Source organism: Gopherus flavomarginatus, chromosome 9 (assembly GCF_025201925.1).
Source record: "Gopherus flavomarginatus isolate rGopFla2 chromosome 9, rGopFla2.mat.asm, whole genome shotgun sequence".
Taxonomy (NCBI): Eukaryota; Metazoa; Chordata; order Testudines; family Testudinidae; genus Gopherus; species Gopherus flavomarginatus.
Window position 1 is genome coordinate 65,869,528 of NC_066625.1, and position 144,179 is coordinate 66,013,706.

Sequence of the window (144,179 nt, forward strand, 5' to 3'; positions counted from 1 at the left end):
AGGCCTGTTCTCACCTCTCTGGCCATCGGTTTGAACTCTACTGCCCTGCCCTCAGGTGACCAACTGTCAGCCCCACCCCATACATTCCTTTGCAAATTTGAAAGTCCCCATCCTGTTTGCTTGGTGATGCGTGCAGTGGTCTCAGCGATCCCCTGCTTGGAGCAATGCTGAGCTGCTAGACCTCACTGGCATTTGGGGAGAGGAGGCAGTGCAGTCACAGCTGTGCTCCAGCCGTCAGAATTATGATACCTACGGACAGATTTCTAGATGCATGATAGAAAGTGGCTATGACCAGGACACACTACAGGGAAGGGTCAAAGTGAAGGAGCTGCGAAACACCTACCACAAGGCACAGGAATCAAACTGCCGCTCTTGTGCTGCGCCCACGAGCTGCCGGTTCTACAAAGAGCTGGACGTGATACTCGGTGGCAACCCCTCCTCCACTGTGAAGGACCCTGTGGATACTTCGTTGACTTGCATGCCAGTCGAGTGGACCGAGCCAGGAGGAGGCAATCTTCGACAAAGAGAAGGAGAGGGAACCCAGAGGGAATGACTCGGAGGCCAGAGATGCATGCAGTCAGGAGCTCTTTTCTACCCCAGAGGAGCCTAGCCAGTCACAGCAGTTGGAGCTTGGCAAAGCACAAACAAGAGAGGAGGCCCCTGGTAAGTAGATCTGATTTGGGGAATTGCTGAAGCGAGTTGTTGGGGGCAGGAGGGTTGCAGAAATCAGGCTTGTCTCCCACTTCATCCTTAGCCTGAGCAGCGGAGTAGGCTGTTGATACACTCCCTCACTTTACAGGAATCTCCCTCAGAGATCCCCAGGAAACTCTCCTGGAGATGCTGGGCAAGCCACTGCTCCAGGTTCCTCAGCAAAGCTGCTTTGTTTCTTGCCCCATTAATGATAACTTTCCCACTCCAATTTGCCATGACGGGTGAGGGGACCATTGCTGCACACAGGCTAGCTGTATAGGTGCTGTATAGGTGCCAGGGCAGAAACCACAGGCTTGAAGAAGACCCTCCCTTGATTCCCTGCTCACCCTCAGCAGCAAGATATCTTCCATAATGATCACTCCTGTAGAAAGTGTGGAGACAGGAATGATTATCAGGCCCACCCTACAGTGCTGGCTCTCCTCAAATGCCCAAGAGCCACGTACCCATTGTACAGCAATGTCCTGGAACAGTGATTTACCTTGCCCCTGTGGCTACTCACCATTTTGGGGGTCTTGTGGCTCATGTGTGCTTCCCTGGGGTCATCCAGTTAGTGACAGCTGTGTGACTACTGGCTGTGTTTTAAAGCACAAACAATGTTGTCTGTATTGCAAACAATACTGCTTCTGTAAAATGTTGCATTTAAACTTCATAGAGATGGCAGGGCTTCTCCGGCCGTGCTGTTGCCAGAGCCGGCCAGCAGGCGCCACTTCCGCGCTGCCCTGCCGCTGCCACCGCACAGCTGCTCCGGCTATGCTATTGGCAGCGCCGGCCGGCTGCCCCACGGCTCCTCTGGCTGTGCTGCCAGCAGCGCCGGCCAGCAGGTGCTGCTTCCGCGCCTGCCGCCCTGAGGGGAAGCAGCTGCTTCCACTGAACCCCGCTAGCTACGCTACTGGCGTGAGGTTATGATGCACTCTGCCACTGAGAAAAAAGAACTGAAGGAGTGGCGGGACAACGAGAAGAGGGACCGAAAGGAGAATGTGTCACACCAGAAAGAAGCCACAGAACATCTCTTAACAGTCAGGGGCAGCTCTAGGGATTTTGCCGCCCCAAGCACGGCAGGCAGGCTGCCTCTTGCGGTTTGCCTGCGGAGGGTCTGCTGGTCCCGGGGCTTCGGCAGACCCTCCGCAGGCAAACCACGAGAGGCAGCCTGCCTGCCGCCCTTGCGGTGCCAGCATAGCGCCCCCCGCGGCTTGCCATCCCAAGCACGCGCTGGAGCCGCCCTTGTTAACAGTTATGCAGAGCCAAGCAGACATGCTCCAGGCGATACTAGCTCTTCAAATTGAGCAGCTCCATGCCCGTCCTCCCCTGCAGCCTCTGTCTCAAAACTCTTTCCCATGTGCCCCACACACACACCGCCAACACACTATAATCAACCTTCTGGCTCCACTCTCTACCCGCAGCATTCCATTCCTCTCTCCTCACAGTCCAGCAGTGTGGACTCTCACTACCCACTGCACTCAGCACCCATTGCTCTGCAGCTTGGCCCTGCTGAAGTCCAGCACCTGCTGAATCGTACTCCAAAGGAGAAGGTTGGGTATGATCCTTGTACATACACAAATCTGTAGTCGGTCCGGGACCCTTCCTCCTCTTGATACCTTCCTTTGCCCCATCACCCTCCCTGCTGATGATTTTTTTCATTTGACTCTCTTCTCTGGTTGTTGTCTTTCAATAAAATAATTGTATTTGTTTGAAAGCAATCTTTATTCTATTAAGTGAAAGCAAAAACAGCACTGCAAAGCAACATACAATTAAGTTAAGGTCCCTTCTTGCATCGTGTGCACCAATCACCTCCTAGCATTACAAGCACTGCAATCCCAAGCATAGCAACAAATATTAGTGGCTTTCAGCTTCAAATTGCTCTCTCAAAGCACCCCTGATCCTTATGGCCCCACACTGTGCCCCTCTAATAGCCCTGGTCTCTGTCTGTTCAAACTCAGCCTCCAGGCACTGAGCCTCCGTGGTGCAGCCCTGAGTGAAGCTTTCAGCCTTCCCTTCACAAATATTATGGAGCATTCAGCATGCGGTTATAAGCACATGGATATTGCCATTGGCCATGTCCAGCTTCCCATACAGGCATCACCAGAGGGCTTTTAAATGACCAAAAGCACACTCCACAGTCATTCTGCACTTGCTTAGCCTGTTGTTGAACTGCTCCTTGCTGCTGTCAAGTTACCCCGTGTATGGCTTCATGAGCCACAGCATTAAGCGGTAGTCTCTCAGGATCACAATGGGCATTTGACTTCCCCCGTGGTGATCTTCTGGTCAGAGAGAAAGTCCCTGCTTGCAGCTTCTTGAACAGGCCAGTGTTCCAAAAGATGCATGTGTCATGCACCTTTCCGGACCAGCTTGCGTTAGTGTCTGTGAAACGCCCATAGTGATCCACAAGCACCTGGAGAACCATTGAGAAATACTCCTTTCAATTAATGTACTCGATGGCTAGGTGGTCTGGTGCCAGAATTGGAATGTGTGTGCCATCGATCACCGCTCTGCAGTTAGGGAAGCCCATTTGTGCAAAGCCATACACAATGTCACGCACATTGCCCAGAGTCAGGATGCGAATAATGGCCCTGCACACTTCCATCAACATGACTCCAACGGTCGACTTTCCCACTCTGAACTGGTTAGCAACTGATCGGTAGCAGTCTGGAGTAACCAGCTTCCACAGTGCAATCACCATGTGCTTCTCCAATGGCAGGGCAGCTCTCATTCTCGTGTCCTTGCACCGCAGGGCTGGGGCGAGCTTGTCACACAGTCCCATGAATGTGGCTTTCCTCATGCAAAAGTTCTGCAGCCACTGCTCGTCATCCCAGACATGCATCACAATGTGGTCCCACCACTCAGTGCTTGTTTCCCGAGTCCAAAAACGGCATTCCACTGTGGTCAGCACCTCCATGAATACCGCAAGTAATCTCGTATCGTAGCTACTACGCATGGCGAGATCAGCGTCACACTCCTCTTGACTTCGTAGTTTAATGAATAACTCCACTGCTACTTGTGATATGTTGGTCAGTGCGAGCAGCATACTGGTCAACAGCTCGGGTTCCATTCCTGCAGCCCGAAAGAGGCAGGGCAGGACGTGCAGTACACAAACTGTTGAAAGATGGTTCCAAATGAGGACGGAAGCACAGGGATTGCTGGGATGTGAAGCAATGCATCATGGAGCATTGGGACAGGACCCAGGATGCCCTGCGAAAGAGGTGCTCTCTGGGATAGCTGTCCAGAATGCACCACTCTGAATAGCGCTGCAAGTGTGAACATGCTATTGCGCAAGCAGCTGTCAATGTGAACCAGCAACAGCGGTTTCTCTTCGGTGCTCTCTGAGCGGTGCTGTAACTGCCGGCACTGTAGCTTTGCAAGTGTAGGTGTGCCCTAATACCTAACCCTTGGAGGGGTGAGCCCATTACACTGCAATGGCCAAACCTGGAAGGTGCTGAGCGGGAATGCAATAGGTAGCAAAGGTGGGATCCATGAAAGTATTTAAGCCCATAAAACCCAGACTTAGGTGTTTTAGTCCCTGTTTTAGGTACCCAGGGCCCAGTTTTGGCTCCACTGTGACCCATCAAACTCCTGCCAGAGCCTGTAGACACCTAAACTCACTCTGTGCCTTAAGTTTCTCAGGGTAAAAGTTCCCTAAGCACCTATGTTTCTGGCTCTGGGCATGCCTCTGCTACATCTCTATAACCGTCCAGATACTTGGCTCCCACCTAACCTCCAGAGCAATCCATGGACCAGGGGTCCACAGGCATTTGGTTGCATAAGTCATGTGTGAGGCCCACCTGGATCTGGTGCTTAGAGGGCACTTACAGGATTGGGTCCCATTCAAAATCTGGCTGGAGGAGGTGGTGCTGGTGCCCATCTTATAACTTTTCGCTTGGTAGTTAGAGCATTCACCTGGGATGGGGGAAACCCAGGTTCAATTCCCCTCTCTCCCTGAGGGGGAGAAAAGAACAGGGGTCTCCCAGCTCTAGGAAAGTGCTCTAACCACTGAGCTATGGGATATTCTGATGTGGGGGACCCTCAGTATCTCTTGTTCCACTGTGGGTAAATGACAGTGTGATTGGAGCAGGGGGACTGGACCCCAGGCTTTCCTACCTGCCGGGGGGAGGGTACCCAAACCACTGGGCCACAGAGTCATTCTAATCCTCTTGCTCTCACCCAGTGGCTGTGTATTTATTTATCCACAGTGGAACAGTCCGTGGGCCAGAGAGAGAGGCACAGTGGGGAACTGAAGCTGGATCTCCTCTATCCCAGATGAGTGCTCTAACTACTCGGCTAAAAATTACATGGTGGGCACCACTGCCTCCTCCTGTTCCTTGTGGAGTGAGGCAGGTGTCTAAGTCATTCCTACAAGAAACACCTCAGGTGCCTAAGGTGTCTAACTCCAGGCAGTGGGTTCCTGTTCGTGGATCACTAGGCATGGATAGACACCTCCCTGCAGCCTGGACTGAGGCCTGGTCTACACTGCGGGGCGGGGCAGGGGAGGGATCGATTCTAAGTTATGCAACTTCAGCTATGTGAATAACGTAGCTGAAGTCAACATACTCAGATCTACTTACCGTAGTGTCTTCACTGTGGTAAGTCGACAGCTGACGCGCCCCCGTCAACTCCACCTATGCTTCTCGCTCCGGTGGAGTACCAGAGTCCACGGGAGAGCGCTCAGCGGTCGATTTATCGTGTCTAGACTAGATGCGATAAATCGACCCCTGCTGGATTGATCGCAGCCCATTGATCCAGCGTGTAATGTAGACATGCCCCTGGCTTTGTGGCACAGTGGTGTTGCTGGATTTTGTGTGTGTCATGATGCTCAGTTTGCAATGCCTAAGTCCCTTCCTGGATGCCACCCTAAGACACTAGGCAGTAAGAGTCCCAACTTGCTAATGTAAAGGATGTTTGTGAAGTTTCATTTATTAGAAGTAACAGTAACCATTGCATTCTGGGAATACTGACCTCTGCCATGTGACAAGGGACTGTTTGTAACTCTAATCCTTGACTCTTGGCTGTCACACCTTTATTACATTTGGGTCAGGAAATATACTGCTTCCCATGCCAGAGCACTCAATCCTGTGCCCTGTGTTACTGTCAAACACCTTTATTTCTGATCTTTGGCAGATGGCATTTATATAAGTGATGCCACTTATTTGACTATGAACAGCATAATTTGAAAATAGGGCATTAAGGTTTGGAAATGGAGTCAATTTTTTTTTCTAAATATTACCTATCTTTTAGATCCACCTGAGCAGAACCGATAATAAAGAAGAATTGTGACAATTACAGAATAAATTTGTTATTGGCTAGATACTAACCTAAATCCTTCCCTTGAAAATAAGAGAGACAATTACTCAGGTCTTTCTCCATTTTGCCAATGACTATTTCTTTACAAAGTGTGGAGGGACCGTAATATCTTTGTCTTTACAACCTGACACAGAACAAATTTGTTTCCAGATTAAGTGATTTGAAGTTGCTATCTAAATAGGTGTTTAATTAAAATCCATTCACACGGAAGAAAATAAAACAGACTGATTTAATTACCGGTTTACTTAGCACTCCCACTCAGAAAAAGAATTGAAGTTGCAAGAGTTCAGTAAAATATTGGCATTTGTGGAACTCCTCAGGTTTAAGCACAGATGGTTGTTTTTTTCCTTTACCATGCAATATAGTTTTTATTAGAATTATTTTGTTCTCCCATGAGAAAGCAAATCAAGTTTAGTTCTATATTCATTTCTATGTATTTATTGCGATAGCACCCAAAACGTGGTAGGTACAGACACATAAGGAGACAGAGTCCCTGCCCTGAAAGATTACACTCAAGAAGAAATATTTGTATTACCTTAGTGGGGGCTGAACCTATAATATTATAATCAAACACTCATAGTGTTGGGCTATGCTTACAACATTGTTGTTATGTCCAGTGTAGCATTTTGTATTCTAGACCTTGCTATTACTCCCATTTGGCAAAGCTTCCATTGACTTCAATGAGAGCACAACCACACTCTGTTTCAGGCCCAAATCGTTGCCTTTGCAGGAAGAGTGAACACCAGTCTTTTCTACCTCTTGTCTTGGGATCCCTATTCAACAATCTGTTCACAGGCAGTGGGCTCAGGCAGGACTAGGGTGGTGCCAGTCGTCATCCCCTCAAACCCTTTGGGGAATCCACATGAAAGGTAATGCTAGCAGCCAGCCCCTCAGCACATTAAAAGGTGGTTGGGGTCTAGGGTCTGTGTGATAGACAGAGGAGCCTCTAGAAACAAGGGGCACAGGATCTGTACTGCCGTGGAGCTGGAGGAAGCTGGGAGGTAGTGCAAAGGCACCGGGCCTCTGTGCAGACTGTCCCAACCCAGACTGAGCAGCATCTAAGCAGGTTTTCTCACTTCAGTTAGTGAGTGTCTTCTGACTTAATCTCCAGCAGCCTGTATTGCTTAAGAATTAAAAAGCCACACCGCCTCTCTCTCTCAAATCTTAGCCAATAAAACCCCCCTAAATACAAATCCTACCGAGTTTCACTCATTTAGGGGGAAGAGTCCCTCCTTTGGTTAATTTTAAGGCAGTTTATGGAATATATCACTCATGATAAAGCGCTGGCTCTGTGGTTTCAGTGTGGCATTATAAACTGCATTGCTAAATTTTTGAAATCACTCGTTCAAATTGTCACAGCTTGACAGTCCTGCCTATCCTATAAAAAACACAAAATTATGAAGCCATCTTCACTGGGAGGAGAATAAAGAAAAAAAAAGAAGCTAGACAAATATATTTTGACCTTCCTTTTTTGTTACCCAGCTGGAACCGCTACGGTGGGTGAATTCACAGATCAGCGCTGTGGCCTATACACCACTGAAGTCCCACTAACATGACACATACCTTTTGCAGGCTGGCTGTGGAGGAGTGAAGTTCACCTTGTGTCCTTACATAACCCCTTTTGACACTCTATATTTGTATTTGCAAATTGTCCATGAACTGTGGCCATGTTTGTACAACAAAGAGCAATAAGGATTTGTGGACTCTGCAAACGGTCCATGTAACAAAACCAGATTATATTGTTTATTCTTAGCTAATTCAATAAACAGAAATAACCTGCTCTTTTCCTGGGTGCTTTGATGTGTATTCTTTGTCCTCAGTTCCAACAGAGGGCGATAGTTCTGCGGCGGGAGCTGACTATGGATATGAGCCACGTGGCCCAGCAGAGGGCAGCAGGCTAACAGAAGATGTTGCTGTCTGTACCCAGGTATCTGCTGCCGGCCTCTTTCTTCGGAGGATATTTGGTTTGCATTTATCACTGTCACACCCTGCGATCCAGCCTCTTTGATGTAAGCGGCCGCAAAAAGGCGAGGCAATTTTGAGAAAATCGGTACATGCTGAGAATAAAGCTGGGAGGGATAGAAGGGAAAAAACACCAGGACCTGTTTACTCTGGTTCCCAAATTGCAGCAGCCTGTGAGACCAATGCAAGAAGAGGCAGGGTCCCTTTTCTGCAAAAGTATATGATGGGGAAGTGGAGATCCGTTTGGTTAGATCGCTTGAAGGGGAGGGAGAAAGGAGGAGAAATAAAATAATTAGCAGATGAGAACAAGGGGCTGGGTTGTGCAAGGAAACCCCTTTCCTGTAGTGGGGTGTGATGCAGGTGGGGCAAGGGGAGCAGACCTCCATCTAGAAACAGATCAGGAGGGAAGCCAGTTCTAAAGAAACTTTGGGAGTGTGCCCTGTTGTCCCTCTAATATCCTGCCACCAACATGGCCACAAGTTGTATGATGTAATATCTGCCTCTTGGTCCAACTCCTGTTGACCAGAGACAAAAGCTTTCCAGCTTACACAGAGGGAAGAGCTCTGTGTCAGCGCCAAGCGTGTCTCTCCTCAACAGGAGTTGGACTAATAAAAGCTATTACCTTACCCCACCTTTGCTAAGGGCAGGGCAGTGTGGGAAGAGGGGGCTGTTTCCTAGTAAAGAGGCAGGACTACCAGCATCTTCACTGGTATCAATTCCCCTACATTCTCCTAAGGTGGAAACAAAACGTGTGTCAGCGCGCGTCTGTGCTGTGCCCCTCGGGGGGTGCTTTTGTGTCTGTGAATATAAAAATAGTGTATGTATCTGTGTGTGTATGTCTCTGGGTCTCTGTGCGTATCTCCGTGTATATCTGTCGGTGTATATTTGTGGGTCTGAGTATAAGTGTGTGTCTCTGTTTATCCGTCGGTATATATATCCATGCCTCTCTGTGTGGGTCTGTCTGTCGGGGTGTATCTCTGGGTATGAGTATTTCTCTCTGTCTCTACCTGTTGATGTGTATCTGTGTCTCTCTGTGTGGGTCTGTCTGTCGGGGTGTATCTCTGGGTATGAGTATCTGTGTGTCTCTGTATATCTGTCGAAGAGTATCTGTGTGTACATCCGTGTCTGTGTGGGTCTGTCTGTTTGGGGTGTATCTCTGCGTGTGTGTGTGTGTGTGTGTGTGTGTGTGTGTGTGTGTGTGTCCCGCTGCCTGCCTGGCTGTAGCTGTGTGTGTCCGTGTGCCTGGCTGGCTCTCCCTGCCCTACCCCGGCCGGGGACTGAGCTGCTGCTCGGCGCTCTGGGCTGGGAGGGAAGCTGCTGTTGGCACAGGGCTGAGCCTGTCCCGCGGAGCTGGACCAGCAGCTGCTCCGGCCCCGGGCTGTGGGAAATATTCCCCCGGCTGTGCGGGCTGCTCCGGGCCGGGAGCGCGGTGTCCTGTGCACAGGGGTGGCCCGGCCCTTGGGGATCCTGGGAGGGGGGTCTCCCCTGGCGCGGGTCTCCGCTGAGCCGTGCCTGCCCCCGGGGGTGGGGGCTGCCCCGCTGGGGCCGGGGCTCGTATCGCTCTGTCCGCCCCCCCTTGGCAGAGCGGCTCTAATGAGGTTCCCAAGTGCCCCCTGCGGCCGGGCGGCGGAGAGCCTGTGCGCCCCTCAGAAACCCGCTTTGATTTCCGCCGGGCTGCACCTAGCGCCCGGCTGCTAATGCTCCTGCCATAGCGCATTTCCCCCGGCATCCGAGCGCGCTTCGCCTGGGTGCCCAGCTGCTGGCTACCCGGCCCATGGGGGAGAGCCGGGTGAGCCCGCTCCCGCTCCAGCCTTGGCCGAGAGAAGAGACCTGTTGAGCGCTGATCTCCTGCGGTGTCTGCCAGCCTGGGGCTGAGGCTGAGCGGCTCATGGAAAGAAAGAGCATTTTAATTCTATCAGCCTAGGTAGGATGGACCTGCCCCCCTGCCTCTGCCCTCATGGCCAATAAGAAGAGACCCGGCTTGACACCTGCCTATATACAGAGGACGGGAGCAAAATCTTCAGCACTGATCTGTGCAAGGGGGGGGGTGGGGGGAGGAAAAAAAAGAAAGGGGGGGGAAAGCCCAGGTCAGATAAGGGGGAACGTTTGTACTATAAAACCCCCAAAGACTATGACTTCCAGTAAAATTGAGATGCCAGGAGAGGTGAAGGCAGACCCTGCAGCTCTGATGGCATCTCTGCATCTGCTGCCTTCTCCCACTCTCAACCTTGAAATCAAATACACCAAGGTAAGTTGTGTTCGTTTATTCTGGCAGGGAGCTCACAGCTTTCCCCCCAGAAGAGGGATTTTGCTTAACATCGGTTCCAATCTGCCCTAACCGACTTCAGTGCAGAGATAAAAAACTGCCTTGAAACACTAATAAAGGAAACGGATTGTTGTAGCCCTGTAACCATCTGGAAAGCCAAAGGATAATAGACAAGCAAATGAGATTTGCTGAGGTTGGCTGTACCATTTCTATGCTTCTTTAAATGTTGTTTTCCACAAAATTGCTCATTTTTTTTCAGTGTAGCCGTCAGTGCTTCCCTTGTATATTTCAGTTGCTCCTGATGGAAATCAGAGAAACTTACATATACTTATACTTCTCAATCAGAAAATAAACGTTTTCTTTCTTGAAATGGTCCATGTACCCTTGGGACTTTTTTACAATTCCTGGAGGGCTCTTAATCCTACCAGGTTGTTACAGCCTTGAAACAGGTCTCTTGACTAACTTCCTCAATATCTGAGTATGCCCTTGAAATGACATTGTTTAGAGGGAAAATTATCTTAATATTTAAGACATATAGTGTCATATTATATTTTCATTAAGAATTATCCAGTTGGTTCACTGTAGATACATAACTCAGGATTTCTATATTACATTATAGAACTGAACAGTTTCCAGAGGCTAAAACAGGCTTTTAGACCAGTCGCTTGTAAATGCAAGTTCAATTTTTAAATTCGTTTTTATGTTTTGAATCTTTACACCTTTAGTACCTTGAACTGAAGTATGTTTTCATTTGTGCTGGAGAAATATCAAATGCATTGTATGAATAGATTTCAATGTTTAAGATTTTATTCCTAATTACTGAGTAACTTAATAGGAAAAGAAAACACATGGACATTAGAAAAAGGCGATAACATTTTTATCTACTGGAAATACACCTTCAAGTGTCTTAGTGCTGATAGGAAACCCATGTTGGCCAATCCGTTGTAATATTTTCTTTCCAATTATCACTTTAAAACCTTTTTTGTCTTTTTTTTTTGAAGCTAGTGCCAAAACGAATTTGTTCTATAATTTGTTAGTTTCTCCATGTTTTAGAAGAATGTTTGAGGGGAAACTCAACTACTTTAGCCTTCATAATTTTTTAATGAGAAATGAGAGATACAAATTAAGAGTGTGTATATTTGTTTGTTTATAATTTTCCAGAAGGTAATTTAAATGAAAATAGAAAAATATGTGGGTGTTTGAGGGTGATTGGTGTGTCGTTGTAAGGATGATGATATTGAGCAAATATTTGGCATGAACTTTATTTACTGCTTAAAGTTATTAGTTCTTGTATTATAAAATATTAGCGATGACTCAGTTTCCTGAGGCACAAATGCAGTTTTCTTTTAATGTATGCTGTAATTTGCTCTGAATTCCATCCTCAGAAGGGAATGTAGTCTTATTTTTAAAAACTAGCCATAGCAATATATCCCCCTAGATCAGGCACTATAGAAAATGACTAATTTAATATGTAAATAATAGAGAAATGCTGGAAGAGAAACAACCAGATTCTGTCCAGACTTAAACAAGATTAATGTCCACATGTAGACAGGCTCACAGGTTTAAGGTTAAATATCTCCCCTTCTGATGACACCCACTGGAACTGCTACGTGCAAGACACTCAAGATTTTCATTGTAATTATTATTTTTTAAACCTGTCAGGTATTATGAGTACTCTGAATGATGTTGTGCTTATCCAAGACAATTTGTATAGTAATTGTATATACATTTCTCAACCTTATGCAACTGGGAAATTGGTTTAAAAATCTTTCCGAAGTACAAGGCAAACTTGTGAGTGACCATGTGCTTCTTTTTTGTTTGAAAATATTACCAAGGAATATAAACTTTAATAATTTAGAATGAAAATGCCATAATCTCAGAAGTGTGTGAAATCTGACTGATTTTAGCCTACTGGTTGAAGTAAGGGAGTTCATTTTTCAGTATTAAAGCAACAACAAAAGTGTTTTACCAGAATTTGAAATATCAGGTAACTTGCGATTGCCCTTGAAGAAAGAAGTTTGGTATAGAAAAGGTATATTTAGTATTTTATTTGGCATGTCTTCTGTCTCTGTTTTTCTGTCTGTCTCTATCTCTTTCTCCTCCCCCTCCCTTTTCTTTCTCTCTGCAGGAAAGACAAGTGATTTATAGATAATTGGAGTCTTCAATTTGGAGTCTTGTCTTGGTCAGGACTTTTATCCAGGATCCACTTTCCCACCTATTACAAAGAAAAACAATCAGAAATGAAATAATGGATTGAAACTTGATTCTTTCATTTGGGGGAGGGGTCATTTAATGTCTTAAGTGACAAACAACTTCCATAAACAATAAATAATGCTAGACTAAAGCACTTTACAAAAAAACTTGTAAAATCAGACATCTGTAAGCATTTCCAGCAGCCTCTCTCCTCTTGCTTGTTAGCTGAGACCTTTAAACACACCAGCAGCACTCAGAATTCTTGAACTCCTTATTACAGTTCTCTCTGAATGTAAAGTCTTAACCATTTGGGAGTTAATTCTTTACATAAAATAAAGGTATTCATGGGAATACAGAGAAATTAAAGTTATTTGACATTTTTTTTCTACTTAAGGATTGCATTTCTGCTGTGTTTTAAATTCTAAATTTGAAAAATGCTTAGGAAATTTTGTTAAGTCTAAAAGCTATTAGACTTCCAGGGAGCCCTAAATCAGAATCAATATAGATTTTAAAAATGTGCATTGAAAGAAAGTAACACTTTTTTACCCAGAAATTTTTAAAATAGTAAGATGTAGATTATTTTCCCAGGAAAATACCACACTCTTAAGGACCATTGAGTGACATACATAAAATAAACACTGCTTATGTTTGTGTGTTTAAAGTTGGATGTATTTCCACTAGTTAGCAATCAAATATCATAAAATTGTTTCTGAACATCATTAAATGCTAGATGTAGTGAAATGAATCAGCAGAGAATGTTTGAGTTCTATCACATATACTTTTGCTCCATGCTTTGGAACATGCACTCTGTACATTTCTTCACTGATCAGGAAGATAAAAATATTAGCGATGACTCAGTTTCCTGAGGCACAAATGCAGTTTTCTTTTAATGTATGCTGTAATTTGCTCTGAATTCCATCCTCAGAAGGGAATGTAGTCTTATTTTTAAAAACTAGTCATAGAAATATATCCCCCTAGATCAGGCACTATAGAAAATGACTAATTTAATATGTAAATAATAGAGAAATGCTGGAAGAGAAACAACCAGATTCTGTCCAGACTTAAACAAGATTAATGTCCACATGTAGACAGGCTTACAGGTTTAAGGTTAAATATCTCCCCTTCTGATGACACCCACTGGAACTGCTACGTGCAAGACACTCAAGATTTTCATTATAATTATTATTTTTTAAACCTGTTCTTCATTTCTGAGCCCCATAAAAATATGTTGGGCGGGATCATTCCCCAAGGATCACCAGAGAGGAGGGTCTTCTGCTCTTGCATAGAAGCAAAGTCATTCTACAGTTCTGCTTTTCTGCCTTCCTCATCCCCCTGCTCCAAACCTGTGGAGACCTCTGTCAGTCCATGGATCCATGTGTAGGGAGGGGGCAGGCAGGAAGGAATGCCAGGCTGATATACACCCTCTCCCTGGTAACAAGCAGTCAGTCCAGTTGTGCCATCTCCATGCTGGGAACTCCTCTAAAATGGGGTGTTCCAGGAGCATCAGATGTTGAGGGAAGCCACAGCAGTGAAGCCACGCTGTCTGGGCGTTCTGAGCATGTAGTAGAACCCTGGAGATCTGTGTGCATCTGGGGGGACTCTGCGGGCTCCAGCATCTGAACCCCCTTATCATTTGATCTGTTCTTCTATCTAGTGTTTAAAAATAGACATGGAATTATTCCAATGGAACTATTTCCCCTTGCAGTTTTCCTCCCCTAAGGCCACCTCTGGTGTTTTTTTCTGCAGGAATTCTTCATCTCTTGCTGCTGTGTAATCAACCCTGTTTTATAGATAGGACTTCTGATGTTAGGTTTTAACCAATAAAACAACCCCAATTTGGAAAAAAAAATGTGTTTATCCAATAAACACTGGAAAAATACCAGAAATGGTTACTCAATTTATGTTGACTTCACCCCTTTCCCAATGTAGTTTGTTATTATATGGGCAATATTGCTGGTCCCTGGCTTGTATCTAGATGGAGCAGTAATGGGGATTATGGGGATATGATTTCTAATGTGTTGTGCATAAATTGGTCTGTGTAGTCCCTGCTGGTGGGCACTAAAGGTTCCCTACTGCACTTTAACATAAATAGAACCTCAGAATTAGGAACACCAGAATTAGGAACTGACCAGTCAACCACACACCTCATTTGGAACCAAAAGTACACAATCAAGTGGCAGCAGAGACCCAAAAAAAGAAAAAAAAAAAGAGAGAAAAAAGAAAAGGCAAATATTGTACATTACCTTGTTAAATGTAAACTACTAAAAAAGGGTGGGGGAGTTTAAGATTTGACAAGGTAAGAAAACTCTTTCTCTGCTTGTTTCATTTAAATTAAAATGGTTAAATGCAGAATTTTTCTTCTGCATAATTAAGTTTCAAAGCTATATTAAGAATGTTGAATTGTAAACTTTTGAAAGAACCATAATGTTTTGTTCAGAATTCAGAACATTTCAGAGTTACAAACAACCTCCTTTCCCAAAGTGTACATAACTATGAGGTTCTGCTTTAGTGCCATTTGAAACAGTGCTATGTTAAAGCTCAGTAGGGAACAAATGCACTGAATGCTAAACCAACTGTTCAATAACAAGGATAAAGCTTAAACTAACACATAAGTCATTTTTATACATATAATAAAAATTAAAGTAGATCTGCTTAGTCAAGAATTTTGGGAAGTATCTCCACAAAAAATCTTCATTACAGTATTAAAGAGAAACTCCCAAAAACCTGATTTTTGGACATCTACACAGAACTCAAAAATTGCTAAAAATAAACCCTGAAAAATAAAATTAATAGATGCTGTTAAATAGAAGCCCTATGTGCAGAGCATTGTCATAGTGATTTTAATGTCACATTGACATGAAAGGACAGGGTTGGGTAGAGTGGTTTGAGCAGGAATAAAGAGCCAGGACTCCTGGGTTCCTTTCCCAGCTCTGCCATTGGCTTATGTGACTTTGAGTGAACAGCCTCATCTTTGGTGTGTTTCACTTTACCTCTGTATAATGGGGATGATAATACTCAAGTTGATGTTGAGTTCTAATTCTGGTTTGCATGGCATTTTTAGCTTGATCTTGAGCTTGAGTAAGAGATGGTAAATTAGGTCCCTTGAGATCCTCTGATAAAAGGGCTGTAACAGGATGAAGTTGCTTTATTATGAAAAGAGTGAGTATATAGTTCTATTAATGGCTCTTTGTTCAGAAAGAATTATACATTAGGATTAGGTGAATAGACTGATGGCCATATTAAACCTGTAACAGGGATCGTCTACCACTCCTAAACTATAAACTGAATTTAGGCCAGTTACAGTTCAGACAATTTAGCCAAACTGTAAACCCAGCCCTACAGTAAAGCAGTAAAATTACACAGTTTGTACTAGGGATGGGCAAGTGACTTCTGGTGAAATAAGAACTGAACAGAAACATATGAGCTTCCAAAAAAGTAAGTGTTCAGGCTTTTTATTGGTTGATACTAAATTCTCTTGCGCATCTCCACTCCGTGGCATTGCCTAGAACCCCTTTTCTGCGGGTTTTCTTGCCTGCCGGAGATTTTCAGAGTAATTTCTTGACCAAAATTCAGATTAGGGGTGGCAGGGAAGATGATTTATTTAGAATAACCTGAATGTGTTGAACTGAAGCAGAATGTTTGAAAAAATTCAGGTGAGTAGATTTCTCCCCAGCTATCTTTATCCTTTCTGGTAGCAGATCCTCTTTGGGTTGACGTGTCTTGTTTCATATAAAAAATATATCAATCTATCTGTGTAACCGACCATTATTCACTGGCTAATTTCTTGTAGATTTCTTGGCTGAAGTTGCTTTCGGGGAAGTATTTGAATGGGAAGGAGTTAGTGGCCTTGTGGGTCAGCTCAGCTGGAAGATTCCAGAAGTAGGGGGTGCCTGGATGAAAGACATCAGAGATGGGATCTGAGAAGTGGACAAATGGAACCCCTCAGTTCCTCTATCCAGAGGGTTCAGTTGCAGAGATGCTGCACTCTGTGATGCTTTTCTCTCTGCCAGCCTGGCTTGGGGGTTGGCCACAGCTCTGCCAGTCTGCTCGCTGTGCCAGCATGGACTGGAAAAGTAGCTATTGGATTTGATGCTATGTGGATCCACAGGCCTAATCTCTCTGCATTAGGAGTATTCTGGAACTGACCAGTGGACCAACTGGTATGTAACAGTCTCCCACTGTGACCAGGTCTAGATGTTTCAGAGGAAGGCGCACTGAACTGTGCAAAACTACATTGTGGTCTAAAGGGGAAATTTCTTCCTGACCCCTGATGCTTTGAAGCTTGAGTATAGATAATAGAATTGAAAATACTATTATTTCCATATAAATGTCTTTATCTGTTCTTAGACTCATAGAAGTTGAAGACTGAAAAGGCCTGTTAAGTTAGTCAGTTAATCCATCTGCCCGGCAATGCAGAATGCCCTCCCCACTCCTTAATCAAATCCTATACATGTTATTATCTGCAATAAACTGAATATAGTATTCCTGGTGAACACATTAATTCCACTGTATGTATCTTCTTTTCACTTCTTTGTGCTAACCATTAAGAGATGTCTTCAATGAACTGTCCATAATAATGCCTAAATCCTTCTCCAGAGGTTGCAACTAATTCAGATTCCATTAATTGTACTAGTAATTTAAATTCTTCCTTCCAATGTACGCTGCTTTGCACTTACCTATGATGAATTTCATCTGTTGTATTGTTTTTTAATTACCTAGTTAGGTTAGATCCTGATGGAATTTCTCACAATCCCTTCCAGTCTCTTGACTACTTTGAATATTTTTTACCTGCAGCCACTGCAACTCACTGTTAATAATCTAGTGAACAAAGATATTGATTGCCACTAGTCATAGTAATGATCCCGGGGCACCTTTCTATTAACCTCTTTCCACAGTGAGAATTGTCCATTTATTCCTTTCTTTGCTTCTTATCTCTTAACCAGTTTTTAATCCATGACAGGACTTTCTCTCTCACCATGTGGTTACTAACTTTCCTTAATAGCTTCTTGCAAAGGACTTTTTCATCAAAAGCCTTTTAAAAGTCTAAATAAATTATAATCACTGATTCTTCTCTGCCTATCATTTGGATAATTCTTTTCAAAGAACTCTTAACGGGTTACAGAGGCACAATGGTAGAATCTATATCAGTTTGCTCATATAGCCAAATGGTTCATAAAATATCACAGTTTTTTATGATTTTTCTCAACTATTTTTCCTTGTACTGAAACAAGAGATTTTGCATCACGTCATTTTTTTTAAATGACTGTTTTTCATTTGTTTTAGCTTTTCCAGTATAAGAGTACCACTTCCTCCCTGAAGCAAACAAAACTAAAAGCACAGATGCAGAGACAAAGATACACAGCTCAAGAAAATGAAAGATTGCATAGGCCAATGTGACTAATGCATTATTATAAATCAACATGGATGCATCAAAATTCAATCTGTCTGAAAGAGATGCATCGTGACAGTCCAATCGTGTATTTATTGAGAAGTACCACTATAATGAGGCTATGTAAAGACAAGGTATTTTTATTTATTATCAAATAAAGTCAATTTCTTCAGCAAATTAAAGCTCTTGAGCACTTTCATGCTGTTTGCATATAAATCTCCCTCCACCTTCTCCTTTGGAGAGGCATCCTCAGTCAAGAGATGTGGGGTACCTAGGAACAAACACAAATAAGTGGCTAAACTGGCTACTTGAAGACTTTTAAACATTATTTGTATTTTATATAATATATTTAAATGATGTAGCTTAAAAAGTGATTGCTTTTTAAGGACCTAATCCTGCATTATTTGCACACTCATTATTAGTGAAGGGCTGGCTGCTCTGATTGTATATGAGCAGCTTGTTTCATCCAGAACACAAGAATTTCCGTACGTTGGAATGAGTCAAAAATCATAATAGCCCTGGCCAGTGTTTTCTGTTATTTTCAATAACGATCTACACTATGTGTAGATAAATGTGACATTTATTTAAATTGATACAACGTGGTCAAATTTTTAGTGCACAAACAATTCGTTACTTAACTATGCAGTACAAATCGCCACATCAAAGTGAAACAAAGTCAACACTAAAATATTCTCCAACAAAAAAAACAGAATTCCTCCGAATTCACTCCGAACCATGCCGAGAGGGTGCCTGGTGAACTAGATTTTGCAACATGACCTGAAAGTCAATGCATTCAGGTGTTGCTGGACTGAAGTAGAAGTAATTTTCAGAGGGGAGGGCCCTCCAGTGAAAATTCCCTAACACCCAATCTGATCTCAACTTTTACATTAAAATACAAGGAGAGAGGCGAGCTCTGGAATACACAGGAATTAATCCATGAAGCAATTAGTAGGTCACAGTCTACACTCTAAATTGCACTTAGAACCTAAGTGGAAGCCAATGTGACCTATTGAACAGAGGTATAATGCAGTCCTTGCACACAAATGTATGAAATGGGCCACATTTTAATCCAGCTGCAATCTTCATGTGGTCTTCAGGTGTAGCCCATAGTAGAGTTGCAGGAATCGATGCTGGAGGTGGCAGTAGCATGGAGAATTGTAGTGAAGTCCAGCTCTGAATGAAAAGGTTGCCACCTCTTTGCCAAGCTCCAATGAAAAAAGAAGCACTCTTCACTGTTCACTGGACATCCAGCAGCAGACAATGACTGAACATTCCTAAAATTGCAAACGTGGGTAATAAAAAGTGCTTTTCAAAACAAAGAATCTCCAAACACACCTCTCTCTGTAAAACACTTTATCCATTGCTGAAGTGAATCCACTTCTGGGGTGCAACGCGTAACAATGCAGAGCAGCACAAGACAACAGTTTGAGACTGGAAGTGAAAAATACTAGCGTCAATTGAACTTGGAGAGGATTTTAGGAAAGTGAAATGTAATTACCCAAACTAAAATGTGACCATAATACAAAGGCTAACAACCCTAGCCTCCCCTTGCTCTCCAGGTGAAAAATGCCACAGGATTTTAAATGACAGTGTTTGGTAAGGACCTCGATTCTTCATTTCATCTGAAATATGACATCCCTAGCAGTACCATGCTGGGGCGTTGTTTCAGTACTGGCTCAGTGGGAAGTATGCCACATACTAAATCACCAACTCCACTTTTAGCAGCACCCTGGGATTTCCTAGGAGGTTTCTCATGCAATTACTGGCCATGCCTCAGCCTGATTAGCTTGTGAGATTTGAGGTAGGTTAGCATTTGGGGCTGCTTGTAAGATCTCCGAATTAATCTCTTTATAACTTATATGAAATGGTGGCACCTTTGTCTGATAGGTTGTTGTTTAAATAGACTAGTAAAGAGCAGTCCCGAGGACAGGTATTTCCCCATTCTCTTCTGTGTTGCAGACTTATGACCCCCCCTCCTCCAGGCCCCCATCTTTTAATTTAGGTTCAGACTGCCTAGAAAGTCTTCAAGCTTTGTGTGCCTCCAGATATGGGTATTCAGCTTGAGACACACAAAATCAGGGGCCAGTTCTGAAAATGTCAGTCTTAGCTTAGTCTGTGGCCTCCTTTATTCTCCCGTTCACAGCCAGGTTGTCTTGTGAGCCCGCTGACTCTCCTAAACCTGCTTTAAAAAAAAAAAAAAGGTCTACACTTTATTTTTAATTTGCCTTTACATCTTTGGTATTTTCTCATCAAATACCTCAAAGCAGTTTTTTAAATTTCCATTTTATATCTTGCTGCCTCTACATTTTATTTTCTCTTCTATTAGCATTGCTAATTGCTTTTGCTTTTATTAAGGATATTTTCTGGCCTGCTTATACCCTTGTATCTTTCTGTTTAACCATCCCATTTATTTTCTTGTCTATTTGCTTCCTTTTTTTGGCCTTGGGAATGCAAATCTTCTGTGACTCATATACTTCGTAAGCCTCCATGCTGATTCTATGGATTTTAATTTCCTAACTTCAAGCAGGAGGTTTCTAACTTCCTTCCTTTCCTTAAAAAAAAAATAAAAAATCCTCTCTTGAAGTTTTAGTATCCCAGAGAGTAGTGCTTCTTCATGTGATCCTCTCCTCCAATGATGCTGAAATTATTTATGTGGTAACTGTTGCTCAATGGTTCAGTTACAATTACTTCTTCAAGTGTGTGACAGGACTAAGTCAAGTATGGGTTAGAATATAGAGAATTTTTTTTTACACTCTCTTTCACAGCAGAATATTCACGTGGGTAATATGAGGTTATTATTCTAATAGCTTTTATTGCCTCCCTGTTCTTTTTCAATTTTAACTTCACAATTATTGTTCTGATCCAGAGGTCAGGACTATGCCCCTGATATTGTGTTTGTATTTTATGATCACAGATTTGTATCCACTGCTGAGTCTACCTCAGAGTCCTCTCTACCAAGACATTTTCGTTCAATAGAATTCATGGAATTCTTTATGTATGGGGCTACTCCCCCCATCTTTGCAGCCTAACCTGTCCTCCCTATGAAGTTTATAGCTAGAAATTATGGTATGCCACTGATTATTCTCACCCCACCATGTTTCAAACATGCCAGGGTTTTTTTCTCGCAGTGAGACAGTCCAGATCACCCATTTTTCTCTTAAGCTTTTTTGCATTGGTTTATAGGCACTTCTACTTTTATAACTGTAAGATGACTTGGATGAAAGCTGCAGGCTGACCAGCTGAAAAGCCTACAAAGCCTCTTCAACTAGATCACTATGGCATTTCCTGAGACATAGGACCTACTTCTCATTTACCACCCTGGCAGTGCAAAGGGTCTTAAAATGGAAGTAAGTTATATTTACAGCCACTTTAAGCCCCCTTTATGCTGCCACAGTGATGTAAAGGGCCTTGGAGAATCAGGGCTCATGGACCTGAAAAGAGGAATTTTATTCTGCATTTTAAAATCTAACAAGAGTGTTGTCGCTGCTCTTTTTGATCCATTTTAGAAGTGCCTTCCTCAGATCCCACCACTTGCCACTGTGCATCTCCACCAAGCACCAATTTACCTTATCATACGAAATCTCTATTTCCTCCAAATTGCTCTGAATACTAACCAACATTAAGCCATCTGTACAGGTTAACTTAATGGAGTGGGTAGAAATGAACAGCGTAATGGGCTGTCCACCTGTTCAAATCAAGGAAAAAGGAGCGCTTTCTTTAATGGTTCCCTCTTCTTTCAGGCTGGAAAGTGTGGTTCTAGCAATTTCTGTACTGGGGCACCCTGAAAACTCTGACAAGAACTTACAGCTCCTGAAGCTAACAAAGGGGCTCATCCAAAGCCCCCACAAGTGAGCGAGTCTTCCCATTGAGTCCAGAGGAGTAGGCCCAAATAGGAGCCAATAACTGAACCCAGGATCATCCTGTTCAGGGACCTACAATGGTCTTCACTTGTTTAACATTGTTTTTCTTTAATTGTAATTTTTGCAAACTTAAAATACCCGATCCAGCTGTTTTTCTTCCTAGGTGCCTGAGGTGCTGAGGCTACCATTACACTGTGTCTGTGGCATATCTTAATAAGATTTCAGCCCTGACTTCTCCGTCACCCATGAGACTTTCTTGGGCTTTCCTCCTTGTCTCTACCATAATTCCCCAGCCACTTCTACTAAGGGTCTGATCCAAAGCCCATTGAAGTCAATGGGACTCTCTCCATTGACTTCACTGAACTGGAGCAGGCTCTAATTCCCCACCTGTACCTTTTAGGCAAGAAGCCCAGGTCTCAACCGGCTGTCTGAGGCTCCAGAGCAACATGTCTGTGCTGTGCTAACCTGGTTCTACTGGTCTGAGCCCTTTGATAGTCATTTAAAAACCATTTGTTATTTTGGTAAAGACATTTTTACCTGAAGTCATTCCAGTGCAATAAATAATACTCAGCCCTTTCCCTCCAAGGATCTCGAATCTTCTAACAAACATCAATTACTTCAGCCTCCCACCATCCCTGGGAGACTCATGAGTGTTAGGTCTGTTTTACAGCTAGGGAAGCTCAGGCCTGAAAGGTGGTCATGGTGATTAAGGTTATACAAGTCAGCGTTGGAGTCAGGATTCAAATCCAGATCTCCTGACTTCCCCATCCCTCACTGCATCAATTAGACCATGTGTTTTCCTGGTCTTTGAATAGAGAAATGGCATATTTTAAATAGTCCAAGTGGCGAGTTCTCTAAATTACTCCCTCTGCAGAGAGGCATGAGTATCAAAGACCTCAGAGACAGTCATAACACTGGAGACAAATTAACAGGCTGAGAGCCCTAGACAAGACAATGCACTTTTGGAATTGGGCTGCTTCCTCAAACGCTCAGGAGGTTGAACTTAGTGTATTATATATTGTGAATGCGCGCACGCACACACAAGCAATATTACATTTACTTTCTGCTCTTTATCGCTTCTTTATGTAGCACAAAAATGGACTCAGTGTTTGGTGGTTTTGCTGCTGCTGTTCATTAGATATATTAGGTTCAGATTTTGTTGGGAGATCTGAATAATAAGGTCACATGAGGCTGTACCCTGAAATGCTACCCCCCTTTTTATATTTCTATGAGTATCAGAGTTCTTTCTGATGGCAGGATGTGGAGAAGAAGACCTGCAGCTAAGGTCATTCCCACTTGTGACATCACTATTCAGGTCCATCAAAGATTTTAATAAGGTCTTCCTTTTTTCTTTCTTTCTTTTTAAAGGGAGGCGGGGAGGCCCTAATATTTAATATGAAAAGTACCCCAGCCCCACAGGCAGAGATATCCATCAACTGGAACAGCTCAGCGCCACCCATCCCCATCTACCCAGGTGGGCCAGACTGCATAGAGCTTTTGGGGCCAGATCCTCAGCTGGTGTAAATCAACATAGCTCCATCTAGTCCCTGATAATTTTTTTAGATCAGTCTATGATAGTCTCTGTATCTCTCATAGCTTTTTTTAATGAACTCATTTTGAAAGAAAGCTGTTTTTATGGCAGCCTGACTTTCCCTCCAGTTACACATGAGTAAGAACATATTGCTTTTCTCTTTTGGGTTCGTCTCTCTAAATACGCGTGTGGGCGTGCACACACGCAGAGGACTTGATAAAGGCTTCTGACCAGGAAATCAGTTACCTGTTTTCACAAAGTGGCTCTCTGTGACTGAGAACCTTTGTAGTCAGCTCTTCCATCTGTTTGCCTAAATGGTCTTAAGGGAGACTAAAAGCAGTGAACCTGGAATAACAACATTTGACTTCTACTAGGCCCTCTGAGAGTTCAGTTATTACTTAATGGATTGAATTGGCGACATATCCTATACCAGATAACAGCCAAGGGTTGTATTAAATTAACCTTCACAAATGGGTATTTATTGGTGTGCTCTTTAGAGAAGGTTAGTTATTGGGCTACATGCACTAGCTGTAATTAATATGGCTCTTCATGCTTCTACATGCTGATACGTATTTGCACTGTCTGGGTGAAAAAATTCTCAGATTAAAGCCTTGATGGTGGTTCTAGCCATTTAGCGATTAAGTGTCACTGTGTTCACTACATTGAGCATAAATCCTGTCTTGTAAACAGCAGGGAGACTAATGAGCTTTGCCCACATTCTGGTATCGTTACAAGGGGTTCCAGCAGAGTAAAAGGGGAGCCGTTTGGAGAGAGGAAGAGAAACAGTGATTTGAAAGCAAATGGAAAAATTCTCAGGATTAGATAAATGAACGTGTGTGTAGGCAAGGCATTGTATTTACAAGACTTATAACCCACTCTGGTCACTTAGGGAAATCTCTTGGTTGTGGGGTCTTAGTCCATATTGTAAAAACTGTTTGTTTGGTAAAAGGTAAGGCTTATGTTTTTAATTTACACACCTAAAATTATTAGTCTGCTTCTATTTAGAGGTAAATAAAACAGCTCATTTTTCATGCAGGCCATAATGAATAGCTCACAATTATAAAAAGACTAGTGTTAAACACCATTAAATATTGGCATGATTTTGTTATACCCCTAAGTGTTTTATTTGCTCAGCACTGTAATCAACTCCTGCAAGAACTCTTCACATCCAATTTTCGTCTTAGCACCACAGTGTACCTTGGGGTGTAAATCTGTCAGATATCCAAACACAGTGGGATACTTTTGACAGCTTAATCCCAGCCTTCCCCAATCAGCCTTATGGATAATAGAAAGTAAGTCGAATGGACTGTTCCAATTTTCTATTTGTGGACTCAATAGCTAATTGACTGAAACAACTGAAGGAGAAATCAAAATTGAACTCTGAGGCAAGGGACTCTAACTGAAGTTTTATTTCCTTCGAGAGAGACCATGTTTAAAATAAACAAATCAAAATTCCCCGAGCTCCTTTGTTGGAAAGAAAAGCCCCTGTTCATCTGTGCCTCTGAGCAAGATTCCATTGTTTTTTTGAAGAAGAGGAGAGATGATGTGCTCTATATCTTTTTGAAGCGCAATTGATGAAAGAGTTTCCAAATTAGTCTTTTGGGAATTACTTCACACCTGCATCTACCAAACACAACAACTTTTTGTAAAGGCTTTCACCAAGGATGTCATGGGTGGTATTCCTTACAGTGTAAGTGGTACATAATGTGACGTAACTTAATGCTGATGATGCCAAGCTGTTCTCTTTCTGAAGCCCATTAATGACATCCCATTTTCAGGAAGACTAATATTCCTGCATAGTATCCTAGAAATAAGTGACAGTTTAACCAGTATAATAATGAATGGTACCAGACCCAGAGCTGAGCCCCAGGAATAAGGGCCTCCAGATCTTTGAGAAAGTTCAGATTTTGATCTAGACTTTGTGGTTTGGAGTCTTCAGCTATAACCAGTCTGGGAAGTCAAATAATCACCTGCATGTATCTTATTAGATGTATTAGTGAATATCATGATTACTAGATATATCAGTGAATGCACTTTGGGTAGAACAGGGTTAATGTAAACTTTAAAATGTATAGATGTTCCACAGAAATCCAATCAGGCTGATAAATATTCAGCTTGATCTTATATATCCCTGAAGTGCTGACAATTAGAACAGTTAATCCAAGGTTGTATTCCTAAATGCTTTTTAGACTGTCTGGTTTTTCACTTTTAGGTAATTTTTGCGCGGCAGGACCTACAATAAAAGGAAGTTTCACTGGTATCATTTAGCAAATACATTCAAAATGCTCTAACAGAAATATTTGCAAACATTAAGTAGGTTAGTGGGGGAAAATTTTCCAGAAGCTATGACTGTTCACTTGGGTCTAATATAGACCTAGCACTTTGCAGGTCAGTGGCTCTGCTATTTGTCTCTGACCTAACAGATCTGGAGTTCTTCACATCAAAACCAAGTCTTGCTGAGCTGAGATCAAACGTGCTAAGGTAAGGATCCTGCCAGTGATTTATCATGCCAGGGAGAGCGATCAGGCCATATGGGGCCACTGCAAATGAAGTTGACATTCCAGCAATTTCTCATATGTGATTATAAAGTGATTTTCTCATATGGAACTTTCAAGTCAAACTGAACTCTTCCATGACATTTTTCTGAGGGCAGAGTTGTCTGTAATGTTCAAGATCTTAGTAGGAGTAAATACTTACCTAGACCAGCTAAAATGTGGCCTAATTTGTAAGCAACACCCTGCACTTTGGTAATGAACATGTGAAATAGCAAATAGTTAATTACAAACAATTCTGAAGACTAATGTTGCTGTCTTCATTTAAATATTAGAATCATTCTCCCATGCAAAAATGAACACATCATTCTGTTCTATATTATTATTTAACTACCAAATCAGTGCTGAGATGCACAATAACAAGCACAGCACACAAGTATCTGCATGATTCAGGGAAAACATGCTGTTCAATTTTAGATTCATTTCTAAAAAAATCCCTTATCTGAATAGTCCCTACGCCCACTGCCTAAAATGACAGTCTTTGTGTAAGGATACTGGTGAGGGGAAGGGTTTCCAGAATGGGTTTCTTAATTGCCACAACTTCATTAAAGTTCAGTGATAGCTCAATAATTGATTTTTCAAAACAAATACCTCCTCCCTCCCACCAATGCCCCAAAATGAATTTTTAGAAATCTCTCATCATTTAATTTGTAGGTCTCAGTAAACTCAATCAACCAGATGGACCTTGTGACCTAAACATATTTTTTCCCCTCACATGTAACCAAATTTGCAGTTACTTGTTCATGAGTGGCTTTTCTTTTCTCTAAATGGCAGATCCAGTGCATAATAAATGCTTCAGGAATCCCAGTTTCCAACAAAACCCTTGTAGGGCAGATTAAGACAGTGGAGAGTTTCACCAGAAATTAAAGAGAGAACCCCACTACTGAAAGCGTGACTGAAAATTTAGTTAGGATTACATGAAATATTAGCTGGATTAGAGCAAGTGTAATTGTTCCTGTATTGTGCTACTATCAGCAGATAAATTCTTCATTAAATGAAAAGGTGCAAATTACTTTGAGAAAAGCAATTACTTACAGCACTGCATGTAAAATTGTGTTTATAGGTTGTAATAATATAGCCAAAATGAATAAGATGTTTCTGATCTGTTACAAGGACAGTGTAAAAAACAATGCACTTTGATATATTTTCCTGCCGTACAGTAATTTTCTGGAAGAACCATAAGCAAAATTAATCCCTTTAGTATGACTGAATTAAAATAATGGCTGCTTCATCAGCATGTACCACTGTGAGAAACTCGAACAGAAAAGGGTATAATCACTGTTTGGCAGACTAGGTTTTATGCAGGAAATACTTGTGAAGGAAACAAGTTAAGTAAGCATGCTACTACTGCACGTTGTTAAGACATACTTAATCTCCTCAACTAATTACCCAAACCTCCTAATTCAAAATCATATAAACAAAAACATTGAGATAAGCTGGATGTTTTTTCAAATAGGTGTCCCCTATGGCTTAGAAAATAAACATGACAGGTCTCCCCTGGTCTGATGTGTTGCCATTTGCAAAAGACCAGACTCAACTCTAAGAAAGACAGAAGACTAATTAAGCCAGGGAGATAGGCAGATCAAACATTTGGTGCGAGGATTTTGTTTCATAGGGAGAAGAAAAATCATGTTAAATTCCACATGCACAACCGATTGACAGGAGGTTGTCAAACCCCATCAGTGTCTCCTGCTACTACTCAGGATTTGAATTTCCCGCCGAACTTCTCCTCAAGCCACAGCCGCTTCTGACTGTACCATTTTAACTCAATTGACATTACAATGGAGTAACTCCTGATTTACACTGGTATAGGTAAGAGCAGGATCTGGCCCTGAAACCCTGTTCTCAATATATTGATGTACTTTACTATTTTAAAACTTTGATCCTGATCCAGACCCCAATGCAGTGAATGGAAAGACCGTCATTGACTTCAATGGATTTTGGATCAAGCCCTTGTTGTTTGAGGATTATATCCAGAAAAGCTATAGGCCCCAATCTGAGCTATCCAGACACACTGCACTTGAGATAGGCCTCAAAGTGGTGGTAAAGGTCACTCTACTCCATTTCAATCCATCCCAATCCATGGAACTGCTGGGGGCAGTTCAGCTGTCAGCATAAGTTAGCAGAGCCATTGTGGCCATTGCGGCACCAAAGATCATGAGTCTGGCCACACGCTTCCTGCCCCTAATATGCCCCCTACACCAGAGGGACCCCCAGCTGGTCACCTAGACCAACTTAAAGCTTTATTTGTGTCACCATTATGGTGCAAAGCACCTTATTGGGCTAGGGATTGGGATCAGAGATGGAATGACTTGATCATGAATTTACTAACCTGCAGAGCTTGATGCAAGACGCATCTTGTCTGACTCTGGAAGGCTTTCCCTGGGCCCAGTCCTTGTCCTTGCTCATGGTCTCATTGGGAGAAATCTTGACTCTACTGAAGTCAAGGCAAGTTTTGCCTTCATTGACTTGAGTGGGGCCAGAACTTCACCCACTGACTTTATCTTGGATTTATTGGCTGAATAAAGGCTGCAATATGGGGCTTCTTTTGATGGTTTGGATCACTATATAGAGAGAAGTTGTTTGTCCCATCAGTTGTGTATAGTTTAATGTCTCGCTTATAATTAAAATAAAATCTCTGAGACTTGAACCAGATTAAGATGGAATCATTCTTACATGATGGGGGCGGGGGGAACTGTCTTTGTCAGTAGGAAACTAAATTCTGACCTAAAGGACAATGTTAAAACAAAAATAATGGGCCAAATCCTTTCCCAGTCTAACGAAGCTAATGGAAGGTACCCTGGGATTAAATTATCCCAGTATATTTCATAAAGATCTTATCTGTTGTGCACAACACTTTAGATTATTCAGAAGAGAAATTTTAAAATTAGTTTACTTTTTACCTCAAGTGTGTTGCATTTCAGCCAGTAGTGACAATGAAACTGGGCTGATCAGTGTCACTTTCACTGTGTCGGTTTCTTGGCAATTCGCCCCTCTGAGTCTTATACTTTAGTCCCTAGCTGTAAATGTTTTAAATTTCCCAATCGATACATTTTAGATTTTAGATATTTTGTATCTTGTGTTTTTTAATAAAACCTAAATTTGAGTTAACAAATGAAAACCCCATTCTATGGCAGTGTTTCCTTAAAGGCTATGACAACTTGTTCCTGGCTCTACATCCAAATTAGAGCTGGGAAAAATCCCACCTGGTAAAAAAAGATCACTCTTCTTCCTTTAGAAATCTCTTCTTATTTGGTATGGCAGGCAGAGGTGAATAAAAGTCAACAGACAGGCAGCCAAAGAAGGAAAATCAACATGTGTGTGGGGCTCCCAGTCTCTCTGGCTGGTTTCAGTCTCCAACAAAGCAACGGAACCTCCCAATACAAACATCTCCCTACTGGCTGCTTGCGTAGCTACCTTTTCATCACCTACAGGCCTGCTCCTGCTCCCTTTGAAGTCAGTTGGAGTTTTTCTATTTACCTCAGTGCAAATGGGATTGGTCCCCTCATGGTGGAACAGCAGTTCATTGGCAGTCTTGACTTGCTTGCCAGAGTTTAAATCTCATTCATAGTTCATTGTCACTCTTATTAAAATGATTACAAACAGTCCCTATTTGAAAGACACCTTATTATGAAAACAAATGCTGGACAACTTCAGTGGGAGCCACACTGTTTCCTCAGCATAGCTTTAGTGAACAACAGAATTGCCACTGGCAGTTTATACCATTAATCCGTAAATCCTGCCTCTAGCCATGATTCTCCTACCCATCTATGGATACAGTTTGAAAAGTGGTCCCATCACTGACACAGCCCAAACATTGGACCACGTCATGCCGCTGGCTTTAGAAACAGAACTCCACATTGCTTAAAAGTGCACAGCCCACATAATTTGTTTAGTGGCAAGCACTGTGTACTCTGTTCATTCACTGCACTATCCCTTATTTTATTTATATTTAGTTTGCTGACCAATCACCAAGTTCTCCACCAACATGCCAAGATTGCATTTTGCAAACTTTATAAAATATGGATTTTCCCAGATTCTGTAGCCACCTGTTGATTCCCAGGCAATCACAGAAATGCTCCGTGACACACACTGTCTAGAATGCTGGAGGCTTGTTGTGTCAAGGCAGCCATAAAAGTGAAGGAAAACAAAGTCTGAGAAAATAAACAAGCTGCGCCTCTGATTGGCAATCCCGTCTAGTTCATTCCCTTCCCAATGACTAACTGTTAGGACTCCTGAAATGTGTCCAAAGGAGAGGAAATTAAGTTGCTGAGATGGGAAAGGATATGAAATTTCCTGACCAGACTGAGGTACAGGTGCCCAGTATCTGTGATGTTAGGAAACATTTACCAAGGGAATGATTCTGGATTTTTTGCATGCCTCTAAAATTGTCCCTCCCCCACATCCCCCAAAAAGTCCTATTATGTATTTCTTAATTCCTCCAGCTATGAGAAGATGCTGGGGGCCAAACAGCTGTGATTCCTTCATAAAGTACTTTGGCATCTGATGCCCCCTCCCCCTCTCTTGTAGCCTTGGCGTTGAAGGCTCTCCAAGGAAAAAAGCCACATATGAAAAAGGGATCACTTTGATAGAACGAAACTATAACCAGCTACTAAATCAATTGAGTTAGGAAATTCCCATTCATTCCTGCATTCATCCAGAACCATATCTCCTGTGGGAAGCCATTATTATTTGGATGTTAAAATCCTCTTCCTGTACCAAAAAAACATTTTTGGATCAGCAAAAGTACAAAAACATTGTTTATTAAATCCATGGGAAAATAATTCTATCTCAAAGGAGCTGAAAGCTAGGCCACTGTCTGTCCACTGGCGGAGGTTCTTACTTGTGCACCTGGGGATCTTATAGAAAAAAGTCTGATGACATCATCACTAAGCAATATCAAATTAGGAATGTAAATCATCATTTCACTAGCACATCATCTGAGAATATTTTAAAAAAAGGAAATGAAAAGTTACTTTGTTGCCACCTGTGTTGATTGCTCTGCTGAATTAAAACAACTCCAATGCTATTGTTCCTGCATATTTTTAGAGAAGATAGTAAACATGAGAAGTAATGAACATGCAGGAATCCCTGGTGGATTTAAAAATCAGTTCCGCTTCCCAAAGCCAGAGTTAGCCCCAGGGTAAACATCAGAAGAAATTTGTAATTCAACAAAAACAAATTTCTTCCATTAAGAGCAGCACAGAAGATATTAGCTCTGTGGCATATTTGTGAGTGTGTGGGTGTGGGGGCTGTCACTTAATAGGAGGTTGTAAACATAACTTTGCTAACAGATCATATTCTAGAAATAAATTACAGCTATGTTTTGAGGTGAACATTGTTACTAATAATTACCAAGCCTCAACTGGGACAGACCACTAGTTAACTGGGCTATTATAATGGGTTCTTCATGAAGCTTAGACTGCTTTGCATTAGGCTAAAACAGCTACCACTACCCTGATCTTTCAGAAATGATGAACATCTATAAATCCTACTGATGCTGGTGCTCAGCAGCTTTAAAACTCAGGCCATATATACCATAATGCATGATCCAAAATAAAAAACAGGCCTGAGATTATATGTCTGCAGTATCTCTGGGTGACACTGAGAAGTCCATTGCTTGTTTTCTATAATATTCAGGGTGTTACCGCAGGTTTCATTTTTCTAGGTATTCCATCGTGTTTGGAACAGTCATGTGTCCTAATCAATGAGCCAATGCTTTCTTTGGTTACAATGCCCAGTGAAGTCAAGGGGCTTTGTACATGATTAACCAAGGGCAGACTTTGGCCCTTCTAATGAAGTGATTCCCCAGGCAAAAAATGGAGCAACCATTAGGCATTCAAAGTTCTGGATTAGAAACTATCGGTGCGTGCATGTGTGCATGACAGAGAGGGAGTGAGAATATTAACCATGAAACCCTGGCCCAGTGAGAGAAATATGGGAACCCACGCTCTCCCATTTCATTTTACTAAAATGTTATAGATGTTTTCGGGGGGGGGGGGGGCCTGAGCTTGGGGCTCCAGTACAATCCCTCCATTTTTTCCTCCGCTCTCTTCATCCCTGATGACAGCAGGAATGTCCCTATTCTTTTGGGAAAGTGTCATGGGCCTGTCACAGGAGCTGGGCAAGTGGTCCCTCTTGTTGATGCCCCATGTGAATAGATGGCACTTTGAACAGTGAAGAACAATCTCCCCAACCTGTTACATTATGGCATCAGCACTGATGCTTTGCTAGTGAGCAAAAGGCTGGCATGATTTCCTCACTTAGACAATTTATAGCATTGTAGGCCAATCAAAATCAGCTTTGCTCACCTAAGAGGAGTGTGATATTTGTTGCCTAGATAGTTTATGATTGGGCAGTTCATTGTACTGGATAGATTTGTGGGCTATTTGACAAGGAACACAAATAAAACGGGAGAGTTTCTGTTCTCTCTTCCTGGTCTGACATGGCTGAAGTACTCACTTAAATGAGGGTAGGTGGCAAACTTAATGCTCACTGCATTGCTTCCAAAACCTCTCCACTGCTTTCCCTCCTCGTTTGGCACAGTTTCATTGACAGCACCCAGTGGACTAGATTACTAAACTACTCACAGTGCCACATAGCTAATACATGACATACTGTACGCTTATTTTTTTCCCTATTGCAAACCACAAAAGTGAACACTAGGATTCAACAAAAACAAATTACTTCAGCAACTCCTGGAAAACTCAAGTGGTTAATCAGTTACCTTTTATTTAAATATATATGCTTAATGCTGAATTAAGTTGTAAAAACCAAGGGCTGATTTATGGCCTCACTCAGCCTTAATTAACATTGATTTCAGGGGAATAGTAAATGTGAATAGCCTTCACAATTGGGGTTGAACAATGAGCTCGCTGGGTGTTGTCCAATTTGTAGCATGATTTACATGGAAGCAAGCCCTTCTTTTCCTAGGGTTATCCCTTTTTTCATCTGGTGTTTAGGATGGGTTATATATAATCCATAGATAGGAACATTTGCTGTCAAATATTTTCCCTGATTTAGAGCGAGCCACTACAATGGTCACTATAAATAAGAAAGAAAAAAAAACCCAATTTGAGGCTTTGCAGGGATTCCTTGTTCTTGCAATGTGTCATCACTTGTCCATTCCATGGCATTTTTACGAAGTGGCCATAATGAAAGTCAGATTAAATGTACAGGATATATACATTTAATCAACAGCCATTGGAGTTAGTAGTGCTGGAAGAGTTATAAAAGCTCCAGTGAATGCAAATTTATTGCAAAAGAATCTGAATCTTGGTGGTATGAATGTCTGCTGAATGGTACTACCTGACACAGAACACCTAAAACTTTCAAAAGTGAGTTATTTAAGTGTAACATTTTGCTTGTAAAGCAGCCAGCTGCTGGATTTCAAGACTTGAAACTGTTCCAAAACATTGGACAAGGTACTTTATATGTGCACTAGAGTAAATACTCTGATTTTACTGCCAATTTAAATGTGCTCAGTTTACAGTAATGAGCTTGTATAGGCATTACCTTGTTTATAGAAAGTGGAACAGGAAGAAACTAACATTAACCATTAACAGTAGCAATTTCTTTTGCCTTATAGCTCAGCATTATGCCAAATAGATCTTTCCCATGTCCTATCTAAAAATCTTTGCTGGTGCTGCTTTTTAAACACTATGGGGATAAACGAGATAGTGAATAAAAATATTACATCATATAGGTCCAGTTAGTTTTGTGACTTCCGTGTTGCTACATCCAGTCCCTTCTTTAAAATGCATTTTAACAATATGTACAATACATGTCCTATATACTGGTGAACTTGATGATAGCAGCTGGTCCCAGCAGAACATATTCTGGCATTTTTTAAGCTCTTTACAAAACCAGAACAATTTCATCCGGGAAGAAAACCAAACTGCTGTTTCCGCACCCTGTTCTCCTTTTCAACTTCTCCATCTAAACTTCTTTTATTCAGTCCAAATGTTTTGTTCTTTCAAGACAGAGAAAAATTAGGAAAGAAGCTTTGTGTCTCTGTGACTCTGCAATCTTGGACAAACATCCTTGCCACCTTTCTGGCCATCTATCCAGAGGTTCTGAAAGTGCCTTGCCTCTCTACCCTGCTGCTGAAACTGCTTACAGAGGTCCTATTGGGGTGGGGTCTCCTTCGCTCATAGGGCTGGCCTTCCACTAGCCCACATGTCTGGGAAAAGGAAAAGGGGCAGGGCGGGTCTTGGTTAGGGGAGGTGTCCCCAGATGGGCTCAATGGTGGGTGCAGGGAAGGGACCAGTTGGGGCTCAATCACTTTCTGCTATGGGCCACTGTGAATACAGAACACATGTACATAATCGCTACAATATTTTCACATCAAGTCATTCAGAATTAGTTATCTTCCAGTGGCCCAGTCCATAAAAACCCAGAAAGCTGAGATCCAGCAAATCCATGTACGTGCAGATTCATCTTGCTCTTGCAATTGCCCATTGGTGTGCACGATTAACGTGTGTGTGTGTGTGTGTGTCTCTCTCTCTCTCTCCAGGTCTAAGTCTCACCCTTGACTTTAAAAAAAAACCAGACCCACAACACTGTCCTTCACGTTTCTCTCTCAGTTTATAGGTCTTTATTTATTTCTGAATGACAATGCCTCCTCTGTAGGTTCCTGAGTGAGTTTTCTAAACTAGCAATAATTTATAATTGTCCAGTTTATTTTTCTAAGATTATCCTTTTGTCTTTCCTTTCTCTTTAAGAATTTCCTTGTATCTGGTTTTTCCTCATCTCTTTACTATCTTTCTCACTCCCTCACTTCCCAGCACACAGACTGCAGCCTTATATGATCTTTCTCACTGGTCAATGATTCAATGTTACAAAGACCTCTAAGGCTGGTGCTTTTCTCAAGGTCCAAGTAAGTTATAACATTGTCTAGTTAACCCTAGAGGCAGGCAAGTGTTACTGGCCTTGCATTAGAGACAGGGAAATTGAGACAGAAGGCAAAGTGACGTGCCCAAGGCCACAGTGGAAGACATTGTGAAAGCCATTACTGGAATGGAGGAGATCCTGGCTCCAAGCCATGTATGCAGACTTTTAGATCCTGGTCTCTCTAGTAGAAGTCAGCTCAGCAATAGTTCTACTTTATATGTTGTTTGCACAGTGAAAAATAGAATTATGGATTAATTTGTTATCACATGAGTTTCACCAAAATTCAAACCCCCATGGAATTGTGTGATACATAACATCATCAAACACACAATCAACTGAGGAGCATTGTGCCAGCCAGAATGACCACAATGGATGGTGTCACACAAGGAATCATGTATGGAAGTGCCCAGATCTGGCTCAGTCCTGCAAAGCCACAAATCTCTGGGGTGTCCTTGCAGGCAGTGCCAGGCAGGGTCAGAGTACACAAAACTTTGCACATTGTTGAAGAGTTTGAGAGCATAGTTTACTGGGGTGTTTTCCTGGTAACATGGCCAAAAAGCATGTAACATGTCTTTGGAATATAATGAGCCATTGAAGGAAGTTCAGATCTCTGCAAGATTATGACATTTTGCAAAAAGTCAAACCCCTTTATTCTCAGAATTTGATGATGACATTGCATATTGAATGCCTCTAGATGCTCCATGTTTGCCTGTAAGTGGGTCCAGGTTTCTGACCCACATAGCAATATAGGTAGTACGCAGGTTTGAGAGATCCTAAATTTTGTCTCAGGGCAAAGTTGTTTTTGCAGCCATAAGTTAGACATGGACTTCATGAAGGAGACAGTGAGCCCTAATTGTTGAAGAAAGTCCAGTCTGGTGTGACTGTTTGACTCCGCTGGCAGTCTAGGTAGATAAATTAGTCAACACTCAACCCCACCTGCACCAAGGGTTCTGTTGGCCCAGATCTGAAGTTCTGGACCTTGGCCTTCTGCCGTGAGATGCCTCCACAGTGCAGGCAGTGTCTTGGAGACTGGGGGTTGAAATTCTCTGACTTCTTCACAAGTACGACAGCATCGCTGGCATAGTCTTGGTCAGTGAACACTTTCTGATGAATCTTGATTCCAACAAGTAGAGCGACAAGTGCTAATATCCACTTGATAGTCTGACAGACTAGTGCCAGGGTGAGAATGCATCCCTGTCATGCAGCTGAGGTTGAGCAGAAACTGTGAAAGGTGGGAACAAAGGCGCACTCTTACACCGGTACTGATGTGAAGATCATGCACCAGATTTAGCAAAACATCTGGAACACCAATTCTTTTCAGTGTGAGCCAAAATGCTGATCTGCCATCTGAATCAAAAACCACGTTGATATTGATAAATGCTACATGAAGCAGAAATGCAGCTCAGACAGAAGGTAAAGTCATCATCCATTTTGGACCACCCAACGGTGAAATCTGATTGCGTGGACAATAATGTCTGTTAAGGAGCAGCTGCATCCTGCCAAGCTGAATGCGAGTGAAGATATTTCCAGGGACTTATGATAATGAGATTGGCCTGCAGTTGCTATATTCAGTGTGAGATCCTTTGCCCTTGTTCATGGACACTATGATGCCATCTTTCCATTCTGCTGATGCTCACACTTAAGAACAGCTGATGCAGGGCAATGCTCACTGGTTCCAAGGCATCTTTGAGTAGCTAGGGTGGAATGCCACCGGGTCCAGCAGCATGTCCATTCTGTAACTTTTGGATGACCTTTCATACTTTCTTAGATGATGAAGGATCAGTGTGCATCTCTGGCTCTGCAGCTTTGTGATGTGCCAGGTCACATAGCTCTGGATCGTCATCAGCATGTGTGTGGTTCAGCACATTTTTATAATGTGTTTTCCATTTGTCCAGGACCTCATCCGTTGATGAGCAGGGAGAGCTGTCTGGTTTTGTGATGGGGATGTTAGAAGGCTGTTTATGGCTGCCAGCCAGGCACATGATGGCTCTGTGCCAAGGCTGCACTGTATCACCAGCGAGCAGCAAAAATCCAGTCAACTCCGCCATATGACATACTGCTAGTTGTTGGAGATTTCAGTGCCGTGACTGGCTGTGATCAAACTCGGTATGAAACTGTGACAGCTTTGGTTAAGGTTCCCCAAATCATGACACCACCACCCAGCTTTGGATGTATGCTGCAAAGGGCTTGTCTCGTATGGGTTCCTGGTTTAGGCACCTTATCAGCCATCACAGTACCTGGATTTCAAACAATGGATATGCCATGAAGGAAACTGACCACATCCTCATCAGAAATTGATTCATAGTGAGATCTTATGAGGCCTTTGCTGGTGCAGAAGCACCAGCAAACTCAGACCAAGACTAGCTGTCCCTCAGGTCTCACTGCATTTTCCAGCTCCTCACAAGCCGCATGAGAACCAACAGTCAATGTCAGTGTCTGTCCGAGGATCCTGTTGAAGCCCTGAAATAGACACAGGCAGTTGAGGATCATATTTGTAAACTTCATATTCTCTAGGACAGGGGGTTCTCAAACTAAGGGGTCAGGACCCTCAGGGGGTCATGAGATTATTACATGGGGGGGTCACAAGCTGTCAACCTCCACCCCAAATCCCACTTTGCCTCCAGCATTTATAATAGTGTTAAATATATAAAAAAGTATTTTTAATTTATAAGAGGGTTTGCTATGTGAAAGGGGTTACCAGTACAAAAGTTTGAGAACCACTGCTCTAGGACAAAGGGGTTATCGTCTAAAGTGGTATACACAGGACCAGCTCTAGGTTTTTTGCCACCCCAAGCAAAAACATTTTTGGCTGCTCCCCACCCCAGCCCTGGGCTCTCAATGTCCCACCCCCACCAGTGCCCTCCTCCACCCACACCCCCTGCCGCCCCACCCTGGGCTCCCCCCCACCAGTGCTGACTCCACCTGGTCCCCCCTCTCCTCCAGCCAGTCTGGCGCTGGCAGGGTTGGGGTAAGCAGTGGGGCTCCCATGCCGCAACTCAGCCCAGGGTCCCTCCAGCCAGGGCTCCCACCTCCAGGACCGGCTGGGACCCAGGAGGGCAGAGCCGGGGAACCGGGGGACTGCCCCAGCAGGGGGCTGAGGAGCCGGGCCAGGCTACCCCAAAGGGAGTGGAACCCCAGAGAGCGGGACACAGGCCCTGCACGGCAGCGCCCTGCCCTCTTTGGCCCCACTGCTGCTGCTGCTTCTGGCCGCCCTGCCACAGTACCTGGGTGGCTCGGGCCGCTTCATCCATCCCCAGCTGCAGCACTGGGGGGGCGACTGCCCTGCAGCACCTGCAGGTGGCTCCGTGTGCCCCACCGGATGGCCCCCAGCCTGAGTGTCCCCCGCTCGGAGCCTGCCTGGCCCACCCACAAGGTGTGGGTGCTGCTCTCCCGCAGCATGAACTGCAGTGGCCCCAAGGCACCCCCCATGCATGACACGCTGCTGCTGCCAGGGCTGGCTCTAGACTTTTGCTACTGGAAGCACACAAAAAAAGAGATGGCTGGAATGCCGCCCCTGAAAATGTGCCACCCCAAGAACATGGTTGGTTTGCTGGTGCCTAGAGCCAGGCCTGGGTATACATAATGCTATGTCACATGCCATAGCTGGAACAATTGGTTTCAGATGGTCATGCAAGAAACCTGGACTTTCTGAAGAGGACTTTGATATATCAGTGAAAAAAGCAGAAGCATATAAGCTGGGAAATGTTTGAGAACAGAAACGTCAGAAAGGCATTTTCCAGGCCATGGCAAAATGTGACCATGAGATCTAAATCAACTCCCTGGCCAATGAAGCAGAGGAACTGGAAGTCGCAAAGTATAACTGTCTGCCTCCTGCCTCCAGAGCCATCCCATGATAAATAAGGCGATGGGTTTGTCACACCAGATTTTTCTCTAAATTTTCTTTTAGCTGTTTGTGCGGCTCCATCATCCAGGCACATCAGTTGTCAGGGAAGTCAGGCCCTTGGCCATCTCTCTTAACCATGTTCTGTGAGTGAATGTCCATGAGGGCAGGGGACTGGACTCGATGACCTCTTGAGGTCCCTTCCAGTCCTAGAGTCTATGAGTCTATGAGTCTATGTATTTTTCCAGTGAAAATGGGCTAGGTTTCATGAAGAATTTCATGGAGGGATGTGGATTTTCTTAGTGAAAATGGGCTGTTTTCAAGTGAAGAAGGGTTCACACTGAAAACTCATGTAAACTTATGGCTTCCACCCAATGTCAGTGCCCAAGTTGCCATTGAATTTTTGTATTTTGAGTGGTGGGAACAGCAGTAACAGAGACAGCCACATTACAGTCTACCAGCAGCAAACTATTATGACCCACATATTTTGAACTCTGCATATTTCTACATTAAAACAAATGTTCAGATATTCTCTGAGTAACATAGATCGTTCCTGGTGTTATGAATGAAAGGGCCAATCCTGAGTGCCTTACTCATGGTTAGCGTGTACAAGGTGCATACAACACTGAGTAAACTGCGATATGTGCTCACGCCATACCTGGGGTGCAGAAATCCTATCTTCAGCTGTGCAACATACTCCTATCTGCCTGCCTTTCCCGCTCCGTGGGCTAGCTCTCCTCATCCCCTTTTGGGTGGACTGGGCCTCAGAGCCAGAGGAATGAAGCAATTCTGATTGGCTCTTTATATGGGATGAGAAGCTCCTTGTGCCATTGTGTAACGGCCACCCACATTGTTGTCATCCAGCATACCAGAAAAATCACTTGTCATTAAAAAATCTTAATATAAGCCATAAACAGTAGAGTAGTGATATCTACAATTTAGGGTATGTCTACAGTATCCGCCAGATTGGTGGGCAATGATCAATCCAGCGGGAATAGATTTATCGTGTCTAGTCTAGATGTGATAAATCAACCCCCGAGCCCTCTCCCGTCGACTCCTGTACTCCAGTGCCAAGAGAGGCTCAAACAGAGTTGATGGGGGAGTAGCAACGATTGACTCACCACAGTGAAGACACCACGGTAAGTCGATCTAAGTATGTCGACTTCAGCTACGTTATTCACGTAGCTTAAGTTGCATAACTTAGATCAATCTTCCCCCACCCCTCCCAGTGTAGACCAGGGCTTAGAGATGGCTCTGTACAGCATATGCCTCATCGGTCATGGTATCAAAGGCCTCCTGGTGAAGTGGATGGACGTTTAACACTTTGCAGGCTTGGTCCCTGTGTGCAGTGAGCTTCCTCAACTCCCATTGACTCAAAGGGTCACTCAGCTTCTTGCAAGATTAAAGGTCCCATAAGGGGCTTTCTGTGCTTTAACCAGAAAAAGGGGCCTACCCTATAAACACAATTTAAACTACCTTGCAGGAAACGGGCTATGAAGTTTAATCCTGTCTCTCCAGTCTAAGGGTGAACTCCTGTGTCCACTGAAGTCAATGGCAAAACTTCTATTGACTTCACTGAGGCCAGGACTTTCCCCTAGAGTGACTTATTGAAAGAGGGCATTTCAAATTTTCTAATAAAAATTTGTATTGTTTTCTCCAAAGTCATGCAGTTGAAATTTGGACCTCCTACTATGTAGTTACCAACACAAAGTCCCGCAGTAACAAACCTTTGCCAAAATAGCCACTGATTGGCAGAATTAGAATCTACATTTGATTTGCCCATGACAATTAAGATGATATCATCACTAACAGGACTTAACAGTAATTTCCATTGTTCTGTGCAGATATTTAATTCTGTTTTACGACTTTTCAGTTTAGTCATAATCAACTCACTGTCTCTTGGAGAATTGTGGTGTTTGCGATGACTTAATATTGACTGGGTTATTTCAGTGACAAAACATTTACTTGCTGAGATACTTGCCTTAGTCCTGATAGTTTCAAGGTTTTGCTACCATAAATTGATGATATGTGATTGTTTTTGTACTGTGGGTGACTCAAATTTCAATTTCAACCATGCCACTTAGGCCCAGATCCTCCCAGGTATTTAAACTCCTAACTTCCCATTAAATCAGTGGAAGGTAGGAGCCGACATACCTTTGGAGGATCTAGGCCTTAGGGCCCCTTACTTCAGTGACAGCAGGATCAGGCCCTTCATATTAACTTTAGAACATTGTAAAGCAGAAATGAGTTCAGCAGTTTGGTGCCAGAGTCTGCAGACCTTTATTGATTACTTTACTGTGACTTCAGTGAGGTTCTCATATGAATAAAATGCTACTTGCTAAATGACTGGTACCTACAGAATGATTCAAAGCTTTAAAGTGCCTTTTCTTCTTCCTCCCATTTTTAGATTTTCATAAATAATGAGTGGCAAAATTCTGAGAGTGGGAACATATTCCCAGTGTATAATCCATCGACAGGAGAGCAGATCTGTGAGATCCAGGAAGCTGACAAGGTAAAGTATCCCTGTGATATGGTTACAAGTGTACACTAGACCAAAACCTATACCTCTTACTAGTCCACTCCAGAATCCCCACTGATGATAGACCAATCTTTTATTAACCCCTGCCCCCATAGTATGATTATGGTATATTGTCTGTTCGGAAACTTCAGATACCAACTAATACTCTGTCAGTATTTACCTCAGGGCTTTATTGTTCCTTCCTTCTCAACAGGTTGATACGGACAAAGCAGTGAGGGCAGCTCGCCTTGCTTTCTCTCTAGGCTCAGTGTGGAGGAGAATGGATGCATCGGAAAGAGGCCGTCTCTTGGATAAACTCGCGGACTTGGTTGAAAGAGACAGGGCAATTCTAGCTGTAAGTGGTGTAGGGGGAAATCAAAAGTTGTTTTGTGTCTGAACTTTATATTCTGGGAGCAAATAAGTTCATAGATGTGAGTGACATTGGTGTCAGATTGGTAGTATGTCTGAACAGGTTTTCTATTGACTTAAATGGGCTTTGGATCAGGCTGTGTGTGTGTGTGTAATGCTGACAGACCCCAGTCATCAGCGGACAGGATCGAACCTGGGACCTCTGGAGTTTAGTGCATGAGCCTCTACTGCATGAGCTAAAAAGTAACTTTGGCTGTTAGCTCAGCCTATAGAGCAAACTAATTTAACTCTCTCTCTTTAAGTGGTCTCAGTGCCACTAGATGGGACAGAACACCACATCCAGGAAGTGTGTGGATTACATGTGTATTTGTAACTTTGTGTTATGTTCTAAAATAAAAAAATGGAAAAATGCATAAATCCAATTGTGTGGTAATAATTAATAAAAGGAGAGGTGAAATGCTATGCAGTAGTGAACCAGTAATGCAGTTTAGAAATTATGCTATTTAGCATATACATTAAGCTTATAAATTGCAGCATTGTTAATGTCATTTTCTGCATGTCAAGTGCTTTGGAACTTAGCTGGTGAACATCTTAATTCCAGCTTTATCAACACTTAAATCATGTTACCACCAATGTATGCTGTAAAATCGCCATGGGGAAAAGGAAGTGGACAACAAACCAAGCTTACTGTGCCTGTCATTTGATTTGTATGTCTAGAGCCAAATTCTTTGCTGATTTGCATCACAGGCAATGCTGCTGACTTCAGTTTGGGATGTAAGTCAGTGCAGAATTAGGCCCCTACTCTTCTGTATACAAATTACATTTATGGTCTGTACCTTGTCATGTGTTCCACCTGCTATCTTATCTCCACTGTACCCATTCATAACAATTTCTGTTAGATAATGCTAACAGTTGAAAGTTAGTTAAGCTACTCAACATCTAAGGAAATTTTATTGGATTCTTTTCACTAAACAATCTTAGGGACCCTTAAGAGGATGCCTAATAAGATACTGTTATCAATGGGAAAATTGAATTAAAATAAGGCCCTTAGCTTGTTAAATTATGATCTTCCCTAGGGGAGAGCTTGTTTATTTGATGGTAATAAATAAGCTGGCTGTACACTATAGATATCCCAGGCCTCAACAGGGGTCTTGGCAACCAGTTACAGAAAATTTTATATTCACATCAATTATATAAAGAGGAATACATCAAGTCTTCTCTCTACGAAGTGAGATAGTTAATGCAGAGTTACAAAGAGCCCCTTCTCAGCTGTTATCATGAACATAGCAGATCCTACTTTGACAGGCATTTTTATCTTGGATCCTGATTAAAGAAATGTTGTGTTTATGTATTTGAACTAAACAAGTGACTATTAAGTGTACACACATACACACACCCACACACACACTCTCACACTCTTAAAATCATAGGGATTTTAGGGGCTTTGAAAATTACTAGAATTTTTCAAGAAAAATTCTGTATGTTTCAGATCAGTTGAAATATTCAACAAAAGTTTTACCATGCAACTCTTGAGAAGTCTTTGTTCCTACTAATATTGCCACACACACCCCACAACCCCCCCCCCCAAACAGTAGCAGTAAAAAGGGGTCTTAACAGCTATTGTGAAGTTCCTGATGTTGGGGGAAGCCTGGTTTGATCCTCATTACTACTTGTCTGTCAGTAGTGTCATTACGTGAGCGGTTGGAGTATTGCAGTCTGCATAGCCTGATGTGCTACTTTGCTCTTGTCCTCCAGACCATGGAATCGCTGAATAGTGGCAAACCCTTTCTGCAGGCTTTCTATGTAGATCTTCAGGGAGTCATCAAAACGCTGAGGTATTATGCAGGTTGGGCGGACAAGATTCATGGAATGACCATTCCTGTGGGTAAGTAGAATTCACAGAAGCAGCAAATTCTATCTGCAATATGATTCTTTTTCGAAATTTTATTTAAATATCTACACAAACACGTGGGCAAAATGGAGCACCCTTGAGACCTGTTAGATTATGGAATAATCTCTTGTAGAAGGTGGAGGAAGCCCTACAACTGGATTACTTAAAATCAGATTGGAAAATGCACTAGATAATATGCTGTTGAGTACAGTATTAAACTGGCAGTAGGATGGACTGGATAACTAGATCACTTACTGTGATTAAAGTCAATGGAAAGCTTCACATGAACATCCAAAGGAATGTTTGGACCCCTATGTATGTGTACCATGAAATAAACTACAGATAGCTTTTGATAGCTATATTTAAATATAAATATAACTGTCAAGATGGATATTACGAACCCTGATGCATTTGAAAATATAGGCATAATTTGGGCAAATTCTGTGCATAAGCCTTCATGTAGCTCTCCTACTGAAGCTACGCCTTACTTTTCACCCCTATTGCCCCTGCTTCTCCAAACTTGTAGCCTTAGTTGTGCTCATTTATGTGGTTTAAATAGTTAATGCACCAGGATGTGACTATCCAACTCATTTTACTTGTTATTCAAACTGGATCCAAATTAATAGATACTTTGTGAGAGTTTGAAATTTCATTAGAGTGAAACGTCCATAAATACAAGATACTTTTTTTTTATGGTATCTGCTTCCTTCTGAGGTGCAGTGGGATCAGTAGTTAATAATGTGTGTGGGAGAAAAGCTGGGGTATAAGTGGTGGGGAGACGTTATTCTGCTCTTCTATTTTAGTAAAGAGGTAAGAAAATGTAGCTGAGTTTTCTTAGCTTTCATTTTTAGCTGACAACCCACTCCCTTTCCACTTTCTTTTGAAAGCATACTAATCTATGGTCTACAATGAGATTGCTTACAATGGGCTATGGCCCATCCATGACTGCGATTAGCAAATATCTCCAGTGGCTGGAGATGGGACATTAGATGGGGAGGGCTCTGAGTTACTACAGAGAATACTTTCCCAGGTAGCTGGCTGGTGGGTCTCACTCACATGCTCAGAGTCTAACTGATCACCATATTTGGAGTAGGGAAGGAATTTTCTCCAAAATCAGATTAGCGGGGACCCTAGGAGCTTTCACCTTCTTCTGCAGCATGGGGCATGAGTCACTTGCTGGTTTGAACTAGAGTAAATGATGGAACCTTTATAACCTGAAATCTTTAAATCACAATTTGAGGACATCAGTAACTCAGCCAGAAGCTATGGGTCTGTGACAGAAGTAGGTGGGTTAGGTTCTGTGGCTTGCAATGTGTAGGTCAGACTAGATGATCCATGACAGTCCCTTGTGGCCTTAAAGTCTATGAGTCAGTGTATTTTCACTAAAGAAATGTCACTGTAATATTGGGTAAAAACTCTTCAGTAAGAATTAAAGAAAATATTGCCACCAAATTCTGTGTGTCCTGCTTTCACTTAAAATTGACACAAGAAATAGTGCAGAGCACACCATAGATTCATATATTCAGCAAATTTCCTGCTCCCTAATCCCTTCTTCCCTTGTCAGTGAATGCCTACTCCTCACTTATGAGCCCAGCAGGAATACAGAACTTAAGTCGTTGAGTAAGAGGCATTCCCAACTAGGGAGAACAAATACTCTGTTTATTCCAGTCTTTAAAAATACAAACAACCAAAGCACTGCAGGAAAGCAGCTGTAAAACTGAGTTTGTTAGTGAAGTGGTCTGAGTTCCCGAGGCCACATTTTCAATAAGCCTCCCTAAATACAAACCACAATGGCCTGCACAATTACTGGTATCCATATCCTTGTGCAAATGAGGGATTTTCCAGACACAAATGGGTGAAATCTCAATTTCTGAGGGTGCAATTTGGCCTTTTTAAGCTAGCAAGGATTTTCTCCCTGAATCTGATTCACCCCTGTGTTACTCTGGTAAACTCATGGCTGTCAGTAGAGTTACATCAGTGTAAAGTTAGTTATGCTAGCCTAAAGCTGGAGTTATCCAGGGATGACTGTTTTCATAGTTACAGTCAACTTGTCAAAGGAAATCAGACATGACAATAAAACCCCAAATGATTACATTTCTTCCCCCACCCTTGTCTATTAAATGTGATAATGAATTAGACACCCTACAGTCCTCTGATGTTTATTTTTGACAAGGTTTTTCTTCTTTAAAACAACTACAGACCAGGGAGAGACAGGGAGGAAGGCACTGGATATAGGGGTGGCTAAGAAGGAAGAGTGTTCGTTAGAGTCACATTTGTTCTGGTCTCAGTGTTAGGGCTCCACCCTGCCCTTTGCTCCCTATTACAAAAACCTATTGATGTCAAGGACAGCAGAATCAGGCCCTGACTAGAAACTGTTAGATTAATAAAGCTATTTCAGACCAAAGTGTAGCTGTAGCTACAGTATATGCCATATCACAGGTTATAGAACCAATTCTGCTCTGGTTACATCCAGGCTGTCACACAATGTGTTTCCAAGGCTGAATCTGTCATCTCTGTTTCCCATTTTTATATGTGCCACTATAAGAGCCATATGGTTACATATTAGACCTGCCATATTACCATATATGTGAAAACTAAATACCCAGGACATGGTTTTACTCCTGTGAGAGATCTGGTAAATTACCCTTATGGAAGGTGTTCCAATACCAAAGCAGAGATCCCTGAATATAATTATGATTTTCTAATTGGGAAATTTAAAAAAATAAAAATCTTTGGGCCAGATCCTCAGCTGCTGTGAACTGATGGCTCTGTTAACATCAGTGAGCTAGGCCAATTTACACCAGCTGAGGATATATTTTTTAAAAAATAACATGCTCTTTCTTTAAACCTGTTTTAATACAATTTGAAAAAGAGACAAATTCAGTTTGTTTTTCTGCATTTATCTTAATGATTTGGTAGAAAAAAATAGGAGAGGTGTCAGATTAACAGCCTGGCTGAAGTCCCTTACCTACCAAATGGCTACAGTATGGACTGCAACAATGCAAGCTTCACACATTGTCCTGCCATATGCCTCCACCCTGATCTGGAGGTACCAACTCTAAGGGTTCTGCATTTCCTTCTTACTCCATGTGCAATTCTTATTCTTGCTGGTGAACATGCACTCCTGCAATATGTCCCATTTGAAACCAAGGGGATGACTTGTGTAGGTGTTTGCTAGCATAAGTAAATGGGCACTCAGTTTGGCTCTCAATTACCACACCCATTTGATCTCCAGTTTCTTTGCTTACTCCTTACAAAGTTGATTGATAATGAATGAGGTGGTGAACTTCGTGATACAGACGCTTGTCAGCTGAGACCTAGAGGGTGACCTACTTCAGCTCTCAAAGGACATCAGGCAGTGACAACTTCCATTTACTACTAATCTGGACTGGATTTGAATCAGTGGCCTAGATGTGGAATGCATATCCTGTTGCCATTCCCTCACGCCGGTCACAATCACAGGAACTTTACAAAGTATCTTTCAACACCTGAATTATGTTAGAAGTCATGAAATTGTTTAACAGGGATGATCCTTTTGGATCTCACAGCTGTCCCTGGAGAGTCTCACCAAACCTAGATCTGTGTGTTTTCTGCTGAGTAATGGGTTAATAATGCATACAAAGATGTCTAATAATGGCTGCAGTACAACATACCAGAGCCCTGTCTACCAGGGCTAATTCACCAGGGCTAATTTTGCTGATTTAAGGAGACCCCAGTGGGAAGCTTGTCCTTCAGGAGGGATGGCCAGAGCTAGTGAACAGCCGATTTGCCCTCCCATGGGGATTCAGCATAAGCTGTCTCAAGTGACAACAGCTCACGCTCCTGAAGAAGTTGCAGAAAGTTTCAGGTGCTGCAGAGATTAAAGTCAAGACCTTTGTGCCTGGCATAGATGGATCTTCTTTCAGTCACTTCGGTGTAGGTGTCAGATATACAGACCTCACTCTGGCAGTCTCCTGCCTGCTGACAGCTACTAGGAGAGCACTGGGGAGAGTGAGTGAGAATTATCACATTTTCACACCATCTTAAAGTACCAGTGTTTTCATTACTGTGAGGTTTATAAGTTTATATTAAAACTTAAAAGTTTCATTGTTGCCTGTGTAGTTTCTGAGCACAAGGGATTCCGGCTTTTTAACTATCATTGTTCAGTTAAAATGACTAACTTCATCAAACTTAGTTATTCCACCATTGCAAAAACTTGTTTTATGGTGTGCACCAGGAAGCCTAGCGATGCACCTTTGGCATTTCCAACTTCACTTTCACCCTCTGGGTAATTTGAAATCAGCAGTGATGGCTGAAGGAAATGTTATTAAACATCCCCAATAATTTTACCAGAATTGTGAGGTCCGTGGATGACCAACATTTAAAGTAGGTGTCAAAAATGGGCAGTTATTCTGGAGTCTGGCAGAAGCCATGCAAACATGAGAGGGATCAATGTGAAGAAGACTCTGAGTGAGGGAAGAACGGGCCTTTTATGTCCAATCGAATTAGCCATGATGTGGATGACTTCGCAACCATGTTTGGGTTCATTGCAGCGTTACCTCATGGGCCATGAAGTAGTGCAATAATGATGACACAGGGATGGCCAAAACACAAATGGTGCTACTGCCCTGTTACTGTTATATTGTCAGAGGCTTTCTGCCTAGGATCAATTTATCTTGGTGTTAGCAAGCATAGGCTGGTATTTTCACCTCACACTTCTATGATTCTTTTAAAAATATGCTCTAAATAGAGCATTGTGAAAGTTTTGAAATATAACCCAGTCTCTATAGTTCCTCCTGTTCTTTTCCTTCTGTCTAGGCCAAGCAGACCAAATTGATTCATCAACCATCTTTCTTCTTCCTTCTCTGTGTTACACTCTGTTTCTCTCTCTCTCTTATCAATTAATCTCTCTCTCTCTCTCTCTGTGACCCTTTTCCTCTTTTGTCTCCCTCTGCTGCACATTACCTGCTGATAACTATTTTATAGCTAATATTCAGTTTCTGGTCTCTTGAAAACTTTGAAGCCAAATCCCAGCTGATTAATGTACAGTAGTGCTTCATGGGTATGTTTCCCCTACACAAAATGAAACAGACTTACAGAAACAAGTAAAACTAAAAAAATTTTGTTTCTAATCAAAGCTAAGCTGAAGCCTGTGTTTAAAACCAGGAAACTTTCTGGATTAGCCCATTTATTGTTACCAGATGTATGGGACCAAAGTCTGCTGCAGGTTCCCAAAATCATTCCGGGCTCTAATTTTCGCCTTTTCCCCCCGAGATTGAGCCTAGGTACACTTCTCACCAGTCTTACCCATATTTAGCTGAAGTGATTCTGGTGCATAATCAGATGCCTATATTTGTAAATACATGTGTGTTCCTATAGACACAGACCCACTCAGAGACCTACAGCTCTAACCAGGGCAACGTGAGAGGTTGGCAGAGAAGAAAGATCAGACCCCAGATCAGGGAGCTTTCAGATTTCTGTTTACTTCTTGAAGTGAGTCAGCTCACCCCCTTCACTGTAGTAATTTAGCTCAGGAGCCTGCCCCCACCACTAAATGAAACCTCCAGGCTGGGCACAGGTCTCATTTTAAAGCCTGGTACCTACCACATTTGGGTTTTGCCATCTTGGTTTTCAAGGCTGTAAAAATAATTGTCGGTGATTCAGAGAGACAAGGTGGGTGAGATAATCTCTTTTATTGGACCAACTTCTGTTGGGTGAGAGAGACACAAGCTCTCAAACCACACAGAGCTCTTCCTCAGTGATTCAGAGGATTAATTTTTTCTTCTCTTCTTCCAGCCTGGAGGCAAGTAAGTGGCTTCCTTTGAGGCCACTGCCAAAACCTCTGTGGGTATGTCTACACTGCACTTAAAAGCCCGCAGGTGCCAGTGCCAGCTGATTTGAGCTCTGGCTAAGGGGCTGTTTATCTGGAATGTAGACATTCGGGTTTGGGCTGGAGCAAGGTGGGAGGGTCCCAGAGCTCATGCTGCAGCGAACAGCCCCTTAGCCCAAGCCAAGCCTGAGTCCACTGGCCCAGGCCAGCCACAGCTGTCTAGTTGCAGTGTAGACATACCCTTTGTGCACAGATTGTCCTCCTCTCTCCCAAGGAACCAAGCATGTCATCTTTGCATGTGGTGCAAACAATTGGGTTGCTTCAGATTTCCCACGCTAGCTCGCGAAAGATATTTCAGTGACTACTTTATTTCTTTTACTGCCATCAAAGGCTGATCCTTAAAGCTCTCCTCTTGCTCTTTTTTTTTTTTTGTTCTGCCAAGTCAAACTGCTCTTGAGACTAACCATTCTCATCTGTTTCAGATGGAGATTATTTTACATTTACAAGACATGAACCCATCGGAGTGTGTGGACAGATCATCCCTGTGAGTATCTCTGCTAGTGCCTTGTATTTATTTTCATTTGAACCAGCTCTCTTTAAAAGACACATAAAACATGGACCTCAGCTATGTGTGTTTTCCATTACGAAAAGAAGCTGAGCTCATATTGTTGACATATCTTTAACAGTCTCTCTGCAAATGCTTATTTGAACACGCTAATAGGGTTTTAGCTCTGGTATTAGGAGTTAAGTTCTCAAGTCATAGAATTCTCATGATTAAAACAAGCAAAGCAAAACACAGTGTTAATATGCTGTCATTGGTTATGGATGTTCGCACAACTTATGGAAAATTGATGCTTTGCTGTGGCAGTCATTTTTTATTTAGTTAGTTTTTACTGCAATTTAACAGACTCCTCCAAGTTCCTGGGACAATGTTATGTATTTTAATTCTGTTCTTTCCTGGTGTTTCTTTTTATAAAGCTTTTAGAAAAGAAGAAACTCCAGAAGACACATCGTTACAGTTAACATTGTGCAGATTATTAAAAACATGAAGGGTTTATTGTATTTGTTGCAAGAGAGAAGGACACTTATTATTTCATTAAATTCAATACTCTTCCTCCCCTCCCCCCGCCCCCCGTATGCACCCTCGGCAAACTCCTGTGATACATTGCATGGGAACTTCATTGAATAAGCATTCTTTTCAAAAGTACTGGTTAATGGTTTCTGGGAGAAATTTCAATGGGAGGCTCATGTACAGCTATTAAAATATGGTGCGGAAGCTTTTCCTTTACAAAGCATTGGGGAACTAATCAAGAATTTTTTGTTGATGTTGGTTTTTGTTTTATTCATGTCTACCAAAAGCCCCTGAGCAGCCAGGGTGTGTTTGTAATGTGCAGCAATTCCAATAAAAAGGAGAAAACCCCAAAAGATGATTTTTAACAGTGTCAAGGCCTTTTTTCTCTTACTATTTACTATTCTATTTCTTTGTAAGAGGTGGCTCTTGTGGTTGGCACTCTATATGAACACCTTGGGAAGGAGCAGGGCCAGCTCTAGGGTTTTTGCCTCCCCAAGCAGCAAAAAAAAAAAAAGCAGTGATCTGCAGCTCTACTGCCGCCGCTTCAGTCTTCGGCAGCAATTCGGCGGCTGGTTCTTCCCTCCGAGACTGAGGGACTGAGGGACACGCCACCCTGGTGACTGAGGGACACGCCACCAAATTGCTGCCGAAGACCTGGACATGCCGCCCCTCACCATTGGCCGCTCCAAGCAGCTGCTTGTTGGTCTGGTGCCTGGAACCGGCCCTGGGAAGGAGCTCATAGTCTAAGCCCCTATCCTGCAAATGCCTACACATATTCTTAACTTGTAGTCACATGAGCTGCTCTGTGGAATGAGTGACTTCAATGGCAATAGACTTGTGCAATAGACTTAAGCGTGTGCGTAGGTGTTTGCAGGATCGGAACCTTAACGCCCATTCCTAAGGCACTGGGCCCTTCCTGGGAGCTGCTCAGTGCCCTCAACTGACAAGTTCTGCTGAAGTCACTGGAAGCTGCGGGTACTGAACACTTGGCTGGAGGTGCCCAAGATCCTGAAGAATGCAGGATTTATTTACTTTATTTAGATTTGCACAAAAGTATAAAAGGGAACCTTATCCAAGGCACCTGCAATGTATTACAAAAATAAAACTGAACAGCCAGCACTACACAAAACTTCCCTCCCTGCTCCAGATCTAACCCCCATCAAAACCTACTCTCCACTGTAGCCTTGAATGCTGCAGTATACCCTGAATGTTAACAAACCCGGGCCATTTGGGGCCAGGGTGCGAACTTCTCCCTGACCTGAGATCCCCTCATGGAGAGCACTCTATTGCTGAGCTCCTCTCTTAAATGAAGGGGGATCCAGCTCAGGTGCTGCTGCTGATCACAGCTGTGGCATCACGACACAAGGAGAGAAGAGATCCAGTAGGTAGAAAGGTCCTAGGCCAGAATCCAGTTGTAAATTAGGCCCTAACAGCACAGTCCAAACCCATTTCCACATAATTCATTACATATGATTTATGCAGATATGTAGGTTGAAGCTTTATTTATATTGATTTTTAGTGTCTTACCTAGCAAAACCTTCCTGGAGAAGGATGAGGAAAGACCTTGCAAGGTTCCTAAGTAGGGATGCCTATTTTCACCCTGCCGCATTTTGCACTATAAAACTCTTCAGAGCTTTACTGCAAGAGGCAACAGAAGTGCAGGCTGTCAGCATACTGTTGGCCCAATGTCTCCACTCCCAGGCTTATATACTGGTGATGGAATTAAAACATCACTCTGTCTCCAAAGTTTATAAACAACTGAGGGGGGAAAAAATTGGGTGTTCGGTGAAGGAAAGACATTTGTGTATTTTTTCAAGCTTGCCAGGGGCTAGCGAGAGGTCTATGAGAGTGGCAGCTGATGTGCATCACGCAGTAACACCTTCTAGCTAGTGGTTGACTCTTCATGACTGATATTTCTATTTTCTTCCAAGTGAGATTATTATAGTTACAGCTATGAGTTCAGTGCTGCAAACACAGATGTGAATAACTTTACTCACATGAAATCAACGGGACTGCTCATGTGAGTAAAGTAACTTACATGCATAAGTGTTTGCAGGATCAGGCCCAAATGCAGAAGGTCCGATACCTTTGATTATTGCTACCAGATGAAATCCTAGCCATTTTGTGCAGCAAATAAATATAATGGGCCATATTTTCTGCTGCGGTAAATTGGAATCCTTCAGTTGAAGTCAATGGAGTTGCACAAATTTACACCAGCAGATAATCTGGCTGCACCAATTTATTGTCTCTATTTTTCTTGTGTGTTTCATACCAATTGTTCAGCAAGAACTTGCAATGAAACCAACACAGATAGCTGACTGTCTTTTTGTCTCTGCTATTTCCATGGCAATGATCTGTAAACACGTTAAAACTTCCTCGGTAAATAAATAGACAATACAGACTCCTGTTCTTTTTGCGGATACAGATTAACACGGCTGCTACTCTGAAACCTGAGTGCTACTGTAGAGATATTGGGAGAGATGTGGGGGGAATTATTTCTTATAATCCCATCAGTTAATTATGTATGGGTTTGCCTAGAAATGTTATGGATTTCTTAAAAAGCATTCAAGGATTTGAAATCTATCTAGCTATAAATAATATAAAAATCTCTGGCACTGATGCAAAATAGTTCTTTCTGAACACCACAGAGCCAGGAGGTATTTGTCCTGGGGGGGCGAGGGTGGAAAGAGGTGCCAATCGCAAAATAGTCAATGAAATTAAAAGCTCTGATTAAAAAAATTGACATATAACCCAAAATTCTTTTTGAGAAGATAGGGGGCGGAGGTTATAATTCTTTGAGTAGAGGAGAAAGAAGAACTGAAAGGTCACTGTTGCCTCTTTCTTAATGGTGGTAATTAAAAAAACCCTTGCTTTGTGCTGGGAAAGATTTATGTTGAGGATAAGCCTGAGAAATCTGTGAGGTAGCAGCTTGACATCTTGAAAACAAAGCACCACTGCAATATTTTTCCATCTATCAACTTTTATTTTTTCCTACAGTGGAACTTCCCCCTGCTGATGTTTGCATGGAAGATTGCCCCAGCTCTGTGCTGTGGCAATACAGTAGTTATTAAACCAGCAGAGCAAACACCACTCAGTGCACTTTATATGGGAGCCCTCATCAAGGAGGTAAGAATAATTGACAGGAATAATGTCTCTGGCTCTCCTTACAGCTAAGGAACTACCACAGCATGTCTAGTTCAATATGCCTGGTCAATTTTCACAAACCACGTTTCCTCTAATTCTGTTTTGCTAGGCTGGCTTTCCACCAGGAGTAATCAATATTTTGCCAGGATTTGGTCCAACTGCAGGCGCAGCGATAGTTTCTCACATTGGCATAGATAAAATTGCTTTTACTGGATCTACTGAGGTAAGTGTATTCTAAAATATGTTACTGTAAGATATCAATCCAGAAAATATTTGGGAACGACAGCCAAGCTGTTGACTGAAGTTCCTCTGGGTCATCCAGCAGAAAGGATATACCCACACCAGAATGTTCTGTCCTTCCCAGCTAAATCTACATATTATCACACTACCAAAGCAGAGATGTCAGTTTCCCCTTAACACCTGCTCTACCAAATACCATGGCACAAGAAGAACATGTGGAAAAATATTGCTAGGATTTCCTATGGGCTTGTGAGGATATGAATTAGGACACATGGGTAGATAGATTGTGTAGTATAAGCCACAGGGTGCACAAGTCCCTCTTTGGTGTCCATAATCTGCATGACCTAGAAGCTACTGAAGAGGTTAATTCTGAAGAGAACGGTTTTAATCTACATTAAAGAGGCTGAACCAATCAGAACAGTGACTTTGCCTAACTCTCAAATATGTGCAAAGACCACTGTTATCATTCAGGAGTTGGGGATAATAGAGGTACTACAGGCTGATGCCACTAGAAAAGGGTCCTTATCTCTCAGTCTGAGGAGAGGAAAAAAGGAAACTAGAAGGAGAGGAATCTCAATGGGAGTTTCAGGATTGGTAATATTTAGAGAGTGCTAAGAACAGGCTCTGTTCCATTGAGACTTTGACAGACCATTGTATGGGCAGATCCTACGATTCCAGGGGTCTATTCCCTCCTTGATGTGTGTACGTGACTCCCACTAGGCTCAATGGGTATTTTGTGTGCATCAAGGGTAGACTACACTCCGTAGTGAGATAGATTTGCTCTTGGTGTGAGATTATAACCTGATCCAGCAGCCCTTATATGCAGGCATGGTAACTCTCACTGAAGTCACTGGGAAACTTGTGCGTGCAATGACTGCAGGATCAGGCTAACGTATTACTTTTAATACTTTTTGGTGCTATACAATCTATAATAAATCTTAGGTATCACAGTGTATGGGCCTAAATTGTCAGTATAATGTGTATGCAATTGTGTGCCTAGTTTGCACACACAATTACCTTGGAGAAAATTACCATGTGTAATTATGTGTGGATTTTTATTAAAATTTAGGTTATAATATACAAAAAGTAACAAAGTCAATTGCAACAAACATCAGATTCCAGATTACTTTTGAGAAATTGCAACAATTTCATAACAACTCCTGTTCTGTAAGCAATTTACCTTAGCACCATAGAATATTGGAAATTTTAATATGAGGTCTGTCTTTCCCCCTTCTTCTCCCCCTCCCCCATAAATTAAGTTGAAACAATTGTTTTCACAAAGGTATGTGGTCTGTGTTTAAGATAAATATTCTATTATACAGGATGTTGCGCTGTTTGGAGGAGAAATAATACAGATGGGTTAGGTTTCAAAGTTGTCTTTTGTAGCCAAAATAAATTTTTATTGTAGTTCAAGACAGCTTTAGTTTTAATAGGCGTTTAAAACTCAAAAGCTGTGGGTTTTATACTAACTCAGTGCCTACCTTTAAAAGCCTTACTAATAGGAAGTGAAAAGCATTACTGAGATGAAAAAGCAATTCTCTAAGAACCTAAAGCAAGAACAGATGGAACATTTTAATGCAGAGTTAGTGTAAACTGTTCCATATTGTTTCTGATTTCCTGTAACACTGAATTCTTGTAACAGCAAGTCAACATTGTAACATTTTAGACATGGTCCTGTAATATCAATGGTTATACAGAGCATCAGACTTCTCAGAAACTGTTTTCACATTTTTTAATGAAATAAACATGGAAATGTTTTGTGTGTCTACTCTTATCTACAGCAGGTCAGTTGTATATTCCAGTGATGTGGTTTCCTACAGCTATCAGATACACTCAGAGCCAGAATATTCCATTCCCACAGCTCTTCCAGGTGCTAGCACAGGCAGTTAATATTTTAGCTCTAACAAGTTAATGATAAAACCTATTAGAAGAAAAGCAAAGTTATTCAAGTTTAAGTGCCTGAGGCATGGGTTTTTCTCAACTCTCCACCACTAGAACCTCTTGCTTATACAGTAAACAATTCATATTTTCCTGTACAAGCTAATTAAGCTCCCCAACTGCCTGCAAAAAAAGTGTGTTTGCAGAATCTGAATTAATTGGGTTTTACTGTGTCTTTTTCAGCAGTGTTCCTTTAGGGAGGGTTGGGGGAAGAGGTCATTCTTGGTACAATTTCGTAAATAATAAAAACTCAACAAACAAAAGAAATAAGACTAAAAGAGTCCAAGTGGATGACCATGACTCCATGCTGGAGTCCATTGTGAGGGCTCAAGTCTAGGTCTGTACAATGATGACCATTTTTTCCTCATATTTTGACTTCAATCTCTAACTCATTTAGGCCCCACTTCAGGGAAGCACTGAAGCACGTACTTTATATCCATGCCTGTTCAAGACAACGCATCAGAACATGCTTTAACTTTAAGCATATGCTTAAGTTCTGTCTTGAATAGGGATGCTTTCCTCAATTAGGGCTATAAACGACATCTCTCATTTTCCTCTCCTAAACTGAGATAGCCAATATGATCCCAGTTGACTGGAGTGATAAAAGGCTTCTGTTCTCTCAGTAAACAATGTAACTCATGATAATAGCAATGGAATGCACATTGAATCCAGAGAAATATCCTCCCCCCACTCCTCGAGAACTTGGCAGAATCTTCTGGTTGAGCCAAACTCATTTTACAGTCCACCACTCATTCCCTTCTGCAGCACAGCATGAAGGGGAGTAAAATAGGGTTGCCAACCCTTCAGGATTGTCCTGGAGCCTCCAAGAATGAAAGATTAGTATTTAAATAAAGATTATGTCTTGTGATGAAACCTCCAGGAATACATACAACCAAAACTGGCAACCCTAGCTCAGTAAATCACTCAGTTAATCACATAGTAAAGGAGTCAGGGGTATACATATGGGTCAGGTGGCCACATGCTATGTCTTCTGTCACTGTAAAGCCGCCAGCATGCCATATTACACAAGCTCTGCTCTGTGCAAGTTGGGGTGCGTGGTTTGACTTGCCAGCAGCGGACAGAGTTAGAAAGAAGTGATTGTATTTGTCATTCTCAAGTTTCAGAGTGGTAGCTGTGTTAGTCTAACAGCAAAAAGAATGAGGAGTACTTGTGGCACCTTAGAAACTCACAAATTTATTTGGGCATAAGCTTTCGTGGGCTGAAACCTTCATCAGATGCATGGAGTGGAAAATACAGTATGAAGATATATATACACAGAGAACATGAAAAAATGAGAGTTGCCATGCCAGCTCTAACAAGACAGTCCCTCACTCTCACAGATCTTGGGAGACAGGCCAGTTCTCGCTTACAGACAGCCCCTCAACCTGAAGCAAATACTCACCAGCAACCATACACCACACAACAAAAACACTAACCCAGGAACCTATCCTTGCAACAAAGCCCATGCCAACTCTGTCCACATATCTATTCAAGGGACACCACCATATGACCTAATCACATCAGCCACACCATCAGGGGCTCATTCACCTGCACAACTACCAATGTGATATATGCCATCATGTGCCAGCGATGCCCCTCTGCCATGTACATTGGCCAAACCGGACAGTCTCTATGCAACAGAATAAATGGACACAAATCAGATGTCAAGAATTATAACATTCAAAAATCAGTCGGAGAAGACTTTAACCTCCCTGGACACTCAATTACACACCTAAAAGTCGCAATTCTTCAACAACAAAAAACTTCAAAAACAAGAGTCCAATAAGAAACTGCAGAACTGGAATTGATTTGCAAACTGGACACCATTAAATTAGGGCCTGAATAAAGACTGGGAGTGGATGGGTCATTACACAAACTAAAAACTATTTCCTCATGCTAATTTTTCCCCTATTGTTACTCACACCTTCTTGTCAACTGTTTGAAACGGGTCATCCTGATTATCACTACAAAAGTTTTTTTTCTCCTGCTGATAATATCCCACCTTAATTGATTAGTCTTGTTAGAGTTGGTATGGCAACCCCCATTTTTTCATGTTTTCATGTTCATATATATTGTGACAGACCCAGACCAGTGAGGTACAGGAGTCTGGTAGAGGGCAAATATACTGGTCACTGTGGATGAGTAGTTTTCTGTTCCCTGAGTGACCAGAGCAGGGGCTGCACTAGAATAATCAGGAAGCTGCTAGAACCAATTAAGGCAGACAGGCTGATTAGATCACCTGCAGCCAATCAAGGCAGGCTAATCAGGGCACCTGGGTTTAAAAAGGAGCTCACTCCAGTCAGGTGGGGAGGAGCCAGAGGAGAGGAAGTGTGTGTGAGTAGCTGGGAGCAAGAGGCACAAGGAGCTGAGAGTGAGAGGGTGTGCTGCTGGAGGACTAAGGAGTACAAGCGTTATCAGACACCAGGAGGAAGGTCCTGTGGTGAGGATAAAGAAGGTGTTTGGAGGAGGCCATGGAGAAGTAGCCCAGGAAGTTGTAGCTGTCATGCAGCTGTTACAGGAGGCACTATAGACAGCTGCAATCCACAGGGCCCTGGGCTGGAACCCGGAGTGGAGGGCGGCCCAGGTTCCCCCCAAACCTCTCAACTCCTGATCAGACACAGGAGGAGTTGATCCAGACTGTGGGGGAGATCACTGAGGTGAGCAAATCTGCCAATAAGCACAGGACCCACCAAGGTAGAGGAGGAACTTTGTCACAACATATATATCTTCCTACTGTAATTTCCACTGCATGCATCTGATGAAGTGGGTTTTAGCTCACGAAAGCTTATGCTCAAATAAATTTGTTTGTCTCTAAGGGTACGTCTACACTACGGGATTATTCCGATTTTACATAAACCGGTTTTATAAAACAGATTGTATAAAGTCCAGTGCATGCGGCCATACTAAGCACATTAATTCAGCGGTGTGCGTCCATGGTCCGAGGCCAGCGTCAATTTCCGGAGCGTTGCACTGTGGGTAGCTATTCCATAGCTATCCCATAGTTCCCGCAGTCTCCCCCGCCCCTTAGAATTCTGGGTTGAGAGCCCAGTGGCTGATGGGGCAAAAATCATTGTTGTGGGTGGTTCTGGGTAAATGTCGTCAGTCATTCCTTTCTCCAGGAAAGCAACAGCAGACAATCATTTCGCGCCCTTTTTCCCTGGATTGCCCTGTCAGACGTCATAGCACGGCAACCATGGAGCCCGTTCAGCCTTTTTTTTTTACAGTCACCGTATGTGTACTGGATGCCGCAGACAGAGGCGATACTCCAGCGCTACACAGCGGCATTCATTTGCTTTTGCATGATAGCAGAGATGGTTACCAGTCATTCTGTACCATCTGCTGCCAGTGTAATTTGGCAATGAGATGATGGTTATATGTCCTTCTGTGCTGTCTGCTGCTATCATGGGTGCCCCTGGCTGAGATCGGCCGGGGGCGCAAAAGCAAAACTGGGAATGACTCTCTGAGTCAATCCCTCCTTTATGGTTTCTAAAAATAGAGTCAGTCCTGCCTAGAATATGGGGCAAATGTACTAGAGAAGCAGTGTATCAGATCCCGCAGAAATGATGAGCTACATGCCATTCATGGGGGGTGCCCTTGCAACAACCCCACCCGTTGCTTCCCTCCTCCCCCAACCTTCCTGGGCTATCGTGGCAGTGTCCCCCCGCATTGGTGTCATGAAGTAATAAATAATGCAGGAATAAGAAACACTGAGTTTTTAGTGACATAAAATGAGGGGGAGGCAGCCTCCCAGTGCTATGATAGTCTAGGCAGGACATTAAGCAGTGTGGGGGAGAGGAGCCCAGCATCCCACTGCTATGATAGTCCAGGCAGTACAGAATCTTTTCTTTTCACATGAAAGGAAGGGGGCTGATTGAAGCTCAGCCCCCAGTTGTTATGATGAAGATGGTTACCAGCCATTCTGTACCATCTACTGGGAATGACTGGGAGTCATTCCTATTTTCACCCAGGCACCCCCGGCCAACCTCACCTGAAGCCAACCAGGAGCACTCAGAGGTTCATAAGAAGGACAGTTACCAGTCCTACTGCACCATCTGCCACCACAAAGGGGAGAGGAGCAGATACTGCTCTTCACTGCTGCAGCATCGCATCTACCAGCAGCATTCAGTAGACATAGGGTGACATTGAAAGAAGTCAAGAAATGATTTCTTTCCCTTTTCTTTCACATGAGGGGGGAGGGAGTAAATTGACGAGCTATTCCCTGAACCACGCTGGACAATGTGTTTGAACATACAGGCATTGGGAGCTCAGCCCAGAATGCAAATACTTTTCGGAGACTGCTGGGGACTGTGGGATAGCTGGAGTCCTCAGTACCCCCTCCCTCCCTCCATGAGCACCCGTTTGAGTCTCTGGCTTCCCGTTACGCTTGTCACGCAGCACTGTGTAGTCTGTAGATTTTTTTTTCAAATGCTTTGGCATTTCGTTTTCTGTAACGGAGCTCTGATAGAACAGATTTGTCTCCCCATACAGCGGTCAGATCCAGTATCTCCCGTACGGTCCATGCTGGAGCTCTTTTTGGATTTAGGACTGCATTGCCACCCGTACTGATCAGAGCTCCACGCTGGGCAAACAGGAAATGAAAATCAAAATTTCGCAGGGCTTTTCCTGTTTACCTGGCCACTGCATCCGAGTTCAGATTGCTGTCCAGAGCGGTCACAGTGGTGCACTGTGGGATACCACCCGGCCCGGAGGCCAATACCATCAATTTGCGGCCACACGAACCATAATCCGATATGGTAATACCAATTTTAGCGCTACTGCTCTCATCGGGGAGGAGTACAGAAACCGATATAAAGAGCCCTTTATATCAATATAAAGGGCCTCGTAGTGTGGACGGGTACAGCGTTAAATCGGTTTAATGCTGCTAAAATCGGTTTAAACACGTAGTGTAGACCAGGCCTAAGGTGCCATAAGTACTCTTTAGTCTTTATTCTCAATTTATATTTCAAATTGCCACATAAATTAATCATGTACTCAGCAGCATTGACTGCATCTCCATAATCTTCAGTGGAGCCGGTAATGCCTGGCCACAATGGAAAAGACAGTGGATAGTTGGCATCCCCAAACCCCTCATCCAATCCTTCTGAAGGCCTACATTCCCACTGGCTTCACCTCATAGAATTAAGGAACCATGAGGCAGACATTTTTGCAAGTGTGCCTTTCACAGGTCTTTATGTAGAAAGGGGGACATTTGTCCCTAACAGGAAGTTTAATTCAGATTAGAGAGGAGAAGAATCCATGCAGAACTTGCTATTGCACTTGAATCAATCAAAATATGAACTAGTCATTTCATGATGGCTCAGGTGTTAGGTTTGTGATTGTTTTGTTGAGCAGTTTGTACTCTCCGGTTTGTCTCTAGTTCTGTCTCAGACTCTTGGGCACTTTGAGAATTTTTTTAAAATGTCACGTGTGCAGAATCCATCTTCCCTTCATGGGTGTAGTTTGGGGAGGTCAGGGGGTTTTGCCCTTCCCAAACTGCAAGCCTCGGGCAGGCATGGAATTTGCCTCCCCTATGCATGGCCCCTTTGGCCTGATTGGAGCTGCCCCCACCCCAAATATAAAGTCAAACTATGCCTATGCTTCCCTTTCGTCTTCCCATCCCATGAATAATGTTTTCCCTGATACTATCACTATTCCCTTCCCCCATCCCCTTTCCTTCATGGCTCATCTCATGCACAAAACAGTGATCCTTCACCTCTTTCATCCTGCACACCACTTTGCAAGACAAACATACCTCCATGGATCACCTCCTCTCCTAATCCCCCAATGCATGGTTCTCAATGGTTCATTAGGAAAAATTCTCCAGACCATTGGTGGTTTATGAACTATGCTTTGAGAATCAATGCACTGAAGGAAAAAAATCATACTGAGCACAAGGTCCAGATTTGGAACATTTTGCCATGGTCCTTTTAGGTTTCAGCAGCGCTGTTGGCTTCTCTGCGTGCACTGGTTTATACTCTTCAACAGCCTGCTTGATGGAAGGATTTTTAACAAGGTTGGTTGTTTTTATTAGGTAATTTTTTATGAATCAGACCCCAATTGTGTCCCTTCTCAATTACTGCAAACTTCTCCTCTCTGACCCCATTGACACCCTATTTCTCCCCCACCACCTCGGTCAAATGTTAGCTGCCAAATGGGACCTTCCTCACCAATTGAGCTGACCATGTCACCACCTATTTGTATTCCCTCAGGGGCTCCCACTACTTTGAGTTTACAGGTCTCCTCCTTGCTTTCACAGCTCTTTGTGACTCCGCTCTTGCCACCTACCTCATGGGTTTGGTTTCCTGTCATATTTCCGTCACCCTCTCTACTTGACCATTGGTGCCAGTCCAGGGTGAAATCCTTGACCTGTTGAAGCCAGTGGGAGCTTTGCCATTGACTTTAGTTGGGCCAGGATTTCACCCCAGTTGCCCTGTTTATTTCACATAACCATCTCCATTTTTTCTATGCCACCCTCTGTTTGATTCCCTCACCATCTCACTACCTTATCCACATTTACATCCCTTTTAAAAATACAGTTCTCCCAGGAGGCCCACAAGGAGTGATTATGTTAAAGTTACATACAATCAAATGATCTTTTAAAAAGTTAAGGTATCCCAAGCTCTGGATTTCCCAGTGTGTCCCTGTACTTGCCTTTAGATGCTAGTTCTTTAGGGCAGGAGATATCTTCATTTTTGATCACTTTACAGGTCTCTGTAGGTTGTCAACACTAGATAATGCAGTATTAATGGTGGACAGAAGTGAGAATTGAAGACTGATCCAAAAGCACCTTTAACGTTTTTTTCACCATATGGAATGGGGTCATGTATTAACTGAGCCATTATCACACAATTCTCTTCTCTTTCCCTATAGTAAAATGAACTGCTGCAGCCATTGTTTACAACAACATACATTCTTGTGAGGGGGCAACAATTTACATATATCTCAAATGCAGAGCGGTAGTTCTTCCTCTTCCTAAGATCTTTTGATTCTTTAAAGACAGGCTCTCTAAATAGTGAGGGGGAAAGGGCTCAGAAAGGCAGAAAAGCTGTTATTGTAGCTGCCAGCCAAATTCTGGAGCCACCAAAAATGCCTGTGTTATTGAATGCACTAAAACATTAACTTCATATTTACAACCACAACACATTGTACGTTCAAAAATGGAGGGGGTTGAGGCCAGGTTGAGAATCAGGCCCTCTATGTTACATTTACTAAACTAGTAATAGTATTATCATCATAAGATACTAACACAACTAATCCAATGTCTATCTGTATATAAAGCATGAATTCTTGTAAGGACATATAGGACTAATAATATTATCTAATGAATCAAGGAAAAGGTATAGTACTTTAGTTGGTAAGTATATAGTCAATAGAAGGATGAAAACAATACAATATAGATTAGAAATGTAGTGACAAGGGGAAGCTTTTAATATAAATTTGCATGTTGCTACATATTATCCAGCAGTTTTCTCAGCAAATGTTTAATGTGTATCAATAACTCCTGTTCAAAAACAAATGTGTTGCCTCCAAATCTGAATTGGTTTGCAACTTCATCCAGTTTTTACATGCTCTCAAGATGATAGGAATCACAGATAGCATGCTAAACATTTGAAGCACTGGCCAACAAGAAATGTATTTTAGGTGGCTGGTTTCCATGCTGTTCAAGCTAAACCTCATTAAAAAGCAGACAGAGTAACTCAGATTAAAGATATGATTCAGTTCTATGTTCATGCAGTTATGTGCATAAGTCAAATAAATATTCAATAAATGGGTTTGGATGCGTATGTAAACACAAGGTCCATAAACAACAACAATAAAACCCAACAAAGCGTTCTGCATTTTGCTTGGCAGAGTGTTTTCTTTATGCAGTTAGATTAACAAACCATGATCTCATCGTTAGTCAACAAGATACTAGAGAGACCATCAAAGCAAGCTACAGGAGAGTCAAGATTGATTCATGCCAAACAAATGTTTGTAGCTAACAGCTGTATTACCATTGATTCTAATTTACTCAGCAGGATTCTCCTTTCATTTCCTAAGTGAGATGAATGTCATGTTGCATGATATAGACAGCATGTCTACCTACTGCATGAGTAATGAGTTGTGTCAGCTTCTTGTATCATAAAATATTTCCTTGTTTTTGGATCTTCTTGAAGGATTATGTCCTGGTTTTTCTTCCACTAACAATAAAATTCTTAGAGGCTGTGTGTTCCACTGAAATGTCCAATACAGGAGGGTTTGGGAAGGATATATTATAACTCACTCATAATTTAGCTTAAGCCCTCTTGATAATTTTTGTCACTCATTCTGCTGGGCAACTTGTGCTTCCTGAATGACTAGGATACCTGAAATAAAACCATTCTTTTTTCTTTCCTTATTGCATTTGGTAGAGAGCTAGGAAGTTGTCCTTCTTCCAGATGTGAAATAAGGACACATACCAAAAGCTGCTCTTGTCCACTTTAGGCTTGTGAAGTTCACTAATCTTTGCTGGTCTGAGGACAGTCCCCAAGGTCACCACTTCAGAAGCAGAGTACTTCATGTGGTCAAACAGTGTTATACTGAGTGATCTGGAGACAATCTGGAACCAAAGTTCACACAAAATAAGCAACATCTCAGCTTTAAAGGTTTTGTCCAAAAATCCCACTGAATTCTTTTACCTCAGAAGCTTAAAGGGATAAACTGACCCTGCTGTGTGAATCCAAGGATTATAGGTAGTGTTTACTTGATTCTTAGATCACTAAAAAGCCTCAAAACATCGAGAGGTTCAGGTCAGAGAAGCACCTGAACATTCAAATGCACTATTCAGGACTGGAGTGGAAACCTCACAGGACTAGGGCTTTGTTTTGGTTTTTGTGATGGGGGAAGAGGTTTTGAGATTTCCAGGGCTTTAGTAAGATTAGAACTTACAGCTTTTCTTGTATGATTTTGAAATTTCCACTTCTGTCTGGAATCAGAAAGCACAGAGGCAGATGAAAATAAAATTTAATGGGTGCAATAGCTTACCCAAAACCCAACCCGCTAAAAGAATCTGGGTAAAGTTTTGGGTCTCATCCCAAACTGGTTTGCACACTCCTGTTTAATATGTGACTAGATGAATCTCTTCTAATAAGAAAGACTGAGCATTCAAAAACAAAAAACAAAGCAAACTATTGAATGCTTCTGTCAATTATTTAATTAATACAAAGAAAACAGCAATCAGTTTAATAATTTAACACTTTTAGGGACTGCAATTCAAGTAGCTGTTTTGAACAGAGGTGTCTTGTACAGCTGGGTGTCCCATTCCCCCCGGGCCCCGCCAACCACCCACCACCACCCCTCACCCCACATAACAGATTGTTTTCTTTGAGATGAGCCAAATTACATCTACCCACACCCTCCATGCAGTTTACAGGGTTATGGTACTTCACAACTTATCCAGGGATACTCCTGATATCTATCTTGCTGTCTATTCAAAACAAGGATGGGGAGTTGAGGTTTTCTGTGCCAACATTCCTGCTGATTAATCAGCTCAGCTCCATTATCTGTGGGGGAGTCCTCGTTTCCAAAGTTCCCTCGCTGCGCTGCATTGCCTGTTGGAAGTTCACAGATATAGCTAAGAGACACCACAGGGAACATGAACTAAAAGACTACAGGGACTGGAACGCTATCACTTATCCCTTGGTAACTCTCGCTGTGGATGAAGAGAGAAATGAAAAAGGCTCCTTTTCTCAATAACTAATCACAGCCCCAGTACCCTTCTTAAGGCTCCCCTCATGCCATGAGTGCACAGAGCACCGTACGGGCTGAACAAAATGCCAGTGCTTACTAGCAGCATGCCCCATAGTAAGTGGCTTTGTGGCTTACCCCTCATAAGCGTGAATTTATTCTCAGTGTTAAGGCTGAAGTGAGACTCTCTGTTAAGCTTATACTTGGAACGTTGACAACCTCTTTATATTAAAGACAACACATTTCCAAATTAGGACCATGGTCTCCAGCCCCTTTGGACCTATAACATTTGGCAACCAGGGCCGGATTTCCAATTAGGCACAATAGACACGTGCCTAGAGGCACCGGCATTCTCAGGGTTCCTTAAAGTTAAAAGAGGGTTAAAAGTTTCATTTTTTACTGAAAACATTGGGGTGCTGAATATGCTGTGCCTAGGGGCGTGTAAGGTGTCAATCCGGCCCTGTTGGCAACCACTTGTTTTGCCAGGTGTTTTAAACTTTTTTGTAAACTAGTCACAAATATTGTGACATTAAAATGGAAACGGGGTGGGTGGGTGGGTGTGAGTGTGTGTGTGTGTGTGTGTGTGTGTGTGTGTGTGTGTGTGTGTGTGGCATATTCTGCTTTTTGTTTGTATTGTGATTTTGGGGTGGAACTAATTAATTATTGGTCTTTCAAAGAGGGAGGCTGAAGACATAAGGCTGCAGAGTGCCGTTAGCTAGCACCGACTATAATGGCCAGGCTCTAGCTGATTTTCAAATGTACATTTCATAACCGTTTGGGAGATGTGGGGATTTCTAAGTGACGTGTTACACATAGTCAGTGTGGCCTGGCTGTCAGTCACACATAGTGGTAAAATCAGCTCCAATTAAGGGGATATGTAAGGAATTTCATGATAATGTCAGCACTCCATTTCATCATTAGAGAGGTAAAGAAAAGATACTGAAGTTAATTTATTTTTTAAAAATCCACAGTCAAACTTGATCGTGGCATTGCCAGATACCCAGTTAATCACTGAGTTACAGGGAATGGTTGACAGTTCCCTAATTATCCTGTGGGATTTTTTCTTTGTTTTTTCTGGTGGGGGCCCTGGGTTCTATTTCATTTGCTTTATGAGTACTCCAGTGCTGGCTTAACTTTCTCCAGCAGACTGACTTTAATTCTGCAGGTCAGCTTCTCTCCCATTAACCCCTTAATGCTGGCACTCACAATCACCTGGCCCTGTGTATAGAAGTTTAACATTGAGAAATATCAACAGTAGGTCCTGCAGCACAATCAAAGCGTAGATGAAAGTTTAGCTGCTGATAGGAGTTTTGCACAAGGAAAGACTGATTTCTAATGGCTGGAGAGAAGAATTGGGAATCAAAATGCATGCGTACATGTGTGTCAGCCAGCTCCTGACTTGCGGTGTGACTGTGGGCACGTAATTTAGACCCAGATTCTCATAGGCTTTTAGGCATCTAACTCCTTAGTTGCCTAAATACTTTTGAGGAGCTGAGCCTTAGGCCCTAATTCAACAAAGCACTTAAGAACATGCTTAAGTGTATCCCTTTTCAGCAGAGCACTGAACCCTGTACTCATGTTTTACTATATCAGGGCCTTAATCTTCCCGTGACTGTTTCCCAAACCTACAAAATAGGCATAATAATACAGTCTGAACAATGGAAACCATGCAGAAATCTGGTTAAACTAGTTATTGGGGATTTCCCCAGCCCAGGGGAATCTCCAGGGAACATAGAGCAGGTGTTACTAGCTCCATGCTATGCAACCCTTCTGACATTGGCATAGGTGGCATGTCATAGGTATGGCTAGCAGAAGGTGGGGGTGGTCACGCTAGTGCTGCACTTTATTGATCCTCACCTGCAGAGTCATCTCTTAGGGCTGCTCCAAACTACACCAGGGGGTGCATTTGCCTCCAATGGCCCTTGGGATTGAGAAGGAGGAAAGGGATCTCAAAACCACCTTTGACTCCCACCCTTACTACCTGTTCTAGCTGTGGTGCAGCTTAGTATCTGGCCTGGTATGTGTGCGCTGTGTTTTGCCTGTGCAATCCTTCTGTAACTACTGTATGCTGTTAATCCTATATATAATGCAGCTAATTTTAAGATGATGTGATATTCTCTGGTTTATAATTTCACTCTTCAAATTAGTTTAATTCTTTGGGGACTAAAAATTGAATGTTTGAGAGGGTGTGCGTGTATATATATATATACACACACACACACATTCCTCAGAACTTATTTGGCTAACAATCTGGAAAATGTCAGTGTTCAGAGTAGATTGCAATAAATTATGATACAATTAAAGTAATCGTATTACTAATTGCTGTACTGTATAAAAGAAGCATGATGGTGCTTATTACTAAAGAAGAACTTAATGCATTCGGCACTAGTACAAGTGACCTTTTTTCAATATCAACAGAAAGCGGTCAGCTTAAACCTCTTGTTAATGGTATAGAAAACCCTTTGCACTTACTCCATATAGAATTAAAAAACTGGCTTGTGTAAGAAGTCATTCCAGTTACACAGATTTCAGCTTAATTCTCCTATTGATCCTGGCAATAAAAAGACAGAAGAAAATGATCACTAAGCCAGGCTTTTCCCCAGCTCCAAAATATATGCTGCCGTGCCCAGTCTCGTGCAAGAAGGTTTATTTTCTTAAGAGAAGCCAGCAGACGAACACAAAAACAGTCTTTTAAGTCATTCCTTAGCCTTAGGCTTCAGGTCCCCCCCCCGCCCCTCCTACCCTGAGGGGTCTCCGGTGCTCCTGGCAGTTTCCCAGTTTCAGTCAGCTCTGCTCCCTTCCTGGAGCAGCAGCCCCAAGCCACCTGACCCCTTGCCCTAGGGACCCAGCACCCAAGTTAGCTCTACTCCACATAACTTCTTTGCCCCTGCCCACCGCTGCCACCATCCAAAATGCCCTTCATGGGCCCAGCTGTAGCCCAGCCCTCTTTAATTGGCTGGAGTGGACTCACCGGCTCTGGTCCAGAGGCACTAGGCTTAGTCTATCCCTAGGGACTAGCTACCCTGTGAGTGACAAGAACCCAAACCCATTTCAGCATAGCTATTGAAGGGGCGTGCCTATTGACAGGTTTGTCCCATGTCTTGGCCACCCTCCAGTTCTGGGAAAGGCCTGGTAAGTTGTCTCTTTCTTACATGAATCTGTGGATTTGAAGAACCTGCTGGATTATTGAATAGCTGTGTCCCACTGATATCCAGAGCTTGCTAGTGCAGTTAACTGTATGACTGCATAGTGTGTAAAATGTTTCTCCATTTCCTTTCAGGTTGGGAAGCTGATTCAAGAAGCAGCTGGAAGGAGTAATTTGAAGAGAGTAACTCTGGAGCTGGGAGGGAAGAGCCCCAACATCATTTTTGCAGATGCTGATTGTAAGTAAGCACTTACACATTCTCCTTAAACCTGACAATGATAATACAATTCATGCAGTATTCCTTTTGCTATGTGATTTGATTGTATATTTTACACTCCTCATGAACTTCTTAATTTGCAATGTGCTGCAGAATTGTGCATTGACAAAACATAACTGCCTTTGTCAGAGCCTCAGAGGGTAGCTGGAGGTTTGGCAGCTAGGTAAGGTGTGTGCAGCTGAGAGTTAGAATGTAAGAATGGCCATACTGGGTCAGACCAAATGTCCATCCAGCTCAGTATCCTGTCTTCTGACAGTGGCCAATGCCAGATCCCCAAAGGCAATGAACAGAACAGGCAATCATCGAGTGATCCAGCCCCTCTTGCCCACTCTGGAGCACACGTACTAGGCCAGATATTTAGGAGTTTTGGCACCTTAGAAGTTCCGGGCAACATTTTAGGATTGTGGGATCAGGGGCGGCTCTAGCTTTTTTGCCGCCCCAAGCACGGCAGGCAGACTGCCTTTGGCGGCTTGCCTGTGGGAGGTCCCTGGTCCCGTGGCTTCGGCGTACTCGCCACTGAATTGCCACCAAGTCTGCGGGACTGGCGGACCTCCCACAGGCAAGCCGCCAAAGGCTGCCTGACTGCTGCCCTCGCAGGGACCAGCAGGGCACCCCCCTGCAGCTTGCCGCCCCAGGCACACACTTGCTGCGCTGGTGCCTGGAGCCACTGGTGTGTCGGATAAGCACATTAGCTGGAAGTTTCTGCTAAAATGATCAGCAATTAAGTAGTTAACGTGTTGACATTTAAATTATTCAGCAGGAGGTTTTAAAGTTAACACCTTATTATAATGAATGAGTCAGTTCACACCTTGCTTTGAGCTATTGTTTCAGGCTGCTGTTCAGACACACTGCACTCATTGCACTTTTGAAAAGCTTTCTTTGGCTTTGTTTACATTGACAAAAATACACACCCTGAAAGACCAAAGTTCTGTCGATGAAAAGCACCGGTGTGAACAGCAGGAGTGCTCCCCTGCCGACAAAGCTACTACCACTCCTTGGGAGTGGAGAGCTCTCTCCCGCTGACAAACAGCAGCTACACTGCACAGCTTTTAGCAGCACAGCTACAGTGGCACAGCTGTGTCGCTAAAAGGTGCGTAGTGTAGACAAAGTCTTTGCAACCATAGAGTCTAGAAATTTAGGGGTTTTAACTAAACAAGAGAAAGCAGTGCCACATGCCGATCAACAGAAGGATACAACCCTATGTCCACTTTCAAAGCTTTCAGATAGGCTCTGCAAGATTAGGATAAAGTTGAAGAACTCTCAACTACAGAAAGCTAGTTGGTATGTGGAAAAGTTACCAACTCTACTGATACACAGTACTTATACAACTACAGTTATCCTGGTATAAATCCTGTGTGGACACACTTATTCAGGTAGAAGAATGGCTTTTATCACGTTAATCACCGTCCCAAGTGACAAACTACAGTGGCATAAGGGCCTCCACTTAGAGAGTTTACCAAGTAACTATAACTGATTCAATTCACACCTTAGATCGGGGTCGGCAACCTTTCAGAAGTGGTATGCCGAGTCTTCATTTATTCACTCTAATTTAAGGTTTCGCGTGCCAGTAATACATTTTAACATTTTTAGAAGATCTCTTTCTATAAGTATATACTATATAACTAAACTATTGTTGTATGTAAAGTAAATAAGATTTTTTTTAAATGTTTAAGAAGATTCATTTAAAATTAAATTAAAATGCAGAGCCCCCTGGACTGGTGTGAGTGCCACTGAAAATCAGCTCGCGTGCCGCCTTTGGCACACGTGCCTATCCCTACCTTAGATTATACCCCCAAAAAAGTTCCAGTGCAGACAAGGCCTCAAGTCTTGCTATGCACAGACTTTCACTGATTTAACTCAGCCAGTGCAAACCCATTTACGGACACCCTTATGTTGGTTTGAGAAGTTTAATATGAATTATTTAATGCTATTCCTATAAAGCTATTTCTAAAAAAAAGCTAAATTGAAGTGAGTGGTTCAAACTGAAATTGTCCACATGCTTTTTACAACCAGTTTAACTAATGTGGCTGAAATCACATCTTAAATTGAAGCAGGTGCCACTAGGCATGTAGACAAAACTTGACAGAATTTTCCTGGATTGGGACAAATGGTTCTGCCAAAAGCTGTGTGATTTTAGGTAACCTGAAACAAGCAGCCTAAAAATTAATTAATCCATCTCTACAATTAACACCCTTCAACAGTTGTCCAGTTCTTGCTCAAAGCTACAGTTTTCACAGACAATTGACAGGCGACAACTTATTCTCCTTCCAAGCACTTATTACAGATCCCATATGCCATAAATGTTTCAAGAGCTTCTTTCCCTTCTTTCCCCTATATTCTGCTTGTCCTACAGAGAAATTTAAATATAAAGTAGTTATGTTCATAGTGTATCATACAAAACAGAGGATCAATAGCAGGTTTTGGTCTCCTTGCAAATATACTACTAGCACCCAACCTGAGATTTTAAGACACTAGTTAAACATTGAAGAGATTCTGCTGGCTGTTACAAAGGAACTGTTTAATCTGTTTACAGAACAACGTGTGTGAAAGTTTGCTGATAGCGTGGCAAAGCCATAGAAACTATACTATTCTTTGAAAAGCCACAAGAGGATGGTTACAGCCCTTTGGAGCGCAAAACTATGTTAAGAAAAGAAAAAGGAAATCAGTTAACCAGTTCTAAATGCTATTGTTCTCAATCTTTGTGGATTCTTCTTGGGAGAATTTGAATGAGTTTCAGGAAACAGTCTGAATTACTTTTTCAAGATGATGGCGAAAAGGAAACACATTTGACATGTTTCTTAGACAGGGTATTCAAAGATGTTCTGAAAATAAAGCGTTGTTGTTGTTTTTTAAATCCCCAAATTGATCATAATCTACACCAAACTTCAAAGTGCCGCAACTGACGAGGGGTAATGGCAACCTTGTTTGACATTACTGCTTAATAAGGTGGTATTTTTAATCTTTATAAAGGCACATGAAATACAATGAGGGCCAAATTCTGTTCTAGGAATCTGTTGCTCTCAAATAACCAAGGGTGCAATTTTTGTCCCTATATACCTGATTTTCCTCCCACTGGTGTACAGGAGTAACTCCCCGGAAGTCACCAGCATTTCAGTAATGTCAAACCTCATGTAAATGAGAGAAAAATTATACCCTAATAGTCTATAGCATTTGATCTCTTAAATTTAAAACACATATTGTGTACCCATGTTTTCACCAGGATTGTTACATAAAATAAAATGAATCCTCATGTATAGGACCATACCACAGTAATGTGTTTTTAATTTTTTGTAAACCAAATCCTGTAATTCTGCTATGAAGTTATAAAAACTTAACACTAAATAATATGTCTGATGCTGGCTACAATAGCAGTGTGTGAATTACTTCTCACAGCAGTGTGTGGCTGTCTTGGTTATGTAGTGGATTATGCTGTGGAACAAGCTCACCAGGGAGTCTTCTTCAATCAAGGACAATGTTGCACTGCAGGCTCACGGATTTATGTAGAAGAGTCGATCTACGAGGAGTTTGTTAGAAGAAGTGTCGAACGTGCCAAGAGAAGAGTAGTGGGGAGTCCTTTTGACCCAACTACGGAACAAGGTCCCCAGGTAACGAGTAATGCATCAGCTCTTCATGACACACGGGCACCGCATAGAGCGTATGGTGGTGCCTGTTTAGCACTGAGGTTCTCATTCAAACCACAGCATGTTTTGTGGCCAATGAATGCACGACTTGTTGTGGTACACAGGGATTGAAATAACAAGCATTTCTAAAAGTATAGTTCCAAAGGGGCCAACCTTATCTACTGCAGTGCAGAAGTAGGTCTCTCCCCCTTCATGAAAAGTCACATTCGCATTATATTTGAGCATACTGGCAAATTCTACAAAGTGTGCTTCATAGAATTAAAGGTAGATTCTGTCCTACACTGTGCACCTCCAAGCTGCACTATGAGCACATGCAATGGAGAGGCAGACTCCCAGAAGTCTCTGCTCTATGCTGTCGTCCTTCAAAAAGTTCATAGTGCCATAATTGTGATTGTTGATCTCCAAAAAGGGGTGAGTTTTGAACAAAAATTAGGCAGATTTGGAAAAATATTTAAATTGCACTAAAAATTACCTATAAATACCTAATTGTAATTAACCCCCCCGGTTGGGTCATTTGTAGGACATCTGGACCTAAAGGCATGACCCATCTACCAACTGAACAAAAGGCTCAGCTTCATTAGATGGAAGGCAGTAGCAGACTTATTAGCCTCGATATGGCGGGACAAAGACCATATAGGGTTAATTTGGGTTACACTATTCTTTGAGATGGGGAAGTCAATAGGAGTTGCAGGTATTTAGTACCTCTCAAGTTTGAGCCAAAGTGAGCATTTGTGAGCATATCTCAGACTCATTCTGGTTTGTAGTCGAGAGTACTATCAAGCAGTAGAACTAACCCGGCTTCTTCAACCTTTAAGATTGATAAGAAACAGTATAACAAGATCCTGGAACTTATCCAAAGTGGCATTACAGAAGGTGCAAAACTCGAATGTGGAGGTAAAGGACTAGGAAGAAAGGGCTTCTTCATTGAACCTACGGTGTTTTCCAATGTAACAGATGACATGCGGATTGCCAAGGAAGAGGTATCCACAAATTTCCTCTCTGGGGCACAATCATCATAAATTTGTGTCTAAACAGGATTTATTTTATTTTATTTATTTGAGGATATAAAAGCCTTAGAGTTGGAATTTACTGCTGTAAATGGAATATGGGTCTTGCTGGGCAATGGTGTGCGTCTCAATACCCTTTAGGGGTAGAGAAGCTCTCAGCACCTGTTTGGGTAAAGAATCTGTCTTAGTTAGCCAAGTTCTAGAGCTGATAAAAGAGAAAAGGAAGTGGATGGGATTCATTGAGTGGCTGCTCTTCCTAGGGCTCTGCTTTGGGAAAGCTCACACAGTTTTGCAGGGAGCTGGTGCCGCTAATAAATATTCCTTTTGGAATTGGTAAAGAGTAAAACAGGAAAAGGGAGACAGCTGGAAAAAATGGGGATTTTTATCCCAAAGCTGTTTTACAAATTAACCATTAATCTCTGTTGCAGATCTTTGGGCCTGTTCAAGAAATACTGAGATTTAAAACAATGGATGAAGTTATAGAGAGAGCCAACAATTCAGATTTTGGACTGGTAGCTGCTGTCTTTACAAATGACATAAACAAGGCCCTGACAGTCTCATCAGCAATGCAAGCTGGGACAGTCTGGTAAGGCAGCAGTCACCATGCATTCCTGCTGTTGGAGATAAGGAGTTTGACTCACCATTGTGCCACCCTAGTTTTCCACCCTTTCCCAGGCCCAATCTAGATATCTACTAACTGGAGAGGTAAAAGTGTTTTGCCATCACCCCACCCAGTTTACTTGTGTATTGTGCCTTCCCCATCTTCTTTAGATTGTAAACTCAGCCACTGGCATGCTGGTAGGCACTGCTGAACAACAAATAATAGGAAATCATCATTATCATCCTAATAAAATAAAAATAATGTCCTGTGTTGTTTTCAGAATGGAGGAACCCTGTTAGATTTTTCTGATGAACACACCAATAATAATGCAGTTGCTGATGTTAAAGTACATACATCAAGAAAACAACAGGCACCCACTGTCCCTAATCCTTAGGGACTGACAAGCTCCATTTCTGAGGGCTAACAACAGCATGTAATTTGATACGTCAGAACTGGATAAACTAAAGAGCCCAGAGGAAATCAGGTGGAAAAAGACAATTTCAAATCTAATAGCAAAGTGTTACAAGGTGGCATTGAGGTTTGTTAACAATTAACAGTTTGTTACTGAAGCTGAATTCAAGCTACTTTACTTTTTCCATCAACATCTGAGGAGCTGACCCTGCTCCCTTTCGAAGACAATGGGAGTTATGTCATTGTCTGCACTGGGAGCAGGATTATGCTCATAAAAGAAAAACTGCTTATGTTTCTTTTAATATGATTGAAGTTACTTAGTTACTACAAATAGTTGGCTAGTGTCCTTACTTCTATGAGTTTAGTCCTCCCAAATGGATTCCCAAATACATAACTGACAATGCACCAGATTTAGCTCCTTTTCTTTTGACAGGATAAATTGTTACAATGCCTTAAATGCCCAGAGTCCTTTTGGAGGGTTCAAAATGTCTGGCAATGGGAGAGAAATGTAAGTATCATATTATTGCCTTCTAAACTTTGCTCAGATAAACAAGTAAGGAAACATTAGTGAATTTTTAGCATGAAAATGATAGAGATAGTCTACCTAATGAGCATGGTATGAGAAGACAGGGATCAGGGGTGGCTCCAGGCCCCAGCATGCCAAGCACGTGCTTGGGGTGGCGTGCCACAGGGGGGACTCTGCCGGTTGCCGGGAGGGCGGCAGGCAGGCTGCCTTCGGCAGCAGGCCTGCAGGAGGTCCACTAGAGCTGTGGGACCGGCGACCGGCAGAGCGCCCCCCACGGCATGCCGCCGTGCTTGGGGCGGCAAAATGTCTAGAACTGCCCCAACAGGGATACTCGTGTCTTGGTTGTATATACATTTGGTTTGCATGGCCCTATTATTTTTCCCTTGGAGATTTTGGAACAGCAAGGTGACTTAGCGGGACTGTCTTCTCATTCCTAAAGAGAATGGAAGTTTCCAAATATCGCCCTGATCCAGGAGATTTTTCCTCAGACATATTAACTGGCAATTTTCTGGGAAGATTCCCATGTTGTCATTCTTCTGCCATATTGCTTGCCTCCTTAGCTGTAACTCTTTGTATTCTTTCTGTCTCCACTGTTGTTTGCCACAGTTCCCAATACTGGACCACCTGCATGTAATTAAAGTGCTATTTATCTCTTCCAGATTTAACAACGTTAAATGAAATCAGGCCTACACTAATGTGACTCTATTAACACTTCCTAAAAAAATCCCCCTTCTATTATGGAATATTTGTCTTCTTTCCTAATTTAGTTGGAAGTAAATGGCAGATCTCTTGGAGTGGAATCCCACCCTTAATCCTCTTCTTACCATACCTTGTTTAACATCCTACCAGTATTAAACCCTCATGGAAATAGCAAGATATTTTATCAATTGTGTATGCAGCACATTTGATTATGTTTTTGTTAATATATATGAATAACAGGCAAATTCCTGTGCAGAGGGCACGTGAACCACTTAAGTCCCATTTAATCCCTGAAAATAGCTTGTGGCTGACTATACATTCAGCAGTAAAATCAAAATAAGGTCAAACACTTTCAAACTAAATATGGTGAAGTAGATTCTGATCCATAAAATGGCTCTATGCAGATAGATATATCTTCCCTTGTTAAGAACCACTTAGCAGAACTCATTCATGAGTCAGACTGTTCTCTGGATATCTATACCTACACTGGAAGTCCTGCAGCGGGATCTCAGAAGCGCTGAAGTGTAGACAGGGGTTCTTCCATCACCATAATAAATCCATCTCTCAACCCCTGGGGCTTAGGCTGGCTTAATTACATCACACAGGGTGTGAAAATTTTCAAGGCTCTGAGTAGTTAAGCCAACCTAACTCTGTCGTGTAGATCAGCCCTCAAACTGGCTAATTCTTATAATTGTGAAAATATTCCAAAAACACTGAGCACAATAGAGCATACTTAGGCCATGTCTACATCTAAAATTTTGCAGCGCTGGTTGTTACAGCTGTATTAGTACAGCTGTATAGGGCCAGCGCTGCAGAGTGGCCACACTTACAGCAACCAGCGCTGCAAGTGGTGTTAGATGTGGCCACACTGCAGCGCTGTTGGGCGGCTTCAAGGGGTTTTGGGGAAGGCGAGAGCAAACCGGGGAAGGAAACCAGCTTCGCCGCGGTTTGCTCTCGCGTTCCGCGAACCCCCGAGCAAGCAGGTCTCCTTCCCTGCGGTTTGCAGGGTGGTTCGCGGAACGCGAGAGCAAACCGCGGCGAAGCTGGTCTCCCTCCCCGGTTTGCTCTCGCGTTCGCCGAACCCCCGAGCAAGCAGGTCTCCTTCCCTGCGGTTTGCAGGGTGGTTCGCGGAACGCGAGAGCAAACCGCGGCGAAGCTAGTCTCCTTCCCCGGTTTGCTCTCGCGTTCGCCGAACCCCCGAGCAAGCAGGTCTCCTTCCCTGCGGTTTGCAGGGGGGTTCGGGGAACGCGAGAGCAAACCGCGGCGAAGCTGGTCTCCTTCCCCGGTTTGCTCTCGCCTTCCCGGAACCACCCAGCAAACCTCAGGGAAGGAGACCTGCTTGCTCGGGGTTCGGGGAACGCGAGAGCAAGCCGGGGAAGGAGACCAGCTTGATTACCAGAGGCTTCCTCAGGTATGCTGGATACCTGCTTATTCCACGGAGGTCAAGAAAAGCGCTGGTAAGTGACTATACTTGATTACCAGCGCTGGATCACCAGCGCTGGATCCTCTACACCCGAGACAAAACGGGAGTACGGCCAGCGCTGCAAACAGGGAGTTGCAGCGCTGGTGGTGCCCTGCAGATGTGTACACCTCCTAAGTTGCAGCGCTGTAACTCCCTCACCAGCGCTGCAACTTTCTGATGTAGACAAGCCCTTAGTAGTACCTTCATTGAATGGGACGACCTGTGAGAGTAAAGATATTTATGTGTACCTAGAGGGAGATTTTGGAGCACACAAAGGGCAGATGCATAACCCAACCTTTACTGAAAATCAATGGGAGTTGGGCACTTGATTCCCATTCGTGCCTTTGAAAATCTCTCCCACAGAAAATAATGTTTAAATCTGATATAATATTTGTGTCTCCCAAGAAAAGACACCTGCTGACAACTCTGCTGTGAGTTATCTTTCTAAGCATTTAAGAATCATCTGACCAGGGTCCATCATTTCTTTTATTCTCTCTCCCCGCCCCATGTGCACACATGCACACACACATTTTACCGCAATGTCAAGGTTTCAATGTTAACATCACAAGGTCAAGGAATGAAAACAGTGAAGGTTCTAACAATGTTAATTTTGCTATGTTGGCATCCATGTGTTTTACTGCACAAACAGTAGTAAGCTTCACATGTTATTAGAAAAATAGAACTAGGAAACATATTATATAACATGTGCATCACAACTGAGTTAATATTATATTAGAGTTAGGTAATAACTGTGTTACCTTAATGTTGCATTAGCAAGATTTGATTTAGGCTTTGCATTTCATTTCCTAAATTTTTCCGCTGTTTTTTCATAGGTAGGAAAGAGTGAAAATCAATACTTGAGGGCTGCTACACCAGTTTTACACTCACTTTGCACAGGGGTACCTGATGACACAAAGTGAAAAGCTGTGGAGAATCAGACCTTACATACATATGAGATTCAGGTCTATTGTCTACTAAGGCTGCCCCTTTACGATGCTCTGGAAGTGTAAAGAGGCCTTAAAGTAGTCTTAAGTTACAGTTACATTCCTACTAAGGCCCCTTTACACTGCCAGAGTGCTATGAAGGTGACCTCTTGTAAATGAGAATCAGGCTCATCATATTTAGTATGGCCAAATTAAATTAAAAATGACCCAAAGAAAGACTTTCTGATTTCAGTCCAAACTTTCCCAAAGGAAGTTCAGTTCTACTTCAGCCTCATTGTCTATCATTGAGTTAATTTGTAAGGTCTAGATTGAGCTTTTCAGCTTGGTCCTGCGTACAGGGCAATGCCCAGCTGCACTGCTCAGAAGGAGCCAAGAAAAAATATCCCTGGGTCACAGTTCCTTTCCTGATTGTCTCTTGTTCTTGGGGGGAGGGAGAGAGGGAGCATACATTATTTCACCCATTTTTGGAGTGCAGCTTACTTCCCCCCTCAGACCTGATCAGCTGATAGATGGGAATGGAATGATGGCTCTGACCACTCCCTGCACATTGACTCCTCCATTTCCCCTCTGCAAAAATTGGGTGTGCAACAACAGCTCTCTCCTTGGTTAGGCCTGCGCATGGCCGTGCACTGGGGCTTTCTTCCTGCTCCGTACTCTCCTGTATGGCTATATTAGAGGTAGGGACAATCAAGATAAGGTTATAAAGGGGCATCAACTTCCTGGTAGCTCTAGGACTCCTCACATTTGTCTACCTTCTCAAGTTCAAAACAGAAAAGGGGGAAAAAAAGGTTGTGAAGGCCCATATCACCCCCCATTGTTTTGTTTGCTAGACCAGAACAAGACAGCGGCTGGCAATTGTGGTATATAAAGGCTCTGGAGTCTATTCTGGCTGGGTTAACTATTGACTCAAAAATGTGTCCAAGGGGTATTTGCAGCCAAGTTTCAGCCCTACTGAATCAAGCAGAAATTTTCACACAGAGTGACTTATTAGCATTAGTTCTTCAGCTCCATGGAGCTCTCTGTGACAGCCTCTACTGAGCCTTTGGAGAATGGCTCTGTGGCTCAGCTAAGTTTGATAAATGTTTTGGTCATTGTGCAGAAGACAAATCTGGGGACTTTCTGTTGCAAGGTGTGGGAGTTTGTCCAATTGAATGTGCAACTTAATTGTGAAGAATCCTCATTAGTTCATTTCTCTTCCTATACTTAGTTTCTACTAATTCATACAATGCTGACTGAAACATCAGTCTGACTGAGTTAAATATCAACTGGCTAAGTCAGGTGTAAGCTTTACTGTGCCAACAGGCATGTTGGAAGGGTTTCAAAACTGCAGGTGGGGGTGAAATGATCTGATAAATATCAACATCTCTGCACAAATGAATTAACACTCCAAAGGGAGGTCAGAAGGGTCTCTCCCCGGAGAAACATTTGTGTGTAAAAATGTACACTTTGGAAATAAATTCAGAACAGGCTATGCAACATCAGGAGCATACCCAAGGGTTTTATAGTGGACAGCCTCTGAATAATAACCCCCTTCCTCTTTTGAAAGCAACATTTATTAAAAGGGGGATTCAGGAGAGTCCCCCTGGAATTTTCTTAATGGTGCAATTTAGGATTCCATTCTGCGCTCTTGCATAAGGAAGAAGGGAAGCTCCAAATGCCAAACAAACTCACATGAAGTGCAGTTACAGGAATTTTCTAGGTTTTATCCTTACAAATAAGGAAAATAAACTCAGTGCAGCCTCTTGCAGGGAGACAAAGGGTCCAAACAAGGAGCAAATGCCCCTATGCCTGGAGAGCCTATGTTTGAGACTTCTAGTACCAAGCCAGGTCAAAAAGATGCTCAACTCATGTACTTAGATTGTAAACTCTCAGGGGCAGAGCCTATTTTTGTGTCTCAACACAAGAGGCCCCCAATTCCATGACTGCAATGCAAATATCAAATAATGACTTGTCAGTCACCCCAAATGTATGGAGAGGAAAGGAAACGAGCTGTTCCTGAGAGAGAAAAGGATTAGTCATGCAGTGTCCACACTAGAGACTTAGCAGAATTGCCCAAGAGAGGAGCTGGGCCAGAGCCAGTTACAGAAGAATCTATCACCAATAGCTTAATCTCCATATTTCCCAAGTAGTGGATGTAGCCAGCAGTATCCAATCCCAGGTGGATGAGAGTAACTAACCTTTAAGAGCTTATAGGCTCAGTTAAGTGTCACTGTGCCAGGGCTAAAAGGGTTTCTGGCTACTGGACATCTGGGTAGGTTGAACTCTGGAGTGGAGTATGTGCTAATGCCCTAAATTCCTGCTGCTAGGTATTTCCTCAGTCTCAGCCTCTGTAACTGCTGCTACCACCCTCCCTACTCATTGGACAGGAAACAGCAGGGACAGAAGACAGGCAGGTCAGGGTTGAACACAGCTCTAGTTTAGGGATATGAGTAGTTCCATTTTCCTGCCATTCATTCCTTGACTTCTCTTTGTAGAGTGCTAACACAGGTGCCTGTTGTGCTGTTCGTTCTTGGCATGTGGCTATTTTTCCTCCAGGACCTGGAAGGGATGGAGACCATCAATTCATTTTGCATGGCTCCATCAATGGACAGTGGGTGCTTCTAGTCACTACTATCCTAGACAGGATTCATAGTGACTCCACACCTCATTACCAAACCCTGGAGCCATCCATACTCTTCCTTTCTCAAACTGGGACTTGACAGTCAATGGTTTTAGAAGATAAAATGAACCTTAATCCAGTGTTAAATACACAATATAACAATGCAACTGTGCTTTGGTGTTCAAGTTATATCATGACTTCATCAAGTAACCTTTTACTACATATTATGGCTGGATAAGGAACTAATGCATGGACATGAGTTGATAGGCTATAATTTGTTTTCTAGGGGTGAATGTGGATTGAGAGAATATTCTGAAGTTAAAACTGTGACAATAAAGATTCCTCAAAAGAATTCCTAAGAAGATGAAGGAGCATGTTGTGCAGAACAGCATGTGATGCCACCCTCAATATTCCTTATGGGACCAGCACTCAGGAATAAAAAGTGTTGTTACGCAGTATATATTTAAGATATTAGGTTACAACATATATACCAGGCACATAATTGCATACAAAATGCAAACCAACTCTGTATTGTTTCATAGCACTCCACTGGGAACCCCCCCCTTTTTTGTAAATCAAATCGTGCAGCAAGAGTTAAAATTGCAATTGGATACTATTTAATAACTGTACCACTATAACTCTGTTAGTTACACACACAACAATCCTTTGCATACATATGCAAAAAAGGCAAGTTGTTTTAAATCATTTTCTCAAACAAGGCTGGATTGGGCTGATATTCTTATACGGTGCTTTGCTACAGATCTCATTTGGAGGCCACCATTTTAGCCATACACAACTGACCAAGTATCACTGATGTTCTTTAATAACCAAAAGTGAACTATTTTGAATTGGAGCCAGCTAGTATGGTACATTGGCAACTTTGCAATCAGCATGATATTTTGAAATGGTTAGATTTGGGGGAACTAATTTATTATATGAATTACTAAATTTGGAAGGATTCTAGTTAGCAATGAGGTTTGGTTTTCATGAACACACGGAGATGATCTGATATTCATAGTGCATCTTAACAGTTATTTTATGTCTTATTATAGGTACCAGTTCACATATAAGATTTTTATAAAGTTTTACCATCCTCACACAAGTGCGTGGCTGGATGGGCAGGAGATCCCAAAGGCTATATAGAACTAGTTCAGCTTTCTAGCCCTCCACCCCCTGCCGCGTGCCATGAAATATCTGCATAGACTGACTCTGCAGGCTCCTTGGCCAGCAAACGACTCGTGATTACAGCAGATGTTTCAACTTTGGCACGTTGGGAAACTGTGATGTACTCATTAGCGTTGGAAAAACCTGCCCGACAAGCTTGATTTTACAAAAAGGTGGCTTGCCATCCTCACCCTGCCAGTGAGCCCCAGAAAAGCTTAATTGCTGCTAGTGGACTTTTCATTGATTACACTTGTGTTTTGACACAGCATCAGAACAAGAGCAAGCCTATTTAAAAGTGAGACCTTTACAGTACAGTGCCACACCCGATGGTTCCAGAATCCCTCCTGATTCCCAGTTAACAAACTGAACATAAACTCATCAGTCTTTGTCTTTTTCTTCTTTCCATTTGCAGAGTAACACTCAAGAGCCAGTTTGGGGGGGTCTGGGGGGGCGGAGTGTTTTATGTTAACAACATTTATTTAACAGTACAGTAAATATCCTACTGTAGGTACATTATGTGGAGTGTAAGGACAGAATTATAGCCTCATGTGTTTAACAGTTTGTTTCCTAACTATAGGCCAAGGTGCTGAGCACTCTGGGCCCAATCCAGCAAATCATTTAGGCACTTACTTAACTTTTACATATTGACTTCGGAGGGGTACGCCTGTGGGTGAAGTTAAGCCTGTCCTTAAATGCTTTGCTGAGTCAGGACCCAAGTGCCCAGCATCTTCCGGCACTGAACCCCAAATGCATTTTGTATTTATAATTCATGCCATTTCCTGTGTGTGGTTTTTATGTACTATGTAACATGCTGTTATTCACAAGTGACAGTACATTCACAAACAGAGCTGAAACCAAGTATTCCTGAGTTGTTACATGTGAATGTCATGTACTCCTACTGTAGCTATGCCAGAGTAAAATAAACATACAGCAAATAACAAATTAGTTATCTTTTTAACTGCAGTATAAAATGTGAAGAAGGAGATTTTATTTCTTTTCTGCTATTTACTTAAAAACAAAACAAAAACAAAAAAAGAAAAGAAACCTGTGCTAGCAATAAGCATTTATATTGTGTATTCTTCTGTATTATTTGTGTGTTTTGTATGTCTCTGTGTTATTTCAATTAAATTCAGGTAAATAATATACAGCGCCATTCCCCCCTCTCCCCCCCCACAACTTTTGTCACTGTTGCTACATTTGACGTACATGAGTTTGTGAAAACACTTTTTTGAACAATGTACCATCTGCATGTAGTCAACAAAACATTTTTTCCAATCCCTGCAAGCCTTTGTTACAGTTTATCATGTATATAGTTATGTTATTAAAAAAAGTAAAAGGATATGAAATATTTTCTATGAAGTTTTCCATTAAAAAGGTTTAGAGAAAGATTTTGTAGCCTGCGAGAGTTCTTTGTTGTTGATGGAGCCAGGAGGGAAAAAAGCATTACATTAGTGAAGGGACTGCTCTCACAGTAGCTTTATTTTCATTTGCAAAAGTGAATGAAGTAAATGGCCAATTATGTTTTTTGGAATATTTTTGCAGCTGTATAGAAAAAAAACCCTGTGAATTGTGGATCCAGGTCACAGCCAAAGTTCATCCTCGCCCTCTGTGCTCATAAAGTTTAGCTATCAGTGACAGTCTGAAATCATTTGAACCAGTGGGGCATCCTTGCAAACTGTTGCATCGCAGCTTGAGTTTTGGATAAAGTTTTTAAAAAAATGATGATGGCTTTACTTTCCCAATGAGTCACAGATACAAATAAATTAACACCACAATCACTTATGGACTGATATTCCATTGGCCTTTAGTCTCTAAAGCCAAAAAGGGGCAGTTTGAATGTCACAGCACTTCACAAGCAGTAGAATTTGCATTCTATGGTATGTACAACTCCCCCACAAACAATTGGACAATCCCTTAAATTCCTCACATATTTCATTGCCCAGACCAGTGCCCATGTTTTGAAAAATTGCCTATTTTGCTAAGATAAAATAGATATGGTTACATCACTTGGCTTGGCAGAATTCAATTTTTGTTTTTTTAAAAATAATTTTGATGTACCATATCAATTTTTTTAAGCTTTTTAATCAATTTAAATTTTCACATTTGTGCAAAATTATGGGGTTTAAGCATTTTTTTTTCAAAGCGATTTAAATTCACAGTTGTGGGAAATTCCAGGGAGGAGGTCAGACAATAATTACTTAATCTCACAGTAGATATTAAGAGTCAACAAGTTAAAAATTTAACTGTTAAAACACAAATTGTCAACATCACATATCAACAGCTATAAAGTAATGATCCTTAACTCAAATGGTAGCAAGTTTGCAAGCAGCATTTTTCTTACTCTACCTAGCTGTAAATTTTTATCATGATCAATGGAAATATTTTTTCAGTTTGTGTGTGTACAATGAAATCGACATTTCCTGACATTGAGCAATAAAAATTGAATCCCTCCACACCTAACAATTGAGAATACGTAGACTAAACAGAAAATACTGGGGTAATGTGATTTATTTAAATACATTTTTAAGAGTGACCATTATACACAGGGAACCTCTAATAGGATAGGAAAAGAGGAACCACTTGATGGGGAAGTTGTTTTATTGGAATAACAACTAAATTGCAATATGAGAGAAAAGGACACAGTTATTGACACATACTGGGAATCAGGAATGTTTTTAAATGTTGCAGGGCTTCATTTCCACTTACTTCAGTAGGTAACCTGCAATAAGTTCCCATGGACATACATATGGACAGTCAACACTTTCCGCTGTATCTCCGTATTGATGTGTGTTCTGTTAAGCTAACTAGAGCAGCGTTCTGACTGCACTGTGCAGCCACAAATTGCTCACACAAGCAATGGAAAGTTGGTGTAAAGAAAAACAGAGTAGGGCCCAATCCTGTACCACTGATACCAATGGAAGTTTTGCCATTCGACATCACTGTGTGAAGAATCCAGTCCATGTAGCCCTTAATTAAAACAAGCTAAACTAACAAATGCCAAATGAGTATGGGTGCCTGCCAGAACAGTGAGAGTAAACACATTACCACACATACTATACTGCAGAAATGCTTAGTTTTAAAAGCTGTGCAGTCAGAATTTGGAAATGATTTTAGCATTTCCATGCACAGATCTTTGGGAGGAGGCTATAAGATGAGGAACGCATACTCCCCCCTGCCCCTCCCCGAGGTTTCCACACACACTAACTGAGTGGTGACAATATTTTAATAGACGTGACAATTTTAACAATGCACTGTTAGTATGTATATAGACGGTATCTAGCACTAAGACAGTCCCTGTCTCAAAGAGCTTAAATCGCTAAAGGGGAAATGGTGCCACAGCAAGATGAAGTGACTGCCCTAAGGACACAGCAGCAAATCAGCGGCTGAGCTGAGAACAGGTCTCCTGAGCGATGAAGAGGGACCTTAGAGAGGGGGAAAACCATATGGAGAAAGATTTTTTTTTTAATAAAAGCTAAATATGTTTAGCATGGCAGACATAAAACCATGAATAAATACTTGAAGGACGTAACCACTGCAAAGGGAGAGGAATTACGTGGTGCACATAGGGGTCTATGTAGGAATGATTTAGTCTGACTACCAGCACGTATTTTCTAAAGAGTGAACTGCAGGCTCCTGTGGATTGCCTCCCAAGGAAGAGCATGGAAGCCCCAGCACAGGCCTTTTAAAACTGACCTGGAGTATTGCATTGGACAATGTACAATATGGGAGAAACCTCAGCTGGCAGGGAGGGGAACTGGCCAGACTAGCCAGCATCTCTAACTTAATTTCATTCTTTACATTTGTGCACCCCATCACCCACACTAGAAGGTAAGCTATCTCTGAGCATGCCACCTAAGTAGCCACTATAGTGTATTTCATAGGCCTGATTCACTTTGGACTCACAGCTGTATACATCCACTGAAGCCACTGATGTAACGTTGGCCTAAGTGAAGAACCAGGACCACTGTTTACATCATCTTTATATCTGGCATTTACACTGATATTTGTAGTGTTATGTAACATGTAAATCAAAAGTTAAGTGATACAAAACTACCCTGTGCATTATACTATGATCAGCTGCTCCCATGTGAGGCTGTGACTCGGGCACTGCCAAGCAACAAACAAAAAAAAAGTACTTGTCCACATTTCAGCTGCTGTTTCCAAACACATTGTTTCTGTTGTGCTGGAGTCTTAGTTGTGACACTAGCTATAATGCCCAAGGGTTCTTGCTGGTGACATTCTGGGTGGGTAAAGGACAAATGAAGTTTGTATCACTAATATAGTTCCCAGAATGTTGTTGTAACTTTCCTGTTTGCTGTTAATTAAAAATACTGTGCTATTTTGAGGCTGCGTTTCATGTGCACAGCTTCCCTAATGGGGCCTGCTAAATAAACCTGGGTTTTGCAATAGACAACCTCACCAGGCAGGAGTTGCTGAAGAGGCTGTGCGTGTCGCCTGCTGCAGCATTCTGAAAGAGTGTTTGTGCTGCTGGCAGGCAGTGTGTTGCCAGGATAGCTCACACATAATGCATTTGCACATCAAATGAAGCTGGCCTGCTCTAAGAGCATGGGAAAGGCCTGTGTGGAACGGCATGTGTCCTACTTCCTAAACATGTATATTTTACACTTTGCACTTGGTTATTGGCCAGATTTAAAGTACTGCAAGTTCCGCTAAGCTTGTCGTTTTGCCTTTGAAGTGGAACTGTTTGGATAATGTTTCCTTTGGCCATTTATCTATGTAGCAAAGCTGGAACCAAAAACCCAGCTGTATTGGCCACTTTAAATGTGAGATCCTTTTAAAGTATCAAGAAAACATAGACAAAATTTGACTATTTTTCAAGACCTTGCTTAGCCACCGTCCTTTACCCCTGCCAATAGCCTGGTGTTATTACCAAATGTGCTTATAGCAACTCATTTCTAATGTGGCTTTTCCTGCTGTTTGGAAAAGTGCACAGCTGCATGCAGATTTCAGACAGAAATTGAAACCAGAAAGACAGTTGTGTGCAGCATGACAAATTTGCTGCCCTACAAAACTGAAACAAAACAGATTCCATTGACTCCCCCAACAAATGGAAAAGGTGGCAGTGGGTGAGCCTCCCCACGTTTTGTTTGACCCAATTGAATCTACGAGATGGGGCTGGAATTCTCAAGAGAGCATGATGTCTCATGAGGTTTCTGCTACTTCCTGCTTTGAGTTGGGCCAAAATATGATAGAAATAGCCTTTCTCTCAGTCTTTTGGCACTTTTGTTCCATTCCCAACTGTAACCCAGCAGTACAGAGTGTGGCAAACAATAATTAATAATACACAGAAAGTTAGCCATGGGTATTTGAACCTCACAAAGGTTCAGTGTAAGTTTTAAATGAAGAGAGGATGGCAGGGAACTGTAAAGCAAACATTTTACTTTCAGGAAATTACATACTGGGGACTATGACCAGAGCATTTGTATTGTATCTGTTGGGCTAGACACTGAACTGGGGCACACAGTTAGAATGCGGCTCTTTTCTGCTTACTTCATGACTAGGGCTTTTAGGGCATATTTTGATAATAAACTGATGTACACCTAACTCAGGCCATGACAGCTGGGGGAATAATCACGTTGCCAATTCTGTTACTCTCAGACACACAAAGGTCTAGCAGAGCCATCACGTAGCCTTCAGCCATATTTCTCTACAATCGTCAGTAATTATGTCGAAATATTGTTTAGAGCTAGCCTTGCAATCTAATTTGGGAGCAATGTATAGCGCTTTCCACCGAAGGTTACACAGTCTCTCCATTCACAGAGTTATGCCTCTAATATCATCCACATGAACATCATCTACCAGTATTGCATGGAACCTAGTACTCCAGGAGTGGAGTCTCCCCCAATGTTGCAGTTAAAAACTCTCTCCATGACAGGTCACTGTCTGACTTTGGAACTCCACAGGTCCTGCCCACACTGCAGTCGCCTTCCAAGGAGAACCCTCTTTTGCCAAGCAAACCTCCATTTTGAGAAAAGCAACAAGAGTGCCACTGGTACCATAGGATTTATGGGAATTTGATCTGTTCCCTCCCCTGGGCTCTCAGAAGGCCTTTCCAAATCTCTTAAGTGCCCCTACTTCAGAATGTTGTACTAGGAACCGTGCAATTGGAATCCGGCTCTCCCTCTCCTACTCAAAAAGACAGGCATTGAAGCCTATTTTTAAGCATGCTGCCTCCTGCCCCCACGCCAGTCAGCGTGGGCTGTGGCTTGAAATCTAACATTATGGGCCAAATGTTTTAAGATCATTTCCTATTCAGGTGCACTAGATGTCACACCTTAATACAGACAGGCTGGTTTAGGGTTGCCAGGCATCTGGTTTTTATCTGGAACGCCCTGTCGAAAAGGACTGGGCTGCTAAAAGGCCAGTTGGCAGCGCAGTGGGGGTAAGGCAGGAGGCGTCTGCAGGGACGGCGCCTATGGGCAGAGCCCCCAAGCTCCCCCACCCCCAGTAATCCTTCCAGACATGTTTTAGCCACCTGAGGTAAATGCTGCCTGGCCAGAGCCTGCACCCTGAACGCCCTCAACCCCTTTCCGTAGGTTGGAACCCCATCCCGCACCCTAACTCCCTCCAGAGCCCACACCCCTCACCCCTGCCCAGTGGCGTAGCCAGGTTTTCAGTGTAAGGGGAGCAAACATAAAAAAGGCGCCCTCCCTTGGCTCCTCCTCTGGCCATGCTCCCTTGGCTCCTCCCGTTTCCCCCTCAAATTAACCCTGGGACCAGTTCAGGACTCCTGCAGGCTTCCCGGGGGTGCGGATACCGCCCCCCGCCGTCTGTCCGCGGTCCCGGGAGAGTCTTTCCTGCCCAGCGCGCTCTGCAGGTATCCCCCACCGGGCTGTGCCACCCGGCTCCACCCACAGGGTCCCGTCACCCCCCACCCCAGATAGTCAGACCCCCCAGTACAAGGCACCGGATTCCCCTGCTCCTGCCGCTCACCTTCCCTCCTGCACCGCCACCTGTCATCGGCCTGCTCCTGGCGCTCGGCGCGCTCCATGCAGGCTCACCAGCCAGGCGGCCTTAAAGGCGCAGGGGCCTTTTCGCATCCCTCTCGCCTGCCACATTAGCAAGGGGTTGGGGGGGTGGGGAGCACTTGGCTGCCGAGCCCTGAGCCAAGGAGCTGGCCCCCTCGCTCCTCTGGCCGTGTCTGCTGCCCCCCCGCATGGCTCCTCCAGCTGTGCTGTTGGCAGCGCCGGCTGGCAGGCACCACTTCCGCGGCTGCCGCCCTGAGGGGAAGCAGCAGCTTCTGCTGAATCCTGCTAGCTACGCTACTGCCCCTGCCCCAGCCCTGAGCCCCCTCCTGCACTCCGAACCCTTTGGCCCCAGCCTGGAACCCTCTTCTGCACCCTAGCCTGGAACCCCCTTCTGCACCCGAAACCTCTCATCCCCAGCCTCATGCCAGAGCATGCACCCCCCAGCCGGAGCCCTCACCCCGCCCCAGACCTCAACCCCTTGCCCCAGACCACAGTCCCCTCTCCCGCACCCTGAACCCCTCATTTGTGGCCTCACCATGGAGCATGGACCCATAGCTGGAGCCTTCACCCTGCCTCCCGCACCTAAATCCCCTGCCCCAGCCCTGTGCCTCCTCCTGCACTCCGAACCCCTTGGCCCCAGCCTGGTGCCCCCTTCTGCCACCCAAAACCCCTCATCCCTGGCCTCACCCCAGAGCATGCACACACACCCCAGCCAGAGCCCTCACCCCCTTCACACACACCTCAACCCCCTGCCCCAGACCACAGTCCCCTCCTGCAACCTGAACCCCTCATCTGTGTCCTCACCACGGAGCATGGACCCATAGCTGGAGTCCTCACCCTCCTCCCATACCTCAACCCCCTACCCCAGACCAGAGTCCCCCTTCTCGTACCCAGAACCCCTCATTTGTGGCCAACCACGGAGCATGGACCCATAGCTGGAGCCTTCACCCTGCCTCCCGCACCTCAACCCCCTGCCCCAGCCCAGAGTCCCCCTCCCGCACCCAGAACCCCTCATTTGTGGCCAACCACGGAGCATGCACCCATAGCTGGAGCACTCACTCCCATCCCACCCTCCTGTCCCAGCCCAGTGAAAGTGAGCGAGGGTGGGGGAGAGAGAGCAACAGAGGGATGGGAAATGGAGAGAGCAGGGAGTGGGCCCTCGGAGAAGCAGTGGGGTAGGGGCAGGGCCTTGGGGAAGGGCAGGCAGAGGGCGTGGCAAGGGTTTTCGGTTTTGCGTTATTAGAAAGCTGGCAACCTTAGGCTGGGTACTAGCTAAGATAAAAGTCTGCACTTGTGAGTAGTTTACATTTTAAAACAGAACATCCTGAGCTCTTCCTCGGAGTTTTTGGCACTGAGGCTCTTTCAGTTGCACTCCTCAGTAGACCAGCAACAAATAGTGGCATGCTCTGTTTTCACAATGTCCAGTCTGGGAAGAGTAATTACCAGTTAGCCTTATAATGTGAAGCTTCAAACATTCAGGGCTCCATCCTTATTAAGACAGAACTCCTACTAAGGACTGCAGACTCTGGCCCTAAATGCTTGTCCACGTTATGTTGCAAGTTACTCGCGGCTTGGGGATTCCAGCGGGTTCAAGAGCCTTCACTGTGCCTGCATTGTGCTTGTAATTTTTTAAAAATGCGGATAAAAGAAATATATTTCCCCTTAATGTTACTTGTTTCCTTTGTGTGTGTGTAATGCAGCATCACAGCAATAAAACAACGTCCTCCCAAATGCTGTAATCTCAGCATTTTGTAAACATAACACAAAACTATTACTGCATCAATTAATAGTAAGCAACTTTTTGACACAGTATTAAGTAACACAAATACTAATGCAGCCAGTCTGCATGGTATGATCTGAATGGTGTGCCTAGCCAGTCAGACACGCACAAAGAAAAACAAACTGATGGCTAGTTTCCCAGTACCTCATTTTCATGGTTCTGGGAGAAAATGGATTTGTCCCCTTTTTTTTCCTCTAATGTTCATTTTTAAAGATTATTTTTCTCTGTTCTATTCAACAATTTCTTCCTCTTGTGCTTGTGCTCGACAGATACTTGCTCAGAGCTATGTTCAGTAACAACTTTAGCTAGTTTACACATTGAAACAGCACATATAAAGTTGTGCTAGCCTGGAGGCCCCAATTTTGCAAGACACTTATGTGCATGTTTAATCTGAAACATGATTAAATCCATCCTTATTCAGCAAAGAATTTTAGCAGATGCTTAACTCCAGTATGCAGACTGGCACCGCTAGCATCTTTTTTTGCCTGTTAGCCTTAGGCAAAGTGGTGAGTAGAGGTGGTTGGGAATTTTTTGATTGAAAGTTTTTGAAGAAAAGTGTTGATTTGTTGAGACTGAAGCTGTTAACAAATCAGGGTTGTGGTTTTGAAAAATTTCCCGATTAAAACAATAATGTTGAGAATTTTTTTTCAAAGTTATCCAAACTTTTTTTTTCTGACTTTTTTTCAAAAGGAAACAATTCAATTTTTTCTGGTTCTAAATGACTTGATTTTTTTTTAACGTTTAGCTTAAATTTCAAAACATAAACATTGAAACAAAATGTTTTTAAATTACTGGAACTAAACACTTCATTTTTTCAGTTCATGAGTATTTTCACGCTTGCCTTTCCATCCAAGTTCGAAATGGGAAAACCTTTCAAACTCTCAAAAGTATTCCTGGGCCAGGCAAACCATTTCCTGCCCAGCTCTAGTGGTGAGCACCCTCCTTGGCCACTCACCTTTGGGCAAAAACTGGTCAACTGCTCCTCTTCAGGTTTGGGAAACTTGGAACTCAGTGAACAGACAGGACAAGGCTGGGGAACATAACAGAGCTTTCGTGAAGAGTTTCAGTTCACTAGAGTTCAGTAAACCAGGGTTTTGCGCCACTAAAAATTCACACATTAATACACTGGAAATGACTGTTCTAACTTCTCATTTTTTTCCCCAGTTCTAGCTATCAAGTGTCATACGTTGTCATCTATCCTTGCCAGGAAATTAGACAGTGGTGAAGGTGCTATAGTCACAACACATCATTCAAAAATATTGTTGTAACCTTTAAAAATAACCACCCACAAGACAGGCTAGATCCCCACATACAATCCAACTTTTTCCTGTTTTTGAAGGTGATTAAAGTTCTGGAAGACATGCTTGTTTACATTAGCTTGAGTCACACACTATCTCCCTACAGATGTTATTAGCTGAGCAATGTGCAGATGCTGCTAATTCAGTGAAGAACCTGATGAATCAAATTCAACCTGAAGAGTATTTATGAAAACATTTCCCTTTATATTAGAACCCAAGCTGCACAACCTGGATCTAGGTCCAAAATTCCACAGTGTGAGAGTGTTCAGATCTGGAGAATTTGGTTCAGCCAACTATCTGTGTAAGGGTCATTCATGAAGTCCAGATCTGGATTGGAAGTTTCCCCAGTATTCAGAGGTGTGCAGATCCTGAGCTGGGCCCTTCTCTAGCTAGTGTGGCATGTGATTATCACTGTCCAGAAACAGAAGTAACAGAACTAATTAACCAAGTTTACTAGCACAGAAGTAGTCAATACTATGAAGCAAATGCAACATTATGAAGCAATTTATTTGAATGGATGACTTTTTTTTCTTCTCTTTTGCAGTATCTCTGTCTATGTTTTATGCTCCCGTGGCCTTCAGAGCATACGAAATACATGAATTAGCTATGGTATTATTTGTATTAGGGTTGTGCCTAACGCCCCACCAAAGACTAGGCCCCATTGTGCTAGGTGCTCTAAAACATAGTAGAAATAGTCCATGCATTGAAGAGCATATAAGGTAAATAGGCAAGCCAGAAAAAGGGTAGGAAAAAGGAAATATTATTACCCCCATTTTACAGATGGGAAACTAAGGCCCAGCTCCTCAAAGGTATTTAGGCATCTAACTCCCTTTGAAATCCATAGCAGATAGGGCTGGTCTACACTACACAAGTAGGTTGACATAAGGCTGCTTACGTCAGCCTAATTATGTCAGTGTCTACACTACAGCCTTCCGCCTGCTAATCATGGACAGTGTGTAGCTCTGAAGTCAGCAAGATATTACTCTGTTATTCTGGACTGCACCCCTGACATCAGCCATACGGAACAAATGACTTTAATGGAGCGTTTTGTAACAACAGAACCTAGTGAAAATGTCCCTGCAATGGTGACTGTCAGAGAACATTTCTAGAATTTATTGATGATGATACTACAGGAGCTGGTATGACAAATGTACTTCTTAAAAAACTGGATGATACAGGAATTGCGATAGATGACATGAGAGGTCAGGGCTACAATAATAGTGCCAATATGAGAGGAAAGAACAGAGGAGTGCAGACATGGATCTGAGAGTTAAACCCTCAAGCTTTTTTGTCCCATGAAGTTCTCAATAATTGAACTTGGTGGTCAGTGATGTAGCATCGGCTTCTAGTGAGGCTGCTGAATTTCTTTATGTAATTCAAAGCATCTATGTAGTCTTCTCTGCATCAACTCATCGATGGCAAATTTTGAAGCAACATCTGGTAACATCCTTTCTGACACTGAAACCACTGAATGCCACACGATGGGAAAGTTGAGTGGAGGTGATAAAGCCTATCAACACCAAATTGGGAAGATAGATGATGCCATAGTTGCCATTATGGAGGATAATGCTATGACAGGAACTGTTCGTAGGAGAACAGTGGCAGAGGGAAATGGAATCACCAGAAACATACATAACTTCAAATTTCTGTGTGGCTTAGTGTTGTGGCATGACATACTGTTTGAAATAAATGTTGTAAGCAAGAGACTCCAAGGTGTTGACCTTGGTATATCTGGAGCAATGAATCAACTGGACAAAACAAAGTTATACCTACAGTCTTACCGGTCAGATGAGGGATTTCAAAACATTCTGAAGAGTGCACAGAAGTTGGCAGAGGAACTTCACACTGAAGCTATTTTCTCTCCCATTCAAGAACACAAGAGTCACCAAAGAAGACATTTTGATTCTAAGGCATGGGATAATCCCATAAGAGACCCCAAACAACAATTTAAAGTTGAATTCTTTAACCAGGTACAAGACTGTGCAATACAGTCAGTTGAACAACGTTTCACGCAGCTCAAGGAACACAGCAGTATAGTTGGGATGTTGTATGATATTCCAAAACTCCTCACTATACCTGAAGAAGACCTACACCAGCAATGCAGGGCTCTAGAGACGGTGCTGACACATGATGACATTCGCCATATTGATGCAAGTGATTTATGTGATGAACTGAAAGCCCTTTCAAGATAAATTTCAACAGGGCCAACTCCAAAGGCTGTTCTGGGATATATGTGCACAAATAAGATGACCACCCTCTTTCCAAATGCTTTTGTTGCTCTGCTCATACTTCTAACACTTCCTGTAACGTTTGCCAGTGGAGAACGCAGCTTCCCCAATCTGAAGTTAATAAAAACATATATATGCTCCACAATGACACCGTTGAGGTTGGTCAGCCTTGCAACCATTTCAATAGAACATGAGCTGGCCCATACTGTGGACCTTCAGCAAGAAGCAGTTCAAATCTTTGCAACCAAGAAGGCACGGAAAGCACCACTTTGATTATTCAAACAGATAAAAATGCCATTGTTTACTATGCAGACAAGAAAAGTTAACTTTCAAGTGCCTGAACAGCAAATGCAAGTGTTACTTAAAACTTTTGAACGAGGCATTTTAAGTTGTTAGTTCTCCTTTACGGGGGTAGGTAGCAGAGCAGTACCACGAGAGGAGTAGAACAGGAAGAAGGCTTTCAAAGTTTTGGCCTAAGTGAGGAGGAACGTGGGTGTCATTTGAGCTCCCCGTCTCAGGTGCCAAAATCTTGTGGGCCAGTCCTGCTTCCTGGGTTCATCAGTAATCTCCCTGGACTCCAAAGAAATTACTGATGAATCCAGAAAGCTGAGTAGTGAATACCGCCTCCTCAGCTACCCCAGAACCTGCATGGGGCATATCAAAAACTCAGGTTCTTCTTTGGGAAGAGACACTTCCATGCTGTGGCTTTTCCCAGGCAGCTTGGAGTCTGGGGAGGGGAAGTGCTCCTGTGGCTGGCCCAAGGCTCTTCTGAGTAAGTGGGGGGGCCTCCTCCCAGCAGGTGAGGGAGGGCTCGGGACAGGTGGTGGGTGGTTCGGCCAGGGCTCCTCTGGGAGGTGTGGGGGACTGGGTGCGGGGTTCAACACTGGGGCTTCAGCCAGCCTGGGGCTCCTCCAGCCAAGGAGGAGGCACTCAGAGCTCCTCCAGGCAGGGGGTGCTCATTGCTTCAGCCCCAGGGGGGCAGGAGGTCTCAGGGCTCCAGCTGCAGGGGGTGAGGAACTGTGGGGCTCTGGCCTGGGTGGGGATGCAGGCAGACGGGGCAGAGCCAGGGGCTAGCCTCCCCAAAGGGCAGCTCCACCCACTGCCCATGCGGCCAACATAAGTGCCCTGGTACACCCACATAATAACTTCATCTCTACCAGTGGCGTAAGGCTTATGTTTGTGTAGTTAGGATGACACAATGTCAGTGTAGATCAGGGTTCTCAAACTGGGGTTTGGGACCCCTCAGGGGGTCAGGAGGTTATTACATGGGGGGTCATGAGCTGTCAGCCTCCACCCCAAACCCTGCTTTACCACCAGCATTTATAATGCAGTTAAATATATAAAAAGTTCTCTTAATTTATAAGGGAGGGGTCGCACTCAGAGGCTTGCAATTTGAAAGGGGTTTGAGAATCACTGGCGTAGACACTGTGATCCTTATATTGTCTGTTGGATGTCTTGTCAGTTTCATGGCAGGAGCTGGACCACGTTGCCCATGGGATGAGTAGTCCTGGTGGCTTCCCCCCATTCCTGGTTGGGAACATGAAACAGAGTTGGGGGAGCAGCCTGCCAGGAGCCCAGGAGCCTGTAGGGCAGCTGGGCTCCTGGCAGGGAGCTGCCAATGGAGCTGAGAGACCAAGCTCTTAGGTCGGTGGAAGCGCTCCTGGTGAGGACACGCAGCACTGACCCAAGGAGGTAGTGTGGGCTGTGATGACTGTAAATCAGCCTAATATAGGGCGACTTACCTTTCTAGTGTAGACACGCCCTTAGTCACCTAAATATAGTTGAGGATCTGAGCCAGAGAGATTAAGTAATTTATCCAAGGTTACATAGGGAGTCTATGGCAAAATCAGGAGCTGAACTCGTCTCCCCTGATTCCTCAGTCTATGCATTCACCACAAGATCATTACTTCTCTCTGATAGTACCAGCTGTACAGGCTGAGGTTTAAGTCTATTTTAAGACAAAGTATAGCCAATACACATGCACGCTCATATACACTTCCCCCCACCCCCGATCCCGCAGCCATTGCACCTGGAAATACTATAGACGTAAGTGGGAATTTCATGTGCCTGAAGAACTGCAAGAGCAGATTGTAAAAAGTTTTCATTTTTGACATACCAAATGGGGAAAAAAACCCTTGTAACACTTTAAGACTAAAGACTATTTAAGAGATTGTGTCTGATACTCAAGTAAGTAATGGCCTGAAGACAAATCCCCTACTAGTAGCCACAGCAGATATTCATTTTACATTTTACTCAATATAGGATCTCTTAGCTAATAAATAATAACATGAAGCTTCACCAAGGCCTAGTTTTGGAGAAATTATCTTTTCAGCACTTGTATCAATTTACTGCAGTTTAGTTCAGTTGTTTCCTGTTTCTCAGAAGCCAGTTGGCTTCTTCCTTAGTTGGAAGTGACAGCAATTTAAAAATAACATATTTTGTTTTTATTTTACACATATGCACCCATATTTTGGTCACAATTTTTAAACATGAATGCCTAAAATTAGGAACCTAGCCCCCATTTACACACCTAAATCAGCGGCTTGATTTTCAGAGGCATAGGGCATCGTTAGCCCCACATTGCTTTTAGTGGGAACTGCAAATGTTCAACACCTCTGAAAGTCAAACCACTTATTTGGATGCCTAAATAGTGGCGAAGAGCCTCAATGCAAGAAAGCACTTCAGCATGTGCTTAACTTTAAGCATGTGCTTAATTCCATTTGATTTTAAATAGGGATGCTTTTCTGAAATGGATCCTAGGCGCCTGACTTTAGGCACCCTATTGTTTAAATTTTGGCTTTAGGCTAGATTCATTCTGATTACTTACAATGCTTATCTTCTTTGGTCAAGAGCATTTTATCATAGCAACTTTCAAATAACAGTTTGCTAAAGCTTCCTGGGTCATTCTAAACTACAACTGATGTAATCTTATTACAACTCACAGTGTGAATCTTGAGGCATTTCAGGAAAGCCACAAAATTCCAAATTTCTGATGGCCCCAGGACAGAGGCACAGGAAGAACTAACTGAAGGACTACGCACTCTCTTTATTACATTTGTAATGGTTAGTCTAACAAACTGCATTTTTAAAGGAAAAAGAACTATTGATGGAAGTTCTATACAATATATCTGTTATAGACTGAAAAGGTACATCTCTCTCTCTATATGGAAACGTCTGTTGTTGAAAGATCACACAGCCTATCCAATTTATACAACAATTAGTCTCCAAAAATGTGCAGAATAACTTTATTTTAAAACCTTGTTGAAATACTTCTGATTGGCTGCTTTGGTGGATTAGACCCAAATTAACAGTGCACACAGGCCCCCTTGCACATACCCTGCTGCAAATACTCCACTTGCACACAGTCTTTGGCCCTTAGACACTGCAGTGCTGACCATTGCAACGCTTAACTCTGAGGCACCCGGTTGCCCAATGGAATTCACAGCCCTGAGTTAGGCACCCAGTTAGGCACCCATGCACTGTATGGAGAGAGTTCGGTGCCTGAGTAAGAGATTCACAAAAGGCAGTAAGCTGAGCAGAAACCTGCCTAAACTAGCCTGAGGTGATATGCAGAGGCAAGGGGTGGAGCTTAGGGCAGAGCTTCTCAAAGGTACGCAAGGTGCCTAACCCCATTGATCTGGGTCTTAGGGTACCTGCCTGACAGGCCTGAGGTATGCACCTCTCTCTGTTTGGGATTCTCAGCTGTGAGCCCTCCTCTGGAGTTAGGCACTTAAAACAAATCACCCTTTTCTCATAAAATCAGAGAGAATGAGGGAAAGACTCCTACTCTGGTAGAGGTAATAACCCTTTCACTTACAAACCCATATTTCCTGCCTCCTTGTTTTGTACAACTGAGCAGCCTCCTGGAGAGCCATAAATGCACGGCAAATCCCAAAGGTTCTTGTACTTATGAGACTGCTCCAGAACCAACAATGATTTTAAAATCAATAGATGCTAATGATATTTTTTAACTTATGGTACTTGTAATACATACAGATAAAGGCAGCAAGGAAGATGGGGCATGGGCTATTGTGGAAAAGCTTTTCCTTTGTCCCAGAAGACCTAAGAGGTACTGAATATATCACGGAAGTGCTTAACTTCTGAGGGGACTTTTAGGGAAACTGAGCAAGGCATGATATTTTTCACTCCCCCTTTTATTCTTTATAACCTTTGTACTGACCCATTCTATAACCCCTGCCCCTACTTCTATAGGGTGACCAGATGTCCTGATTTTATATGGACAGTTCCGATATTTGGGACTTTTTTTAATATGGGCTCCTATTACCCCCACCCCCTGTCCCAATTTTTCACATTTGCTATCTGGTCAGCCTACTTCTGTCTCAACTTGAAGGCCACCCAGGAACAGGAGACTCTATGGCTAGGTCTACACTGGGGCAGTGGGCAATCTAAGATATGCAAGTTCAGCTACACGAATAGCATAGCTGAAATTGGCGTATCTTAGGTCGATTTACCTGGCCATGAGGAAGGCAACGAGTCGACTGCTGCTACTCCCCTGTCGACTCCACTTCCGCCTCTCACCGCGGTGGAGTTCCGGAGTTGACGGCGGAGTGATTGGGGATCGATTTTATCGCGTCTGCACTAGATGCAATAAATCAATCCCTGATAGATGGATCATCACCCGCTGATCTGGCGGGTAGCGTAGACATGCCCTATAGTGACCATAGTCAATGCTACCCGGCTGGCTATTAATGGAAAGGGTTACGTGGCACACGGCAGCTGTAGCTAATCTGAGCTGGCAATGTTTGGTAGTTTTGCTGTATAACTGTTTACATCTAGAAGTAGAAAAAAGAGTCACACTAGTCAGGGAAATGCCTATTTCCACATAAAATATTATTCATAGGAGACAGTATATAATAGTTCTCTTTGACCAGCCTGGCAAATGACATCAGAAAGGTTAAATAGTGGCATCCAGACTCAAGCATTTAATATAGAATGAATAATGTATTCATGGAGTATGAAAACAAAGCTATAGTTTTATAAAGATATATAGAGCAAACACATACACCCAGATTAAAGAGATACACAGACAAAGCCTGGACATTCACTGTCTCCCACATCTGACAGCACTCAGACCAAAACCCATGTGAATAAACTTTTATGTGAAATGTCTCTGTTATATCCATTCTATTCCTAGTGACTGGTGAGTTTGTGATTTCATCAAAGAATTGTTCATGATTCATTCTTTCTAAGATCTTGCTGCTTATTCCTTTTGGTCCCCTGATCATCTAGGCACCGGTAGTGAAATTCACCACACTGACACAAAGGTTGCAGGATGTATGTGCTTGAAATGCAGGTGGTGAAATGAACAACTCCACAAGTACTCCTGTTCTTTTTGTGGATACAGACTAACACGGCTGCTACTCTGAAACTCCAAACCAGGATCATAACAAGGGGCAGCCACTTAGCCTCCTTCCTCACACCTATGGACAGGAATAGCAGATGCAATCCCTCCTTGCTGGTTTTGTGAGGTATTGGAGCCACAAGATCCACACAGAGCAAGGAACTAGAACCATCTAATGTGGCTTCATGGAGTTTGCTTAATAGCTGTGAGTAAAAAAGGATTGGCTTTAGAAATAGAGAAGGAGTAGAACGATAAACATAAAAGGCAGCCATATATCAGAATGAGTTACGGTATGAGGTGAGGGGTTGGCCAGATGGGGGTTGGGGGATCCCTGCATTGCCATGGAAATTATCTCCATGCCAACCTATGTGGGGCCAGTATGGAAGGTCATAGGAGAGAGGCTACAGACCCTCACCCCCTTTCTGATGATCCAGCCTCCTCCACAACTGCAATGACATGCTTCAGCCAGCCATTGAAAGATGCAAACAAGTGATGAAATACAAGCTGTGCTCTTCCCCACAGCAGAGGGCATCCCCTCAGCCATGCTTCCAACCCTTCTCTGCCCAAGGAGAACAATTCATAAGGTAAATCCTTATTTCCCTTGTTTCTCATGAGGCAATATACAGTTCATTCCAAAGACCAAATCAATTTCCTATTTTCTCTAGTGTCTATATTCATATCAAAACGGAGTATGCTCACTACTAGCCAAAGAAATAATTCTATATTTTAACATTAACTAGTTGCAACATCATTTGCAAGAGCTGAAGAGCTCTTATAAATAGCTTTAAAAGCTATATGCTTAACATTAAAATAGCTTGGCTTTATTCAAAGGATTTGCAGTGGTTACTATATAGTTCACCAATGCTAAACTTATGTGTGATTTTCCAAATGCATCAATCTCAATTGCTTTCTAATTATTTCCAGAGAACATTTTGGCAGCTTCCATCCAAATCTATACCTCCAAATTTGTTTTAACTATAAGAGAAATAACTACCTGAGGACAAATTTTATCTCAGAGTTTTGACCCTTGAAAACTTTGCTTCGAGTATACTCTTTTTCTGAAGGAGAGACTGATTCTAGTTATAGCATTCCAAAGGGTTTGTGAAATAATGGTGCTTTAAAATAGCCTATAACAAATCAGGTTTCCTTACATGATCATTGCCTGACCATTAATATCTGGATGTGTGCTTTTTAAATTATATATATATTATTTTGATTGGGGATCAAAGAGCCAAAATACTAATCTGTGAGTTAGCCTCTTGGTGTGATTTGGACTCATAGCAGTGCATTATAAAAGGGCCAGGGATTATTTTTTCATAAACAGTAGCACAGGTATTACAATGCAATAGATATTTCACAAGCACAAATATTAATCATTAGTGGATAATGCACTGACAATAGTGGGAAGTCTGAAATGAGGCTGACGGAATCTAAAAACACCACATGAATGCAGTGATGTGCAGAAAGCCTCTAGCACCTGTGAACTGATTATTTTGGTTTACTAATTCTGATCTCCTCCGAATACCAGTCTTAGATCAACTAACTGATAAATACCTGTCAGGGATGGTCTAGATCAGTGTTTCCCAAACTTATAAAACTTGCGTGCCCTTTTTGAAACATTTGTTTTACTGGCGTACCCCTTCTCCGGTGAAGATAATTTTTTTATGGGGGGAAGAGGGCGGTAGCCACATTTTTATAATACACTCCTAATTCATTTCATTCTGGATTAAATATTTATTAGAAATAAATACAAAATTATATTACATACAGTTGAAACAAAACTTGTAATAGAAAAAATAGTTACATATAGAAATAGTATTAGAAATAATTAAAATAATAGAAGCAAATCAACAGTCTGGCAGAACAGTGTGTAGGTGTGTGTGTGTGTGTGTGTGTGTGTGTGTGTGTGTGTGTGTGTGTGTGTGCATATATATATATGATGAATTCGTATCATTCTGAAATTAAAATATGCTGCTTTGGTTAGGTTAGTGAAGAAAGCACTAGTTTTAATACTTAACTATTTCGGTATTTTTCAGCACAAACCAAACTATTCAGTGCGAGGAATGGAACTGCTTTTGACCAGACACTATCGCGGGGATATCTGGCTTGATGTTTGTGATCTTAAGACGAAGATGGGGCTCCATGTCAACAAGAGGATTTCATTTTTTTGTTTTGATGCCAACCAGTGCAGAGAATCCAATCTTGCACAAATATGAGGTGGGAAAAGGCAGAAGATACTTGACAGCTTTGTCCGATAGAGCTGGATATTCAGAGCTAACCTCCAACCAAAATGACATCAGTGTATTTTGCTCAAATTTTGTTTTCAGGAAGCTATCTGAAGCCAGCTCCAAGAGCCGTTCTTCTTCTGAAGCAGAGAGGCTATTTGGCAATGTTTGAACATTGATGACAAAAGGGTGCCTTATCCATTCAAAGGTGTCATCCAGTTCAGGGAAACACTTACGAAGATCTTTCTGCAAGCTTTCCAAATGCTGCTTCATGGTTTGCAACATATCACTATCAAGTTCGTTAGTCGAGTTTATTACTAAGTCATGAAGAGATGGAAAAGAATCCAGTTCATGACGACTAAGACATTTATGCGACAGTTTCAATTTTGTGACCATGCTCACTTTGTCTTGAACATGGAATACGGATATGAGTTTCCCTTGTAAGGATAGACTGAGGTTGTTTAAATGAGCAAAGATATCTGCAATATATGTTAGTTTGCACAGCCATTTCTTCTCGCAGCTCAAACAGGCGATTCAGAACTTTTCCACGTGAAAGCCAACGCACTTCAGTGTGAAATAGGAGTTGTGTGTAATCACTACCCATCTCATCACAAAGCTGAGAAAACACCAGAGCATTCAGAGGGCGGCCTTTCACAAAACTGATTATTTTCACAGCTTCATCTAGTACTTGCTTTAGATCTGCCGGCATGTTATGGGTGGCGAGTGCTTCCCTGTGAATGCAACGAGTCAATTTTGCTTCTGGCACAACAGCTTGAATACGTGCAACAACTCCTTTCTTTGAACCAATCATGACTCTGGCGCCATCCGTGCTTATTCCAACACAACGACCCCAATCCAAGTCACTGTTTTTAATCAAGTCATCAATAACTTTAAAAATAGCTTCTCCAGTTGTATGTGCTGGCATATGGCAGAACAAAATATCATTGTGGACTTCATTATTCAGCTGGTATCTGACAAACAACAAAAGATTAGCTAAATTCACAACATCAGTGGATTCATCTGCTTGCAGTGCATAGTAGCGACTCTTGGTTACTCTTGACAATAATTGCTGCTTTACGTTTTCGGCCATATCGGTGATTCTACAATGAACAGTGTTATTTGAGAGGGGGGACATGATCTATAACTTTGCTAGCCTGGTCTTTAATCATCACTTGCACCATTACTTTGGCTGCAGGTTTTACTAATGTCTCACCAATCACTTCAACAGCCCTGGACTTTGCAATTAAGTACGCCACACTCTATGAAGCTTCCAAAGCTTTCATATTTTCACCTCCCATCACATTATGAATTCTTTTCGGGGACTTTTGGAGATCTTTGCACCTATTTTTGAAGAATTCTACAGGTTTTCCCTCGTATTCTTTATGTTTGCTATCGAAATGGCATTTTAGGTTGGATGGTTTCATGCTTTTCATTTGTGAAAGTCTTGTAACAAATCACACATAGTGGAACAGGCTCCACCTCATCACCCAGTCCACGAAAATCCCAGTTTAAGATATTCTTCAACATATTTGCGGGCTTTTTTTGTCTTCTTTGCAGCTGGTACGTTCAATAAACTTACAGATGGTTCACACAATTTACTAATTTTGTCGTCACAATTGTCTGATGTAGCCATATCACTGCATTTTTCAGCATAATTATCACTAACATTGATATTTCCTTCATAATTCTCTTTTGTACTTTTCAAACTTAGCCAGGATCCATTTTAAATGGGTTTAACGAAAACAAAAAGAGAAATTTTGTATATTAATACACACCAAGTATGTACTTGCTATGATCTTTAAACTACTACGAGTAGTTATTCATTTTTATCTTTTATCCATCAGTATGACTTCTGCGCATGCCACAAAGGCAACTGTATTACCAGATCTGCAGTAACGCACACACGTGCTTTGCGTAGGCACATGAACCAATTTTTACTGGCATGCTGCTGCCAGCCAGGGGTCCGGCTGCTGGCCTGGCTCAGCCCGCTGCTGGCTTGGGTAAATGGGACCCCCGGCCGGTAGCGGGCTGACCGGGACCAGCCGCCAGGACCCCAGCTGCAGGAGCCGGCGGACGGAACCCTGGGCCAGCAGTGGGCTGAGCCGCTTAACCCGCCATGGGTCTGGGGTTCTGGCCACCGGCCCTGCTCGGCCTGCTGCTGGACTCTTGCCACCAGGGGTCCCAGCTGCTGCCAGCCTGGGTGAACAGGCCACGTACCTCTTGAAACCCTTTCACATACCACCAGAAGTATGCATACCATACTTTGGGAAACACTGGTCTAGATAATACTTAGTCCTGCCATGAGTGCAGGGGGCTGGATTAGAAGACCTCTCAAGGTCCCTTTTATGATTCTATGAACTTCTCAGTAGAAATGATGGGATATCAACATTAGGAATGAGGTGTCCAAATCTGAGAAATTATGAACCAACCTGAACTTCTGCTCAAAGCTTGAACTACACTCAACCTTATTTAAGGTGTCAATAGTCCAGCCCATTCCTTCAAAGTCACTTCCTAGTTTAAAGCAAAGCAAGGAGTAGAATTATTAAAATGGTGGGATAAAGGACGCTTGTGATGTTCACTCCAAACAACCAGAAACCTTGTGAGGAAAGCCAGTTCTTTGGGAGATTCCAGGCCCATTCTCCAGACCAAAGAGGATGGATAAGCACCTAAACTTTTCAGGGCTTACCCCAACCTAGCTTACCCCTAACCGAATTTAGCCCAACATCTGAGCTTTTGGAACTTCACTTATCATTAATCAGAAGGCAAGATTTAAAATCATAACGTGTTGTAATCAGATCAGAATGCTTGCCTAATGAACTCCCACAGGAACTAAGGACCATCATAACCCTCTACCTTCTGTGATAAGTGCAAGGCATATTTCTTTCACCCTGCCCTCTCTACACACATAAAGCAATGCGTGCCTAGAAAATAAAACAAAAATTCCAAAATAAAGTCGCTCCACTGCACACACTTCTCCCTTTGGGGAGAGGATCAGAAAACAAACACAACACAGATGTTCAATTATCTTGCTTAACGAACTGGTGGAAGGTGCTCAGATACTACAGTGATGAGGATGGTCTAAGAACCTGTACAGAACAGTTTGCAAAATGGCATTTTACAACAACAAAACCAAAGTAAGCTGCTGCTGTTGTTGTAAGAATACACAGCACTCTGCAAAGCAGAACCACAAACAACTGCAGAGTTACAGAGGGTTTCTTTGCAACATCGTGGACTGGGCTGATTCTGAATTGTGCCTCTACTATACACAAAATGCAGCACATCAGTTTGTCTGGTAAATGATGTAGCTATTTCACTGTGTGGTTTGACATACAGACATATTATCAGTTTGTTCTTTTTCCACATCATTTCACAGCTTCTGCCGGAATTAAGAACAATAAGACAGAACCGCCAGTAGATAACACTCATATTTCCAGAGATCTATTCCACAACAAATGAGTCTATTGACATTCAGGAAAGCAGGCAATATTGGTAAAATAACTTTCAAAAAATCTTGAGGGGGGAAAAAAAAGAAAAAGCCCTTCAATTTTTCTGAGCTGGGCAGAACAAATGTTTGACTGAAAAGCTTCAAGTCCAGCTGGGAGAAGGCCAAGACTAATTTAACCTTTGGTCAAATGGTTGGGAGTTAGCTAGTTTCCTTTTTCCTCTTACATCACTCCCAGAGATTTAGACAAAAATAATATGGCCCTGATTACATGACATTACAGGCTCTCAAAATGCACCAGGGAGGATAGTGCTGAAACCCCTTGGAGACAAATTAATCCCAGCAAAGCAACAGCTGTAAAATTGATATAAACAGGGAAACCAACTACAATATCTACAGCAGGTACTTGTAGGATTTTAGTACAAATTATAAAAGGTGCTAAACAAAAAGGATGTTTTTGTAACAGTTCCAACATCATCATTTGAAAAGATTCTGTTATCACAGAGCTAATGTTGTGTGTAATTGCTGTTAAGCACTATAATAACTCAATACACGCTTTCAAAAAGTTAAAGTATACTTGAGCGTAAATTGATTTCTCAATTTAAGAAAACCTTGGTAATCAGCAAATACATAATCTGCAGTTTTTTAAATGCTCTGGACCTGATCACCAGTTCTGTCCTTGTCTGCCTAGTACACCCAGTATGACAGATCAGGAGTCATGCACCTGTTTACGCTGCGTAATATAACTGACTTTGAATACTCTATTGGAAAGTGTTGCCGTGTTTCAAGAAACTGCAGTCAGGAGCCCCCACGGGGCCTATTGTAGAGCTTTTATGCATCATTTACAGTTGAAAACAATCAAAATGTTTCCTATTCAGGGAAAATAGAATCCTCCCTTCCCCTCTTTTTCATTCACTTTATAAATATGAATCTCTGTCCTAACACTCATGCTATTCTCTCTTACTATATTATTATATTTGTTATGCCCAAAAGTCTTATTCCAGGAAGATATGAATTGACATGAGTCACTCCATTTACTCACTACTCTCTATAACTAGTCATTTGCCCCATAACGCTCCATCTGTGTGTTTCCTGGATTCTCATTCCAGTGATATGCCATAGTGTGGGCTCTCAGGATCACCTTCCTAAAAGGTGGCCAAAAAACTAATGGCAAAACTCAGCCAATTATTCTGACTCTAACAGTGTTCTCTTCACTGGAGATGGCTGAATCATCCCTGAGCTATAACATACTTGTTGCTTGTTTCTGTACCTTCTCTGATTCTAATATAGTTAAATGTCCCTCATTTCAAGGCACAGCCACACCACTTCGGTGTCAGCTCACTTTTATTGTGGGAAATCACTGACACTGGAAATAAAGAACCATGGCACCGAGATTGCAGTTATTTCCACTGAAGGGATGAATCCCACAGCATTCCTCCGACTCTTTTTTGATGCCTCTCATTTTAGGTCTTTGTCATACACTTTGTCTCACATTTGGGCATTGGTAGGTGAGAGGTATGCTGGTAGATGTGTATGGTTGCTGTAACCAGAGAGTTAAGACAAAGGTGAAAATCCTGGCTCTATTCAAGTCAGTGACAAAACTCCCATTGTCTTCAATAGGGTTTGGATTTCACCCAAGGTCCCTGCCCCGAAGAGCTAACAATCTAAATTGTACACAGCAAGAAGGGACTCTGGGAACCCAAAAACAGACAAGGTTACAGAGGAAAGGAAGGAGGACAACCCAGAATGACTGGATGGGATTATTTAGGTGGCACAGTAATGCAGCATATTAATTCTTTTTAAAATGCAGGTTTTACTTTATTTTTCTTTTAAAAGGGCAGTACGGAACAGCTGTAGAAAATGATAGGTTTTTGAAGTAGAATTTGAAGGAAATATACACAAAGATGTGAAACAGATATCCAACAGCCATACAGATCAATACATGAGAAAGAGGAAAAGGCCTGGATCAGTCCACGAGCAGCAATGTGATTCAGTTCTAGCACATTTTCCCAGTGTAGGCAGGGTTTTTAATCTGAAAACTGTTTTCAGCCCTGTTATAAAACTACCCTAACCTCTTGTAACTGTCTTGTGACCCCTGTGGCACCTCCTGCTGGTCTCTGTCGAGAATTAGCTCATCCAGCTGCCGGAGCGTCCTCTGCAGGCCAGGACCCCAGTGCCCCTTTCTCTGGGGTGCTGCCCCTCTGGCAGTAACCCCTCAGTCTCAGGGTCTCCCCACCCAGGGAAAACCTCCCCCCCGATTCCCACCTCGCCTCAGTGTAAGGCTACTGTCAACAATAGCCCCCGTTCCCTGGGGCAGACTGCAGCATATGCCACTCATCACTGGCAAGGGGTGGAGGTTAGGCCTGCTGCCTCTGTCTAGCCTTGGGCTGTCCCCTAAAACTCCAGTACCTGTTTGGCCTTATACTAGGCTGCAGCCTGGGGGCTTTCCATGCCAGAGCTCCCCAGATCCCTTGGCCTTCCCCTAGCTCTGCTCCACTCCCAGTACCTTGTCTCTAGCTCCTTGCAGCCAGGCCTGTCTCCCTCTACAGCTGGAGAGAGATGCCTAAGCTCTGGGCTCACTGGCCTTTCATAGGGCCAGCTGCAACCAGATTGGGGCATGGCCCCAGCTGCGGCTGCCTTCCCCATCAGCCACTTCTCACAGCCCCAGCCCTCTCCCAGGGCTGGCTTGGATCCTTTCCAGGCTGGAGCAGGTGACCACCCCGCTACACCTCTATAGACACACTCTACTATAGTTTGGCCAGCACGGGTCTTAGGAAAACAAAAAACAGTTATCCAAATTGATTATGGAAACCAGGCTATTAACACAGTTACTACAATGACAAATAAATATGGCTGTAGCTAGCATGGTTCTGATCCCAGTGCAGAGGCTGTGAGCTTCATTACATTTAATTACTTCTGGCTTTAAATCAAGGGCTACTTTAAATCAAGGATGGCTCCTACTAAATAAAATTACTTTTCACCTGAAACTTGTATGGAAAAGTATGGTGCCCAGTGAGGATGGCTACTAAACCAGGATGGATGGCATTCATTAAAAGCTGAATGGTAAAGGTGCTGCTGCTAACTAGAGGTGATTACTAACTGAGAGCAGGTTGTAATTAAGCTATATGGTATCTGGCCTTCATCTGTTCTGATGGAAAGATCCTCATGCACTGCTCAAATCCCTTCTCCTTTCTTTCATCTCAATATTTTCTGGCTGGGCGGAATGTTATGTAAGGGCCCTTCCCTTTGCAGAAATTGTACTCAGGCAGACATTTATTTTTTCCTGTGGGTTTGCCCCCATAGCAGGCTGGGCGTAGGGAAGTGAACGTGTGGTATTCAGCAAAAAGAGCCTTCCTCAGAACAAAGTGTGCCTTGAGACACAGGCAGGGTTTGGGTGACTATATTTGAATATAGATGATGGAAGAAATCCTCTCCTACGAAGGTCATAGTATATATCCTGAAAATACCCAGACTATGGACATGATTGCTCTGATTAAGCAGAAAAATCACCACAGACATTACCCTCCATAAAACACAGCATTGTATCAAGACTAGTAAATAATTTGATTTTGGCCAAACCAGCTTCCCAGCAGAAGAGCTGAGGTATCAGAATCAGACATAGGTGACTTAGAGCAGATAACATCAGAACTGACCAGAAATTTGCCCAAACCTTCCTACAGGTTTTTCTAATCTTTATTGTGTTTCTGGAGCTCATTCATATTCAGCATCTGCTCTCCATGTTTGACCACTATCCAAATATTTGTTCTGTGCACTTAATTTCATTTGCTTTCATTTCACAATCTGTACTGATTCATTTTTTCATTCTTTGATTCCCCCTCACTAGGTTTTCATCTCTCTTTTTTTTTGTCTCCTGCTTATTTCTCTCTCTCTCTTTATTGTCTTGCCCTAAATTTCCCTTCCCCATTTCCCTCTTCCCTTCCTGTCATCATTTGTTCGCTATCACCCTGCTTTTCTGCTGGCTGACATTGGAAATATTTCAGGAATTTTTAATTGAGAATACCATGAGAACTGTTATCTTAGCATTTTCACTAGTGAGAGTGTGCTCCTTGGTTTGATGATGATGACAGACCAAGCTTGGAACTTGCAGGGTTAGAACTCTTCCCTGAGCCCACTGGCCAACTGTGAATCCAGAGTGGTAAGCTGCAGTGTGGAATGTGAGAAAGGAAGTGGGGCCCATGGGGAACATGGGGGGAGGGGGAGATGTGTACTGGGAAACCTAAAATTCCGCTAAATAAAAATGAGTAAAGGAGAAATTGAAATTTGAGAGAAAGCCAGGATGAAGACCCAGCTGAAGGATGAGGGAGGGGGTAAGGAGAAGGAAAAAAAACCCATATACCCAGCAAACCATCCCACCAACTCCATGCTTGCTAATTTTTCTCTATAAAAGACCCTGCACAGGTGCAGAATAGCAAAAATATCAGACCCTCTTATTCATCTGCTCTGAACTGTAGAAAAAAACCCTCAGTCACTTATATAGAAATAAAAAGCTCATCTGTCCGCTGGGTTGTTGCCCCCAAACTAACCATTATTTTATTCCTTAGGGTAATGAGTCATCTTTAAATCAACACCTGCTAACCTATGGTTACCAAGTGATGGGGAAAAGACTGAGAAGGGCAGAGAAGCCAACTCTGGTGGCAGTTCAAAGTGATGTCACTATATATCAAAGCAAATTCATCACAGGCATAAGAAAGACAGATAAAAACAAATAAATGACCACATGGCTTTTTTCGGGGGCCTCGAGATGGCTCTGTCAAAAAGCATCTAAGTCAGGGGTAGGCAACCTATGACACGTGTGCTGAAGGCGGCATGCGAGCTGATTTTCAGTGGCACTCACACTGCCTCAGTCCTGGGCACTGGTCCGGAGGGCTCTGCATTTTAATTTAATTTTAAATGAAGCTTCTTAAACATTTTAAAAACCTTATTTACTTTACATACAACAATAGTTTAGTTATATATTATAGACTGATAGAAAGAGACCTTCTAAAAACGTTAAAATGTGTAACTGGCACGCAAAACCTTAAATCAGAGTGAATAAATGAAGACTCAGCACACCACTTCTGAAAGGTTGCCGACCCCTGATCTAAGTCAATCTGGGCCATTACAGGCACTGTAAAAACACACAGTAAGAAACACTCCCTGGCTTTAAGAGCTTGCAGTCTAAATAGATAAGATGGACAAAGGGTGGGAGGAGAAACAGGTAAAGAGAAGTGGAGTGACTTGCCCAGAGTCACGCAGCAGGGCAGTGGCAGAGCTGGGAGTAGAATCCAGGACTCTGATTCTCTACTTTACAGCTGCAACGATTTGAATGAAAGGGAAGGATCCGGCACAATGTCAGCCCTTACCCCAAAGGCAGGATCCTTCACTAGGACAGTGAGGTGTTCCACAGTGATTGGTCTCTTCTGTGCTCCTGCAGATGACCCTTCACCCACACACCAGGTTGTGTCATTACAGTTCATACATGACATGCCTCATTCTCTACGTAACTCATGATACACAGACAATGAGCAGGATCAGGCTCTTTTCCTGGACTTTGCTCAGCTGATCTAGGATAGAGAATATTTCTGATTGCCCTAATTCTTTTTTCCCCTTTTACTTTCAATTTCTCTACTGGCTTTAATTAAGTTTGCGTGGTCTGACGAGCCAGAATTGTCAGGCTGTTCTAGAAGAAGGTGACCTTGATTACCAAGTAAGTTCCCCAGAGCTCTCTCAGCCCTTAGCATATCACAACAATTTCTGCGTCACATTCCCCACAAATTACTGCAACCTGTTTGCTAAAATATCCCATTCAAGTACATATAACCTTGTTATCTCATTATCAAGTTACTAACCATAATTGTTGGGGAAAAAATGATTTATGCCTGGAGATACAACTTTATTACCACTTCCCAGAGCAGAAGTATAAAAAGTGACTATGCACCTGGAATTCATATGGAAAAGCAGGGTAACTGTGCTTGACATTGCTATGAACTTGCATAACACAACAGCATGAACAATGCTGAAGAGCAAAAGAATAAAATCATTCTAAAAATTAATAATGGTTAAAATCATATTTAAACCCTACTACCTGCTGACTTAAGATATGACAGTGGTATCTCTAAGTGCTGGATAGCATCAGAGTGCAAATACACATCAGGATGAGGCTCAAGGAGAAAGCCTTGAATATAGCCACCACTTACATTGCTAAAGAACATTAAAAATCAGTATTACGAACTTAAAGTCATTCTGGCAGTGTATAGGCAACCATTCCAAAGAATGCAGAGTGGGTATAATATGATCACAGCTCACAACCACAAAGGCTGGTGATGATGTTGCAAGGATTTCACAAGATAAGTAAGGGTGCAGTCTGTACAACTAGGAAACACACACTGATACAATGTCTGACAGATGGTTTTGCATGGAAAGAGCATGATCAAAAGCAGTGACAAACTTCTCAGAATGACTCACTACACTCAAACCCCCACATTAAAGAAGACACATAGCATTAGCATCCTCATAATGAAAACTTTACTTGCTAGAAAGGCTTCTGTTTCCGAGGACTGAGGTGGAGTAGCATTGAGATGTTCAGCTAGCAACAAGAAGCTTTCCTCTAGGTGGCATGCAGGTTTTACTGAGCAAGAGTTACACACCTGTGTATTATCAGAGTACAACTAAGACTTCAAGGTAAAGAAGTGATCTCACCTGGTGGCATAGATTAATTGAATGACATTGGATCTTTGAGGGGCACTGAAGTTCAGATCTCTTCATGATATATATAATATTCCTTCACTGCTGATTGACTCCTGTCTTCAAGGTATGAAGGTCAATAGCATCAAAATCTACAAAGAGGTTCACTATGACGAAGATGGCCAACAGGCTCTTATCTAATACTAAAATGATATCTTTTTAAACACTGTCAAGAAGGGTCACAATTACTGGGAACCATGTCAAACGCAACCAAGGGGAGGCACTCCACCAAAAGCCTGCATCTCTTTCAGTCACACATTTCAGAAAGTCTATGCCAAAGCTGTTCATCCTCATGCACAAAGAATGCAACAAAACTCATGGCAGCAATCAACTGAAGATAGAACTTGAGTCCGACAATCTAGGTTAACTGGACTGTGTCAAAAGTTCAGATGGCTGATTCTTTATAGTGTCTACAACCCCTGGGTCTCAATCATACCCCTTGAAACATGCCAAAATAAAGTCCTCATATGGAAGATGAGCAAATTCAAGGCACCTTACACATTCTTCTCTCCATTCCTCTCAATCGCTTTAACTTCCATTGATGACCATTAAATCTTGGTAACCTCAGGGCACAAGAAATAGATGGGAATGGTGAAAGACACTAAAGAATCTTGTTGGACAGCTGATAATACCCACACTGGGAAAGGAGTTAGATATGACTCAAAACCAATAGTCAGACCACAAAACCATTTCATTATTAGTGTCTGGGTCTTTGAAGTAATGGATGAGCTCTTATGCAGATATAAAAGTTGAACAGCTCCTGCAGATACCTTAGAAAGTACTTGGCAAACACTGTTTAGCAAATAAGGCGAATGTGGACAGGTCAGCCAAATGGAAACAGCTTTGCTAATAATAGTTTCCATTGTAACTGTTCAACCACAGTCAATACTGACAATAAACCTTTCAGGACACATCTCACACAGAGAAACAAACTTTCTCTATTTCAGTGCATTATCTGAAAAAAAAAATTCAAATTAAAATGGCTAAAGGACAAAGTATGTCCCTGTCCATACTGAGGGCAGAACTGTTCTAAAGTTATGTGTTTCCTCTCACCTACCCCTGCCTCCTCTCCATAGAGAATATGAGTCTGTCACAGGTCTCAGCTCAAGTCTGGCTCTATAGCTCAAGCTGTAGAGACTCATCTCTCTAACTCAGTAGGGTCCCTAGCTCAGTCAGTGTCAGCCAGCATGGCGGCTGTCCCATAAGTGAGGACTCAGCCTGAATTCATATTGCTGTTGGCCTCAGCTGCTTAGAAAGAGCTTCCTATCTTTAGAGGAAGTAGGTAACCAGTTGCATAAAGGAGGCACATCTGTTACAACTTCAAGCTACAGAGCTTGGCCTTTCAGCTCAAGCTGAAGAAACATTCTTTAACTCTGGAGGTTCCTGGTGTGCTGACCAAGATGGCAGCTTGCACACTAGCTACAAGTAACCCAGTGGTTCCTGGCAGCACTCTCTAGCACCGTTTCTCAGAAATAGACCACAGACTTCACACTAGGCACCCTACAACATGGTTCCATAGTGTGGTTCTCAGACAGACAATACACGCCTACACTGGGCAGGGAAGCTTTGCTAGAACTCTGCTAAGCAACAATCATATTCAAACATACATGTTGCCAGCAGTTTTGTTTCCATCATGGGCACAATCTCTCTTCCACTAATCTGGAGTCAAAAGAGTATAGAATGACTTTATTACCAGGGCTTGAGGAATAATTCTGAGTCTGAAAAACAGAAAACCAATTCCATAGCTAAGATCAGACTATGCTTAGAGATGTCCTTTACTCATTAGTCTTATTCAGAGAGTCAAGCAGAAGTCCCTGATCAATGGATACAGATTTGAAGTGATGAGACCACCTCAGTGCTGTCTCAGGTAAGTTATCTTTTCAGTTTGCCTGGTGCTTTTGTCTCCTGACGCTATGTGTGTGGAGCTGGGGAGTGGGGAAGGGGTCAGGCTCTTCCTGCAAGGATTTTATGCAGAGACAAGTAAAGGAGGTTGACAGGATTTTTCAGCTAAACATTCTTGATTATCTCCTAGTGTTCGGTCCCAAACATTATCTTCCCTGTGCAACATGTCGATATGTTTGACATCTGTAAAAAAAATATGGTCAGACCTATGTAGATTACATTTCAAAAAGTCATTTTTTAAAACATCTGTTTAGAAGTGTTAAGGCCCTGCTGAAAAACCTCACACAGAAGTGGGCAGCATGCCATATTTCAAACAATGGAATCTACAAACATCCTCTCAGGACATCCTTAAGTAAAATTCCCAAAGAGGAATGAATCAACTGCACTTAACTAAATGCATGATGGTAGCAGCAGGTATAATAAGAAAGTCAGTGTTTGGCCACGTTTGTGGTGAGCAGTGGCAAGTTCATCTTGTGGCAAGAGTCATCTTCCAATAAATTGCAGTTACTGGCAATTCCACCCTTGCCCTGTGATACATAATTCTATTCACACCATGTTGTAAGATGTTCTATAAAATGCCTCACTACCAGTCCCATCATGTCAAGTAAAGGGGGGAAAGAAGAAATCATGGATGACAGAGCAGTATATTTTTTTCTTCTATTGCCTTTCCCTGCTGAATTCTTTCCAGATTCACTCACTCTATCCATGTTTTTCTCTAGTTCTCCTTTTGTTCACCTCTTCTTTTCAGCATCTCTGCTCATTATTTATTCCTATTAACTACCTGGAATTTTAAATAGCAATGACATGTTCCTCACATCTCTAGCAAACATGCGGTCCTCAGTGGCCATCTTTAATAACTTATGGATGTGAAATATCATTTCTCTCTCATGGTGCTTGTCCTGAAGGGTTTTTCCCAATTTAACGGCATAATAACTTGCAACTAGTTGGTATTACATAATTGACAGTGACTAAATTCTAGTTAAAAAAAAAAAGAGAGAGACCACATTTAAAAAATCACACAACCCCCTCCTCCAACCAAGTGTATTGTGGCTCTGTTCCTATATGCTATCAAATTGTAAGCCTCCTACTTAGGATTTCTGGGTTCGTGCTATGGAATGGGTTTATCGTTACCCTCAGTACACCCACTGAAATCCCCCTGGTAATTCATAGGGATGAATTAAAAAAGACATGACTTAGGAAATGACTGTCATGCACGTCTTGGATCACAGAGCACTTTTAAAAACGCTCCTCTGGTTAACCTGAGCTGTGAATTTGACTTTTCTGTCTAGTACGGAGGACAGCAGGATTTCCTAGGGATATTTTAAGAATTCCCAATAAAATTGTTGGGTAAAGGCTGTTCCAGTTTTCAGACCTGTATTCGAAGTAAATGTGATTCCCATGGGATGGAAGACAGATGTTTCTCTCCCACACATCCCCAAACATGCAAGTTTTTTTTGTATTGCCTCTTTCCACAGCACTGTCTCCCTGATAGTGTTTAAAAGAATTAAACATTACCATGAAAAAGCTGAAATAAGAACTGAAAGTCAACCAAGAGTGAGAAATTATGAGATAAAGGAGAGACAACGGGGCAAATTCTTAGCTGTTGTAAATGAGTATAGACATCAATGTTGAGAATCTAGCCCACCATTCGAATATAGATGGAAAATCTATGAGGCAGAGAAATACAGAAGGATCTTTGAGATGGCAGGAGTTGTGGAGACCAAGTGTCTAAGATTGGGAGAGTAGAGAGGAGGCCTGTGCTAGTTGAACAGAGGGAGGCAAGGAGAAAGGGAGCAGGCTATGCAGCAGGCTGGAACAAGGAATGCCATTCTGAACTGGTTCATTAGTTGAATGGAGAGTCATTTAAGGATGTGGGAGATGGTACTTGTATGTAGGTGGGACTCTGGCTGACACCATTCTGCGTATGCTGGAGTCTGGAAAACTGCAAATTGGGGAAACCAAGTAGAAAGGACTTGCATTAGCAAAGGTGGGAAGACATGAAAGCAACCACTGATGAGGATTTTGGCAGAAGTGAGTCAAAACACTGGCATACGTAAACAATGTGGTGGAGGGAGTGACAGACATAAGAGATGCGGCAGGTGGACTATGTTTCAAGTTCAAAGAGGAGGCCAAATTTATAGGGAGTGGCAGCAATTGGGAGATTTGAGCAGAGAAGGGATAGAGTGGAAAAGACACTATAGCTAGCATGTTCCTCTGGCCTGAGAAATACACCTCTACCCCGATATAACACTGTCCTCAGGAGCCAAAAAATCTTACCACGTTATCGGTGAAACCACGTTATATCGAACTTGCTTTGATCCGCCAGAGCGTGCAGCCCTGACCCCCCAGAGCACTGCTTCACCGCGTTGTATCCGAATTCGTGTTATATCGGGTCGCATTATATCAGGGTAGAGGTGTATTTAGGTGGTGGTTACTGAAAGATATTTTTTACAAATTTGGAATGAGATTTACAGTTGAACTGATCAGTGTACAAGTGGCCCTTAACAATAAGGATGGGGATAAGATGACGAAGAAGAAGAAGGTAATTAAACCAGGCAGGGAAATGAATCTGGTGGGACTGCATAGAGGAACGCATCTTAGCACAGATGACTGCCGTCAGATTCAGAGACAGAGCTGTTTGACAGAGAGGTATGAAACCTTAACAAGGGGTAACCAGAGATGAAAGTGGTCTAGGAGGAGGGACTGGCCCACGTCAAATAATTCCATCTGAAAAGCATGCTAAGTGCTCCCATTATGTTTCACAGGTCAAGACTCTTCACTAAAAATTGGCCAAACCGGTATAAAGATGTTTAAGTACCTGAGACACAAAGGTTTTGGAGACCCATGATTTGATGTTAGGGGTTATAACCAACTGTCCTGGCAGATCCTTTGGACAATTTCATTCTGAAAGGATTTATTTCTGAAAGTAATGTCTCTGCTGCACAGCAATCACAGGTGGGTTATTGCTAATTGGAGATGTTGTGATGTCACTTCTGAAAATGCTACTTCCTAGGCATAGCACTTCAAGGAGCAATATAAAATCAAGCTTTTCTCAGCATATAATTTGCTCTTCCTACTAATCCTTCAATCAACAAGGACACCCATGCATAATCAGGGTACTGTATTGTATCAGGGTACTGCCTTGAACAAGTTGCCTATGTCTTATGGATACTGTTATTACACAATAAATAAATGCAGGGAAAACAGTTGAGCTACAAGTGGAAAACAAGGAATGCATAATGTCAGGAGGAAACTAGCACACCTGCTTAGCCATGCCTGACTGATAAAATGGTGTGAACACATTTGTAAATGAGCTAAAAAGCCTCCAGGATTTCACATTGTGGTTACATATCTGCCTCCTTGTTCACTTTGGCAAAGTAACAGGCTCTCACATTTCAACTATACCATCATAAAGAGACAGGAAGCACATGCAGTGAGTGAGGCTTCATTCCCCTTTCCATTCAGAATTTGGTAAATCGTTTTTGCTGTTCCCTTCCCTATTTCCAATCCCCTTCCATATGTTTAAATTGTAAATGCTGGAAGGACTCTACGGGTTTGTCTCAAGCCAGCTTCTGTTTCTGCATGCCTATGTGTGTATGCACGACAAAGTGAGAGCAGAAAAGTGGGTGTGCACCTGCTTGCATGGGCAAACACTCATTACCATGTGCAAACTGGAAGGTGTGGACATCTTACTTCCAATTTTCATGTGAAAAGACAGAACGGAAAGACAGAATTCTTTCGAAGGATTGCAACCAGGGCTCAATTCTCCTTTGTCTGGCTGAAGTCAATAGATTTTTACAACAGACATCAGTGGGAACAGCATTGGGCTATATTACTGCCCCATTCGACATGCAAAGGAACTAGTCACTTTGCTTAATGTGCCAGACAAGCCTCTTGTGTCTCCCTTCTCAGTCAGCAAAAAAAATTCCATAGGCTATTTGCTACTTGAAAAGAAGACCAAGAAGTCAACATCTTTACTTTTCTGTCCCAGATGACAAGAGTTGCATTGACAAGCTTTACTCTTCAGCAAGAAGGTTTATTAATGCTGCCTCAATTTGGCTGATGATGATGATGATGTAATTAACAAAGATCTATTATGTTTTATTGATGTTAAGCATATGTCAATTATAAATGGGACAGGATGTATTTACTTGTGCTTCACTCTTCTAGGAGGGCTGTGAAATCGGAGTCCAATCCTGGATGAAGGATAAAAACTGCACCTTTTATAATTGCAATAGTATCCAGATGTTTCTCTGTAACATGAATGCAGGTGATGAAAGCAGTTAACTGGTACTGAGCGCACATGCTCTTAGCACAGGTGGGACTTGCTCCCAGTTCCCAGTGCTACAGCCAATTGTGAGTTAGCTGATTTAGCAAAAGAAGGGTCCAGATGATGTCACCCAAATCTACACATTTTTAGCTTTTACATTTCCTGATTGTCAGGTTTTCAAGTAAGTCAAGCAAACAGAACAAATTCAGACTATTATTTAAAAGATTAAACCAAGTATAAATCCACAAGCCAGATCCTATTAAAAACCACCTATGAGCATCTGAACATGTTCACCTCCAGCAGCAGCAGAGGGTGCTTAATTCCTTATCAGGAATGCGCATCAATTGTAGAGAGTGATAATTTTGTCCTGTACTACCACATAAATAATCCCTAACATCTTCTTGTTTTGCCCACATATCTAACTACCGAAACAAACGCCTGAGATTCATGCTCTCTTTACAATCCCTGTTGTGGTAGATTAGGAAAGAATGATTTGATAGGGTCAGTAAGTTGTGCCAACCAACCCGATTTCTATTAACTTTTCAAAAGTATCTAAATAAATCCAGTTGATCTGAGTTGCCGTATAACACAGCCTGTCTCTGAAATAATACATGAAGTGTGGATGGTAGATTATGACATTCTGCACTTGCTCCCAATGGCCACATAACAGGTAAAATTGAATTTGTATTCCTCTCATAAATCCAGCCTTTTCAAGTTTAGTTAATTGTTGTTATTTGTATTATAGTTGGTGCCTACGAACACCAGTCAAAGCTTAGGTGATGGATAGTCATATGATAAAGAAGATGGTCTCTGCCCAGAGAATTGATAAATGATAATATCTTTGCTATTTGATAAATATCTTTGCTATTTCAAATCATATCAAGCTGAACTTTGCTATTCACATTTGGAGTCCCGCTGAGAAAAGAGGTTGTTTTTGAGGACTACCCCAAGGCTACATCCCCTCAGCTAGTTATGCAATCAAATTATAAACTACATTAGAGTGTGCTCGGTAACTAAGCATTCTCTAGCTCATCTAAATAGATCATGACAGTAACATTTACTGTTTGTTTTGTCCAGTCTACCCCATTAATAGCAGTAGACAAATATTTGTCCTCTTTTTAATCATATGGGGACATGAGGTTATTCTAATAATCAAACTGTGAAGGACATGGAGCTTCTATGTAATAATCTAAGAATATTGATATGTAATAATTTTATGAATACTGCATGTGACCTGGTCAGTGAGGTAAAGTTACTATATAGTTACACTGGTGATCACCCAGATTTTACCAGAACTCTAGATCTACCAAAAAAAAAAAAAAAGGTTGTAAATCACACCACCATAGGTTTCTGATACATCCAGCTCCTGATGGTGCTGCAAAAGTCATAGGAGACAGCCTTTCTGCTGCTATTTTGACACTTCCAAATCCAGTGCCAGCCAGAATCAGAAAGTGCAGATGCATATGTAATTAAGTAATAACACCGGGTAAAAGCTATTCACAGTTTCCTGAAGACAGAAAAGTGTTTCTGCTCAGGTTTGGTTTGCCTTTGAGCAACAGTCTGATTTACCACACAAAGCATAAAATACTTTTTCAAGAACATTACTGGGTCAGATCCTCAGCTGGTATAAACTGGCATGGATCCACTGAGGTCAAAGAGTTGGGCCGAAGTTTGTAATTACAAGAACCTTAGCTGAACAGCAGTTTTATGATGGAGGCCCATTGGGTTGTTCTGATAAACGCTTTTATTAGGTGTTTTCTTTTGGGGGGGGTTGAGGGGAAGTTAAAATTAATATGAATGTAAATATTGCTCTTCTGAGATTAAACCCATAATCCATTTAAGGTCACTAGACATGTTACTGATCATAGCAAGCATTATTGCTGGCATTAGGATTATATATTGAGGCTGCCCCTGTTGCAAGACAGATTTTTAAACATTTTAGACACATAACAAACATTTACCAAATCACATTTTTAAAGTGAACCTTTGTGTTTATTAAAAAGAGTCCTGAACCAATACATTTCTATCCCCCCTGCCATACACACTTGTTTAAAGGCACCAGGATAATAGAAATAAAAACAACTCTCCTCTTATGCCAATACTTTTCAAAGGCCAAGTGTAAATTTGTACATTTGAGATATTACTGATATTGGTAGAAACAAACACAAATGCAATTTCAACTGTCTTGATGCAAAAGGAAAGTTATAGGCATTTCTTGTCCCTTGTTATGACACCATACTTAACTATTTGTCCTCTGAAATAAGTCCAGCAAGATGAACAGTGTATATATTGGGTCTGATTGTGCCATGTGCATCAGGGAAAATTCATCTGAAACAAATGAACAATGCAATAATTTTAGAAGCTCTGCTGTTGCCTCATTTCAGATCTGCATTCCAGAATGAGTTGGGTTATGTTTATACTTTATAGCCAAAGCTTGAGGCAGTGTCTGTTGCCCTCTCTGGAAGATGAAGTTTTTATGCTGTTGCACCTGTTGAAAGGGACTGAGAGCTTTTTACACTTAGTTGGCTTCAAGCCAACAATACCCAATGAAGTCTTAGAGAACTGGAAGAAGGATGCTTAGACAAAGACTATGGTGAAAGCTGAGAATACATAGTGGGATGCTGCTAGGATAGAGGCATTTCCTCCAATTGTTCTATCTCTGGCTCTTTAGTGTTGCCACCTATCCCTCTTCTCATCATTTCTCTCTCATACGGGCTTTTTCCAGTTACAGCTGGTGTTCCTTCCTATCAAAGGTGCACCAATAAAACTGAAATGCCAAACTCCTGCTCTCTCTTGACTGACACTCATTTAGCAGAATGTAAACAGCTGGAGTATCAAACTTTAGGGCCTGGATTATATGGGGACTTTCACAAATATTACCTATTTATACCGCAATATATTAACAAGCTGATTACCATGAACACCTGCAGTGATCACTAATATTAACTTCCCAACTACCTTAGAGAGCTAAATAATCTTAACTCACTATTTCCAATATTCTTGTTATTTTCTGTAGTAACAATAGTGACATACAGGGAACAGGGCACATAGTGAAATTACCTGGTCTCTTTACTTAAAGCAAAATAGACAGGTTTTAATTGTGCCCCCTGTACCCAGACATAGCACTAACTCAAATATTCAATATAATTTAAAAAACAAACTAACTAATTATCCCTCTCCAGAAATACAGGCCAATTCTTTACATTCTTCCTGCCCACCACTCAGAAGGAATGGGGTATTGTATGGAAACACTAGATCACACTCCCTTGGGGCTCACTCCTGCCCCTCCCCCTGCCCCAGAAGTACACGGAGGCCTGATTCTTCATTTCCCTGTACCTTGGTCGTCTAGCATTTGGCGCTCATTGTGCAGTGATGGCAATAACCAGCAAAGCAAGGCAATGAAGACCCGCCCCCCCCCCGGTATTGGGTCAGTGACTTCACTTGGGTCAGGCCAAGGATCTTGGTAGCCCTTTGAGTTGCAATTAATTTAAACTATCAGAAGATATAAACTGTTTCAACTCTGCCAAACACAAATAAATGGGGGGGGGAGACAACATGTCAGACTTCTTGTGTTCTATTCCCATCTCTGCTACAGACACGTTGTGCGGCCTTAGGCAAGGCTCTGAAACTCTCTACGGCATTTCCGCCTGTAATCAATACATTTACCTACTTCACAGGAGCGTTTTGAAGCTTAATACATCAGTGTCTAAATAAAAAAAAGTTGTGAAAGCCTTAGTTAGAGGACACTATAGAAAGTAAATGTACAGTATTCAAAGGGGCTGGTTTTTTTGGTGCTTAAAAAGTTGTGTGTGTTTCTGTTTAAAACCCTGATGAGTTTAAGACTGTTTTATGGCCAGGGTGAGGTTAGGTTGTATAGCTGTAAGAACTGTATTTTACTGAATGTTAATCTGCCGAGAGGCCAGATCACTCACTTCTGTGACCAAACCCCTAGGTGGGGTGCGATGGGAAGGAAAGATCTGGGAGGTTTCCCTCATGGAGTTTCTTGCAGGCAGGTCACTGTTCAGGGGCTGGCTCTGTCTTCTTTCCTGTAGGATGAACAAAGAGGTTCAGCCCACAGAGCCCCCAGAATAAGTCCCGAAGCATATAAAAAGATATTGCTTCTTCACTTTGTCCCTCTTCTTCTTCTCCCCAGGTGCTTTGTGACCATCACCTTCCTTTATCTTCTCCAAACCCAGAGCCTCACACTAGAACTCTCACCCTCAGCACTTGTTTCACAGTCCATTCACCCTGGTTGGAGAACTCCAGTTCCACCTCTCTCTGACTCTCAAGGCCAAAAGCAGCGTTGCCCAGCAGGTATGTAAGGGGCAGGTCCCAGGTTGTTATCTTGCCTTCAGCAAAGCAGGATGGTGGTGGGGCAGCAATCTCCTCTATTTTCGTGAAGCCTCTTGGGTCTTTGCTGAGGCATTGACTGGTCACTAATCCTATCATCCATCTCAGGGGAAGACAGGTAGTTTTATCAAGGAGAGTTGATCCAACAGGTCTTCTAGAAACACCAAGCAGCAGCACATACAGGCAAGGAGGAGAGGAAGAGTAGTAGGAGAGAAAAATCTTAGCTTGCTATTTGTGTATGACTGGCACTCCCTAAATTTCTTTAAATTTTTTTTAAAAGCGTGACCTTGCAACATTATTAAATATGAAAAATATCTGGGGAATCGGAGCGGGAAGAATTTGACCTTTTTTTTTTAAATGACCATAAATTACATTGCTCTTCTTTTAAAATTGTATACTGTCAATATCTATGGAAAGTCAATCAGCTGTTAGGTTCTTTCTGTTGTTTATTATTTCCTTGCTCCAAAAGCATACTTAATGCTTTTTTATAATAATCTGTCACTTGCAAATCAGTCAGAAAAAATATTTTCATTAAATATACCTGGGCAGAAATTTATTTATAAGTCCAGGAATTACTAAATGTCATAAGGCTACAAGAAAGTGTATTTCCTTTTAGGATCAAGGATTTGAATTAGATAAAAAAAACACTGTCTTCTTTCTTTGGAAATTTTCAAGACATTGTGTCATGAAAAATATTAGGATTGTAATCATACGTGAACTAGGTATTATAGGAAGAAAACAGTAGCAACGCCCATCTCAACAACACCATAATTCTCGAAGTTAGCTGCTGACCAAGCCTATCTCAAACCTAGTGGATTAGAAAAATATATATGCCAGAGCACTCCTTCTGGGCAAGTCTCAAGGGTTTTTGTCCCTTCCTAGAATATTTGTGGAAACATAGGGGTGAATTTTTTGTTTTTCAGTGGGATGGGATGGTATTGTGGATCTGTGTTTTTCTTTCCTGGCAACCCCCAATAAATTGGCTTTTTACCTCTAACATTTGCATATTTAAACATATCATCCATGCATAATATTTCCTATAAGAACAAATGGATAAGAGTATATATATTTTTTAAAACAAGTATACACACAGCTTTCTAAAGCAGATGAACATAGTTTAGTCACCTTTGGCCTGAGACAGAACATTGAAAATTTCAACTCAGGCATAGGCCTCCAATTCAGGAAAGCACTTAAGCAGATGCTTAAGTCCTTTTGACTTTTAGTGAGGCTTAAGCACACGCTTAAGTGCTCATTCTGGTAGGGGATTCTTAATTTGTTATGTTCTACCAATAAAGGGAAATTGAAACTGAACTTCAACTAGAGGGCGTGCTATTCACCTTCTCTATAATATTGTGTTAATTGTTCAGAGGCCTAATAAATGATTTATTATTATTTTATATGCAAAATTAATTCATTACACTTTTTATTAAAAGACTCAAAGCATTTTCATAATTTTTGTAGACTCAGAAATGTGACTTTTTTGGGAAAATGCATCGTAGACGTTTCTGTGAAGGTTTGCAGCAGCACAAGCGATAAAGACATTACCAGCAGCCAAGTTTCCGTCCAACCTTTCATTTCTGAGTAATTTCTGCAATGAAGAGTGAAGTGTAATAGACATGAAGGAATGTGGCAATCCATTTGTTTTATTTCTATTAAATTATTGCTGATTGCAGGTTTGGGGGATGTGTAGGTGAAGTTGGCTGATTTATTTCAGTTTGGTCAGGAATGCTTTTTCAAAACACCTTTAACCTTTTTCTTCCAAACAGTTAATTTGGGTCACTACGTTTGCACTGAAGTTTTGATTGTTAGAGGAAATACTTCTGCATACTTTTGCTCTGTTGTAACAAAGGCAATATGTTGTGGGCCACATGCCAACAGATTTTAACCACAAACTAAGGGAAGAGAGACAGATTAGTCTGTGGTGGTCCTATAATCATAGTTTCTCAGTATTATTTTTCTAATTGCTTAGCGCAAGTATTCACCGTTAAAGTGGTTTACAGCATATACAGGGTGTACCCATGCTAGTAATGGAACACACCATACTCTTTCAGCTGCATTCCTCTGTTCTCTGGCAAGTGTTCTGTAACAAATTTGATCATAAACTAAAAACCACTGTAAAATGTCCAGCCAAATGATATAGTTTTAGTTCTTCAGCAAGTTCCGTACTTCACTATTCAGCAGCTTTCAAATAAATCTGGTCAAGATAGAGATGAATTGAACAGAGAGAGATGGATGTAGTTGGGGATGGGAAATTTACTCCAAAGCACATTAAGGATATAGCTTCTATTCCTTGTCCACCAGCTTTTGGATGAGAGAAAGAAGGTCTTCCTGCCAGAGTAGGATTGTTCCCATCCATTTTCTAGTGGTTTGTGCAGTCTGGTTTTAAAAGGCTCAGACAAAGGAGCCTCCTCCAATTCCCTAGGGAAACTATTTCATATCCTAATAAATCTCACTGCTAGGAAGGTTTTCTGATATTCTGGGTAATTTTTTCCTTTCTTAATGGCATTCCATGCAACAGCGAAAAAGACAGACACTGAGCATATTTGTGCTGTAGGGGTATTTGCCTAGAAGGTATTCCTTACTCCTCAATAGCTGCCACTGCAGGAAAAGGATCAGCCAGCACAGGAGCATCACTCGCCCCTCCTGCTCTGCCCGCCTTAGCAGCCCAAGTGGCATGAGAAATTAAAGCCCCTCCCTATTGGGTGCTCTCGTCATTCATTGTAATTGCCAGTCTCTTGGTCCTGTCAAAGCTGCACCACGAATGACACACTTTGAACGTTTCCGAGTGAGTGTTCCCTGACTGGAGTCAGCTGTGCTGGGCATGGAACTCATTCCTCCTCGCAATCCATTTCGGTTTGTCCTGCACTTTTCAAAAGCAACTGAAAGGTTTTCTCTCCCCTTAATAAACTGTTATGTTTGTACTTCAGTGGCATTTCATTGTACTGCATTTCATTTGGTTTTGCAGCATAGCATTCTCTAACCTCCAGACACTAGTCCCCTGCTCAGAGTCCTTATAGGTGGAGGAAGCTGGAATTTGACAGTGAGGAGTTGGATGCTAAGAGATCCACACCTTCCTCCTTTTGGGGCACCAAAGATCAATAACTTTAGGTGTAAAATGAGTTAGCATTTACAGGAGGCCAAATTACTTCTCCTCTGCTTCACGTGCCCAGGCCAAATTCAAAGGGAACTGGCTGAGACTGGTGAAATGTGCTCAACCAGGGTGCATTTTGTTCCTTTGGGGAATGGATGGTTTGGTATCCCTCGTAACTTAATCAGCTTAACATCTGAAAGACAACCTCTGCTCATGATTCAAGTTCCCATATGAAAACTGGTCCAGTAAGACTGGGATGTGAAACGAGAGGACTAGAGAGCTTTGGGCTGTAGATTAAGCCATTTGCTTTCCACTTCATAAATTCAAAGGCTATGAGAGGAGCAGAGACTACAGGTGATGGGGAAAGAAATTTCCCTCACCAAAGCGTCCTGTGTCAGCATTTCAGGGTATGACATTTTGGGCAATAGCTTCATATCCCTATCTTTTAATGATTCTCCCATCCCAGATTCCTCCTGTGATCTAGATCTGCAACACATACCCATATTGCTGATTTGATTTTCATGCAGGATTTACTTGGAAAGGTGCACACACACCCCTCAGAGAAGTGAAAGTGTTTTGTATAAACTAGCAAACATGCAAACCTAATCAGGGTCCCGCTCCCGCTGACTCAGACAGTGGTAACACCAAGGCTACTGTCGTCATCTGGGGCGGTGAGTTAGCTGGTACAGATGCTGTTTGTTTAGAGTTTATAAATTACAGATGAGCTCCAGGGCAACCTCTTTGAGAAGCCTCCAACCAGAATAGACAGACAGAGACATCATTGCTTGAGTCCACCTGCTTCTCCAACTATCACCCTCTCGCCAAATTTTGATAAAGTCCTGATTCAGGACAGAATTTAAGCATATGTATAATCCCACATTTAAGTGCTGCCCTTCATCAGGATGCTGATTTGATTTGGGCCTGAATATGCTATGTACAACCACTGCCTGGATTTCCTCCATGACGTTCGCAAGAAACTGGCCAACCAGCCACAGTTAAGTTGAGGAGCAGTGGCTGTCTTTTTTAATTAAAAGACACACCAATATGTATAAATAGATGAATACAAATGACTTTGATTGTGAGCCTCTCTTTCTTCTACTTCCCAATGTTGTGTGTCTAAGCACTTTAATCCATGGACAGTGACTTCCTATGTGTATAGGCAGTGCCTTGCACAATGTAGAGGCTAAGAAAATACAAACAAATAATAAAATCAAATAATAAACATTCTTGATACAGAAAGCATTAGCTATATATTATGGGTGGAACAAGTAGCAATGTCTACAGTTAAGGTGGCCCAACACTTCTCATTATAAGTGCTGATTTCAGTTCCTTTATAACTGGGTTTGGCAGAAATCTGTTTTTATTTTTTATATTTTCATGGATATCTATGTTTAATCTTATTTTTTTAATTATTATTTTAATTTTTGTCTATTTAAATGTTCATGTTTGCAGAAAATTTGGGGGAGGGGATCATACAATTATCAAATAAAAGTAGATGTTGAGATTCAAAAAGTTAAAGCTTTATAGACCATTAAAACACAAATTTTCAACATCATGTCAAAATAAACAAAGTAAATATTCTTAAATCAAATCTCACTGGTTTTTGCTATTCATTCATTAGGTGATTTGTAACAAGCCTAAGTCATAACTGGTTGGAAAACCATTCCCAGAAAGTAATTATCAGTGGTTCACTGTCATGTTTGAAGGGCTTAATGAGTGGGGTCCGGCACGGATCAATTCTGGGTCTGGTTCTGTTCAATATCTTCATCAATGATTTAGATAATGACATAGAGAGTACACTTATAAAGGTTGTGGACAATACCAAGCTGGGAGGGGTTGCAAGTGCTTTGGAGGATAGGATTATATTTCAAAATAATCTGGACAAACTGGAGAAATGGTCTAAAGTAAAAAGGATGAAATTCAATAAAGACAAAGTATTCCACTTAGGAAGGAACAATCAGTTGCACACATACAAAATGGAAAATGACTGTCTAGGAAGGAATACTTTGGAAAGGGATCTGGGGGTCATAGTGGACCACAAGCTAATTCTGAGTCCACCCTGTAATACTGTTGCAAAGAAAGCAAACATCATTCAGGGATGTACTAGCAGGAGTGTTGTAAGCAAGACACAAGAATTAATTCTTCTGCTCTACTCTGCACTGATTAGACCTTAACTGTAGTATTGTGTCCAGTTCTGGGTGCCACATTTCAGTAAAAAAAGGTGTGGACAAATTGGAGAAAGTCCAGAGAAGAGCAACAAAAATGATTAAAGGTCTAGAAAACATGACCTATGACGGAAGATTGAAAAAAATTGATTTGGTTAGTCTGGAGAAGAGAAGACTGTGACCGGACAGGATAACAGTTTTCAAGTACATAAAAGGTTGTTACAAGGACGCAGGAGAAAAATTGTTTTTCTTAACCTCTGTGGATAGGACAAGAAGCAATGGACTTAAATTGCAGCAAGGGCGGTTTAGGTTGGACACTGGGAAAAACTTCCTAACTGCTAGGGTTGTTAAACACTGGAATAAATTGCCTGGGAGGTCGTGGAATCTCCATCATTGGAGACTTTTAAGAGCAGGTTAGACAAACACCTGCAAGGATGGTCTAAATAATATTTAGTCCTGCCTTGAGTGCAGGGGACTGGACTAGATGATCTATCAAGGTCTCTTCCAATCCTATGTTTCTATAAAAGACTAGATCACTGGATTTTTATTCTAATAAGGTCTCAAGCAGCATTTTTCTTACTTCATTTATCCATAAAATTTAATTATTATTGTTGGAAATATTTTTGTTAGCTTGTGTATGTGCAATGGAATAGACATTTATCAACATTTACTGCTAGAAAACCTAATCCTTCCAAGCCTATTTATAACTTTGCAAAACTTTAACCATGTGTCTGAAATTGAACATTCCACATGTCTGAGGTTAGGGGAAAATACACTGTTTTGCCTTGGTTAAACCATTTCTTTGAAAAGCTCTCGCACCTCCATGTTTTGGAGCACGGCTTGTCTTTGTGTCAGGGATGTGCCTTTTGCTATTCCTGTGAAAAAAATGCCCAACTTTGGCCCATTTAAAAGCCCTTGACAAATCTCAGTTTGCACATGCTCAGTAGAAGTTTGTTAGAGTTCGACAGCTAAATTCCCTGAAGATTATCGCTGAACTGAGTATATTTCAGCCCTGGGACGAAGGAACCGAGCAGGACTTTTTCTGCATTTGTTGTTCCAAGCCACTGTGACACCCAGCATAGGAACACAGAGCAGGGAAACTGTCTCTCCTGTGCTCTCAGTTCTCCCCCTGCTGGTGCGCAGGCAGCAGGGAGGAGGAAGCTGGCTGATTCACATACAGAAGGGAGAAGAGCTGGGACTTTATCCAGTTCTCCTACATTCAAAAGGTCAGTTTGAATCCAGACTCGTCACTGAGGTGTCTTTCTTAAAGCTATATCTGGGGTGATCAGGCTCAAGAGAAGGGGGAGTGGGTTAGGATGCACCATAACTACAAAGTACACAATTATAAATCAGATCATATACATATCTAAGACAGACTAACACATGCACATTACCTTCTACATTGTATCACATGCTTTATGATTGGCTTTACTAATTTTGTGAACCAATCCCTGTATAGATCATGAGCTATCCATTCACTACAAAGCGTGCTATTAAGCAAAGATGCAACTGCACGTTTATCAGGCATTAAACATTTCTTATTATTATTTCTATATCTACGAGCTATACATTATTTACAAGGTCACTTGTGGTGACTTCACGCTTTGTCCACTGTTAACCTCTGTTCCCTTACGTCTGTTGTCTTTCATTATTCATGCAAGGCCTACAGTGGGAAAAGGGAATAAAAAGGGACAAGGAGGATGGGGGGCCTGAAGACTGTTTTATAACACATACATCCAAGGGGGCCAACATTCTTTTAACATAGTTTTTGGATGCATGTGCTTATGTTATATGTATAACTTCTGTACCATATAGATCCATGCAGATTCGACACCATAGCTATAATAGCCAAACGTACAGAAGTTATGCAGAATATGGTGAGCCTTTGGTAGGTTGTTTGTTTCCATTTAACAGCCAAGAATACGGTATGCTTATTCTAAGTATATTCCAGAACTACTTTATTTAAAACAGTACTGATCTTCCTTCCTCATGCCCTAAAGCAATGCCTATACAGAGCCAGGGCAAAAACCCTGTCTGAAGCATTTTCAAATGAAAGGCACCTCAAAGAATATGCAAATACAATAGGTCCCCCAGCGTAAAACTTTTTGTATCTATGTAATAACTTTTTGCTCCGTACTTCAGTTCTCCTAGATCCACATTTAACCTCAGCCCATCTCCCTGGAGAATGCTTGTATGTTCCTCTACCCATTCTAGTTTTACAATCCTGTGTGGATCATCTGATGAGTATGCGCCATCTTATCGGTATATTGGATACATCAGCTCTGTGCCTATGGATTTATTTCCATTTGGACAAGGGATAATGGTGAGAGGTATCAGAATGTAATTTTACCGTCTGAAAGTGCTGCAAGACTCAGACTGAAATCCCACGCCCGCATGCTGGCAAAAGGTTACTCCTTTCACTGCGCCACCACTTTGTGTTTTTAGGCACAGTGTCATAAATAGTGGGAAACTTGAAGAAGCCTGCACAATTTTCCATAATATCACTTTCCCCTCCATATGAGAACTATTGCATACCTATGCAGGTTTGGTAAACCACACAGAACAAAGGCTGATTATGAAAAATAATTCAGTAGCATAAAAGAAGAGGGGATTCATTTTATCCTGTTCCAAGGCAAAGCAAGTTTAGCCTCTTTTTCAGTGCAAATGTTGAGAGCATTGTTAATGGACCTTCACATATGATCTTCCCTGCTGTATTGTGGTAGTGTCACTTGGGATTGTCCATGTGAATAAGTTTTTCTTCAGTCTCTTCCTCTTAGAGTCTCCTCCCATAAAAAGCTATGTACATTTCATTAGTTATTTATCTCCACCACCTCCTAGGTGAATTTTTCCCCGGGACAAAGCTTGGAATGTTGTTGTGGACAAATAATATCTTTCCAGTCCACTGCTGGAGCACAACCTCCTCGCAGGCTAGCTTAGTGAGAGCATTTTGCTAACAGCGTTAAGAGCATAATCATTAACTTGTTTTCAGATAAAAGCTGTGAAGCAGAAGATGCTTGTCTCTGTTTTGCCTCTTATCAGCAGTTACTCCTCACCTCCAGACTACATGCTGAATGGAGGTGTGGAGCCAAGTTGTCCATAAATGCTAACAGCTGTGCCTGGATGTACCAGGCATACCAAAGACCTTGTCTTCTCTGAGCCCTGCCCTTTGGGTGTGCTATTTACTCTCCCCAACTGTGTCTTCAAGGGAAACTTTCATCAGGGGAGAAACTAAACCATGTCATACCAGAGAGAAGAAGCTTATGGGAAAAGCTGTATACAATATAATAGATAACTTCTCTCTAGGCCAGGGGTCGGCAACCTTTCAGAAGTGGTGTGCCGAGTCTTCATTTATTCACACTAATTTAAGGTTTCATGTGCTAGTAATAACATTTTAACATTTTAGAAGGTCTCTTTCTATAAGTCTATAATATATAACTAAACAATTGTTGTATGTAAAGTAAATAAGGTTTTTAAAATGTTTAAGAAGCTTCATTTAAAATTAAATTAAAATGCAGAGCCCCCTGGACCGGTGGCCAGGACCTGGGCAATGCGAGTGCCACTGAAAACCAGTTTGTGTGCCGCCTTTGGCACCAGTGTCATAGGTAGCCTACCCTTGCTCTGGGCTATTATTTCCCCCAACCATACTGTACAATTTAATATAGAATTATAGCCCTTCTACAGAACTCTGGAAGAGAGTTTAAAAAAAGCAAGCAGGACTTACAATTCTCTATTAAAAGAACATGTTTTAGAGTAATTTTTTATAGAAGCCTGTAAGTTTCAGCCCATTACAGTCTATGAGACTTTTCTGTAAGGTGTGGGAGGTCTAGTGGCTGGAGTGTGATACAGGGTAACTAAGGACGCCTCGTTTCACTTCCCACTTCTGCTTCTGACTTGCCTTGTCCACTGGGCAATTCACATAACCTATCAGATTTACCTATCTGTAAAAGGGAGACAACACCACTTATCCACATCTCAGGGGCACTGGGATGTTTAGCATTTGTAAAGCACATGAGGATCCTGGTTATGAATAGACACACTCAACACTTGTGCACTGCTTTACATTTGCAAAGCACTGTTCTAACATCAGAGGCTTGACACACACACATCAGGGAGATCCAGTGCTTTCATCAGCACAAGAGCAAAGCTGGGTTGGTCGGGGAGCTATCAGAAGCCTGCAATGTGTGTACAGGCACAGTCAAAGCCGCAGTGGTGTGATGGGATGGATTATATACAATTTTTCCTAAAACATGTTTGAATGTAAATCCTGTGAAAATCTCTCTCTGGATGTTTGGGTTTTTTGTAGTTACATGTATTAGCAACGCACGGCTAGAGGAAGAAATGGTTGTAGTCATTCACACAATCTATGGTTTCTATGGAACGCTGCCTGGGATGCTGTGTTTGTGTGTGGGTGCCGTCTGAGACAGATGGCAGTAAATATTTGGCAAGATATGTTTGAGGGTTTCTCTAAACTTTGAGGTTGCTTGGGGTTTCCTGCCACTCTTTAAAAATAAGCCGGACAAACAGTGTTTGTTGGCTGCAGTGGCCTAGGTATGAAATTAAAGAAATAAATGATCATTTCTTCACCGCTCACTGGAGGAGAGATTTCTGCTATCCAAGTCACTCCACTAGAGTAAGACTCTTGAGCTGGGGATCTGGCAAAACACTTAAACAGGTGCTTAACTTTAAGCATGTGAGCAGTCCTACTAAATTCAAAGCAGCTGTCCTCTCTGCATTAGTTTTCCTCCCCAAAGTCACACTCCTACGCTGTTTTCTGTCCTACTGGAATGGCTAGAAACCAGTGGAGGCTCCACCACTGGGACACCTAGGGCTCTGCCCCACTCAGAAAAATGTGACAATAAACCCACAATAAGGTAAATTCACCTCCCTTTGTCCCAGTTGTGTGTGTCACTCCCACTCAGTGCTTCAAAACATAGGCCTAGATTTTGTGCACATTCCAATAGGGGGCGCCAAAGCAGAAACAGGGCTTCATGAAACAGCCTGTCAGCCCCCGCCCGCCCCCACATACATGCACACACACCTCCCACCTTGTTTTATGAACAGACCCTTCATTAACTAGCACACATAAAGTGTGCCCAGTCTCAGGCAAGCTACAACAGCCACTTAAAATCCTGAACACATGATCACACTGAAAAGAAATTGGATGGGGAGCGAGTCTTGGAACTGGCATAAAACGAGGGAATCCGAGCCTTCGTGCACAGTTCTGACCTCAGCTGAAAACATTTCTCCTCTGTGGGTTCAGATAGCAAAATGAGGAGCTACCTTAGTAGCACTGAGTTCAGTCCACACGCATGTTAATTTGGAAGCAAGATCTCTGTTCTCTGCCATTTGCTTGCTTTATGTTCAGAATAATAATCTAAAAAGGCCTTCAGCAGTCTAGAGAGGTAAAGTTATACACAAGTAAGTTACTGTCAGGACTTGAAGCAATATTTTTAACAGACATATTTACTAAGTCCCAGTAAAGAACCACTACGCCGTGACTTCTCCTCTTTGTATTTTTTCACTAGGAAAATACTTTTTCTGTGGTCACTGAAAATACTCAAGTTTAAAATATTCTTACAATAAGTTTGTGATCTGCAGTGCAGCCCTGAGCAGCCAGCGCTGTCTGTAGTTAGTTGAGAGAATCACATCAATCATAGGCATATTAATTGCTGACTAGAAAACTCATTCTCCTTCTGTGATAAATAAGACTGTATTGCACAAAGAGCTTAATCAAAGTAGGTGTAATTAGCCACATCTGACTGATGCAGAAATAGGGATACAGAACAGGTAAATGATTTCCTCATGGTCACACAGCAAGTCAGTGGGAGATTCCTAAACCAGGTTTCCCAAACCCCACTCCTCTGTGCAAATACTGGGCAAGCTCTTTCTCTGTAATGCTATGTAAAGATTTTAAAGCATTATTCCAATGGCACAACACTCCACGCATGGATTTATAGAGGAAACCAGCTGCTCCCTTTTGTTTCATTAGCACAGAAAACATGCCTGCTTTGGGAAGGATAATTGCTGTTCAAGGGAAAGAGTATTTTATGAAATAAATTTGTGATTTTTAGATGTTTCTTTTATTGAAGTATTAAATATCCGTGCTCTAATTTGTGGTTTTAGGCTTTGTTAATGGCAAGATCCTGAAGAACTGCCATACATACACTGCTTGCCTTTGAGATGTGGAAATATTTATTGGTAGACATCTTCACCCCTGATCCTGGCATCCTAAAATTAGAACTTGTGCAAAATATAGGGAAATTATTGACTGTTCCTACAATATCTTGCAATTTAAAGCGAGAAAAAGAGCTGACAATAAGTAAGCCAATGTGCCCAGTACATCCTCTCTCTTAACAGTGGGGAAATTACTGTTGTGAAAGTATCCATGTTTTCTCTCACGTCTTACTCATTTCCAACAGCAATGCACACCACATTTTAAAAGGTGCAATTAACCAAACCAAGTGGCCCTCTCCCCCAGCTAAAGGAAAAAAAGGCAGAATGTTATCCAAGGTTAGATTCACATTGAAGTCTGAGGGTTTGCAGGCGTGTACCTGAAAGTTGATTTTGGCCTGAAGTATCTAAACTTTCTTAAAAATCAAAGAAATCACTAAAGATTCACTAGGCTTTCCTCCAATATAAACAAATAATGACCGAATTAAATTGCAGGAGCCTGAATTGATTGTCATTGACACATAAATGTTTTATTAATCAATGTGCTTTATTGTTCATATAAATAATCTTCTGATGTAATTCTTATTAAACATTAAGTTAGTGAAACATCTGCATGTCATGAATTACTGGTAATTAATGCAAGTCTTATGGAGAGTAGTTGAATTAAATAATGAGGAGGGGAATGACTGATGTCAGGCTCATTTAGCATGACAGTTTGGCATGAGGAGTTAATAGAGTGGCTGTTGTAGCTTTTCCAACCGGAGGAGCTGGGCTAAGAGATGGTCTGATGTATGACCGTTTCTCCAAAAATAAACCCAAGCCCTTTCAAGCTAGTGTTTCATAGCTCCTTGAAAGATTAAGTTTTGAATGATTCATACTAAAGTCCCAAATTTCAATATCTGGATCCATTCAGACCTGACAGAAATGGCACTGAAACTCTAGCTTCAGCATTTGGCTCTAGCAAACGATATCTCGTTGCTGAAGATTATGGCAATGGTGATGGGGGGCAACACACAAAAGAATGCATTACAGCAGATCCTGCACATTCTTATTCCGCAAGTCATCCCCTAGACTTCACCTGCCCTAGATGCCCTAGAATTGATACTCCTGCCCATGGCGAGGAGCACAGTTCAGCCTGCTCCAGGCATGAAAACATACGGGATGTAAACTTTGAGTTGTTGTCATGACTGTTCCTTTCAGTTTTAAAAGGAAGTAATGAGATGAAGCAGACAGCATCTATTTCTGAATGCTGGTCTTCAGTTCTTTCTTGATACTTTTGCATATACCTGAATTAAGAATGTGTGCTGTTGATAAATCAGGGAACAAAAAGAAAACATGAGTTAATTTCTATTGACAAAAGTATCAATTCAGGAACAAAACTCTATATTTGTTTCATACGAGGATGTGATGCTGGATGGACAATTTGCTCTTTTTAAAAGCCAAGACCAATTTAAGCAGCATGTAACATCAAAATCAGGTACCACGGGAACAAGACCCAAGCTGTGAATTATGCATATGCAGATGGTCAGGCACTTTAATTTCTCCCAGCAGAAGTGTGATTTTTTACTTCATTAGAATAGTAAATAACAGTTGTAATGTCAGATGTGACAATTTCTTAAGCTCAATGGCACTTGTAAGTTAACTCTTGGAAGAAATTTAGGCATAGTCAGTATCCTTAGAAAGAACATGAGAGAAATATCACCAGAGAGCCAGAAGTGTTCTAACTAAACATGTGCTTCAGAAGCTGACCATTTGTTTGAAGGCATATGTAACATTTGTTTAAATTCCCATGCTATTGAGATGATTAACAAATAGTTGATTTGTCTGGTTTTCTCATTTTCTTCTAGTAGAAAAAAACGGATACAATAAATCCTCCAAGTGTATATTGAACTAAAGTTCACTGAGGTCTGTTGGATCCCAAAATTCATCATGAAGGTGATTTTGGTAAGATCAGATAAGCAGGAATTGTATCACACAACGGGGAGGTCTAAGTTTAAGACGGTTGCTTATCGTTCACCCATTTTGAAAAGTACTCCACACAGTATTCTTAAACTTTAAAAATCCAAATGACAAGGTTCTAAAAGTCAGCAATCTAATCCCTCTTCCAAAATTTCAAAATATATTCCTATGACAGATGAAGAAACATGTAACTTGTCATGAAAACCCTGAGACACTGCACAAGCATATAAAGAAAAAAAATATAAACACACTTTTTTTTCCTTTGGCTTAAAGTTCATCTCATGAGAGGTATATTATTTGGAAACATAGCAAACCCTCTATCCACACATAAAATCTTTTTCCTTATGCCATTTCATTTTCTAACAAAATTAAGTAATTTGATTGAAAAAATTAAAAATACTGAAATCTATGATGTTTTTCCATTCCACTGTTAGGTTACTGTCTTAGTAATGTAATAAAAGTTGCCTATTTTTATTTCATTTAAAAAAAAAGAATCCATCTAAATTCCAGCTGGTCTGTGTGATCCATTCTGCTAAAGGCAAAACAGCAGTGTTTACTCATTCCTGTATTTGAATTTGCTTGTAAACCTGCACCTGCCTGAATTCTATCCACAAAAATACCAAGTGCTTTCGATTAAACATTTGTCTTTCTTTTGAATTCTCTGCATGAGCTGCCCATAAAAAAAAATAGTGCTATTAATCTGAAGATTATTAGGATTTCTGTACTATGAGCTGATTTTCTGGGCATTGATATTTGCAGAAAACATGCCAGCTTTGGATGGGGTGGTGTTCTTCCAGCCACAGAAACCTTTCATCAAAAAAATCACAAGAAAAGAGACTTGCAAATGACATAGACATGACATACTTTCCATTTAATCAGGCTCAAAGCTGGAATGTATGAATTATCTTTAGGCATTTAGAATGTACTGAAAATATTCCAAACAGTTATGTCAGGCTGAAACTCCTCCAGTTTTTTGAGATGTTTTGGTCAGATTTTTACAGTTATAGGCCAACATTTTCAAGAGTGATTAGTGAAAAGGAGTCCAGTCCTTAGAAAGTGTTGAGCACACATCCTCTGAAAATCAGGTCCATTTAAGGTTTCTCAAGTTGGACACTCAAAAATTGAGGTATCCAAAACCATTAATCACTTATGAAAAGCTAGGCCACATATTTTATCTTAATTGTTATGGTATGACTAGGGGAAATAAAGAGTACCAAGCAACTCACTCTACTTACTCCAAATCTGGGTGGGGGTTCAAAAGTCATAAACAACCTTAGAACAAAATCTACTCAAATTTATAGAGTTTTCACAACAAATTTTGAAAATTCCAAAGTAATTTGTCCCACAGATGTTGTAAGGGAACAAGTTTTTGTCTATTTGAAGTTTTTATCAAATTTTTAGTTTCAGAAATATTTGGGCTTTTAGTTTTAGCCCCTCTCTCTCCTTTTTTCCATTTTTCCACTGAAAAAGGGCCAGGAAGGAGAGAAAAAAAGAATATGAAAAAGATTTGGTTTGGGGTTTGGCAACAAAATATTTTTAAAAAATTACAAAAAAGTATACTGTACTATGAGGTTTACTATATTAAAGGGTATTTAGGATGAAAAAAATTAATTCAAAAAATTTCAGCCACTTACATTACCTAAACCTTATAGATTTAGATAAGTATACAGAAGAGTAAGTTTCATAGACACTTGGGAAAGGATAAAATAGCCCCAACTTCCTTGAATCTTCTTCTCCTTCATTAGTAAAAACCTTGCACATCACCGATGCCTCGTGTCATTCTTCTTTCTCCTTAAAGTGTAGGTGTAATATCCTCGTTATAAAATTGCATTTATTATGCTCTTTTCTCATCTGCACTCTGCCAACTAACCCCTCACCACTAGAATTTTATTCCAAATTTTTAATTTATTCCAGATTTTAAGCATTATCAATTAATTTCTCTGTTTTTAAAACTTCAGAAAAATGTTTTGCTTTCCCCCCAGCTATACTGGCTCAAGCCTTGGGAACATAAGAATTGTCGGATTAAATCAGACTTGAGGTCCATCTAACCCAGTATCCTGTTTCTGACAGCAGTCAGTATCAGATGCTTCAGAGGAAGGTACATTCAGGAGATGTGGGATAATCTGCCGTCCACATTCAGTCTCATCCTGATCTCTAATATTTAGGGATTGGATTAAACCTTGAAGCATGAGATTTACTATCCCTTCCCACATTTTTATCATTAACTATGCTAACTCTGGTTGTCCATATAAATGTCCAACCCCTGTGGAGCAATATTCAGTGCCTGAAAAGTGACAGGAAGTTTTCACAGAGCATCCACATGAGCATTGCCCCCAAAGGACAGATGTGTATATCTGCCACAATTTTACCCTTTAGGGGTAACTGTACCAACCAGCAGGGCAACGAGACGAGAAGATTTTCTTTTTTTAACAACTCATTTGCTCATTCCTAATCTAGAACCTGATCCAGAAAGCCCTTCCTCACGTATGCAGACAACAGGCCAGATTCTGCCCATAGTTACACTGATGACTTCAACAGGGCTGCTCCTGTGAGGAAGATTTTTCAGACTCGTCATTTTAATAATAAGTATCTTCACAATGAGAAATTAATTTCAGGGCAGGATTGATGGCATTCACTTCCAATCCGAATTGAGAGTTCCGCAATATTTTGTAACAAATATTTGAAGTTAGCTCCGCATTCAGACCAAAAGTTAATTTTCAAGAGAAATGACAGACAGTGGCTTCTCTTTCCCACTGCTGAAATTCAGTACACCTTGTTAGATTATCAGATGGCAGGTCTGGTTGCTGGGACGAAGTTGAAGAATTCAGCTGCATTACAGTCGAAGCCATTTGTTTTGTTAACTATCTGTGAATGTTCCCAAGTGATAATCTAGCTGAGGATACATAGAGTCATAGCCTTCTTGAATAAACACTGTATTTCCCTATCTTGAACTTCTAAAGGCACAGTTCAAAAGAAATAGCCAAGTTCATTTTCATATGCTGAAGCAGTCAGTAGTTAACAACATTTACTAAAACAGACAGGGCTTTGTTACAAACCTAGTTGCTTACTTGGCAGAATATATTCAGGCACCTAGCTGGTCGTGCTTATAGTTTTTGAGCACAATACTAAAACTGAAGCTCTACAACATACTACATCCTCAAAATCGGGCCATGTGCAACTTGAAAGCAATACACTCACTTTGTGCTGGCCATCTGCTCGGGTGCAAATTTTACCCCAGAAGAATATTTTCCAAGGGATCATACACAGAAAAAAAGGATCTCCTGGCCATCCCCACACCTAGATATTGCTGAATTGCCCCAACACTGTATGCTACTGTTACAGTCACACAGACACACCCCTAGAGCCCCAACCAGGGGTATTCTATCTGCTACCCAAGATCCATAAACCTGGAAACCCTGGAGGCCCCATCATCTGACATTGGCACTCTTACGGCAGGATTATCTGATTATTTGGACATTCTCCTCAGACCAGTGGCATAGCCAGGTAGAGGGAACAGGGGGAGCGATCAGAAAAAAAAGGTGCCACCCACTGCAGCGCTTGAACTCACCCAGGTCTTCGGCAGCACCTTGGCAGCAGGACCTTCACTCTCTCCACATCATCCCCCCACGCCAGAAGCACATGCACCCCCAGCCAGCCCTTCCCTCCCACTGCTCACACCCCGCCAGGGGTGCCCCTGGGCCAGACCTCTGGGCCCTCCTGCCGCTGCTCCCTGCAGGCTGTGCACGGGGCTGGCCAGCTCCGACTCTGCTCCTGCCGCTGCCCCCATGGGGCGGGGAGGTCCTGCGGTCCAGGGGCTTCCCCCCGCCTTGGCTTCGTGGCCACTGCTGAGGCAAACCACTTGGATCCCTCACCCCGGCCGGACGGTGGACTTCGTGCATGCGCAAGGCCCTGCCCTAATAAGGCGTGGCTGATGGCGCTGTGAGCGGTTTGCATTCTCCCACCTTCCCCTCTGGGCTGCTCCTATTGGTTCAGGGACTGGACGTGGGTGGGGAGGCGGGGCTCTCTTAAAGGGAAAGTAACACTCCTTCCAGTCCCTTCCTCCTCAGCCCTGCATTCTGTGGCACTTTTACTGATGGGGCGGTGCTCCGGATCTTTGGCGATGGGCCCTTCACTAGCTCTGGGTGTCTTCGGTGGCACCAAAGGACCTGCCGCCAAAATGCCTCCGAAGCCCCATGGACCAAGTGAAGGTCCCGCTGCTGAAGACCATGCCACAGTGGGTGGCATGTGTTTTTATGAGTTAAAAAGGCGCCACTTTTGGGGAGTGTGCTCAGGTGGAGTGGCTGCTCCCTCTGCTCCACCCACCCAGCTATGCTGCCTCAGACCCTATGCTACCAGCACTCCCAGCTATCTTCGAGACACCACCAACTTCCTGAGGAAACTACAATGCATTGGTGATCTTCCTGAAAACATCATCCTTGCCACCATGGATGTAGAAGCGCTTTACACCAATATTCTACATGAGGATGGACTACAAGCTGTCAGGAACAGTGTCCCTGATGAGGCCACAGCACGCCTGGTGGCTGAGCTTTGTGACTTTGTTCTCACCCACAACCATTTCAGATTTGGGGACAACTTATACCTTCAAATCAGTGGCGCTACTGTGGGTACCCGCATGGCCCCACAGTATACCAACATTTTTATGGCTGACTTAGAACAACGCTTCCTCAGCTCTCGTCCCCTAGCACCCCTCCTCTACTTGCACTACATTGATGACATCTTCATCATGGACCCATAGGAAGGAGGCCCTTGAAGAATTCCACTTGGATTTCAATAATTTCCACCCTACCATCAACCTCAGCCTGGACCAGTCCACACAAGAGATCCATTTCCTGTACACTACAGTGCAAATAAGTGATGGTCCCATAAACACCACCCTATACAGGAAACCTACTGACTGCTATACTTACCTACATGCCTTCAGCTTCCATCCAGGACACATCACATGATACATTGTCTACAGCCAAGCCCTAAGATGTAACCGAATTTGCTCCAATCCCTCAGACAGAGACAAACACCTACAAGATTTTTACCAAGCATTCTTAAAACTACAATACCCACCTGGGAAAGTGAGGAAACAGATTGATAGAGCGAGATGGGTACCCAGAAATCACCTACTACAGGACAGGCCCAACATGGAAAATAACAGAACACCACTGGCCATCACGTATACAGCCCACAGCTAAAACCTCTCCAGCACATTATCAACAATCTACAACCCATCCTGGAAAATGATCCCTCACATTCACAGACCTTGGGAGGCAGGCCAGTCCTTGCTTACAGACAACCCCCCAACCTGAAGCAAATACTCACCGGCAACTACACACCACACCACAGAAACACCAACCCAGGAACCAGTCTCTGTAGCAAACCTCATTTCCTACTCTGTCCCCATATCTACTCTAGTGACACCATCAGAAGACCCAACCACATCAGCCATACCATCAAGGGCTCATTCACTTGCACGTCTACCAATGTTATATATGCCATCATGTGCCAGCAACACCTCTCTGCTATGTACATAGGCCAAACTGGACAGTCCCTATGTAAAAGAATAAATGGACACAAATCGAACATCAGGAACGGTAACATACAAAAGCCAGTAGGTGAACACTTCAATCTCCCTGGACATTCTATAACAGATTTAAAAGTAACTATTCTTGAATAAAAAAACTTCAGAAACAGACTTCAAAGAGAAACAGAAACACTAAAATTCATTTGAAAATTTAACACCATTAATTTGGGCTTGAATAGGGCCTGGGAGTGGCTGACTTATTACAAAAGCAGTTTTGCTTCTCTGGAATTGACACCTTCTCATCTATTATTGGGAGTGCACTACATCCACCCTGATCGAACTGGCCCTATCAACACTGGTTCTCCACTTGTGAGGTAACTCCCTTCTCCTCACGTGTCATTATACAATGCCTGCATCTGTAACTTTCATTCCATGCATCTGAAGAAGTGAGGTTTTTTTACCCACCAGAGCTTATGCCCAAATAAATCTGTTAGTTTTTAATGTGCCACCGGACTCCTTGTCATTTTTGTGGATAAAGACTAACATGGCTACCCCCTGATTCTAAACGTTTCATCATTTTATACAATACCATCGTTCATTACTAAGGCCATGTCTACACTAGCGAGCTTCCAGTAGCACAGCTGTACCGATGCAGCTGCGATACTGTAAGATCACTCATGGAGCTACTCTAAGCCGATGGGAGAGAGGTCTCCCGTCGACATCATAAAACCACCTCAGTAAGCGTTGTCGTTATGTGGGCCGGCAAAACTCTCCCGCCGACATAGCGCTAGGCACGCTGCCACTTATGCCAGCAAAACTTATGTCAGTTGGAGGTTGTTTTTCACACCTCTGAGTGATGTAAGATTTGCTGGGATAAGTGGTAATGTAGAGATGGCCTAAGTCAGAGCCTTAAAGGATTTTTTTCCTATTATTAATTTTTTAAAAAACAACTATCATTATGCTACCAAACTCTCAGCAAATAATGCTGGTATAGAGCCTTCCACAGGCAGAGCTCAACCTCTTCATTGTCCTTCCCTAATGTTGTAACTGGTGGTCTCCTGGTGTTGGACTGTTTGCCAAATTAAAATCTTTTTTCTATGAGCAAGTTTTCTCTGCTGTGTTTGGTGTGGTGTGCATCCACCATACACTCCCAAAACACTTCTTTAAGAGTCTGTCGCAAAGCCCATTGAAGTCCATGGGAAAACTGATCAGGGCTAAGTCCCTGTCTCCAAAGGTGCACACATAGGCACATTTCTTCCAGTCAATGCAGATATCGTGTAATGCAGCCCCAGTAGAAATGGATACACTTCCTAGTTACAGAAGCGGTGACCGCAGCAAGTTTCATTTGGTGTTTCTCCAAACCAATATCTGAATAATCATTATTAAGGCAGAACTCTGAAGTAAGGAAATTCCCATTTCACAGCAGAGATTGTACATTATTTATTATTCTTATCTACCAGAGGCGCTGAACTTCTGACAGGTGATTGTATCTGTTTTACACTTGAAGAATCTCTGTCTGTTTCATTTCTGGCATTTTTATGGGTGATTTTGACCAAGTGTAGTCTATGAATAAAATTAGAGAGGACCATTTTCCCCCCTCTTTTGTGGTTGAGATGGTTCAACTTTGTTCACATTTATCCAGGCATTATAGTCCACCTCCCTCCTAACTTTTACCTCCAGTCCAGTTTCATGCATTTCCTTCATGTACACTGGTATCAAATTGATATTTTGATTTTCTGCATAGTGAAACTTGTTAAATACCATTCCAAGGAGTTGCGCTCTAGGAGCTAAGGTTCATTTCTGCTCTCCGAAAAGAATGCAGTTGCAGGAATGTTTTAAACTATGAATCAGAAAGGTTGTACTTGACTAGAGGGGCCAGAAATCCTGATATTATTGGGATCGTCCCAATATTAGGGGCTTTGTTTTATGTATGTAACTATAGCCCTCCCAACATCCCCCAAAAAAGTTTCCTGATTTTTCACACTTGCTCTCTGGTCACTCTATACTTTATTCTAGTTGCCTCCAAAGGCATTAGACTCCTCAGCATGTTCACTCCTGTGCTGATGACAAGTTAGTCCTGCCTAGATATAGGAATATGGCCGAAGAAGCCAAAGCATAGCTAAGCATGCACAGCATTAGCGAGACACACCTATTCGCTGCCTCCCTTTTTCCCTGAACACTTGCAAATAACTAAGTGAGCCTTTAAGGGGCTGGAGACTTATTGCAACTCAGTGCAGATGACCATCCTTAATGTTTAATCTTATGTGTGTCCACATGTAGCCTCTATTTGCATTTATGATGCAGTGCAGCAATCTTCCACTCCCTGCTGCACACCTCATAAGAATTAACAGCATCAGGCTTTTCCTTAGATGTAAACAAAAGTCTAATTTGTAACTTTATGAACTGTGGTGTCATCTCCTGGAACAAGATGTGTCACTATCAGGCTTATCAGGAACAGCATCAGTTTAAATCAATGTTCTTTGAATTCTACTATGATCACAGCTTTAAGTAAAGAATCAATCACAACTTCATCCATCATCAAAAATGTTTTTCACAGCATCACATCCTCAGGAGCATTTTCTTTCCTGAACAATTATCATGACTAAAACCTAATCTTGCATTTTTGTGCCCTTTAGTTTTAATCTTGGCTGCACTAAAAATAGCAAGATTAAGCCTTGATCTAGACCTCATAGAATTCAGTTTTATACAAAGATGCATTGAAAGATACTCGTATATAAGTGCCCATTTTGCAATTCTTTTCATGCATAGAGTCTTTCTCCCACTCCCAAGTTTGACTATTTAGTCAATGGGAATACTCATGTAAAGGTAGCAGGACTGGAGTACCCTTTTTGTGGCAATAATCTTCAACCTTTATTACGTCTCCATATCATGGGTACAGATGCAGAGACAATCATCATTTCCTGATATTTGCAACTCCACATGAAAAAGTTACTTTCAAGCTGACAGTATTTTATTAATCTGGTGGAAGTGGAATAGGGTAGAAATTAAAATAGTAGAC

General features: G+C 42.3%; 1 protein-coding gene and 1 pseudogene across 3 annotated transcripts; one reads left to right on the forward strand and one right to left on the reverse strand.

Annotated features, from left to right (window-relative positions):
• The first annotated feature begins 7,844 nt into the window (after nt 1–7,844).
• Nucleotides 7,845–83,039, forward strand: ALDH1A2 (aldehyde dehydrogenase 1 family member A2). Of its 3 annotated transcripts, none has more exons than XM_050967983.1 (13): nt 7,845–7,930; nt 40,897–41,001; nt 41,222–41,362; nt 43,132–43,261; nt 49,559–49,620; nt 53,146–53,274; nt 53,402–53,515; nt 68,456–68,558; nt 72,018–72,202; nt 73,054–73,218; nt 73,674–73,831; nt 74,691–74,765; nt 80,774–83,039. In XM_050967983.1, exons 3-13 carry the CDS (start codon nt 41,288–41,290, stop codon nt 80,844–80,846), a joined length of 1,269 nt encoding a protein of 422 aa, XP_050823940.1. In that variant the 5' UTR covers nt 7,845–7,930; nt 40,897–41,001; nt 41,222–41,287; the 3' UTR covers nt 80,847–83,039. The 3 variants fall into 3 exon arrangements, with proteins under 3 accessions (XP_050823940.1, XP_050823939.1, XP_050823938.1); XM_050967982.1 differs by lacking the exon at nt 7,845–7,930 and adding an exon at nt 9,684–9,889; XM_050967981.1 differs by lacking the exon at nt 7,845–7,930 and adding an exon at nt 10,055–10,213.
• Nucleotides 83,040–101,467: 18,428 nt separating this feature from the next.
• On the reverse strand, nt 101,468–102,623 carry LOC127058571 (zinc finger BED domain-containing protein 5-like; annotated as a pseudogene).
• Nucleotides 102,624–144,179: the final 41,556 nt, after the last annotated feature.

Coding starts and splice junctions, on each gene's coding strand:
- ALDH1A2 (XM_050967981.1), top strand. CDS start 10,097: ATGACTTCCAGTAAAATTGAGATGCCAGGAGAGGTGAAGGCAGACCCT. Junction 49,621..53,145: donor TGTGTGGACAGATCATCCCT/GTGAGTATCTCT, acceptor TTTTTCCTACAG/TGGAACTTCCCCCTGCTGAT. Junction 53,275..53,401: donor TGGGAGCCCTCATCAAGGAG/GTAAGAATAATT, acceptor CTGTTTTGCTAG/GCTGGCTTTCCACCAGGAGT.